Source organism: Equus caballus, chromosome 2, assembly GCF_041296265.1.
Source record: "Equus caballus isolate H_3958 breed thoroughbred chromosome 2, TB-T2T, whole genome shotgun sequence".
Classification (NCBI taxonomy): domain Eukaryota; kingdom Metazoa; phylum Chordata; class Mammalia; order Perissodactyla; family Equidae; genus Equus; species Equus caballus.
The window spans coordinates 75539571-75683749 of NC_091685.1; the positions used below are offsets into that span (position 1 = coordinate 75539571).

General features: G+C 38.2%; 2 protein-coding genes and 1 long non-coding RNA gene across 8 annotated transcripts in view; 1 reads left to right on the forward strand and 2 right to left on the reverse strand.

The window, feature by feature from the left end:
- Window positions 1-2978: 2978 nt before the first annotated feature.
- Window positions 2979-109497, reverse strand: CPE (carboxypeptidase E). The gene is made up of 9 exons (XM_070257309.1): window positions 108979-109497; window positions 32366-32562; window positions 30562-30729; window positions 22464-22585; window positions 21077-21255; window positions 13180-13319; window positions 8382-8481; window positions 5643-5761; window positions 2979-4047 (listed from the first exon to the last, which is right to left on the reverse strand). Exons 1-9 carry the CDS (start codon window positions 109283-109285, stop codon window positions 3949-3951), a joined length of 1431 nt encoding a protein of 476 aa, XP_070113410.1. The 5' UTR covers window positions 109286-109497; the 3' UTR covers window positions 2979-3948.
- On the forward strand, window positions 32940-40298 carry LOC111772530 (uncharacterized). Of its 2 annotated transcripts, none has more exons than XR_002806452.2 (3): window positions 32940-33094; window positions 36483-36578; window positions 40145-40298. It is a non-coding gene; the product is annotated as an uncharacterized lncRNA (long non-coding RNA). The 2 variants fall into 2 exon arrangements; XR_011434713.1 differs by lacking the exon at window positions 40145-40298 and adding an exon at window positions 36811-37142.
- A 23616-nt stretch (window positions 109498-133113) lies between the features above and the next one.
- MSMO1 (methylsterol monooxygenase 1) overlaps window positions 133114-144179 on the reverse strand; it is a 15393-nt gene continuing 4327 nt past the window's right edge. For all 5 annotated transcript variants that reach the window (XM_005607741.4, XM_001499669.7, XM_005607742.4 and 2 more), the window contains exons 2-6: window positions 142903-143188; window positions 138875-139023; window positions 137820-137946; window positions 136394-136548; window positions 133114-134248 (exon numbers count right to left, since the gene is read on the reverse strand). In XM_005607741.4, the coding sequence (XP_005607798.1) occupies window positions 134053-134248; window positions 136394-136548; window positions 137820-137946; window positions 138875-139023; window positions 142903-143157 (882 nt within the window). In that variant the 5' untranslated portion in view covers window positions 143158-143188 and the 3' untranslated portion in view covers window positions 133114-134052. The remainder of the gene's footprint in view (window positions 134249-136393; window positions 136549-137819; window positions 137947-138874; window positions 139024-142902; window positions 143189-144179) is intronic.

Consider the following 144179-nt stretch of genomic DNA (forward strand, 5'->3'; position numbering starts at 1 on the left):
TGCCACCCAGTTAGCTCACCTGTCATCACCTAACAATTAAGCGACCAACTTCTCTGAAGGAAAGAGTAAGTGAGGGGTGGGAATAGAGGCCAGGAGTCTTATTGCAGCGGAGGTCCTTCAACACAGAAACATTGACCAAACAAAAGGAGTTCACTCTCAACAGCACTCAATTCTAGACCCCTCATTAGATGAAATCAGAGAACATTCAGAACATGACCAGGATAGTAGGGAAAAGACTACATGGAATCAACACCTTCCTTCCAACAGCTGAATGGGTAGTTGACTTGGGCTGTATAGCCCTGTGGCAGAGACATGCATTCTACTCGCTCCTCCATATTTCCTGCATCCTGTTCAGTTAGGCAAGGCCATGTGACTAGTCCGGGCAATGAATCATGAGCAGAACTGATGTATGTCATGCACAGGCTAAGGCAGTGAAAAGTTCGTTCTCGGTTCTTCGTTCTCTCCCTCTGCTGCAGAAACTGGGATGGGGGCGGGAGGGGTCCCACATTCCAGATGGTGCAGCTGTGCAGGATGGGGTCTTCGTCAACCTAGGTCCTGAGTGAAGGAGAGAGAAGGAGTTCAAGAGCACAATGTCAGGGCCTTAGAGAACAATGAAAGAATGAAGCACATTCCAGAGTATAGAACCAATTCTGAAACCAGGAACATTCTCCACTCCCAAAATGGGAGGCCTATGAAATAACTGCTTGACAAGATTTCAGAATTGCTGTAGACCAGTGAATGCTACGTGTCTCTATTCCTCACTGTTCCAAATGGAGTGTTTACTGACATTATCTTGACCCCATTCTACTGTTGTATATTGGGTATGAGGGATGCATATAACCTGTCCTTTTAGTTTAGTAGGTTTCTGGAGTAAGAGTGGCCACATGCAGACCTATTATAGAGACTATTATGGGATCACTCAAAAGTCCCAAACTTAAAGCTCAAAGCCTTGATTTGATGTGACTTTAAGTGGCCTCCCTTGAGGAGGGGTTAAGTGAATACTATATTTGGAAAAAGGGGAGCCAAGTTATGTTGGCGACCAGAAGGGAAGACTATGGTGGTGATAGTGTAGCTCATCAAACATTGTGATTAAACAAGGCTGTGTGACTAGCTCTGGCCAATGAGCTGTGGGTGGAAGTGACTCCAGGTATCTCTTCCTGTGACCTAGAGGAAAAACTGAGAAAACCTTGTGCTGAGATGGCAGAGCCACAACGCTGAAACATGCTACATTGCTGAGTCACTGCACACAGTACCAATGTCCTGCAGAGTTACATGGACCTATGCACTTTTCACAAAAAAAATTACTAAGTTAAACCACTGAGATTTAGGGTTGCTTCTTACTGCATCGTAGTCTAGCATTCCCTATCGTATATAAACCACAAGGAGCAAAATTTTGAAGTTCCTCAGAGCTCAGTCCTGATCTTATTTTTCTTCTAACTCTATGGGCTCCTCTTAGGGGATTTTAAATATTCCCATGACTTTAAATGCCATCTATATGTAGGTGACTCTACTGCCAAGCTTACCCCAGGCAGTTCTGGATTATATCTGCTGTCCTGGCAAAACTAGTTGTGCCCCTTTCATTCTCAAAAGTGCCCTGGTTTGGAAGACTAAATAATATGGCCGCCTTATCTACATGTTAATTATGCCCCAACCTCTATTTCCAATCCCAGGCCTCTTTTGAGAGCATCACACATAGGATATCCATCTACACACTCAACACCTCTATTTGTATATCTTACAAGCATAACATTTCCTATATTGAAATTTTTTTCTTCTCACCTTTTCCAATCTGCTTCTCCAACATGCCAAATTCCATGTACCCATTTGCTCAAGTTAGAAGCGTGATGTCATCTTTGACACCTAGCTCTCTGTCATCACCCACATCTAATCCCTCACCAAGACCTGTAAATTCTACCTCTGAAATATATCACAAACCCACCCCACTTCTTCTCATCTCTACTGCCATGACCTGATCCAAGTCACCTCTCTCCTAGACTCCTGAAATGGCTTCCCAACTGGCCTCCACTTTTGTTTCTACTCTCTACACAGTAGCCAGAATGACCTAAAACAAATTAGATCATGTCCCTCCTCACTTAAGAACATTCAGCAATTCTAAAAAAAAAACATCCTAAATCTTCAAGTCTGGTCCATAAGGTCCTGCATGATTTTGTCCCTGTCCATTTTCCTGGCTTCTACTTCCCACTTCCCACACGTCTCTGCTCCAGTCATTCTGTCCTTCTTTTAATCTTCCAAGCTATATTCTTTACTATCCCGATGTCTTTGTACATGATGTTCCTTCTGGCAGAGACTGTTAGATGCTCACCAAAGACCGTATTCTCCTCACCTACCTAGGTGTGCTGCTAGACTACATTTCCTAGACTCCTTTGCAATTATTGTGGCCAGCAAATAAAATTATAGACAACGTGATGTGAGCAGAAGTGATGTATACCACTTCCAGGCCTGGCCCATAAATACATCCCCCACATACTCCTCCATGCTTTTTCTCCTTTCCTGTTAGTGGCAATGGAGATGATTATCATGCGACTTTGGTGGCCACATGTAGAAGATAGCAAATCCATCAGAATGAGTCCCAAAATGACTGTGTGGAGAAAAGCCATCTCATCTTTGTCTTCTGCCCAGCACAGGTACCTGAGTTAGAAATACACTTCTATTGTGCTTAAGCCATTATATATTTGGGGGTCTATTATTACAACAGTTAGCTCTATTTTAACAAAAACCTGTACTTGGAGCATTGGTCAACGACATCACCGCCACAACATGCACACCCCCACACATATCCCTATACTCAGTCACTCTGTGTTGCTCACACGTACTCATATTTCAGGTCTGGGCTTTCATGCATTGAGAGGCCATCCCTGAGTCCCCTCATTCAGTCTAATTTAAGTTGCTCTGACATTGTCTTTCTCCACACACTATTCTTTCCCGTGATTTTACTCAACACAATACATAATTACATATTCATTTGTGTGTATATTTATTTAAAGTCCATGTCCACAACTGATGCATAAGAGCCATAGAATCAGAACCCTTTGTCCACCACAATAATATACACAGAGCTTGCACTGTGCTTGGTATACAGCAGTCACTTACTGAATTTTAAAAAGTAGAGAATGAACAAATGAGAGGGCACTATCAAGGGAATATTTTTTTTTTATCAGGAGGCCACAACTCTAGACCAAAAACCATAAAGAATTAAAATATAGACCATGGGGATTTTTTTTTTTTTACTTTTATTCATTCAGAATGCAAATCTGGGCCAATCTACAACCAAGAGAAAACCCTAAACTTTGAAGTAGTGTTAAGAGGCTGAATAATACAATGGCATTGTCCCTATATGTACAAGCAAGTCAGTTTCTATTCCTTTCATTAAACCTCTTGCCAAACATTTACATTCTCTTTCCATTAAATGCATTAACAAGATTATGCTTATATAGCTTGTCAGCACAAGAGACAAATGACAATTTAAACTGAACTAGTTAAGTCTTGCAGTATAGTGCTCACAACTCCAAGCTGTAGCTATTGACCTTTTCAATGGCATTCACTATGTGACATTGTCACCAATTACATTAAAAGGACTTCATTAATTTTTAAAACTTAGAATTACTCAAAAAGTTCAGTAATGTAAATAACTCATGAAATATTGCATTTAAGTCTAAGAAGGCAAGATCACTTAAATCTTTTCTACAGTCCTCTGTGTAATATATGTAGGAAAATGAATGTTATATAAGAGAAGAAATTGACCAAAATTCTTACATTTTGACCTAAGAGTCTAACTATTTATTTTAAGTAATTTCTATTAATATTTAAATGATTAAAAAATAAATCAATGTTAAATATTAACTGCACAGAATCTAAAAGAAAATGGCCACATTACATCATAATACTACATTATCTAGATAGATTAAAAGCAGCTAAGTAGAAGCCTTCTTAAAAATTTAAAGTTTCTGACATCATTTTCCACCATTCCATCAATTCTTCCTTTTCCTCTTCTTTCCTTTCAGAAAATGACTCCAGTTCAAAATCAACCTAAAGGAGAAAATCAAGAATATTTGTCATCAAACTGGATATATACTTTTAAAAGCAGGGGGAAAGAAAGCAGTTTTAGAGTTTATAGGATAAAATCAATCTAGCCACCTGAATTAAAGTATATTCTAAAAAATCTCTCATGATAAACAAAAGACACTTTCAGGGAAAAAAATATCAAAAGCCATATGTTTGAAATGTGCTTTGATCTAAAAGCTTTGTAGGATTATTTAAAGCAGATTATTTAAAGGCAGTCTTTTCCCCCAACAAAAGGATGTAATTTATGATTAATTTTCTGCCTTTGACTGTTTAGTGAGCCTCTCCAGTCAACCTTGAATTTTCTCCTAACACCTGGGGGAATGTGGAAGAATGCAGTTTAGTGTCCTGGTGTCCCAAACAAGATTCTGCCTTCCAGAATCTTAAATCTGTTAAAGAAACTGATGGAAGCACATACATCTCCAAACCACCACAGAGGCCAGTGGCCCAGGAACTCAACCCTCCCTGTGAACTGGGAGTCCTCAGCAGGTCTATGGAGAATTCATACACTTCAGCATAAAGCGTATGCTGAAATATGAAATATGAAAATATGCAGCCCCCAACCCCAATCCTCCTTGGACCTCTTGATTTCTACGCTTCCATTCTAGGTGGAATTAAGATTTCTTTGATTTGGCCTCTTATACCCCTGGCTATTTAGGAATGTAACTCCTCACTACCTCCTTGAACTAACCCATGCTAGAAAGGCTAAGGATCAAAATAGTTGAGCCTTTTACAACCCAGTCCTGGAGCTACATTTTTGAGGTTTTATTTGCCCAGATTTATTTCCTGATTTTAATACATATACAGCCTAATGTACATATACACCCAAACAAAACCAAAGCACCTGTTAAAAACTCAAGATATTTTGTTTGCAAAACCCAAGGATTTATACTCAAAACTTTGGGTCTCTAAATAAAAATACAATAAATTCCTTTCAAGTTAGCCTTTTGCTTGAAAATCCTGTAGGCCATTTCATGGTCCCAGTAATGGCACAAAGATAGCAGTAAAATCCTGCACAAAGAGAAGTTTTGGCCTTATCACCATCACCATCCTGGCAAAGTAAATGGTATCTACTTAAATAAGATACAGTTTTTGATAGTGCTTAGCACATAGGGCCCTGCTCATAGTATGTGCTTACTCAATGTGTGGTTAATGCCTAAAATTATCTTGAAAGCATAAATTATTTTCCCTAATACTTAATGAACAGGGTATCTATTAAGTGCCAGGGATAAAAGATAAATGGAACAGAATTTCATTTACATTGAAATCAAGGGTGGAAACTAAAAGTTTAATTTTTTAAAGTTTTATTCGATTTTCTTGTGGATCTCTTTAAAAACTGAGAACCAATAACAGAGCTTCACACTGAGTGGTGGTATTAAATCATCCAATGAGACCTTGGGCAAGTCACTTACTTTGCAAGGCCTCAGCTTTCTCACCTGTTAAATGGGGATAAAGGTACCTACCTCATAGGGTCATTATTCAGATTAAATATAAGTCACTTACATAGGCCTGACACATGGTAAGTGCTTAAATAAATCTCACCTATTATTATGATTACTTACCCCAACAGCAGGGCTATAAGGAACTGCTACTTTCTTCGTTATCGCCAGATAGCCTGGAGCTGAGGCGGTAAGTTTATAGTTTCCAGGTACAAGCAATCTCCAGTAATCACCATCCTTTGCTGTAGGGAAACATAATATCAAATCGCAAGACACATACAGGAAACGCATAATGATACCATCTAAGGAATATTCACTATACTGCAGTTCACCTTCTTTGTTTCTCTATTTTTAAAGTAGATGCTTATGGAATTTGATGAAATTCCATTGAAAAGAGTGTGGAAACTCTCTAGAGGGTATCATTTCTATAGTAATTTTATAAATATTAATGTTGAATTGTCTAATAAATCTTCTAAGATAATGAATCTTCATAAGCAACTCAGGAGTGACACAAGTAAAAAGATATACAATGTCCCCAAGTGGTGGGGTCAGAGCATCTGGCATCATGTTTTGATTCTTGCCAAGGATCTTGCAAGGTGACGATCTGATGGTCTGAGAGTCAAGATCAGTGTTTTACAAAGTGTGGCCCAAAGGTAGTCTCACCAGAAACTCTGAGGCACTTGCTAGAAATTTACTTTTCTAAAGATTCAGAATATGGTGGTCTGGAGTGTCTTCTAGGAACTGAATTTTCAACAAGTTCTCCAGAGAATTCTTAAGCAGAGTTACGTTTCACACTCTTCCACTCCCTACATATCTGCAGTTCCCTCCTAACCTAGATTAGGATCCTGGCCCACCACTATACTCACTCTCATGCATATGCCTTCAACTCATTTCCTGCATGGCAAACCACCAACCCTGGATAATTTCCAACTCTCTATGCCTACCTCCATGCGGCCGCCAGGAGCTGGAGCAAACACACAGCCACGCTGATCTGTCTCTGATTCATAAACACGAGCCTTCCACAGGTCATGGTACTGTCCTGTCTTCCTTCTAGTCACTCCCTCCCTAGTCGTTCACTCTCCCATTTTCCTAGATCACTGCATATCACTGGGAAACTTGGTAGGATGCAAATTCTACTTCACTAGCTCTGGGGTAAGGCCTGACATTCCGCATTTCTAACCAGCTCCAGGGTGATGCTGAATTCAGCTGCTAGTAGGGGGCTATACTTTGAGTAGCAAGGTCCCAGGAGACAATTCAGACATTCTCCTTTTTCCTATCACCTCTAACACATCCCCTCATCCTCACTCTTAGTTGATGCTTTACATCTTATTTCACTGTGAAAATAGAAACAGTCAGAAAAAAATAAACACCCATCACCATCTCTTCCACAGATGTAAACACCACATCTTTTTCCAGCTAGTGCCTCATTTATCTTCTTTGCTTTATAGCAAAATTTCTAGAAAGATCTGTCAATATTCTCTATATCTAATGTCTCTCCTCCTAGTCTCCCTTGGACCTCCCCAACCAGGCTCCCACTTCTCCAGTGAAACAGATTTTGTAAAGATTCTCCACACTAGTTTATTCATAAGGTTCATGTGACCTGACACTTTTTAGCACTCCCTCCTTCTTGAAACACTTCTAGGATTTCGGGACAACACAGTTTTCTCTCCAACTTAGATTCTATTGCTGGTTCCTCCTTCCTACGCTGCCCTCGCACAGCTGGAGTGTCTCAAAGTCCATTCCTCAGATTTCATTCCTTTCCACCTATTTTATTCCCTACGTTAGATTTTCCTAAAATTTTCACATCATGGATGCAGAGAAAATATTTGTATGGCATGCTAGGGTGAACAGATAGATAAGGTTTCCTGTGGTAGGAGGGGATCAACATATGGGCGCCATCTTTAGGAGCCCCCTCCCTGAGGACTGAGGGGAGAGAGATCTTGGCCCAGATTCTGGTATGTTGGTTGGAAAGGTGTGCTGGCACTTAGTGGGTTGTTAATAAATATTTATTGAATGAATAAAGAGAATTTTAGAGGACAAATGTTAAGGATTAAAAAATACAAATTATAAATGTAGGGGTTAAGAGAGAGGTAATGGTATAGAGTGGTTTAGGAAATAAGTTAAAGGTCAATTAAGTGTGAAGTCTAAAAATATGTAAAGAGTTTATAGCTAAAAAGATATTGTTGTTGACAAGATCCCAACAAACAACAGTTAAACTAAAACGAGCGGGATAGATGTTTATTAACAGGAGTAAGTAGGTTTGCCAGGAAAATACATCATTTTGCCCAAACTAGAAAAACAGAAATAAGGCTTTAAACCTAGATAAGTAACATCAACCTCAAGCCCGTAACATTCCGTTTTAACCTTGAATAAGTCTGGATTTATTATATGGATTAAATGAAGAAATGTATGAGAAATCCTAAATCCACAACATGCTGGCCATTATCTTCTTTCTTACTCTTTGCTCCCTCCTGAGGTCCACCAATTAACTGCTCATTAGTACATCTTCTTAAGAGATCAGAAAGACACCGATATTTTAACTCCAGCTAGTTCATCTTCCTTTGCCTCAAGAACTACAAATAGTCTCCAGTGGATGGCACCACCTCGCAGCTCTGGCGTGAGATAGCTGGAGAAAGGGCGCCACCTGCTGCTCCCCAATTTCTAAACTCACCCTGAGTAATAGCCTGACCTGCTCCCACAAATGAAATTTAACTAGATCAAAGCTGGAGAGAGAGGAGGTAAAGAGATATGAGGCATTTAATTGTTTTGTTAGAATAGCATATGAATTACAATTAGCAGGAAAAGTAATCACGTTCTTGTGTATAACACAAGAGCCTCCGGATGACGGCAAAGAAAACCCACCAGATGTAATATCATGGTCTATTCCTTCCACGGAGATGGTTGCATTAGCAATTGGGTTACCTTGAAGGTCTCGGACAAATCCTTTAACTCCTCGGTGTATCTGGGAAGGTCAAGGACAACCAAAAAATGCATATTAGAAATGACCTAAAAACACATTTCATATCAAGAATCTCCTTATTTTATAGCAGAATACTGTAGATCCTCACTGTTTAAGAATCAAAACACGCTCAAAAGGCCACTGAAATTTTTGAGCACTCTCTATTCTACTTTTTCTCAAGTGGACAAATGAGAAGTAATCCCCTGAAAATTGATACCTTGTTGTGAGTCAAAGAAAGACTGTGAAGTAACTTCCAAACCATCAAAACAAAAAACAAAAAAGAAAGTCTGTTATATCTGTAAAGTAGTTCTGGTCTTAGCATATTTCATTACTTTCTCTCCATTTTAAATTTGGTCACTTGTATATAGATTATATGACCACTGTCAGTTAATAAGAATATTTACATTACAGCCCTTTAATATTTGTTCATCTTGGATAAAAAGATATATACTGATATAAAAAGACTACTTTTGCAGTAAGCCCATTAACAATATTATTTTGGTTGACAATAAGTAACATGAAAGATCAGTGAACTTCACAGCTGAAAATTGGATTTAGAAATAAAATGGAAGAGTTTCTATTGAGAATAATCCCCCTGAATTAAGTTGCAGTCATCAACTAATGCCATGTAAACTACAAAAACAGCTTTTTCCTTTATTTTTAAAGATAAGTCAATATGTGTTTGAAGTGACAGAGAGTCAATTCAGGTCTTGAGAAAGTACTGCTTCTGGAATATCAAGCGGTAATTCATTAAGCTTGATTACTTAACAGAACATGTCCCAACCTCCCAATGGCCCAGGTTGCTCCTCACTCAAAAGGCCTTACAAAATGAATTTTCTTTTGCCATGATGATATTTGAATATTTCTCTACAGAAGATAGAGTAAGGTTCAAATATCCCTTTGTCATAAAAGGATAAATTTGGCAGTGGTACAATGTTTTATCAAAGAGATGCCCCTGGTTATCAGCAAATCTTCTTGCATTTGCTATTTTTTTTTTAAAAAAAAGTAGAACCTCTAAAACTCTGTAAAAAAAAACATAAAATTCTTTTCTCTAAAGGCAATTTAGAAATGGTAAAAAACTATACATGTTGTCAGTAATTATAATTTTATTGACAATAAGTATAGCGAGAAGAGAGTAAATATATTTTAAAAACACAAAGACATTTTTAAGATCTAGTGAACCCTTGACTTTTCCCCAAGATTTATCTATGAACCAGCCAACCAAAATTGAAAGAGACTGAAATGTAGCCACTGGAAACAGGCTTTCTGAATGCAATTCACATGGTGAAAGAGTGGCTGAGGATCAGAAAAATCGTAGAGATGAGGAAGAGAGATACACACAGAGGTGGCATAGAGCAGAAAATCAGAGCAAAAACACAAACCTTAAATTCCTTAATGAGGGCTGTCTAAAGAATCTTAGGAAGCTTGTAAAAGAGGAATTATTTACCCACATGTATTTTGTTCATCTTGAGGCACTATAACTCTGATATTATCAACATTATAAACTTAAAAGAAACGAGTTTTAAATTTCCTTATCATTTAAAATAAGTCTAACATCTCAAAACATACAAAGCACTTGGATTAGGCACATCTACCCAGTTAATATTCATGACTACTTTTTTCTGCCTCTACAATCCAAGACTTACATTACAGTATGTGGTTTAACAAATAGTTAGGTATATGTCTATTGCTGATATGCCAATTGTGGAGCAAGTTTTTCTGTTTGAAAAATTCCACATTAGTAATAAATCTCAATAGAAATGTTACAGGCTGTCACAACCCCTCGCGAATGCAGACTGGAAAACATTGTCATTTTATGGCTTTTGCAAAGGAAATCAGACAAGTTCACATTACACTCTTGACTGGAGAAGCTATTTACTACACTTGTCCCTCTTGTAATGCTCTTTCCTCAAATTCCAGGACATTTCAATCAACCAAGGCTAAAAAAAACATCCAGAAGATTCTCTATTGCTGCTAGGACTGTTTATATCAATAGTCCTTAACCCCTTGTGTACTTGAATGTCACCCAGAAAGCTTGCTGTGGTGGGGATCCTCGGGTCCTGCCCTGCAAGGATGTGAGTCAATGATGGGACAGACACTCACTTTTAACAAGAACCTAGATGATTCTGATGCAGGTGCCCATGAACCATTCTTTGAGAAATTCTTTGGGAATTTTGAGAACTAGACTGTTCCAGAGCTGTTGAGTGAGGGGCTCTCCACCACAGCAAACCATTTACCCGAATTATCTTTACAATCCCAGTTCCTGCAAACTTCCCTTTAAAGTTCTGCAAGAGATTTTCTCTCAATTACAGACTTAGATCTCCTAATCACCTATTTTCCATGAGTCGTAAATTAGTCCACGCTTAGATTTTAGGCCCAGGTGTTCAATTACTAATCACCACCATACTCTGTTTCACTGTCAAGAAAACAATTTCAACACAGAATTTCTGGCAGTCTGCACTGATCTTTCATCAGCCTTAGATTCTCTCCACTGGAGTGTTCTGTGAGGCAAGCTGTATGAGCTCATTGTAAATACCGCTCTTTCTGCTTCTGCACGGCTTGCACCGTATCATTGATGCTGTAACAGGGTGGATCACACAGATCTGTGGACGGATCAAATTCTCATTCCAAGCGGCATAAAACAAGACTGTATGACCTGGTCCCTCTTCTTTTCAGCTTATTTCTGTATAAATTGATACAGCTATTCGACGAACTGAGACATGCCCACCTGCCACCGTAAAAATGACAAATATCTTCCTCTTTCCTGATGGCACACATTTGTATTCTATTTTGTTTTGTATTGCATTCTTTCACAAGAGCTAAGAGAGGTAGGCAGCAGCTGAACTTGTTTTTTAACTGTTGATCAGAATAATAACCTTATTGGCATCAACCATAGTAAACCTCACAGTACGGATCCAAGCAGCCTTTCCTAAAGCCCCAGGACTGGGTAGGGACCCATCTGTGTACTAGCAGTGCTCCTTGTAGTTAACCTTTATTTTAGCTTTTAGCATTTAGCATCCTCTCCTGTGATTAGATATTCATGTTTCCAAAGTCCACTAATAAGAAGCCTTCTTCAGGGCGGTCACTATCCCCAGTGCCTCACAGGACGCCTGCGACACAAAAGCAGCTCAATAACATTTTGTTGAAAAAATATGTAAATAAAATGAAAAGCATTATTTTGAAGAGGTATTCTTTGACATCTAAGTGGAGAACACACCAAATAGCCCCATTTTACTTCTTCTACCCCCAAAATACATTTTTCAGTTAACTTTGCTCTTGGAAGTTCTCTCCTCAGAGGAGACACTTTATAGGGGTTCCCACCAAGGGTGTTCCAGGGTCAACATGGCTAATTATCCATAGCTTTTATTGTTGAAAAAATACCTTTTTATGTTAACATGCAGCAGGAGTCCACTGACTGACAAGATCCTCTGTAATGGGTATTTTTCAATTACTGTCTGTCATCAGTGGATCAATTCCATGATAATCCCTTTTGGTAAGGTGTTACATGGATATTTGACATGTACAGATGAACTATTATTTTTTAAATGTATTGGGCTCATATATATATGTTTATATGTACCTATATACATGCAAATATCTACACATTTATTTAACACCACTTGTTTATACCAAATTAATTTAAAAATTAGCCTAGACTATCTGCTAGCGTGTGAAACTAACATCACTCTACTTGACTTTGGGTGTAAATGGCCACATACAGAATGGCATCTGAGGACTGTCAAAGCATTGCAGCAAGGAACAGAATCCTTAGAACTTTTCCACCACAACTGCCCCCAGTGCCAAAGTCTACATAGCATAGAGGGGTGGGATTGGCAGGGGCCTGGCCTGGGTTGAGTCTGAGTAGGTATTTTATTCTAACAGATAGTGAGATTCCCCAAAATCGTGTACAGATCCCATTGGAATGGCTACAAAAGTGACTCTCTGGTCAAGATCTAGGCTTGGGGCATGAGAAACATAATAGCACGGTGATTCTGGATCTAGACACCTTGGATGCTGGCTGAGTGACTTCAGGGAAGCTGTTTAACTTCTCTGTGCCTCTGATTCCTCCTTCACAATTCAGGGAAGAAGAAGAAAGAGAAGAAGAAGAAGAAATAACTTTCCTCACAGGGTTGTCAGGAGGATTAAATGCATCAATTACTACATGGAGGGCATTTAGAACAAGGCCTGGGAAATAGTAAATGCCAAATAAATGTAAGCTATCATTATTTTTATTACCTCAGACCCAGCTAAGTCTAGGGTGAGACAAGTGAGGCATGTGGAGCACAAAATTTAAGGAGGCACTCACACTCAGGTGCTGGTCCTATATCCGCATGCCCCTGAGTGCAAATGCCTCCTTAAGTTTTGTAACCTAGGTGCCTCACTTCCCTCATTCTAGTCCTGGTCCTGCCTGGGATGCCTGACAGGCCCAGGGTCCGAGGATTGCCCTTGCTGAGAGCACTCTAATGAAAACAGAGCCTTGCCTTGCTTCTCCACAGCTCTCCAATATCATCACTTCTCAGTGAATTGTCACCAACCACAAAACCTATGTTAAATGAAAGCCTATTTGAACCACTACTGACACGTTTTCCAAATTTACCATCCTCATTCTGGGTCGATGGATTCCCCTGGACTGGAAGGAGACTATTATACTCCAGGTTTAAATGCTTTTAAATCTCCCGTTTCATGCTGGAGACTGTTTACCTGCTCAAGGTAGCTAATGAGGGAATCTTTGTTATCCTCCCAGTAGCTCTTCAAGGTCTCTTCAGGTGGAAACTTTTCACAGCTAAGCTCCACAGTGATCTCGAAACAGTTGCTGCTGAGGTAATTGAAGTCTTGCATTCCTGCCAAAGCACCAAATGGAAAGTCAACATTTGCATGTGGTGACTAAATCTCTACACAGGCTGTTCTGCTGAATTGAGAGCCAAGTAAAAGACACACCAACCAGTGCATTTGGGGAAGCCTGTGGGAAACCTCAAGGGAAATACCTACCATAAGGCAAAGAACAACGTACTTGGGAGATTCTTATTACCTCAATAGCACAAACTCTCTCAGGTTCTTAGGCGACCATTTAGCTTAATGCATTGCTGCTGCAGGGTGATAAAGCGGGCATCAGCCACGTTCCATATTGCTGGAATTAGCTTCAAAGAAAACAACAGGGGATTGATATCGCCAAGATGGTGAAATAGTTTTCTACTGTCTTCCCCTCAAAGAATACCAATTTTGACAGTCACCCATGAACAGAGTGCCTTTGTGGAAGTCGGGGAGTCCAGTGGAAAAGATCCAGCACACCATTGGAGCAAAAAAAAAAAATCCAAGATTGGATGCATTGTAGTGGGTAGGAGGAACAGTTTCACTTTCCATATGTCACCCCTCCCCCAAGGTGGCATAGCTCAGGGCCAAGAGAGACCTAATTAGTAGCATGAAAACATGAAAATATACAACACACTAGTAAAAGTAAGTATATAGTCAGATTCTGAATACTTAATACTGTAATATGGTGGTGTATCAATCACTTGACTCTAGCAAAAAGGTCAAAGGACAAAAATATTAAAAATAATTATACCTATAATAAGTTGTTACACAATATGAAACAATGTAAATTGTGACTTCAAAACATAAATGGAGGAAGGGTTAAAAGGGTAGAGTTTGTGTTTGGGATAAAAGTTAGGTTGCTACCAGCTTAAAATAGACTGTTACATCTATAAAATGTTTTATGTAAGCCTATGTAACCACAAAGCAAAAACCTACAGTAGATTAAAAAATGCTAAAGAGGGGCTGGCCCAGTGGCGTAGTGGTTAAGTTCACGCACTCCACTTCAGTGGTCCAGGTTCCTGGTTTGGATCCTGGCGTGAACCTATGCATTGCTTATCAAGCCATGCTGTGGCAGCCATCCCACATATAAAGTGGAGGAAGATGGGCACAGATGCTAGCTCAGGGCCAATCTTCCTCAGCAAAAAGGAAGGATTGTCAGCAGATGTTAGCTCAGGGCTAATCTTCCTCACTAAAAAAAAAAGTTAAAGAGAAAGGATTTAAAGCATACCACTACAGAACATCATCAATTCACAAAGGAAAAGAGCGAGAGAAAAAGCAAGGAACAAAAGAACTACAAAACAGTCAGAAAACAATTAATATGATGGTACTAATAACTTCTTACCTATCAATAATTACTTTAAATGCAAATGAATTCAATTCTCCAAACAAAAAGCATAGAGTGCCCAAATGGACAAGAAAATAAGACCCAACTATATGATGCCTACAAGAACCTCAAACTCACTTCAGCTTTAAGGACACACACAGCTCAAAGTAAAGGACTAGAAAAAGAGATTCCATGCAAATGAAAACCAAAAGAAAGCAAAGGTAGCTATATATCAGACAAAAATAGGCTTTAAGCAAAAAACTGTAACAAGAGACAAAGAAGGTCATTATATTATGATAAAGGGGTCAATGCACCAAGGGTATAGCTATCAAAAATACATATGCACTCAATATTGGAGCAGCTAAATATATTAAGCAAATACTAACATATTTGAAGGGAGAAATAGACAATACAATAACAGTAGGGAATTTCAATACCCCACTTTCAGCAATGGATAGGTGGGTCATATAGACAGAAAATCAATGAGGAAACATTGTACTTGAATGATACTTTACACCAAATCAACCTAACAGACACCTACAGAACATTCCATTCAATAGCAGCAAAATACACATTCTCTTCAAGCACACACAAAACATTCTCCAGGATAGTTCATAAGATAGGTCACAAAACAAGTCTTAGCAAATTTAAGAAGACTGAAATATACCAAGTATCTTTTCCAACCACAATGGGGTCAAACTAAAAATCATAACAGGAAGAAAACTGGAAAATTCACAAATATGTAGAAAACTAAACAACATACCCCCGAACAACAAATGGGTCAAAGAAAAAATCAAAAGGGAAACCAAAATATCTTGAACAAACAAAAAATGGAAACACAACATACCAGAACTTATGGGACACAGCAAAAGCATTCCTAAGAGGGAAGTTATTGCCTATCTTAAGAAAAAAGAAAGATCTCAAGTAAACAATCTAATCCTACATTTCAAAGAACTAGAAAAAGAACAAACTAAGCCCAAAGTTAGCAGGAGGAAAGAAATAACAAAGATTAGAGCAGAAATAAATGAAAGAGACCAGAAAAATAACAGAAAAGACCAATGAAACTAAAAGCTAGTTTTTTGAAAAGATACACAAAAAAGACAAATCTTTAGCTAGACTTACCAAGAAAAAAAGGAGAGAGGACTCAAAAAAATCATAAGTGAAAGAGGAGACATTACAACTTTTACCACAGAAATACAAAGTTTCATAAGAGACTACCATGAACAATTATAGGCCAACAATTGTATAACCCAGAAGAAATGAATAAATTCCCAGAAATATACAACCTACCAAGACTGAATCATGAAGAAATATAAAATCTGAAACAGACTAGTTACTAATAAGGAGACTGAATCAGTAACCAAAAACGTCCCCAAAAGAAAAGCCCAAGACCAGATGATTTCACTGGTGAATTCTACCCAATATTTAAAAAAGAAATAACACTGGGGCTGGCCCTGTGGCCAAGTGGTTAAGTTCGTGCGCTCCGCTGCAGGCGGCCCAGTGTTTCGTTGGTTCGAATCCTGGGCGCGGACATGGCACTGCTCATCAAACCACGCTGAGGCAGCGTCCCACATGCCACAACTAGAAGGACCCACAACGAAGAATATACAACTATGTACCTGGGGGATTTGGGGAGAAAAAGAAAAAAATAAATAAAAAATCTTCAAAAAAAGAATTGGGCAAAAGATTTGAATACACATTTAAAAAAAAATAGAAATAAGACTAATCCTTATCAAATTCTTCCAAAAAATTAAAGAAAAAGGAACATTCCTAAACTCTTTTTACAAAGCCAGCATTATGCTGATACCAAAGCCAGATAAGGACACTACAGGAAAAGAAAACTACAGGCAAATATCCATGATGAATACAGATGCAAAAATTATCAACAAAATACTGGCAAACTGAATTCAACAGCACACTGAAAGGATCATACACCATGATCAAGTGGAATTTATCCCTGTGATGCAAGGATAGTTCAATATACACAAATCAATAAATGTTATACACCTCATTAATAGAATGAAAGATAAAAATCATATGACGTTCTCAAAAGATGCAGAAAAAGCATTTGACAAAATTCAACATATTTTCGTGATAAAAACCCTCAACAGATTGGGTATAGTAGGAATATACCTCAAAATAATAAAGGGCATATATGACAAGCCCACAGCTAACATCATACTAATTGGTGAATGGTTGAATGCTTTTCTTCTAAGATCAGGAACAAGAAAAGGGTGCCCACTCTTACCACTCCTATTCAACATTGTCCTAGAAGTCCTAGGCAGACCAATGAGGCAGGAAAAAGAAATAAAAGACATCCAATTCGGAAAGGAAGAAGTAAAATTGTCTCTGCCTGTAGATGATATAACCTTATACATAGAAAATCCTAAAGACTCCACCAAAAAAAAGTTAGAAGTAATAAAAAATTCATTAAAATTGAAGGATACAAAATCAACATAAAAAATCAGTTGCATTTCTAGACACTAACAACAGACTATCTGAAAAACAAATAAAGAAAGCAACCACATTTACAACAGCATCAAAAACAATAAAATATTTAGGAATAAATTTAACCAAAGAGGTAAAAGATCTGTACACCGAAAACTATAAGACACTGATGAAATAAATTGAAGAAGACACAAAGATATAGAAAGATATCCCGTGTGCATAGATGGGAAGATTGTTATAATGTCCATACAACTCAAAACCATGTACAGATTCAGTGCAATCCTATCAAAATTCCAACAGCATTTTTCAAAGAGACAGAAAAAAAGAATCCTAAAATTCATATGGAACCACAAAAGACACTGAGTAGCCAAAGCAATCCTGAGAAATAAGAACAAAGCTGGAGGAATCACACTTTCAGATTTCAAACTATACTACTAGCTATAATAATCAAAACAGAATGATACCAGCATAAAAATAGACGTGTAGACAAATGGAACAGAGTAAGAGCCCAGAAATAAACCCTGGTGTACACAGTCAACTAATATCTGACAAGGGAGCCAAGAATACTCAATGGAAAAAAGATAGTCTCTTTAATAGGAGGTGTTGAAAAAGCTGAATATTTACATGCAAAAAAAAAAACAGAAATTGGACTTTTATCTTACACTATACACAAAAATTAACTCAAAATGGATTAAAGACTTAAATATAAGACTGAAACTGTAAAGGCCGCAGAAGAAAACATAGGGAAAAAGCTCTTTGACGTAGGTCTTGGCAACATTTTACTGGATGACACCAAAAGCACAGGCAACAAAAGCAAAAATTACTAAGTAGGACTATATCAAACTGGATATAAATTGTACAGAGAAAAGCTTCTGTACAAAAAAAAATCAACAAAATGAAAAGGCAATCTACAGAATGGGAGAAAGTTTTTGCAAATCATAAATGTGATAAGGGGTTAATATCAAAGTATATAAGGAACTCACACAACTCAATAGCAAAAAAATAAACAATTCAATTTAAAAATGATCAGAGGACCTGAATCGACATTTTTCCAAAGAAGATATATAAATGACCAACAGGTACATGAAGAGGTGCTCAGTGTCACTAATGAGATATCACCTCACACCTGGTAGAATGACTATCATCAAAAAGACAGGAGATAAGTGTTGGCAAGGATGTGGAGAAAAGGGAACCCCTGTGCACTGTTGGTGGGAATGTAAACTGGTGCAGCCACTATGGAAAACAGTATGGAGGTTCCTCAAACAACTGAAAATAGAACTACCATACCATCCAGCAGTTCCTCTTCTGGGTACATATCTGAAAGAATGAAATCATTATCAAGAAAAAATGTCTGTACCCCTATGTTCACTGCAGCATTATTCAAAATAGCCAAGGCATGGAAACAACCTAAGTGTCCATCAACAGATGAACGGATAAAGAAAATGTGATATCTATCTACCTATCTATATCTATAGATAGATATAGATATAGATATCTACACACACCACATAATGGAATATTATCCAGCCGTGAGAAATGAGGAAATCCTACCATTTGCGACAACATGGATGGACCTCAAGGGCATTGTGCTAAATAAGATGTCAGATAGAGAAACACAATCCTATATTACCTCACTTATATGTGGAATTTTAAAAAAGCCAAACTCATAGAAACAGAGTAGAATGGTGGTTGCCAGGGGATAGGGGTGGGAAATTAGGGAGATGTTAGTCAAAGGGTACAAACCTCCAGTCACAAGATGAGTAAGTTTTGAGGATCTATAGTACAGCATGGTGACTATAGTTTATAATACTGTATTATATACTTGAAAGTTGCTAGATCTTAAATGTTCTCATCACAAAAAAATTAAAATAGTAATTATGACAGGTGATGGATGTGTTAACTAACCTTACCATGGTAGTCATTTTGCAATACATACATGTATCAAATCACCACATTTATATGTAAGTATTAAACTTACAATATATGTTAATATCTCAATAAAGCTGGAAAAAATAAAATTTTTTAAATAATAAATAAAGTTTTTTAAAAAAGAAGACTGCAGGGTGAAAGACGCCATCCTTCCTGGCCTACTAAAGAAACGTACATCTCTCTAAGCCTACCCCACAACCAAGGAAGAACGAGGAGAGTCATGTACGATGATGATCCGACATACCATCCTATTCCTTAAGTCCAACCAGTATCAAGGTGTACTCCTGAGGGACTGGGAGTCTTGATAATAATTAATAATTAATTCAACAATCATTGGGTATCTACTACATGTAAGATATAATGATAATAATACTTCAAATTGCACCAAAGGGAAGATTCTGTATCCAGAACAACTTTAATTTTAACCTGATTCAAAGTAGCAATGAATGCTGTTGGTGTCCCAGATTGCCCCTGTTTTTCAGAGAATTGCTGCTAGAGCCACCTGGCTTGGGAGGTTACATCCTTCAATCTTCCACTCCCAATCTCTCCACAGCAGCCCACAAACGGTGACTGACTAAGATGGAGCCACCAAAGGCTGGCGCCCTTGCCTCAAGGCAGAACAACCCTGCCTGTGACTTATGCTTGAGGCCCTCCTCCCAAGGGCTCAGGCCAAGGCTAGACTGCATCTGAGACCATATCCTGGCTCAGCTCTATCCCCTTTCTTACCCTGCTTCCCTCAGTTCCACACAGGGTCTTTCCTAAAGAGCGCTCCCTCGATAAATTATGAGCATCCACACCCCTATCTCAGGCTCTGCTTTTCAAAAATCTGACCTAAGGCACTGATTTTATTCACTAGATAGAAAGCTAAAGAAAGTCAAAGCTTTCTTTGACTGTTTGATTGTCGTGAGCCATAATCATTGACTAAGATTAACATTATTATTATTACCATTATTTTACTAATAGGAATTACTTGGTATTCTGTAACAATGCACTGGTTGTCCAAAAAGGTAATTCCAAAGGAATCACTAAAGTTTTCATAAAAACTGAAGTATAAAATTACGTCCTATCTGAAGTATTTGACATAGTCTAAATCCTAAATCTGACATAGACTTTATTTCTCAAGCTATAACGTGGGGGACAGAGGGGGGAGTGCTAAATCTGATCTGGCCTGATGCAAAATGTAAATTAAAACAGAATAAACATAACAGAAAGAAAAAAATTAGGGAGAAATTTTTTCTCAGGGCATACTTCAACTAAAGAAGCACATTAAACAAACCAAAACCCTACAATTAGCTAGTGCGCTACTGCCCTAAGGAATTCTCGTCTTCATGTCCAGGTGGGCTGTAGAAAATTTTCCGTAGGCAAAGAGGAAAACAAAACATAGCAGTATCTTTACACGTCCCTCTTCACCCTTGGTAGAGGTGAGTATTATATAACTGTTGGTCCAGGTAGCCATAAACATAAGAGCTCCACAGAGTCACATGGGGCAAAGGGAGCCATGAGAGCTGCCTTGGTTGTCTAGAAGATGCTTCCTCCAGTGGCTGTGCTGCAAGCCGGCTTTTCCCTTTCCAGACTCCATAAAAGGTGAAGAGCCTCCTGATCTAATAGTGCTTATTACAGTAGTGAATATAAATTAAATATTGCACATCAAATAGTCCCTATTATCCCATCATTTAAAAACAAAAAAGTATGTGAACCAAGATATGCTAAAGGCCAAGGCCTGCCCTCTAAAATATACATTTACCTATGGTAAAACTTGGCTAACATAGAATCAGGATGCTATCTTACTCCATAATGCCAGAATTTGAAAAGTAGGCTCATTGACAATATTCAATTTATATGTTTTCCCGATGGACGTCTTCAGTTCATTTCCTATATCTCTTCAATTAGCATCCTGATTTTTAAAACTCCACAAAAAGATATATAATAGCAATCATTCATGCAGAAAACTGATTAATTTTAATGGATGAACTACAGGTTCAGTCTATTTCTTAATGACTAAAGAGGACTGAAGATTCTCTAAATCTAAATGGTAATTATAAATAAGCCACCATCACATAATCAAAGAGCAAAACAGAAACTCACCACCAGGTACACTGTACCAAGCAGCACCATTAGTTGTTCCATCTACAAAGCTGCTGTCATCATCGTTCTTACGACATGGTGGCCGATTGGGGTCAGACATGGGTGGATTAAAAGAGGAGTAGGCCCGGGCCAAGCTTTGGAAAATGGCATCATCTGGGCAGGAGCTATATTCATGAGCACTACCTAGAAAATAAACCCACAAGATTAAAGAAACTGACACAGACCAAGGAGCAGCGCATGTTTCTGAAGAGTGATTCAGTGTTGATCTCTTGCTGGTGCATTTTTTCAGCTACGTCACCATGGGAAAGGAGCAAAGATTTCAGTACTCAACAATTACACATAGTTTTTAGGTTATATAACTTCCATTCCTAATATCACAAAGTAGAAATTGGGTAGAATGTACATTCTACTTATGAATTGAAACCTTCTCAAGAAAAGATGATAAGATCATAGTAAACTGGACCTGGGAAAACAATAAGAAGATTTCCATTGTTAAAATTTTTAATTTAAAAAATCTACCTGTACTAACCTCATAGCCACTGTGAACCTCTCTCACACATACTTTTCAGTATCTGAGTTTAGAGTTAAAAAAAAATCTCCCATTTGTATTATGGAAAAAAAGAATATATATTTTCATAGACTGTATTCTTATTCATGTATTATAAAATATGCCAGGCTTTTATTTCCCAGCTATTGACAAAGCCCAAAGTCTAAATTCTAACTCTGTTTCACCAAAGACTTTCTTAAAAGTTCAAAGTTTCCAATATCTAAAATTGTCATCCTGTGTTTACAAAGAGGTAACTCTTCAAAGGCCCCTGAGAACTGATCCAAGCAGAAAATCTTCTGGAGCAACAAAAATTAAGCTGAAAATAGCTATCTGGCTAAAGCTTGCTGTGCCTGAAGCTGGCCTACAACTAATTGGCAAACCAAGGCACTACTCCCCCTCCCTGACAACACTAGAAACAGTTCCAAATGCAAAAGTGTGAGAGCATAAGACACATGTAAGAGATCCACATGGTTCCTGACCAAGCGCCAAGAGGCTGCCTCCATTTTTAGCCATCTTGTACACAAACCTATGTAACTTTCATTATCTCTCCATTTTACCAGGGTCTAAGAGCTACCCAACTTCACGACTTCCATTTTCTCCCTTTCTTCTGTCCAAGTATTCTGTCAAGACCACGTTTCTGTTAACCCAAACTTTTAAAAAGATTTAGTCTTTTTCTGCCAAATATATATGCCAATGGCCCATGAAATAGTTAAGGGGTGTTGCTGTTAAACGTGTATTTCTACAGGGAAAATCACTTAAGAGACTATTACAGAAACCATCATACAAAGCCTTGTAAAGTAATTGTAAATCTGGAAGCAATTAGAGCAGCAGTAAGAACACCTACCACTCCGCGTCTCATCATATGGATAATTGGCCACAAGGTCTCCTCCGTGGAGATTGGCAGAGAGAACAAAAGGAATATCCATAATCCAATGAATGACAGCCTTAGTCTCAGGAGCAAGCTGTATTAAAGATTAGAGATGTAAGGGATTATAAATTTGGTAATCACTGGTGAGATCACTTGACAGAAAAGACATAGAAAAGGTTAAAACAAATCACAACCTGAAAGCTGGTCATATTTCAAGCACTTTGTGGTTGTTTTCATAGAAAAAGAAAAGTCCCTATATGAGCAGCATTCCCCATCTCTATCTTTCTAAGACTTAAAAAGTATGTCAATAGTGTTTAAATTTCCTTAAAAGTTCTACTTCTGTAGACTGCCAGCTTTTCTCTCTTTTTAACTTGAAAACCAGCATGCAAATCACTTAGAAATTTTGGGACATCTCCATCTGATCTGTGTTAATAATAGCTCAGGATAAGACATGGAGAAAAGAAAATAGTTGAACCGCAGAACAGGGGTTTTTTTCCCCTATGGTGGTCCAACTCTAGAAACGTGGTAAATTTTATTTCCAATTTTTGCTTACTATTTTTCCAATTCTCTTGAACTACTTCTAACATCGTCCCTATAAAAAAATATATTAGAGGGGCCGGCGCCCTGGCCGAGTGGTTAAGTTCGTGCGCTCCGCTACAGGTGGCCCAGTGTTTCGTTGGTTCAAATCCTGGACCCGGACATGGTACCGCTCATCAAGCCACGCTGAGGCAGCGTCCCACATGCCACAACTAGAAGGACCCACAATTAAGAATATATAACTATGTACTGGGGGGCTTTGGGGAGAAAAAGGAAAAAAATAAAAATCTTAAAATATATATATATATATTAGATTGGGTCTGTTTCAGAGCTCACTGTAAAATATCAGTTTACTTTGGGACGATCGCCTTAAATTTTAAAACAAAAAGCAAAAGTTTCAGGAATTCATGTTGTCTTCTGAATGATTCACAGCCCCTCGAAGCAAAACAAAAGGAGAAAAAATTTATACCAAAGAATTCATCTGGAATCAAAAGCTTGATATTTTTATGTGAAGAGTTTTTAACAGCAACTAGGAAGACTGTCAAAGTCCCAAGTACCTCTTTGATTAAAAAAAAAAAAAAAAAGCTTTTACTGGAGATGTAATCTGTACTCTTCTTTGGCACATAAAGTCTAACAGCATCAGTAGGGTTTGATGGTCATAATAAGATTATGTATTTGTGTATTTCTGTTGAGTTTATGAATAGCTCTCACATGCACTATTTAATCAACCTTCACAATGTCCCCATTGGATAAGCAGAGATATTCATCCCCATTTCACAAGGAGGAACCTGAAGTTTGGGTGCATTAATAACACATCCAGATTCATAGAGCTAAGGATTCAAATCCAGTCTATGAAACCATAAAGCCCACGCTATTTTTAGTTTATCAGCTTTAATGTATCAAAACTATTCTATTTTTCATGTGAGTTACTCATTATTGTGGAAAACTGTAATTTAGAATGGGGTGTTGTTTTTATTATTATTTGTTTGGTCTATCTTATTCTCACTACAAAAAAAAAATGTTCACTGTAGAAAATGTAGAGCAGATAAACACAAAGAAGAAAATTAAAATTACCCAAAATTTTACAACCTAAAGATGCCCACTACTACCAGTTTCATAACTCTTTATCAGTCTTTTTTCAATGCACTTATATAATTTTTTAAAGGTGAACATTTATATACCATTTTGTATGTTGCCTTTTTTCGCTTGAAAACAGATAAACACTTTTTCACGTCATTGAATACCCTTCTAAATTATGATTTTAACAGCTGAGTAACATCCAATGTATGGATATATCATTCTTAAACATGAACAAAATAATAGCTCATACTTATTAAACATTTTCTGTGTGACGCATTGAATTCTCACATCCTCCCTGTAAGACAGGGACCACAGGACCCCCATTTTACAGATGAGTAGACTGAGACACGGAGAAGTTAGGGAACAGCATGGGGTCATTCAGTTGAGAGTGACAGAGCCTGGACTCAAGCCCAACCGGCCAGGCTCCAGAGCCATTGCACTAGCACTAGCAACATCCAATTGATGGGAGGGGAGACGGGGAGACAGGGAGATGTGGTCAAAAGGTGCAAACATTTAGCGATAAGATGAATAAGCCCTGGGGAATCTAATGTGCAGCCTGGTGACTTAATAATACTCTATTGTGTACTTGAAATTTGCTGAGAGAGAGGCTCACAGTGCTCTCACCACAAAAGAGCAGAAAGGTAACTATGTGAGCTGACAGACATGTTAATTAGCTTGAGTGTGGTAACCCAAATCATCATATTGTACACCTCTAATCTAGACAATTTTTGTTTGTCAATTATACTTCAATAAAGCTGGGAGGAAAAATTTCCAAATGTTGTTTATTTAAAAAAAAAAGATACTGTGAACACCCTTGTAGTTATTCTTCGTGTAGATCTGTACTTCCCTTAGGAAAATTCCCCGAGAAACGGAACGACTTGACCAAAAGCTAAGCACATTTTTAAATTTTATAGAATGTATTCCTAACTGCCTCCTTGTAAGATACAGCAATATATCCAGAAACAGTACATTAAACCTACCATTTTTAATCACTCTTACCAACACGGCATATGTGTTTTTTTAAGTTTCTCACTGACACATGACAAATAGAACTTTTTTTAATGTGCATTCTTCAACTAACTAGTAAAACTAGAACAGTTTTTATATGGTTAGTGACCATTTATATTTATTCTTCAGTGACATTTATACACGGTTTAACTGATTTTTCTATTGAAATGTGTAGCTTTTCTTATTAATTTGCAAGAGTTGTTTATTTAGTAAAAACGTTAACCCTCAGGGCTGGCCCCGTGGCCGAGCAGTTAAGTTCGCGCGCTCCGCTGCAGGCGGCCCAGTGTTTCGTTGGTTCGAATCCTGGGCGCGGACATGGCACTGCTCATCAAACCACGCTGAAGCAGCGTGCCACATGCCACAACTAGAAGGACCCACAACGAAGAATACACAACTATGTACTGGGGGGCTTTGGGGAGAAAAAGGAAAAAAATAAAATCTTTAAAAAAAAAAAATTAACCCTCTACCTACTACACAGCATAAATATTTTCCAAGTTTGTCATTTGCTTTTCAAATTTAATAATAAAAATTGAAATACAGACCTTTAAGATGTTTATGTTGTCAAATCTACTGATCTTTTCTCCATGGTCTCTTCCTTTGCTTTTTATATTTCATTCATTCATTCAATAACTACTAAGTGGCCACTATGTGCTGGTTTCGATTTAGAAAGTTCTACCCCCCCCCAAAAATGATATATTTACCAAAGTTTTCTTTTACTAGGTTCATACTTTTTATATTAAATCATAACACATCAAGGTTTTATTTTGATCAATGCTGATAATCGTGAGATGGACTTGTCTCCATTCCATTTATTGAGTAATCCATTCCTTCCACAGCAATCTGAATCACTCCCTTTTACAAATAAAATTTTTATACAACCCTAAATTTGTTTCTAGAGTTCAAATTAATTTTCAATTAAGCTCAAATTTTTATTGAAATCAACATAAAAAATAACTAATATAGGATATTTAATCAAAAGAATCTATAATGCATATGTTTTTTGTATAATGAATGTATCTTATTAGGCCTCATTGCTCTAAATGGCATTAATATTGTATGATATGATTTTAACACACAATCTTCTATAATATTCTGTTCAAAAGTTTTTCTTTTACTGCTGAATATGTTATCAGTCCTCTTCCTTGTACATCCCTCTCATTCCTTCTAGTTACTCAAATCCAATGGCTGGTGCTGACAAATATTTCAATGAGTCCAGAAGAGACAGCAATTTCTTGTTTGGAGAATCATTGAGGACCTCAGGAAGAGGTGGAACTTCACTACGTGTCAGGGAAAAAAACAAGGTAGGATTTAGATAGGAGAAGGGAGACAGGAGTATTAAAATAAGAAAGGAAGAGAGTACCCTTGGAGGAAGCAAGCACAATACCCTCTGGGGCGAAGGGCTGGTTTGAATAGAAGCTGGTTTGAATAGAAGCTCGGGAGGCAAAGCCATCCTGGGAAGACTCTACTGTTGTATTTATTATTTACCTGAAAGGGTTCAAAACAGTGTGCATGGCATCCTTCCATATATTTATATGTTGATACGTGCATAAAAAGTAATTTTGAAGGATACACACCAAAAAGTGATTGGTGGTCATTTAAGAATATAAGGTAATAGGTTATTTTTCTTCCTATCCATATTTGCTTTATCTTTTTGTTGTAATAAAATATTAATTTTGTAACAAAAATCTTTTTAAAGAAACTGTCTTTTGAAACAAATTTAGAGATACAGTCCTGAATACACCAAGTCATTTGTGGCTATTAGGTTTGGCCAACACTACTGCTAATATACATGTTACCACTATGTTAAAAAGCAAGCAAGTAAATTCCACAATTTGATAAATTAAACTCAGTTTCTCTCTGACTATTAATAGAGTCTTTCAGGCTGACTAAATGCAGAGACTCCTTAGATACTGTAATTATATATTTAAGAAATCCATAGAGAAGCCTCTGAAACACCCCTGAGATGGGACCCTTAATAGGATCTGGAGTCAATTATGACCTATCCTTAAAGCTTCCATTTAAAGATGGTAAACATAGTTCAAATGTTATGCTCCATAATCAGATGGCTTTGGCTCTTAAAATATATTAAAGTTATATTTATTCCATTTTCTTCACAACTATAGCCATTAAAGACAAGTATAAAATTAATAAAATCATTTGATTTATTTTAATTCACTCTATTTTCAAGCAATCCAGGCCAAGGCTCATGGAATGAGCCCAGAGAACAGTGGAAGTGACCCAGCTGAAGAGCTCAAGAGCAGATGAGAAATGACTTTGCAGGAAGAACTCTAGGAGAGTGAGAGAGAGCTCTGATTCAGAGAGATTCTGAAGGGCAAGGAGAGCATGGAGAGGACTCAGTAAAAATGTTGGTTCCTTTCCACCCCCACCCCCCACCCCCGTCCTCCACGGCAGTCCACACACCCCAGACCCCCTCAATCAGCATCCATGGGAATCTGCATTTTTAACCTGATTCCTGGCATACAAAACATAAACCTCAAAATTTAAAAACCACCATAAGGATACAGAGAACAGATTGGTGGTTGCCAGACTTGGGGGGTGGGGGATGAGTGAAGGGGGCCAAAGGGTACAAACCTCCAGTTATAAAATAAACATGTCCTGGGGATGTAATTTACAGCATAGTGACTATAGTTAATAAGACTGTATTGTGTATTTGAAAGTTGCTAAGAGAGTAGATCTTAAAAGTTCTCATCACCAGAAAAAAAATTCATTATTATGTATGGTGATGGATGTTAATCAGACTTTTGTGGTGATCATTTTGCAATATACACAAATATCAAATCATTATGTTGTACACCTGAAACTAACATAATGTTGTGTGTCAATTATATGTCAACATAAACAAATAAATAAATAAAATAAAAACCTCTATGAGGGATATAGATAAGTACGAAGTGGGGATGTGTAATAACATTAATGAAATGCCTCCTGTATGTCTCATACCAGGCTGGGTCTACACGTTGACTCAGTCTTAACGACAAAGATGAAAGAAGGACATGAGCCAGACCTGGGTAATAACACCCCATGATTATTAAAGGGGTTCACTGAAGATTTATTGTAATGCAAAAAAATCCTGCTTCTCTTCCAGAAAAGAGACTAAACTTTAATTTTTGTGTGTCTCTTTAATTTACCTTTAGCCAGAAAAAGTATTGGCATTCAGATAATTTTAATAAAAGTTCCAATTTTTTTAAAAGTACCATGAACCTGCATCTTTTAAGTATGACTTAAGCTAGAAATGTAAAAACATCTAATATAGAGACTCTGCAAATATTATACAGGTTCAGCTGAGAAAGATGAAGATATTCCTGGCTGAAAATAATGTCACTTGCATAAAGGCTGCCAATCAAATATTCTGTCAACATGAGTTTCTTTCACGATTCTTCTATGAAGGGTTATACGAATTATTCTTCTCATTTCTCAGATTTAATGAAGACAGCCTAGGCAGGTTAATGTAAGCAATGGGGAAAGTTTGTGGGCTAATATCAACAGTGGGCTTCCAGGACGGTTTTTCATTTCTGTCATAGCTGACATTTCCTCATAGCTTATCACCCAAGATTTGACTGTCCTCTTTTCACCTCTGGTTACCCCAAGCCTCTGCCTTTCCAGCTCTCTCTTCTCCCAAGAAAGATGGTTTAGGGGTTGAGAAATTGCAAATGTCTCTGTGACTCAGAAGCAGGGATGTTTAAGTTACTCGCTTATCAGGTTCTGCCAGAATCCTCAGCCCCTGGCAGCGCTTCTCAGACCAGTCCCCACTTGTAGGCTCAGCCCAGGTTTCTGGAATGAATCCTGAATAGAGGCAGGGTAGTTTTAAGAACTTTAGACCAAAAACTTGGGACTCTCTATCTCCTGGATCCTCTTCCCAGCATCCCAACCACATGAGGAATGCTTGTCTGGAACTCCAGCTGTTGATTTTCAGATCTTGTGATTTGCCTGCCAGGCTGGATTGCATTCGTTCATAATAGGCTTTCAGCCTACTATGTGTCAGACCCAAATATGAATTATAATTCCTGTAATCAAGGGATTGAAATCTAGAATCAAAGGGAAAAACAGCTATATAAACAAAAAATTATAATATAACATATATGAAGCTCTATGTAACTATAACCACCACACTAGAAGTCTATATAAAGAAAAACCCTAAGATACATAGCAGAGAGTATTGAGAAATTACACTGACACGGTAATAATAGTTCTAGGCCCCGATCTCAAGTACTTTACGTGTGCTAACTCATTCAATCATTACAACTGTCTATGAGGTAGATACTATTATCATCTCCATATTTGGATGAAGTGGAAGCACCTAGCGGTTAAATAACTTCCCAAAAATCACACAGCAAGTATGGACCCAGGATTTGAACCAAGGTGGCTGCCTCCAGAGTCTCCAGGCGAAACCATCACACAATTCTGCCATATTGAGTTTTACTTCATCCTCTGGGCAGGGGAGAGCTAGCAAGATTTTTTAAGCAACAGAGCAATAATTTGTGTATGAAGATCACTCTGGAGGAATTCAGGAAGATTGAATGGAATTGGGAGAGGCTGAAGCCAAAACAAGAATAGGGGGCTACTGTGCTCACCAGAGCAGGAGATGATGGGGGCGTGAACTAAAGCATGGAGTGAGTCTGCGGAGGAGAGAAAAACTGAACAGGTGGTAAAGAGGCCAAATCACCAAGATTTGGTAACTGATTGCTGGTGAGTGGTGACAGAGATGGAAAAAAACAAGGCTTTGATGATCAGGTAAGTGAGAGAATAGTGTTGTCTTAGGGAAAATATTTCGTTTTTATCACGCTGAGCTTGAGGTCCTGGGTGTCACTAGATAAAGGGGCTGAGCGAGCAAGTAAAATAGAGTAACAGAACTCCATGCGAGATCTAGAGTTAGAGACAGGGATCTGGGAGACTTTGTAGAACAGGGGACATTGAAGGTATGGGAAAGGATGGAAACCTAGGGAAAGAGAGAATGGTAGCAGATGGGACCCTGAAGGCCAGCATCTGAGCCAAGGTAGAAGAAGCAGGGAAAGAAACCGAGTAGAGATAGGAAAGGCAGTAGAAGAGGTAGGAGAAAACAGAGTTGTGCAAAACAAAGAGGAGAAAGTTCCAGAAAAGAAGAAAAGGATCAACTGTGAGATGCTGTAGGAGGACCTGATCACATATGCTGATAAAGGGCCTCTGAAAGGGCCATGAAGACTTTCTAAGACACCCACAACCGGGTTCCTTCCTCGTGTCCACACCCCCACCTCCCACTCCTAATGCCCCTGCTCAATTTTAGGGACAGGACTAATTTCAAGCCTCCAGCCTTTCCAGCTGTGACTTTCACAGCTATAGTTAACTATCCCCTACAAGCTTTGACATTACTCCTATGTCCTTCATTATGATAAACATATTTCCTTAGGTTAGAGGACAGAACCCAAGAAAACCATCCATGTTCTCTACCTTTGTGTTTTGATCCACAATTTTCTTCAGATTTTTCAACAGATGGTTATTTGGCCCTCCTTCTTTCTCATTAGCATAAACTATCCTATCCAGGTCAGGAAAGTTTCGGTTCAGATCTATTCCCTGGGCATTGCTCCGACCCACAAACCAGTCCTTGAGCTCACCGGGCTAAAAAAATCAAAGAGAAAAATCATCAGTTATTTATTATTATTGTTGCTATCTATTTAAGGTCTCCATTAATGATTTTAAAAATAATGTATTAAGAATAATTATTTATTTCAATAACATCTTACCATAAAGGCACGTTCACTATTTTATGGTTACAAACACAAAGGAATTAAGTTTAAGTATTTGGCATGGGTAATTTTCAATGAATATTATTTTAAATGTTAATCATAATAACATTTAAAAGATATTTATCAAATTGCAAAAGAACTCAATATGTATTAGCTAGTAATAGATGACGTGTTTCAAAGCATGCCACTCCATACTTAGATTTAAATAAAATATTCATTGCCTCTGTACATCACAGCAATCTAATTTTGGAAATATTCAAAAGAATACTCAATAAGATCAGAAGCTTAACATGAGTTTAACATTAATTATTTATATATTAATAATATACCTCCCTCAAAGTCTTCATGAAGCAAAGTTCTAGAGGTCTGTAAGTTGAGGAATTTCTGTTCAATTTTAAACCTTTCATTTCAATAATGGTATAACCTGTAAATTTAATGAATTTCCAAGATATTCAATTATATGCCATAATGCAGGATTTCTTGTTTTACTATTAAGTTATATCAAATCTATGATATAGAGACAGTTCCCATATTCTTGAGGCCATGTCGGCTCAGATACATTAGACGGTGAAGAATAAAAACACGTAAGACAGAAAATAGCAATGACAATCTTTTTGCCCATTTTCTCTCACAGTTCTAAAAATTACTGTAAAATATTAAATAATTTAATGCTTTATGTTACTAGAATTTTTCCGTCATAACTTTAGAAGTTATATCTATGTTACACTTATTTACAGAAATTCACTGTCTGGGTTTCTTACAACATCAAACTATCAGGTAATTGAATATTTTCTTTTTAAGGTACAAATCGACTTCTTAAGGGTAAATATATACTTTAATATATTACCATAAAATGAGAAAATTATTTCAAACTGTAGAAAACAACAAATATAACGTCCTCCACTCCTGTCCAAAGAAAAAGAGAATACATACCATATGTCTTCTCTTAAAATAACGTTACTTTCCAGCTTCTCTAACTGTTAAAATGTATTACATTAATTTTAGTTTAGAAGTAGGAGGGGTTATTGAAAATTTTGCTCATCATACAGAGACAAGCACTAAACATCAAATTGATCTGGTCAAAATTTTTTCTTCCTTGACTCAGTAGAGGGCGCTATGACATCGCCTCATTCAGATGCAGCAATGGCATTACCCTTCAATACATGGCAGTAGATCTTTTTCATACTTGAAGGTTTTTTAGAAGGAAATTTACCTAGTCACAAACATGGATAAATAAATATGATTTATGTAACAACAAAAACAAAGCATTAATTAAATATTCACTTATTAACAAAATTTCTCATTTGTAATCTCTGCTGAAGGAATGTTCACTCATCATCCCTCACCTTCGGAACATTTTTCTTACAAGCAAGTTGAATAACATATCACCTATACCCTCCCCTGCACCATGTGTAAGCTTCACGTGAGCATTGCTTGTAGATAGGCGTGTATGTACAAACATACAAAATGAAGAAAGCGTGCCCTGCTCTACGCTGGCTCACACTCACCTGAGACGCTGCCTTCTCAAAGCCATCGGGGTTGAGGGAAGGCATTATGTGGATCCGGGTGTTGTGGATCAGCTTGACGATTGTCTCATTCCCCTTTTGGTACTCATTGCACAGGTACTGGGCCAGGAAAATGAGCAGTTCCCGTCCAACAGCCTCATTACCATGCATATTCCCAATGTATTTAAATTCAGGCTCACCTAAAAGCCAAAAACAGAGAGTATGGAGACGTTTTCTAGGGTGTCAAATAGAAGGCAAATGACATACAGTAGTGAATATATTGTTTATCTGATCATTTATTACCCATAGCTGACAACTTCTCTTCCTTCCAGAATTGATGTCTAAGAAATCTACCTTAAATATCAAAATATTCCAAACACCCCTTCTATCCTTCTAATTCTCTCCCCTCCAGCTACCTACTTGTTATGGACTGAACTGTGTCCCTGAAAAATTCATTTTGAAGCCCAAACCTCCAATGTGACTGTATCTGGAGATATGACCTTTAAGGAGGTAATTAAGGTTAAATGAGGTCATAAAGGTGGGGCCCTGATCCAACAGAACTGTGGTCCTTAGAATAGGAAGAGACACCAGTGATCTCTCTCTCCCTGTGCATGGAGAAAAGGCCATGTGAGGACACAGTAAGACGGCAACCACTTGCAAGTCAGGAAGAGAGGCTTCATCAGAAACCAACCCTGCTGGGACATTGATCTTGGACTTCCAGCTTCCAGAACTGTGAGAAAATAAATTTCCATTGTTTAAGCCCCCCAGTCTGTGGTGTTTTGTTATGGCAGCCCAAGCAGACAAACATACCACCCCACCCCAATAACTGATAATACTAATGCAAGGCGTGCCTCCTATTGATTAAAAGCTGAACGTTGCATGTTTTCTTATTTAGTTTTCATGAAACATCCGGAAGTAGCTATTACTATCCTATCTCTATTTTAAGATGCACAAACTGAAGATCAGACAGCTTAAGAGGCCTAACCACACAGTGACACAGCCCATGAAGCCAGGATTCAAAAGCTGGTCTTCCCATTTAGTTAAAAGTTTGTGCTTTTCTTTCTTTCTTTTTTTAACTATAGTGATTAAAGCATTATCTTCTGGAGCCAGACTGCTGGGTTGAAATCCCAGCACCACCTCTCACTGGCTGGCCTTGAACAAGTTACTTCAGTCCTCTGCGGCTCTGTCTCCCCATCTATAAACGAGCTAACAGATTCCACCTCATAAGGTTGTTATAAGAACTAAGTGAAACAATGAGTGTAAATGCTTAGAACAGTGTCTGGCAAATAAGCGGTATGTGTTTGCTATAGTTATTATAATATCATTACTATTACATCACATTATCTTGTCATTGTGAGGCGCTTTACCACATGGAATCTAATTTTCTGTTTACAACAGCCCACTAAAATGTGGAAGAAGGATATTTTTATTATCCTTATTGTACACAGGCAGCCCAAAGAGGATACATTTTGCTGAAGGGCTCAGAATTCAAACATAAGTCACTGCTTCCCATTTCTGGTGCTCTCCGGTGCATTTTAGGAGGAGTAACAAAATCGCAGAGCACGGCAGCAAAATGATCTTAATTAATCCTGGTGTTCTGCTCCTTTCTGCTTCATTCATCCCACCGGCCCAATTTTGACAGTGGAAAGGATTCTCTCATTTACAGAATCACTAGGACTGCTCACCCCTGAGAAAAGAAAAGAAGTTGGAATTATTTTTCTGCTGGAAATATGTTATCTAAATATTCTTTGCATGAGATTCGTGAGTGTGTGATTTAAGCGACTGCTAACCACAGAAAGCCATGCCCTTGTGTGACCTCTCAGCCTGAGTTTAAGCTAATCTTAATCTAAGGAGCAGGTGGGAGCTGGATCAGTGCTATTTATATTCCCCTCATTTTTATTTTAAAGGAAAGTCTTTAATAAAACTACCCCCGAGGGACTTGCCCAGAAGGTATATGAGAAGCGATGTTTTCTTTGCTTCTGATTTCAAAAGTCATAACAACCTTCTTCCTTTCTATCAAGCTCATGAGCTTTATGTCTTCCCCTTACTGGATGTATTAATGTGACTGAGACACAGAGAAACTGTAGCGGTCCATTACAACAGAAAATAAAGACCAAGTAGCCAGAGGAATATTAGAAGCCTGCTTTGCAAAGTTATTTGGGAAGAATGCACTGATGAAGGCATTCTGGTCCTGCTCCCTTACCCCGGCACAGCTTTGAAGCTTCAGTCCCTCAAAACTTGGTCCACAACCCATAAGAGGAGATGAGTACACTGCAATTTTCTATTACTTCTCCGGATTAAAAAAAAAAAAAATTCTTTAATTATTTAAAAGAGAAATAGCAAACATAGTCACTTGGCCCCCTGATGTTTTGTTTGGCTGTCATGGGACATTTTGTATTTGAATTTGAATGCTTTGGGACACGGCATGCGTTCCCAGTTCTGCCACAGGCAGCACAACTCCCTTTCAATGCTTTACTTATTTATATTTGCAACTCCTGATTTTCAGAGTCTGAAAATTTCCAATATGGTTTCACTTCTTCAGCTCTGTAGGAAATTTCTCTCAGCAACAAATCTCCCTCAGCATATTTATTCTATTTGTGATGAGACAGTAATAACAAGGACAATAGCAATGCTTTAGTCTTGACATGAAGATAGGACTATAAAGGTCATTTTATAGAAGATATTAATGTATGGAAATAAAATGCAAGGCACGTATGACTTAGCAAAAGAAAAGGCAAGTATATTTTTATCTTGCTTGTCTCCAGGAATAAATTAGATCACTAGATAATGCTATCACCAGAATACAGAAGGACTGTCTTAAGCCTACTGACATGTCTTCTGAGATGGAGAAGAGCCACAGTTTAAATATAGCATTTGTTAGACGTATATACGCAAATCCCAGTATCAGACACTACAGGGGACCCTAAAGCAAATAAAACAGCGTTCCTAAACTCATGGAATGTAAGGTCTGGCGGAGGACACAGGCATGCACATGAACAGCGTTCAGGGTGAGGCAAGGATGAAGGAATGTTGGATACATACACGACTGGAATATTCCCACCACCTTTCTGGCCCCTCTCCAGCCATTTTCCCTCCCAAAGCCAGTTATCTTTTCAAAACACAGTCCTCAATGGGTCTCCTCTACCTAAAAACTCTTCAGCTAACTAACTTCCCATTTGCTTTCACCATAAAGATCAAAATTCTTTAACTCCAAGGTGGTCTGGGCTGATCCATCTCTTGAGCCTCCTAAGGCACCATCCTTCCCTCCTCGTCTTTCAGCCACACTTCCTTCAGCCACAGGGCTCTTGTCTATGACGCTCTCTAGTTCTCAGACACACATTCCGCCCTCACGTCCATCCGATCCTGGATAACTATGGTTTCCTCATATTTATAAGGAATTTGAAAATATATATTAATCAGTGTGATTATTTGTTGCATCCCCCACCCCCAGATTGGATGGTCTATTAGTAATGGGATGGGATCCATGTTAGCTCACTGGTGTGTCACCCATGCCCAGCAGAGAGTCTGAAACACCGAGAGAGCGCAATAAATATCAATTAAATAAGTTCATGAGTAAATGAATAAATGAATGGCCTTGCTTTTAAATCCCCTCCTCCTAACAGCATGACTGACAGGAGAACATGCCCTTGAGATGCAGGTGCAGCCGTAGCCGCCTGAAAACCTTTCTGGAAGAGTGAAGGGAATAAATGAATAGCTGAAAGGGACTTGAGGCAGTGTTCAGGAGCCCATACCCCGTGGGGAATATTTAGGCGCCTCAACACTTGTTGCTGTATCCGACATTCCCAGGCAGGAATAGAAAGTCTTCTTTGGGAATGAAGGCAGCAGTGTTGTGAACAGCTGATTTCCCAGGAAGAAGATTAATCTCCATGGTCACGAGAAAACCACAGAATCTCTCTAGGCAAGCAAGTCTCTAAGGCTATTTTTGTTGTAAAGGCTAAACAAAGGGTTCTGAAGAGACTTTGCCTTCACTGTCTTTGATCCAGAAATAGAGATAAAATTGAAGACTTTGGACTTTGAATAAGCCTTTCTCTGTCAATTTCCTTCAATTTACATAATGAAGGAGTGACAGCTTTTCATCATCACTTAATTTTCTTTTCAGTGGATTTAAAGACGGAGTTTACAATTGGCTGTTGAACGGATGACGTATGCATTCCTGTTTACAGTGTCTACACAGCACCAATGCCAGGCTTAACAGGTGCGTCACTGCTTGCGGATACAGTTGGTAACGCACATGTACCCCTGCATTAGCTCATCCCTCTCCTAGCAACGGAAAGAAAAGGCAGCTAGAACTATTCTCAATACACCTGGGGATGGTTGTTTTTACATTCATCTTGTCTTCCTCACTCACTATCTAATTCGTTTTCCTTTTTACACCGTGCTTACCCAGAGTTCCCAATCTTAACTGAAGAATCATCATATTTGCACAGGTTGCATTGCATGGGCTCAGGAAGTACAGTTTCCCTGTTGCATCAATTTTTCCACAATTACGTCTATCTATCAGTTTTCCAGTTACGTCACATGGCACACAATCATCAATCAAGCCATCATTAAAAGATAATCACCTCTCAAACCAAATCCAGCCTGGCGGGGCCGAGTTTCCATCTTTTTCATCTGTATTACAGAACAATTAATGTATCTGAATGGGTTTGTATTCTCATCAGAACAAGATAAAAATAGATAATAAGTTTTTTTAAAATAAGATCCAAAGTTTTACTGAAGTCAGAAATAATTAAATAAATTCCAAACTGGAGCAGACAAATGATTTTAAGTTTCATACTTGTAACTCTTAATTTAGCCCCAAGGTGTATTAATGTGATTTGAAATAACTAAATCAGTTTAAAGAGAAAGAGATAGGAAGGAAGGGAGGAAAGGTGGAAGGAAGGAAGGAAGGAAGGAGGAAGGGAGGAAGAGGGAGGGAGGGGAGCAGAAAGAGAGAAGGAAACTTAAAGAAATTTCTATTGCTTCAAAAATAAAACATGAATATTTTGCACTCCAGAAACCCACGCCCTTTAGGCTCGGCACTCGGGTGAAGTTTGAAGCTGACAGCAGACTAGCGACACTCCCAAAGGGTGGGAATTAACGGTTTAAAGTCACCGGAGAGCCCCTAAAGCAGAAGTCCACAGGCCCAGTAGGCTGAGCCTGAAAAAAATCATCAAAAAAGAGCGCAAAAGTAAAAAATAATATTTTCTGCCTATCCCACAAAAAGCAAATTTACTTTCACTGCCTTATTTGACCCAATGGTCAGCCTAGCTGCCTCTCTAATATTTTCTCCTGTTGGAAATAGCTGACAGGATGACCACTGGATACAGTAATTGATCAGATAATTTGTAAGGCTCCTTTCAAATCTTAGAGGCAATTATTCCATGATCTCCATATGGAAAGAAAACAGCAGGGGAAAATACCTAACGCAAAATGAGATGACAAATGTGAAAGTGATTGTAAATGGCGAGATTCTACATAAGAGGTGTATCATCATTATTTAGAATGAATAAGCAGATTAAGGGTATTTTAAGGAAGAACTTGATTATAATAACAGAACTCTTCCATCTTTCATCTTATAAATAGAGACAAAAGACTCTGAGATGAATCTATTCTTCCTCCGACATCACACGATTGCCAAATTACAAGTACACTAACTCATTTGAAAGCTATATATTTAACTCATTGATTATACAATTCTTAGAGTTTGTGACAATTTCAAAATACATGTTCCAAGAACATGTAATATACTAAACACATTGCCAAATAACTATAGTATCCACAAATAAAACCTGATTTCTCAAAGATGCCATGGTAAAATGTGTCCATAACCAATGATTTTGAGTAACAGAATAACTAGCTATGCAAGCAGCACAATCACTGAACAGCTATGCAAGCAAACTGGAAACATCTATGGAACAGATGGGCCTTTTAATCAATGATCTGCCTCCCTCAGTGGTAAACCTGGGGTTAAGACATTAGTGTTACTAATTGTTTCCACTTGTTTGACATTCTAAAATATTATAGCCTGGAAATCATTCTTGCAGAAACTGAACTCTACAAGTTTCCTAGAACTTGTCAGTAAGAACGTCATTAATTGGCTCATGTTTCAGCACATCTTAGCAGCGTAAAATGCTGAGCATATTCCTAAAAGAAATGTAAATCTCCAGGGGCCAATAAACAATGGAAGAGGGTGGGTATGGTTATAAATATAGATTCCTCTTCTACAAAAGAGATGAGGAGAAAACAAAGAAGTAAAGGAGGAAAAGAAACCAAGGAAAGGTAAAAGAATAAAAAAGATTGCAAAAGAAATTACAGAGTATAGAAGATTATATTATTGCCCCTTGCTGATTCTTTCAGTCATTTTTAAAATAAATAAATTAACATGAAATCTTGAAACTGAAATCTTACTTCATCTGATTTTTTTTTTCTGAGGAAGATTCACCCTGAGCTAACATCTGTTGTCAACTTCGTCTTTTTTTGCTTGAGGAAGATTAGCCCCGAGCTAACATCAGTGTCAGTCTTCCTCTATTTTCTATGTGGGTTAATGCCACAGCATGGATGACAAGTGGTGTAGGTCCACGCCCAGGATCCAAACCTGTGAACCTGGGCCACTGAAGCGGAGCATGCCCAACTTAACCACTATGCCATGGGCAAGTCCTCATCTGATTTTTAATGGGCAGTTAAAACAGAAAACATTCCAGAATTATTCTGCAGAGATGTGAAGAGGAGCAGAATATACCACCAAAAATATGCCTCTTTGGCATAAGGATTATTTTGAGCTGGTTATTTTTAAGGAAGCGCAGACATAGGAAAAGCCCTGAAAAATCGAGAATTGAAATTACACTTTTGTAAGAGATATTTACATTTGTAAGGGAAATCTCCATTTGTAAGGGTGTCTCCCCCTCTGTAGCAGCAAGAGGAGGATGACTAAATCTCTAGAAACTCTATCAATGGAGAAGGCATGGATTTAAATCTGTATAACAACCTTACCCTTGTTTACTGTGCTTTTCCTGGTAAGCTCCCATAACTGGTTCCCCCTACACCCCAGCCCCCATCACCCCCTTGACATCTTCCTTTTGTCTTTAGCTGGAGGTGGTATTTAAGGTGGTAGCTTGGGCCATTTTGGGGAGTTACTCAGTTTCCTGGTTCTCTCCCATGTATATAGGAGGTATACATATTATTAAACTTCTGTTTGTTTTTTTCCTGTTAATCTGTTTTTTATTATGAGAGGAGAAAAGTCTCAGGTAAGAACCTAGAAGGGTTAAGGGAAAATTATTTATCCTCCCCTACAGATGCATTATAGAATTATTTTTGAAAATATTAATTATGTATTAGCCATTACATATAATTTTAAAGTTCTCTTACATATAACATCCAGAATGTTCCTACTAACATCCTAATTGAAGAAATAGAGGTAAAGAAAAGAACAGAAAATATTTCCAGCCTTATAAGTCTATAAAACAATGTCAGAGTTCCAATATTAACAAATACCTTCAATTTTTTTTTATTTAAATAGTTTTTTTCACACAAGTATGCTAGAAACTTTTTATAAATACCTATGTGTGCTGGTAAATGTTTAGCAATCAGCTCTGATGCATAGCAATTGCCAATTTCCATGGTGTAAATAGTCCCACTGTGGCCAATTTGAAGCTACAAATGTGAGGTCAGTTGGCTCACAAAATTCTTGAAAATTAAAAATAAGTCTTATAAGCCCCTGCAAGCCTACTCCAGCACACCACTGCATATGGAGAGCATTTATTTGAGATATATACCTTACAGTTTCTTCACAGGTTCTCCAGAAGGGGAATCTAACGTCTAAGAAATCCGAAGAATTTCAAACACATTATAAGAAATATCATCAGACTGGCCTCTACCCTACTGCCTTTCTTTATGTTTAATGTTATGCAGGAAGAATTAAAAGAGGTTTGTTTCAGTTTTTTCTTGTATTGAGATAGAGCTGTTTTCCAAAGCATTACACCATTATCCCTTCAATTTAGGGGGAAGAAAAGATAGGACTAGGGAATTTTTTTTTGACTGAGTTGATTATCCTAACAGTTACTGACTCACAGGATTATATCACCCTTTGCTCTAAAAAAATCAATTCAAAAATTTTACTTTAACCTGTTAAATAGTTTTTCTAAAATATTTACATGCAATTCCAGGTACAGTTGGCCCTCCACGTCCTCAGGTTCAGTAAGCTGGGGTTTTGCATCCTTGTGTTCCGTGTCCTGGGATTCAGCCAACCCCAGAGCAAAAGGCCCACGATGGTTGCCTCTGTACTGAACATGTACAGAGGTTTTTTTTTTCTGTCATTATTCCATGAACAATACAGTATAACAAGAATTTACATAGCACTTACATTGTATTAGGCATTATAATTAATCTAGCGATGATTTAAAGTGTAACGGAGGATGTGCATAGGTTAGATGCAAATGCTACACCATTTATATAAAGGACTTGAGCATCCATGGGTTTTGGTATACAGTGGGGTCCTGGAACCAATCCCCCCAAGGATACTGAGGGACGACAGTATCCAAAATTCCTTCTGTTCTTCCTATAGTCTTGACCTACAAGGCTATCTTCATGATACAAAAGATAATATAATTTCTGTGCCCACTCAGAGAAATTCATAACTTTAAAAAAAATCACAGAAATCAGTTACTTAAAGCTAGTAATGTGAGACACGTAATATTAAATTACTATCCAAAGAGAGACTGCCTACAAAAGCTTTAGATTCAGAAAATCTTTTACTTGTTTAAGAACATAGTGAAGTGAATACAGAAATTTTAATGTAGAAATCAGATAAGTCAGAGATTTTCATGATGTCATTTCATGACTTAAACTCTTTCTGAAGATGTAATTATTTTTAAACTACTTTAATAGTTACAGACCGCAAAAAATACTTATCAGAATACCTTCGTGCATTTATTTACTGAAGATGGGGTTTTGGTCCTTAAAGCATTTTTCAAAAGTATTCATTTCTAGTTATTTTAGATAACTCTCTTAGAAGATTCTGCTGTCTTTCACCAGTATTCTTATCAAATAAAATAAAACGTAAAGATAAATTTATCTAAGAGGCAAGGAATAGAACAGAGTTACGATGAACCAGCACTTGAAGAGGGGCAAAGAAAACATGAATGGACCTGGCTTCTGACAAGTGATTATGATTCAGGTCTTTGCTGAGTGCCTCATTAACATATTGGGTTGTGATTTGCACATCTATTTTGGAAAATAACACCCACGAGGAGTATATTTTGTAGCCTGAGAAGAGAAGTTTTGGGACGATATCAAGTTTCTGAAGGTTAAAATTTGTTTAAGTTTCTGAAGGTTGAAGGTTAAGTTTTCGAAGGCTCTTATGCAGGGAAGGATTTGATAGATTCTACAAAAGTCCAGAGGACAAAACTAGAATCGTAATTAGAAGGTACAGAGAGAGAGCATTTAGCACAGCTGAAGGGCAAACTTTCTTTCAGCTAGAGCTGTCAAAAGACAGAATGGCTGCTGTGCAGTCATCAATTCCCCGAGAAGGCACAAAGGTATCTTGGAGACACGTTCTACTGGCTGGACTGGATGCTCTCAAACATCCCATGATTCCATAGAACAGGGCCTAATATCTTTTCTTTGACAAACTATTGGGATTCAAGCTTCTAAACTTGTCCAATACAAATCGTAATTCTCAATAAATGTTAGGTGACAATTTGATAGTTCTCTGGAACAAAGAGAAAATGGTAGATCATCATAGAAACTAAGACATGATTACAAAAAGTAATGGAAAAACACGAGTCCATTTCCACTGATCATCTCTCTTTATGCCTATGAATGAACAGCTCATCCTATTTCCAAGGTGAATTAGATGAGAAAAATGAGTAAAAGTGATGACATCAGAACCTGTGTGGGTGAAAAATGTCAAGCATTTCTAGCAGACATGGATGACTGAAGAAGAAAAACCTCAGTTTGCTATTAAGCAGATAAAATGGCAGCAACATCAACTAGGTGAAACAAAATCAGCTATTTAAAAGCTCACTTGAACAAAGTCTTCCCAGAAACCTCTTGGAACTTTCTTTTTAATTCTCTCAGGAAGAAGATAACTCAAAAGTCGAATTGATATGTCAAAACATCTTTAAGATGTTGTTTGTTCAACATCACGACTAAAGACTTGCAGCACTAAACACACACACCAGTCTCAGAAGCAGCAGGCAATGCAAGAGAATCTTTCAAAGAGAGTAAAGGGCCAAATGGAGCTCTCTGGGTCTTTCTCCCGGCCTCAAACTGTAGAAAACCAATAACTGGCTGGTGATGATTTCCCTTGGGACAACTGGGTCTACTCCAGGTCTCCCTCCAGAAGATTATGCTACATCAGGGCATACATGAAGTATTCTCTTTTGCTCGAAGTTTTTAAAGAAAATTGTGCTGATTTACAGTACTCTAGGTCAGAACCATTCATGGGCTTCACAGACATACAGATTTCTGAGCTGCATTCCCAAAGATCACACTTCCAAAAGGCCTTAGGAGGGGGCTGAGTATCTGTATTTTTAAAGGATCTAGAGGTGATTCTGCTGCCCTTCCAGGACTGAGAAGGAATGATCTTGGAGGTAGGTGCAGGGAAAGTCTAGTGGTGAGGGGGAGTTCAATGACGCCAGCAGACAGGTGGGAATTCCAGCGGCTGAGGGTCTCTGGGATACGGACTGAGCAGGGTGATGGTTCTTAACAATTTGTGGGTCATGGACGTTTTTGAGAATTTGATTTAAATAAAACTATGAATTCTCTTCCTTCACATTTGCAAAAAGAACCCCCACAAAATTATGCCAAGATTTCACAACCTTAAGGAAACTTATGCTAGACATTTATAAGTCAGGAAGTGGGGACATCACTGGTGCCATAAATCTCAATATACATCTTTTACACAGGCTTGTTTTCTGATCCAGACAAACAGGAGACTATTACATGTCCTTTCTCACTGCAAATGAAACACAGCAGCATGGCAGCAATATAGCACTGGTTTTTTAAAAAGTTTTAGGGGAACGGAGAGCATGGACTTGTTGAGACTGACTTGGGTTTGAATTTCGGCTCCAACGTGGTATATCTCAACTAACCTTGAGCAAGTAATCCTTACTCTCGTCTCAGTATTCTTTTCTGTAAATTGGATTACTAACATCTCTTTTGTTGAGTTGTTGAGAGGATTAAATGAGAAAATACATAGGTAAGACATTTTGCACCACGTCCAACAACTAGTAGGTAACCTAGGGAACAAATAAATGGAAACAATATGGCCCATGACTCACACTGTTAACAATATGAACAATCTTCCCTAATGGACACATTCCAGCAGGAATATCAGGTGCCCTGGGATCTTTTACAGAGATATGGAACCCAAGTGGGTTTGGAAAATTAACCAGTCCTTCCAGGCGTATAGACAATAGTATCAGTCTAGTCTCAGCCTATCCCATAAGGCAGGCTCTTCAAACTTGGATGTGCTTGTGAATCACTTGAAGATCCTGTTAAACTGCAGATTCCAATTCAGCAGGTTTGGAGTGGGACCTGTGAGCCCGAAGAACTCCTAATCTCCCAGTGTATAGCATGCTGCTGGCCTGTGGACCAACTTTTGAGGGTAGAAGGACTATCTGGAACCTCCAAAACCAAGAGTGGGGGAGAAAAAGAGGGAGCAAGAGAGATTGGCTTTTAAAATAATAAAACTCTTTAGAAATGCATGCTTTTACTTATTATTGGCTCACTCCAACCAATTTGAGCATCCACCCACCCAAGCACATAGCATAATTTTGGAGGCCACCACATGGCCTCAGGTCTAAGAGTCACTACAAATGCTAAACTGCATGACCCCAAAATGATCTGCTAAAGTATACGGAATCCAATGTTAGATGCAGGAAGAGGGTAGAATATTATAGGACTTACTGACATAACCCTATAATGCTCCAGGACTATTCAGATTACAAGAAAGGGTATTGCTCTCCTCAATTTTAAATTCAACATTTAAATTTTAAATATACATTAAATAATTATGCACAGTTCTATATTTTTAATGTATTTATGAATAAATCATAAGAAATTTTAGGGATTCTTATAGGATATGTACTACTATATTTTGTTTATAGCTCTCTCACTGAAGTACTTTCAAGATTTTTACTGACCACACCTACTCTAATTTTACCTCCCACTCCATCTCACCCATCTTCTGCTACTCATTTATTTATTTCTCCGGGGACTAAGATAAGGCCTTTACACAATGTTTTTTCCACAATCAAGAGAAGAGAGTAGTAAAATGAGGGACAAAATCTCATACAAGTTCAAGCAGATAACTAAACAGATACACACTGCCCCCAACAAAGACCAGACATTTCTGATTTTATAATACATTTTATTAGTTTGTATTAGTATTTCACCTGTCCCTTCCCTTAGGGACTCTTTAATGTTAATTTAAATAAATATTCTACAAGCATTCCAAAGTAACAAAAGTGTTGAGGGCCAGCCCCATGGCCTAGTAGTTAAGTTCAGTGCCCTCCACTTCGGCAGCCTGGGTTCAGTTCCCAGACACAGACCTACACCATTCATTGGCAGCCATGCTGTGGCAGCATCCCACATACAAAACAGAGGAAGATTGGCATAGATGTTAGCTGAGGGCGGATCTTCCTCAAGCAAAAAGAGGAAGACTGGCACAGATATTAGCTTAGGGCCAATCTTCCTCAGCAAAAAAAAAAAAGTTGAAATGTTTTGCTAAATAAAATATAAACCACCTGGCTTCAATGAAGTAATAAACACAGTTACTAAACACTAACTAATCACCTTTAATTTCGTGTGTCCCTCAAGTAAGCAATATCTACAATCCCAAAACACCAACATAAAATTTTATATTAAACTTTGTGAACAAAATAAACAGCTGTTTTCAAGTTTACTGATAAAAATCATCATATGTATCAAAAGTTTCTATTTAAAAAGATTTTCTAACTGCTTAACAGCTCAGAAAAAGATAAATAACTGTATCCCAAACCAGAAAAAGAATTTCTTTTCTGAGAAGGTAATTAAATAATAAAAAACAATCAGAAAAATTCCCCATGAAATTGCATGAAACCAAAACAAACAAACAAAAACCTGGACAGCTCTATCTACATAGATACACTCAACACATAGCTCAACTTCGGGGTAGGAAATACTGTCATTTTCTTCATATATCTATTACTCTCTTTTCATCACTCACCAACCACCTTCCTGTCTTCACACTTACTCCTCCAATCTATACATATCTTGTCCCCATAACACCCAGGATAGGAAAAGACATATCCAATAGAGAAATAAGGGTAGTCATGAAAATTAACAAACAGGAGTCACAAAAAGAATCAGATCTCTTCTAAAATAAACCAGTATTCTTGAAAGCAAAATGGTAACTCAACATTTCTGGTGTCACACCTGAACACACTAACCTAACACACATGGCAGTATTTAAATGTTTATCAACCTTTATCTCATCTTGTCCTTCTTTAAACTCATGATATACAGATAGGCATTATCATTACGACATTGGTAAACACAGGCTAATCATGTCCAAAGTACATCATCTTATTAGGATCTGAGGGTTAGTGGCAATAATAATGGCCTGCGTGTACTGAAGGCTGAACTTGCACACACACACACGCACACACAAACACACACACATCCTAGGAGGTAAGAACGATTTTCATCTACTTTTTACAGATAAGGAAACCAAGGGTGTTGGGAGTCTAAATACACAGCTTACAAATAGCAGTGCTGGACTGAACACCCACGACCTAGCACCACAGCCACATTGCTTAACTACTCCGCTACTCCACGTCATTTAATCAATTTTTAGGTGCTTACCTCTTCCATTCTGCCTTGCCCTGACTATCCAAATTCTGGTTTAAAGATAGGCAATAATTCACTGGACAGTAGATTAAAGATCAAAAATAATTTCTTTCATTTCAAAAACATGACTGGTTGGAATTTCATTAAAAGTGTATATTAATTTTGGAAGAATTGCTACATTCATAATTGTAAGTCTGTGAATTCAATTTCCATTTACTCAACTTCTATCAATAAAGTTGTACATCTTTCTTTACATAGGAGTTGCACCTTTCTCAGTAAATCCATTGCCGGGTATATAATTACGAAAGGAATATTTTTCCAATACTATCTCTAACTTGTTATTGCTACTATTTTAAAAAGCTGTTGACTTTTTTGTCATTTCTTTTATATTTTCAAATCTAAAGAAAATACAAAAATCAGCCAAAAGAAAGTAGGCATAGGGAATTTTAAAACCTAGGGGCCGGCCCAGTGGCGTAGTGTATAAGTTCACGCACGCCTCTTCAGCTGCCCGGGATTCACGGGTTCAGATCCTCGGCATGGACCTACACACCACTCATCAAGCCATGCTGTGGCAGCATTCTACATCCAAAATAAAGGAAGACTGGCACAGCTGTTAGCTCGGGGACAATCGTCCTCAAGCAAAACGAGGAAGACTGGCAACAGATGTTAGCTCAAGGCCAACTTTCCTCCCCCCCCAAAAAAAAAAAAGCTATAAGCAAAAATTAATGTTTAAAACACAAACAACACAAAATCCAGTAGAAAGGAAAATTACATCAGTAAAATTTAAAAAATAAGTAAAATAGAGTAATTTCTGTTGTGCCTAAAAAAAGAGAGAGAAAACAAATTTACATGCTATTGGAAGAAAGTAAACAGAACCATAAATATAGAAGCTATATAACTTTTATTCTTATTAAAAACCAAAGCAACAAAAGCAAAAATAGACAAGTGGGACTACAGCTAACTAAAAAGCTTCTGCACAAGAAAGGAAACAATCAACAGAGCGAAAAGGCAACCCTCAGAATGAGAGAATTTGCAAATCATATAGCTGATAAGGGGTTAATTTCAAAAATATATAAGGAACTCCTACAACTCAATAGCAAAAGAGAGTTAATAACCCGTTTATAAATGGGCTAGAGACTTGAACAGATATTTCTGCAAAGAAGACATACAAATGGCCAACAGGTATACAAAACGATGCTCAACATCACTAATCATGACAGAAATGCTAATCAAATATACAGTACGATATCACCTCACACCTATAAGGATGGTGCTATGGTTTGAATGTTTGTATTCCCTCAAAATTCATATATTGAAATCCTAATGCCCGATGTAATAGTATTAGGAGGTGGGACCTCTGGGAGGTGCTTATGTCATGAGAGTGGGGTGCTCATGAATGGAACTAGTGCTCTTATAAAAGGGACCCCACAGTGCTCCCTAGCCCCTTCCACCACAGGAGGATGCGAGAAGTCTGTGACCCGGAAGACAGACCTCACCTGACCATGCTCATCTGGGACCTCCAGTCTCCAGAACTTAAGAAATAAATGTTTGTTGTTTACAAGCTACCCAGTCTGTGGTATTTTTTACAGTGGTAACATTTTGATAACGGCTATTATCAAAAAACAAAAAACAAGTGTTGGTGAGAATGTGGAAAAACTGGAACCCTTGTACACTGTTAATGGGAATGCAAAATGGTACAGCCACTATGGAAAACAGTGTGGAGATTCCTTAAAAAGTTAAAAACAGAACTACCATGTGATCCAGCAATCCCACTTCTGAGTATTTATCCAAAAGACCCGAAATCAGGATCTTGAAGAGATATACGCACTCCCACGTCCACTGCAGCACTATGCACAATAGCCAAAACGTGGAAACAACCTAAGTGAACATTGACAGATGAATGGATAAAGAAAATGTGGTATATGTATACATAATGGAATATTATTCCACCTTAAAAAGAAGGAAATCCTGCATTATGTGACAACATGGATGAACCTTAAGCACATTACGCTAAGTGAAATAAGCCAGTCTCAGAAGGACAAATACGGCATGATTCCACTTATATGAGGTAGCTAAAATAGTCAAACAAGCAAATAACAGAATTGTGGTTGCCAGGTTCTGGGGTAGGGGAAATAGTGAGTTGCTAATCAATGTGTATAAAATTTCAGTTACGCAAATAAGTAAATTCTAGAGATCTGCAGTATAACATTGTGCTACAGATAACAACACTGTGCTATACAATTTAAAAATCTGTTAAGAGAGTCAATCTAGTGTTAAGTGTTCTTACCACAATTTAAAAAAGAAAAGTGACTAGAGAAAGCTATCCAACTTTCAATAACAAGAATTTTGTTCTTCAGTTGCTACAGCCACCCTGTAACTCCTGTGGCTAGTGCAACTGAACACTGCCACAGCCCGAGATGAATCCCTCTACTCACCAGAAGTTTCCCTCCCCAGAGAAAACTGGGGGAAATGCAATGAGGGCATGAAGAGAGGATATGGCTGGGGTAGCAGGAACTTTGAAGGCACTAGAGTTGACAAGTATAGCAAAGAATAACAGAAGCCAGTGGCAACAAAGACTGTCCCCTGTCTTCCCCACTTGGCCATCATTACCCCCAATGCTCCACCTCAATCAGCAGTTACTTCTTTTTGTAATTAACTTCAAACCCCAACGCAGTACCTCTTCAGAAGATGCAGTACTTAAGAAGATGGTTAAAAATGCAAGCTCTGGAGTCACACAGGCTAGATTTCTATCTGTGTTGCATCCTTTATCAGCTTTGAGACTTTGTTATTTATCCTCCGTACTCCAGGTTCCTCAACTCGGATGTAGGAATAACAATAATACCTACTTCATAACATTATTGAGGGGATTAAATTTAAAAATCTATTAAAAGCACTTGAATAGTGGCTTGCATGTAATAAATGCCCAAAAAGGTTACCTATTTGATAACAATAATGATGATGGAGGGTGAGGAAGGGAGCGAGGAGGAGAAGAAGAAAGAGAAGAAAAAGGAGGAACCACTCAGCAAGTGCTGTTTGCTCTATTCTTTGTTCTGACTTCTATATAGAAGACATTTCCAATGACACTTACTCGCTCCTTCTCATAATTCCTAGAGAACCTTCAAAATGCCCCTTTAATTGGTTTTTGCTGAACTCTTTCATTTATTCAGTCACAGAAGTGTTTACTGAGCGTCTACTATGTGCGAGGCCCTGGGGTTACATTGGAAAACAAAGTAGACTTAGACCTTACCTTCATGAAACGTAAAGTCTCCTAGATCTTGGGTTTTGAGTTCTGGGATGGCTGTGCCACTTTTAGGTTTCACTGCTCTTCCTCAAAGTAATACAAGGGATTCTCCTAGAACCCTGACTCAGTAGCACAGAATCAGAACTGAAGACACATTAAAGGCTGACTCAATTGCATTTTCACCAGAGAATAAAAGGAGTGTTTATACAAGGTCTACCCATTCCTCTACACCGTCGCGGTCCAGCAGAACTTTCTGCAGAGGTGACAAGTTTCTCTATCTGTGCTGCCCAGTTTAGTGATACTAGACCACTTGAAACATGGCTAGTGCAACTGAGAACTGGATTTTTAATTATACTTGATTTTAATTAATTTAAATGTAAACAGCTGTATGTGGCCACCATATTAAACAGCACAGTTCTAACTCCTTATGTTCTTGTTGTTATTGTTGCAATCCGGAAACTTAATTTGGCACTTTTGCATGAATTCCTTGTATGTTGAGTTTATTTACATCTCAAAAAGACAAGTTTGAGGAATAATAGAAGGAAATTAGGAAGTAGTATTGTGGACAAACTAGCAAGAGCTGCAGTTATATTTGGGAGTAAAACTCATTGTTTTGCTGTAGAAAGAAATTTTCCTTAGTGGGAAAATTTAAAAATGTCTGCCAAACCAGAAACGCTATTTAAATAATAAGAATTTACTAAAATAATGCTACATTTTATACAAAATATGAAATGCATTCCTTATTCCTCTTTTTTAGCAGAAGAGATGATCAACCATGATGAGAACCACTTTGAGTGCATTTTCATACACAACCTGGGGCAACAGCTATAGAATTGGAGCAATGGTGGTCATTTTGGTTTGGTCAAAATGCCTATAGATCCTCAACCATAACCCACACCCTCCAGCTAGGAATGAAAGTCAAACCCAAAATTTTGAGTGGACTCGCAGCCAAACAAAAATAAAAAAGAACTGTAAAGAAAGCCCAAATACGATGGGATAAATAATTGGGAGTAACTAAAAACAGGCTTTCACGGAAAATGCCTGCCCTGAAGGTTATAATTACTGATTCTAGAATGCTACTTGGAAAACAGGGTTAGTGAATCTATGGATCTGGCTTGAGAGTGTCCTGAAAACTCAGATATCACAGTGGTCTGCTCCAGAGGCAGGCACTGACAGGACATTCAAATGATGGCATCGTCCTTTAGCAAAAAGGGGTTGGGTCACTCTGATGTCCTATGTCACAGGAAAGGTGAGGTCACAAGGTGCTGCTAATCAGGCCTCTTTGGGAGTTCAGGACATATATGAGCTACCACTTCTCCCAGTTGCTTCAATTCTCCAGAAACACAATACTCTAAAGTTTCTTCATGCTATTTGAGTGATTAAAAACAATTTCACTATTCATCAGATTATCAACCAAATCAGGGTTCTTGAGAGTGCAAGGGGTCTCAATGGCTAATAGCTCCAGCAAAAGTCATAAACTGGGCCATCCTAAGCAAACTGGGACATGTGGTCACCCTAGCAATGCTGAGTGACTGGCGTCAAGCCCCCAGGTTCGTGGTCAGGAGATGTTTCAGCACCATGCCTCCGTCACTGTTTCCCTTTGGAGTGCCTTTGTACTGATGACTTTCCCATCCAGTGACATTCTGCAGTTCCTTTAATGTAACAGCATTTCATATTCTTCTTTTATTGTTGAAGATTAGATTGTCAGGGCTGAATTTTTAAGATTTATGTCATATTGACATTTGCTGATGCTGTCTATGAGATAAGTAACACACCAACCTCTCTAAGAACCAAGAAGTCCCAATATCTGAGTGAATTTTCAAGCACTAATTAGCCAATGCTTATCAAGGATTTACATGGCACCACGGAAAACCCATCAAGGTAAATATTTCCCAATTGGAGAAGGGGCAGAGGTGGTCTTTTCTTGCTCACTCCTTGGAATTCTCCTAGTGCTGATGCTTATATTTACTAAGCGTTCTGGCACGCTAAGGGAACTCAATGGAGAGGGTGTGAGGAGGATATCCTATATAGTGGATAAGGCTTAAAGCATATAAATTGTTATAGAAATTTACTCTTGTTTATTCCCACGGTGCTCATGTGAATCATGAAACCAATGACATTCCCCAAAATCCTGTAAATCACCACTGCTCCAGAAACCATAGCTTTGGAGGGGGTATAACAGTAGTTGATGGAATTCTTAAACTTATGTTATGTTTGGTTCATTCTTGCTACAAATGAATACCTTGGCAATACTTCCACTTGCCAACATCTGTATAATGAGAGGGGCTTACTTCAAACTGATACGACTTCTGGATAAGTAAAGAGACAGAGTTATTTTCTATGATGATGAAAATTATCTTTAAAACCACCATTCTTCCTGCCTCCCAGTGATTCAGCAGTAAAGGAAAACATCAGGAGCCTTTCTGGTTAAAGACGTCACAGCGTGAGAGGTATGCTGAAAACTTGGAGAAGATAACAGAGAGCAAAAACAGAAAAACGCACACACACAGTGTTTTTAGCAAGAATAACTAAAGAAAGCAAGAAAGGCTGATGTGGAAGTCTTATGCAAAGCTGTATAAGACATAAGTGTATTACGCAAATGATAGCATTTGAGCTAAGGTATTAAAATCTAAAAATTTCTAGAAAGCAGAGAAGTAAACTCAAAATACAAGCGAAGTGAATTTTCATTCATTCACCATCATTCATGAGGCTAATGAGCTGACCTGGGGAATGGTTTAGCTCTCTCATAATTCCATCAGTTCCCTATCACCTCAACATTATTTTATCTAGAACACTGACATTTTCTCAATTTAAGAAAGCTGCTCCCTCTTGCTACTCAGATGGCTGCCCCAATCTCTTGGTATAGAGACAGTTCTAGCAGCAATCGTAAATAAATATTCTCCTCATTAGTAACAGTATCATTTAATTGTTGGTCTGTGAATTTTTTATAAGAGCAAGAAATGCAGGCTCACCTGCCTGTCGTATTGAGATATAAGATATAAGTCTGAAACTGAAGGAAATCTGCAAAGTGATGAGTCACATAAAGAAATCGCTTCAGCAGACTTCTGCCACAACATACTGTTCCTTCTATGTGGATAAATTAGCAATAGAGAACACAGATGGCTCTTCCATGAATAATTTATTTCTAACAATTTAACTAGGAAATAAATTCCTCTTGACTTATAAACCAGAACAATAAACAACAAAGACATGGTCTACCATCCTTCCCCCAGTTAATTCTCTGTTTTCCTCCCCTTCTTCTACCTTATCCATTTCCCTTTTCACATGATCTTTTTGTTGCCTTCCCAAATTTTAAAGTTAACCCAAGGCCACCTTTAGGCAATTACCAATCAACTGGTTTTTATGCTGTTGTTATTTTGGGGGTTTTTTGGTGGTTGTTGTTAATGTTGTGTTGGTTGGTTGTTTGGTGTTGGTTGGTTTTTTCAAAAGTAAAGCTAGACTATCTATCCAAAAGCATCTTTAATGAATCAGGCAAATGAAGTGTTTCTCATCATTCCCTTTTTTCTAAGTCAGAATTATAAGAGCCAGATTCTCTGAAGGTTTAAGCCTCTTCCTGACTGCAAATCAGATACCTTTGAAAATTACGCTTACTCTTTTAAAACACCAGGACACGTATTAGTTAGGAGTGCCTTGCACCAAATCTGTGCAATGTTAAAGGGACCAGTCTTTGCACTAGAGGCCAGTCTAAGGATCTTCACCTCTGTTTTTGGCTGTTGATGTTCAAACTCAGAGAGCGCATTCCTCAAAACTCTACTACAAATTCTACCATCCGTGAGTTCCAAGAAGTCCAAAATCAGTTCCATACATTGCCCCAGTCACAGCTACTGACATAAATCTATATAGTCTTTAATACACATCAGCCTGGAAGCCAAAATGGACCCTTCCACTGTGTTAGAACTATTTTATCTTTTTAAAACCATTTTTATTTTAGTGACTTTGTGACACTATTCATGTTTGAAATGACCCATTCAAATTACCCTTTTGTCTTCTCTACTAGACTGTAGGGTGCATGGCAGCACGGATTATGATTGTTTTGTTCATTATTAGGATTCCAACACAGTGACCATTCTATAGAAGAAGCTCAATAGATATATATTGATGAAATAATCAATAGAGGGAAAATGTGAGCAGACCATAACTGCACCTCAAATAAAGAAGGATGGATGCCTGATTATTTCCGCTACTCCTTCCTCAGAGGCTTTTCTGTTACTTCCAAATACACCTGTTGCTTTGTCTAGACCAAAATGGCCTTCCTAACCTGAGGAATCACATGTGAAGGAGCCCTGTACCGCAAAACAACCTCCACACCCAGATCCAATTACCAAACTTTGCCAATATTTCTCAAATCCACTCCCTTTTGAACACTCTTCCTTTCACTACCCTCATCATCTCTCACTGGGTCTATTAAAACAGCCTCCTAGGTGGCCGCCTGTCTCCAGAACTGGTGCTCCCCTCATCCATCCTCCACGCAGTTGCCAGAGTGATTCTTCTGAAATATGCATGGGACTATCCTTCTTCTAAGTAAGGTCCCTCTAACTCTCCTTAGTTCTCACAGGATAAAGTCTAAATTCTTTCGTATTTGAACTTGATCTAAATTCTAGGTAGCTTATGTTGGTTTCCAACATCTGGTCCTCATGCACCCCTCTAGCCTCTCTCTGACTCATATTTCACCCTCAAGCAATGTTAAATCATTTGCAGCTCACCACACACACCATGCTCTATCACATCTCCAGAGGTGGGCACATCATGTTCCTTCGGCCTGGATACCTCACTCCCTACTTCATCCAAAAACTCTTACTCATACTTCAAGCTTCAGCTCAGATATTTTCTCCTCTAGAAAACCTTGCCTGAATTCTTTCCATACCCCATTCCCTACTCCCACATTGCCTATATGCCTTTCTTCCCATAATACCCAATGCATGATGACATCAGAGTAAATATTATATTGTCTTGAATTTATATGTTTACACATCTCCTCTTAGACATAATGACCCCAAGGGCCAAAATAGTGCCTTCTCTATTTATATCTCCAGGATCTAGCAAATTACCTGAATTATTATTCAAAAGTGTTAACCAAAAGGGTTTCAGTTTAATCTTCCCTCATCCCAGTCATTTAGAAAACAATAAACTCAGGTGCAGAGAGCCTGGCAGAATAGAACTGATTTATACAGGATCCATGACCTTACTAAAGATGCCTGAAAATATACTGAAACGGTGTCTAAAGCGGACAGCTGATGCTTTTGCTGCTCCAGAATTAACATTCCTTTTGTTGAGTAATAGCACCATGGTTGCATCCACTCTCAGTCCATATGACCCAGGCCTAGCCAATCAGCAAACTCCACCTCTCTGACCACAGCAACTGTTTCAGATATGAGCATGTGACCCAAGCCAGACCAATAAGAATCAATGAAGGACTTTTGTGGGAACTTACCCTTCTAAGAGAAGTGTCTGTCTGAGAAAGGAAACAACACAGAGAACAGCAATCCCCATGACCGTGTCCTTGAGATCTCACTTTCACTCTCATTCAGCCATGCCTGAAGCTAGATCTATCCCAGGACTTGTCGTTTTCATAAACCAATATGTTCTCTTTCTCCCTAGAGTTGGTCTGACTGTCACTTGCCACTAGAATTTCAATACAGGGTCCAACTGAAATAGTCACTTGAGATATCAAAGCTCCAAAACCAGACCAATTTTGAATACAAAAAGTAGTAAAGAATAGTAACTCATGAAGTTTACAGTTCCTTTATACATAAAAATTAAGTTGTTGGGTTTTTTTAATCCCTGAATTTCCCTATACTACTACTTTAGTTGAGATACAAAAAAAAAAAAAATTACATAAATTATTAAAATCCATTTTACATTGTCTCTAAAATAGACTAAGTAGGAAATTGGCTGGGCTTTGGAAAACTCTGGCCCATTCATACGTAATGTTATTCTCTAGCTGTGTTTTGATAGGAAACAGATGAAATGTCCAAGGGCACTTTAAGCAGAGTAAAAGCATCATACACTAACCTGAGAAAAACTGCTGGATGGCACAGCTTTAAAGGTGAAGTTATATCATGATACAAACTCCCAAATACAAGGTAGAGTGTTTCATGTGTGGAATTAGAGGCACCTTTGCTGGCAGGGTCTGTTGAGGCCTCCAGTTTAAGGTCCTTCATCTCTGACCTCCATCCACAGATGGGCGGGGATCCGGACAGAGAGCAGAAGGGGCCTCTCACCCTCAGCTTAGGAAACCGAACTGTCCTAAGGTTCTCATATGCAGCCAAGTGAGCAAACCCAGACTGGAGAACAGATAAGAAGGGGAGCAAGTCAGGAACCAAGGGAGCAGGAATGAGACAGGCCCCCAGAGGAGGGTGAGCCCTCCAGACATGTGGAAGTTCAGGTACAGAAGTTGGCTTTTTGTGGTGACCACGTCATCCAGCTTGGCACACAGGACTGACCACAGACAACAACAGAGGGCACACCCCTCCCAAAACGTGGTTCACACTGAACAAAGTAGCTGAATCGTTTTTAGTCAGAACGTAAGTTCGTAATTCTTAGGATAATGGCAAACTGTAGCGACATAGAAATGGTGAGTAATTTTTGTACACCAAGCCTCCAGCACACATAGACTAAGAGAAGCAAGTAGAAAAAACGTCACTGGGGCCGGCCCTGTGGCTGAGTGGGTAGGTGCGTGCACTCCGCTAAGGCTGCCCAGGGTTTCACCAGTTCGGATCCTGGGCGCGGACATGGCACTGCTCATCAGGCCACGCTGAGGCGGAGTCCCACATGCCACAACCAGAGGCACTCACGGCTAGAATATACAACTACATACAGGGGGGCTTTGGGGAGAAGAATAAAAAAAAAAAAAGATTGGCAACAGTTGTTAGCTCAGGTGCCAATCTTTAAAAAAAAAGTCGCTTATTATATTCATATAGTGCTCTTCAATTTGCAGTGTTTTAATATATTATTATTATATTTGATCATCACTTTACCTTACCACAAGCCTCTGAGATTGTGCAGACCTGGTATTAATAATCTCACTTGATAGGAGAGAAAAATTAAATCAAGTAAAGTGATTTGTTCAAGATCACTGTGCCAGCAAGCTGCCATTCCAGAAGCCAGATTTGGATCTTCCCATCCCAAAAGCAGATACCCTCACTATACTAGGCTGTTGCTCTGAAAACTGCCAAGTGTCCACACCACTAAAAAGCATTTATTCTGGCTCTATACAAAAGCAACCCTTTCATCCATATATGCAGATACCAACTATTACCACTTAGAGTGATACACAACCAAGGTTACAAAGCCAAAAAACACTGTAGGAACTTAGATTCAGCAAAAGTCACAAAGCTTATTTTAGTTTGGAAAAAAGAATCTTATAATAAAAGAACACAATTTTTTTCCTTCAGGATAAAAGCCAGGAGTCTGACTTCATAATACTCATTACAATGTGAGCAAATATTAAACAAAGGTTAAGAACTAGATCTTTTCTAGGTTCACTGAAAGGGGGTAAAAGGAAGTGGGCCCCCGCTGTATCTGTAGATGTGTTAGAAATGTGGATAATCAAAGGGCTAGTAAAATTAGGGGAGATAGTCTGGATAGGATTATGAAAGCTCTTTCCTTAGTTCAAAGATTTATTTAAAAACAGATTTTCTATGTCTAAGATGATTCAAGAGTGATTCTGCCAAAAAGTCATTGGAATAGTCTAGATCAGGGTTCAAGAAACTACAGCCTATGATCAGGCCATCTGTTTTTTATAAATAAAGTTTTATTGGAACACAGCCACACCTATTCATTTATGTATTATCTACAGCTGCTTTTGTACTACTAGAAAGCCAAAAATAATTACTATCTGGTCCCTTAGAAGAAAAGGTACAAGGTACTCCCTTAGAGGAGTGAGAATAACCAAAGATGATTATCAGGCACTTCTTTTTAGGTCTGGCTAGTCAATCTCTGTTTCTCAGAGGTTCCGTTTTGGACATATTGAGTTCACCTACCTATAAGAAATTCAAGTTAAGATATATTATGCTGGAGTTCAGAAAGAAGTCCCAGCTAGAGTTATAAAGGCAGTCTTTGCTTTGCCTGGACCAATATGAATGAATATCAGCTACCACGGTTTAGTTAAATCACACCAGTCCCCCAACAACATAGTTCAAATTTCAGTCACCATGGTAGATCAGGTGTGAGTATTTGCATAAAGTGCAAACGTCACTGCCAGCTCTTCAGTCCACAAATCCCTACCTAAAAGAACAGATGTGCATCACGATGAGTGACCAATCATGTCACTTCTTCTAAAGTCTGTTGGTGACTAGTCACTGCACATCTGTCATTCAGTTCATGCCCAGACAACAAAGCGTGTAGTTGTGTTGCCTTCTTATCTCACAGTGATAAACACACGACTTTTTACAAAATGGGTAATTCAAGGAGGGAATGGGCCAAGAAAGACGAAATTGCAGCAAAGAAATGGAAAGTGATAATGCAGAAGGTGAGATTGAAATTGAACTCAAATGGAGTAATGGGAGAAACAGCTAATTGCGGGAATATTGAAACTGCTACCACCCGAGAGCCTCTGGCTGAGACTTAGTGAAGGGAAACCCATCAACATACATGAGGAAAGTGGTTCTGAGGAAAAGGCTAAAGACGTCCCAGCGGAAGTGATGCCGGCAAAAAACTTAACATTAAAGGAACTTTTGGAGATATTTTATGACATTAAAAGCGTAAAGGATAAAATGTTGGAAGCTAATCCAAACTTAGCAAGGAGTACGACGATTTGCCAGGCCATTGAAAAGATGCTCATGCTGTATCATAATTACACAAGGAGAACAAGGAAGTAAGCACTGTCCAAACTACTCTTGATATGTCTTTTACAAAGAAATAAAACTCTAATTCTCAATGTTTCTAAAGTTTTAAGTTACAGCGTACTAAGTAATATGAGGCTTACTATTATTTCACTCCCCTACATATTTATAACGAGGAATAAGAGTTAATGCTTTAACAAAAAGTTTTAAAGATCATAACTTTCCCACTGATTATGAAGACTGCTATGCATGGGTACAGTTTGCACAGTCATTTCTACGACCCCACACTACCAGAAACGCCCACATATTTAGGTATTATCTGCATAAAAGTGGCATCGAAAACCATGAGATGGTAGAAGACCTACTTAGAAAAATATTTTTTTCAACTGCAGGCTGTGACTCATTGGGTGGGTAGTGAAATCGACTCAGTGGGTGTGAAGAGGATTTTTTAAGGAAATAGAAAAGAGAAAAGAAAAAGTATATCAAAGTGCACTGTTTTGTGAGGACTTTGATTCAATATGTGTGTGCGTGCACGTGTGTGTGTGTGTGTGTGTACCGAAGAATGTTGTGAAATGTATTTTTTTTACTGCATAGGGATCCAAATAGGTTTGAAAGTCACTGACCTACGCAACGTGTGCAGACAGAGAAGTCCAAGGACAAAATCTTAAAGTACCCTAAATATTTGAGTTTGGGAAGTTGAGGGGAAACTATAAAGAGAGGAGAAAAGAATCAGCCAAAGAAATAAAAGGAGAACTAAGAAACCAAGTCCTGGAAACCAAGAAAAAATGTGTTTGTTTTAAAAAGGAAGGAATGATCAACAAGGTCAATTGTCAATCCAAGTGCTATTATATTTAACGACATGGGCACTGATGATCTTGACAATGATGGGAGATGGTAACCTTCAAAAGAGTTGTAGGAGCAAAAGCTTAACTGGAATTTATTCAAAACAGGGAGGAAAGTGAAGACTCAAAGACAAAGGTTTTGCAGTAAAATGGTACAGATTGATATTTAAAATGTGTAGGAACATGACATCAAAGTAAATAAATGTCAATACACATAGCATCACATATGCTATATAAAATAGTTTCAAATTTATGTGCTACATTATTTTTTGCTCCCTTTCTATACCTTTTACGAATCATAAAGCTAAAAGGGCAAACGAGAGGTCATGGTTCTCACATTTCCAAAACTTTCAGAGATTGTTAATATTTTACATCATATTTATAACTATTTCCTATGCTTAAACAACCCATAACATGTCCCACTAATGAATAAATTATATATCTGCTCTTTACAAGCACATACTCAGGCTCTCATCTTTTCTTCTTTTGCTTTTCTGAATTATTTTCCAAAGTATGTTTTCTCCTGTAGCCTGAAAAGCATTAGCATCTCAATTCTTCCAGAAAGCCATTATGTGAAAACCATGGTCCCTTTACATATCATTAAGGCTGTATAAGTTATTTGAGACTATAGCTTTTCCGTCTTTTTCCTATCGTTTTGGCCAACTAGTGCTAAAGATCTTTCGTTATCATCCACTCAATGACCAGGTGTTGCTCTTCTTCTTGGTTACACCCTATTGGCAGTTCCCTCATTCTTACTTCTGGGATTTCATATCCATCAAGAGCTTACTTAATATAATATTCAACATAAGCCAAGTGGGCACTGTGACCCCCATCTTGGTATTGGTCGGTTCCATTGAGCTCTTTAGGTGCTGGAAGTAAGAAGCTATAACAAAGAGGGTACACGATATTTAGTACCCGGTTGAGGCACATGAAATTGCCTCTTTTTTGTAGGTCAAGAATAATCAAATGTAGGCAGTTTCATACGGTTCAGCCTAAAAATTTTTCTCACAAAATCTGTGCATCCTCCCCGGCTGCTAGTCAAACACCACATCTCCACTTCACCTTGATTCTCCAACTAGCACAATTTCTCTAGGATCAATTTTCACATTACAGACAGAAATCATAGATTTAAATTTGTTTATTTAGCAAATATTTGTTAATTGCCTACCATACAAGGCACAAGATTTGATGTTGAGAATTCATAGTTGAAACTTGAGACATGTTCCCAGGCCCTTAAACTTTACAGTCTAGCACGCAGCTAAATGTTAGATAAACAATAACACAAGTATTTATTTAATCAAAATTGAGATAAAAGTTATGAAAAAAGTATGGATATAGCAGAAAGAATCTAAATTAGTCTGGAAGGATAGGGAAGGTTTCCTTGAGAAAGTGACATTTAAGCTGAGAACAGAAGGTTGAGTGGGAGTTAGGAAAGTGAAGTTTTTCAGGGAAAGGAAAACAGCTTGTGTAAAGGCCCCAAGTCAAGAAAGAACTTGAAGCTTTCAAGGATCTGAATGAAATAAGGCCAACAGGACTGACTCAAAATGATCAAGAAGGAAGGGGCTCAAGATAAGCAGAATAAAGAAGGAAGACACTGCCAACTTATTGCTATGAGTGGGAGAAGTAATTAGATAGCTTTAACCAGGGGTCTGACATGATTCAATTTGCATTTAAGAAGGACCACTGGCCACAGTGTAGACCAAAGATCCTCAGCAAACCATGGCTAGAACACCAACCCTGCTGCTGCCTGTTTTGTAAAGTTTTACTGGAATATCACTGCCATTGTGTACAGACTGGCTCTGGCTGCTTTCCACCTCAAGGGTAGATCGAGCAGTTGAGACAGAGACCGTACAGCTGACAAAGCTGGAAATATTTATTTTCTGGCCCTTTACAGAAAAAGTGTGCTGACCTCTGGTGTGAAGAATGAATTGGAGGGACCAAGAAGGTAATAAGGAAAGAAGTCAGCAGATATTGTGGTGGTCCAAGCAGGAGATGCTATTGGCTTGGACTGGGATGGTGGTGGGGGTCATGGAGAGCAGTGGACAGATTGGAGAAAGCTTAAGAAGCAGAATTAAGGGCTTGGTGATGGCTGGGCTGAGGCAGGAGGAGGCAACCAGAGTAACTCCAAGGTTTCTGTAGGAGTAGCTGGGAGAATGGTGGTATCACTTATGCAGTTAGGAAACAAAGAATAAATGGATTTAAGGGGGAAGATCAGGAACTGGCCCTGAACTTTAGAAATAAATAATAATTATCCATCTGGAACATGTAAATCATGGGTGTCTCGATCATCTGTGCCCAGCACGATGACTAGAATAGAGCTGTGCTCACAGAACACCATATGAAGGAAGACAGGTGTAAATAAATCTTCCTACACCATTCAGCTTCCCATTTTTTTGAGAACTTAAAATGTTTTGGAAGTGCCTTTGTCTTCTCTGACCTTTTTCTCTGCCATCATCCTGATAGTCTCACATTGACTATTTCATTTTGGGTTTTTTGGGTTTTTTTGGCGGGGGTTGGTATGTGACAGAGAAAATGAGCGTTTTTTGTTTTCTCTATCTACTACTTTCATCTCTCTTGCCCATGTTCTCTATTAACCACTACAATGGATAGCAATGTCTACTGTACTCTGTAAAGCCTTCAATATGGTTTCTTCCCTGCAGATCTCTTTCTCATATATTTACCCAAGCTTATTATTCTCTGGGATCTTTATCACCGTTTATTATCTTTTAATGTCTTCAAGTTCAACCAAAACTCTAATCAGCTTTCACATAACTCTGCCCAGAATTCCAAGTTATTTGGTACTAAATTTCAGTTATGGCTACTATATGTTATACAGAAGAAGCAGAATCTTTCCATATCAGATGTTTCAAATTTGTGAGGAAGCAGCATTTGTGGTAGAAAAAGCATGTTCTTTGTCAGAAAAACTCCTTCTATTATTAACTATGTGTCCATACTTAATGGGGATATTAACATCTGCTTCATAGAGAGCTATTGTAATTAAATATAGAAATTATAGATGGAAACTACCTGGTCCAGTGTCCTCAACATATTTTCTTTCTTCTCTTCCTTTCTCCTTCTCTCTCTTAGACAGTAAGATAGTTCTGTTAGTCCTTTCCCCTTTTTTGCAAGGGTGATTTTGTAGTATTAACACACTACATAATACAAAACCATAGCCAGACTGGTATGGAGCAGATACAAAAACAAATGCTGAAGCTAAGCCAGGTGGCATAAGGTAAGTGTGGACAGTGGGAAACAGAGGTACCACATTAGGACAGGGAAGTCCTACCAGAGTCGGAACTGATACATATGGAGATAACTCCACACTACAGCTCCTGAAGTTTAGCAGAAATAATGCTCATACATCAATAGAAGCAGATCTAAGGCAAGAAAGCCAGGAGGCTGGGAAAAGGCAGGCGACACGTTGGAAACTCTCTAGGAATGGGGCTCAGGCTCCTTTCCAGAATGAGCAGGCTCAGCAGCGAGCTGAGGCCAGGTGCTGAAGAACTGTCTTTGCAGTGATCACAAAGTCTCCAGTGAGGTGAGGCAAGTTTATTGGAAAAGCCAGAGCATCAGGCTGGTCATGAGCAACCATCAAGGCCCAAGTTTCTTCCGGTCAGGCAAGGCGTTGAATAAGTAATAACGAGATGGTGGCTCAGGCCTTGCCCACAGTCCCAGCCGGTCCTCACTTTCCTCTGGACTGCGCCAACATTCTTCAACCTTGGTGTCTTCAGACAAAATCCAAATATTTAACCTAATTCGTTTTCTGATTGTTCTTTTTGCTTTTTCTGAAATACAACTTCCTCACCCTAAATTTCACTCTCTCTCAGTAAACCTTTAAAGTACATAGCCTTAAATAACTTTCTTTTTACATTCCTTTTGTGAGGCATATATTAGCTATAAATAAAAATCACTTTCATATAGATCTATATCTTTTTTCAAACTCCAACATGGAGTGAAAACCCTATATTTTACTACCGCACGGTTTCAACCACCAATCGTATTGTGAATTCCAGAAAGTCCTTACCATTTTCCTTTTGGGATTTGTGCTAGAAATGATGAAGCTTAAATACTAACTGACAACACTTTTAGTCTATTACCTTCAAAATATTACTGAAATGGGATCCTGCAGAATATATCTGTAAACATCATTCTGAAATCCCAAACAAGCACTTAGGTTTGGAATCAGGCCCCCAAAAATATTTTTTATGTTATTTTGTCACATGTTGTTTTGCACTGCTTTTAAAACTTTTTGTGCAAACTTCCCAAAGTGACATTTTCCTCAGAGAACAAGAAGGTCTTGTAGTAAGTATGACTAAGATTACTTCTTCCAAAAATTGAGTCAACACATGCAATCAATTTGGCCACACATGGTTACTTACAAGCAGTAATTTTTTTTTTAATGAAAACTACCTCTAGGCTATGTGATTTTTGTAGCTATTAAAAACTGGTAGAAAAATAAAAAGGCTAGAATCAATCCACTTTCAAAAACACAGTATCAATAATAATAACACTATTTCTATTTTTCTTTTATATTTCCACACAGCTTTCAAATAATCAGAAATTCTCCACGCACACAAAAATTACCTGCAGAATGACTCCCAAAACGATCATGGCTGGCCTCATGCCAGCTGAGGGTATGACTTCCCCAGTGATTAGATGTTAAGCATAAAATTCTTCCTATCTAACTGTTAGTCATATATGTAACATGGAAAAATAACTCAAAAACACAAGCAAGCATAAACAAGGACTTACAATTCCTTATGGTTTGTCTCGGTGGCTTATTATTGTTTTTAAATTATAGAAATGTATATTTAATCTTATAAATTTGAAGAGTTGGTGACATAACAGAAGCTTAATTATTTTTAAATGTGTGTAAAAGAACAAAGAAACTTCCTAATATACTTATTCTGGGAATGCTTTTGTCCAAACTTGGATTTCCAAAAGTATTAAAAATGAGAGATGGAGGGAATTGTTAGAAATTGTTAAATTAGTAGCCCTCAAGAATGACAACTCCCCGAGTCCACACCCCTGTGTGGTCCCCTCTGGTAATCCACAGCCCACACAGTCAAATACAAATGAAGCCATTTGAACCAGGTAGCTTCTAAGTGAACTCAGGTAAATGCGCAGAACTCCTCAACTGAGCGCAGCCCAAATGGCTAATGCACAGATTTATGAAAAAATCAAATGATTATTTTTAAGCCACTGAGTTTTGGGGGTGGCTTGTCACATAGCAATAGATAACTAATACAGGAGAGAAGAGTGACAGGATTGGTTAAAAGAAAGAGTAAAGATCAGTGTTGTTAAAAGATAAACTGAGGCATGCTAACAATGTTAAGAGTTTGAGCAAACATCGATTCAAATCAGGCCACATCCAATCTAGCAGATAGAAAGCAGCTCCTAGGAGCTGTACAAAATGAAAGACAGTTATAGGCAGAAGAGAACAGGAACAAGGAAGTTATACCAGGCAAAAAACCAGGTTGGCTATTGCAAGGGTACTTTCCTTTAGGGGATGGCAGTTTCTACCAGGCAGATCACCGAACCAGTGCTGATCAGGCGATTCCTGATTGACTGGTTTAAGATTCCATTTCTGGGAGAGCCAAGCTATAGTTAAGTCTTTGCTTGGTGAACATAAACTTAGCATAAGCAACTCCATTTGGGGCCTGTTGTCTTGTTTTTAACAGTGTGGTAGGCTGAAAAATAGCCCCTTAACAGAAATCCATGTCCTAATGCCTGGCACCTATGAATGTTACCTTACACAGCAAAAACAAAAGTGTCTTTGCAGATGTTAAGAATCTTGAGATGGGGAGATCATCCTGGATTATCTGCGTAGGTCCTAAATGCAATCACATATATCTTAATAAGATGGAGATTTCACATACAGAAGAGGAAAAGGCACCTCGATTACAAAGGCAGAGACTGGAGTGATGCAGCCACAAGCCAAGGAATGCTGCCAGTCATGGGAAGCTGAAAGAGAGAAGGAAGGGATTCGCCCCTAGAGCCTCTGAAGGGAGCAGAGGCCCCACCAACACCTTGATTTCAGCCCAGTGATACTAATTTCAAAATTCTGGCCTCCAAAACTATAGAGAATAAATGTCTGTTGTCTTAAACCACCAAGTTTGTGGTAATTTCTTACAGAACCCACAGAAAACTAATACAATGGGAAATACCTGTATATGGGAGATCAGGCTACCTTTATGTTGCACTGTCAGGGGACAAATTATCTCCCATTACTGATATGTCTTTTTTCTTTGAGCAGCAGGTCATTCTTTGAGTGCTTTCACATTGCAATATTTAAATCTTGCCAAAGAGTTTAAGAAAGTACAGCATAAAGTGCATGATCTTAAGGAAAACTTAAGAAAAGTGTCCGTTTCACTAGTAAATCACAAAGAACAGGATTTTTATATTATAGAATGAAACACAAATTCATATGACTTTTCTTTTTAAGAAGAAAGTTGCATCTAAAATAAATATCAAAGTACAAAGTATGGATGCTTTGGACTACACCCTGAGCTGTTGGAGGTCCTAAATCACTATCCCCTATTGCTTGAGGAAATTCCATGGAAAATATAGAGAAGTATTATATCCACTTTTATTTCATGTGAGAGGTACAATATGATACTTCTGACAGTGTTAAAAGAGGGAATAAAGCATTACAGACAGGGAGTTCTATACATACTACAGAACACTGGGTCTCCTTTATAGGAGCTAATATTCAGAAAGAAATAATTGAAAAGTTTTGTAGGCTCTTACCCAATGCCCATATTAAATTTTTTTAATTTAGGAATCACTCTCCACAAAATGATTAAGTAAATTATGCTACATCCATAAAATAGAATATTATACGACCATTAATTTGTCATACAAATAACTATAGAAAATGATTGAGAAAATGTTTATGATACAATGTTTTAAAAAGGCAGGACAAAACTATAATATACACAAACACATACACATAGAAAAAGGACAATAAGAGAATAATGCCAAAGGACTGCTGTGGTAAAATTATTTATACTTTTTTGAATTTTCCCAAATACGTGTATTTCTTTTATAAATCAAAAATGGTCCAAGTCAGATAGACACAAAAGATTTTTACTTCTTCCTACTTCTAAAAGAATTTGAGGCAGCTTATATTATTTAACATTACATAAACTAGACCACTAAAAAGGAAAATAAAACCAAGGCCAAGAAAAGAGATGCATCTCAAACTTTCCTGTGCAGATACATCACCTGGGGACCTTGTTAACACACAGGTCTGGATTCAGTGAGTCTGATCTGGGGCCCACGAGCCTCCATTTCCAACAAGATCTAGGTGTTGCTGGTATGGGGGCGGGGCTGGGCACCACACTTTAAGTAGCAAGGAAAGAAAGAGGGAGCACCTGAGATGGTTTAATCACCATAACTGGACTTAGGATTTTTTCGAACTGTTTAAGCAGAATAAATTACTAAATGTAATGAAAGCTAACTTTAAACTGTAAATCAGTAGAAAGAATTGCTCCAATAAACTAACCCTCAATTTTACTTTTTAAAAATATTTTAAGGATTCCTTCGCATCCTTCTTAAAGGAATAGTATTTATAGATTTACATAAGGTTTCAGTTGAGCCACTAAGGATAGAGATTTAAAATTCCAGGGTTGAAAGACATTCCCCTAGAGAATTTTTTCAGTAGGGGAAAACTATCAGTTATTTTGATTTGGCTGAAGACTCTAGATCATAGCTAGATAATCTATAATAATAGATTATCTATTATAGATAATATAGATAATACAATAATAGATATCTATAATAATAGATAAGTATAGCTAGATAATATAGTGAGAGCCCTGAAATCCAAAATACAGAGAACAATAAATACAAGTTCATTGCTGAAGTCTTCAAGTAACTCACTCAGGCGCTGGAAGGCATTTGGATTTCTGCCTCTGTCTTAGAAAAGTTACACAATACACATCAACATTATAAAAATCTGCATTTACTATTGTACATAACCACTTGATCTCAGGTATCACCTAAGCTAAAGCAGGCATAACTGTGGCGCCACTGACCTTTGGCACCAGATCATGGGTTGTTGTGAGATGCTGTCCTGTGCACTGTAGGATGTTTAGCAGCATCTACAGCCTCTCCCCAACAGATGCCAGGAGCACCTCCCCATGAGTTGTGACAACCAAAACCGTCTCCAGACATTGCCAGATGTTCCCTGGGAAGCTAAATCTCCTCCCATTGAGAACCACTAATCTAAAACATCCATTTGGTCTCTACTGGTATTAAGTGGTTTTTAGAGGAGGTATTTTGCTTTTAAACAGAACTGACCTTAAGCAACTTTGTAGGATTTGACTGTATTGTGAATATCTTAGTAAATCTGGTAGACTACGGCCGATGAGTGGTGTAGGGTCACGCCTGGGAATGGAACCCAGGCTGTGGAAGCTGAGTGCACTGAACTTAACCACCAGGCAACAGAGCCAGCCTCTGACAGACTATTTTTTACTTCTTGCTCATCTTTATCCAGCTAAGAAATACGCACGTTGAATTTTCTGTTTTCCTATACAGGAATCAGGCAAGGCTTTCACCCTATCTTTTATCTGTAGGCACATAAAGGGAATATTGATCCAAAATATTGCTTAAGCAGAGTTATATAAATTCCTTAGACTCAAGAGATTAATTCAAGAACTAGAAGACGCAGTAAAGAAGGATCTGTAGTGGTTTCTTAACAAGATAAAAACATAGAGCCTTAAAAATCAGAGTAAAAACTCCTAAGTTAAGTACAAAGAACCAACAAATGTTGAAAGAGGATTTATATTTTCATAATAATAAAGAGATTATAAATCTATATTATCTGTACAGTAAGCAACAGTAGAACTGAAAAAAGGTTTCTACTTTTTAAACCATTACAGAAACTAAATGTAAAGAAGATGGCCTTAATTGCAGAATGCAGAATAGAAAGCAAATAGTAATAAAAAATAAAAGCATAAAAATAATGATAAGATCAAACATACTAATGTCGACCAATAGAAATCTTTTATATTTTACTGTCAAAAGGAAACAAGTCTAAGACGTGATGAGAAAATAATTCTACAACTCCTGATAAATAGACCTAAAACAACACAACATGCAAAGACCAAAAAAAAAGAACAAAACTGTTTTCACATGCATATCAAGCAAACTCAAAGATAAAAAACAGGAAAAGAAAACTAATTATGCAAAGTTGACTTTGTTTTCAAAAAGAAGTAAGCAGTATTTTGAAAAGCTACAATATCTACTGAGTACATAATTCTGAATAATACATCAAGAAAAGTATATACAGCAAAAACCTTTGGAAGTATGAGTAGAAAATAATCAAAACACAATTACATAAGAGACCAACCCTCCTTCACCAGTTTACAGTAGGTCAAGTAGACAAAAAGAATAGCAGAGATTTTAAAAAGAAAAATAAAATTAATTAAAATGTATCCCAACTCAATAATCTAGAAATGGGGAATTCACTTTCTAATGTACACATGAAACATAATGGCTAATTACATAATTGGTCATAGAAAAATTTTTGATAAATTTTAAAAAGTAAAATGTTACAAACAAGAAAGACTATTGGTCACATTCTCCAACAAACATACAATGAAACTGGAAACTAATAAAATTTTGAAAAGAGGCATACAGTTGGAAATTTTAAAACTTTTTCTTAAAAAATGAGATCAAGGGGCTGGCCCAGTGATGCAGCAGTTAAAGTGCACACATTCCACTTCGGTGGCCCGGGGTTGGCCGGTTCAGATCCCAGGTCAGAACTTCGCACTGCTTGGCAAGCCATGCTGTGGCAGGCATCCCATATATAGAGTGGAGGAAGATGAGCATAGATGTTAGCTCAGGGCCAGTTTTCCCCAGCAAAAAGTGGAGGATTGGTGGCAGACGTTAGCTCAGGGCTAATCTTCCTCAAAAAAAAATTTTTCTGAAAAATGAGATCAAGGAAAAAAATAAAAATAAAATAGCTTATTTATAAAATAGCAATGATGAGGCTGCTAAATATCAAACCTTTAGGAGGGTCAATGGTGTACTCAGAGACATTGTCATAACTTTAATCTTTTTCATATTTAAATATTAAATGAACAAAACTATGTTTAAGTTGTAAAAAAATGAAAAGATTGCTTTAAAAAGTATAAAAATAATTAAAATATAAGTAATAAATAAGAAAAAAACAATGAATTGAATAAGAAATTCAAAGCGCCTTATTTGAAGCAATAATAATGATGAAGCACACTAGCACTGCTCAAATTGGCGTTAAGAGAAAAATCAATTACTGTGCCAAGAAAAAGTCTTCCTCTCCACAATAAGTTCTTTATTTTTAAGTTCTTTAAAACATTAAATAGACTTCACAAGTTTTCCCTTTTACTTTAAAACTTCTCAGATCTTTTCTTATGTTAATATGTACTTTGAATCCTCAAGAGGGGTATTTAGTACAATTCCCGGAGCTTGTTGCCATTTTTTAGTATTCTGAGAACAACTTTCAAAATGCTGAACTAAATAAACCTCTAGCAAAACTATTAATGAGAAAAGAAGAAATAGATTAGAAACAATATAATGCAAATAATGTGTTAAAATGGAATGCTATGCACAATTGCAGCTTAATTAACATGGGACAACATGATTTGGGGAAGCACTTGCTGTCCAGAAATGCCTTCTTGTTCAGATAACCTGTGTTTTAAATCAAGATGTGATATTAACAAGAATTATAAGACGAAAATGTGAACACAAAATATTTAGCCTAAATCAAACTTTAAGTGAGCATTCTGTAACTACAACTCAGTGTCCTTTCCTGGGTAAAAAGTTACACTATATGAAAAAAGACAAACTTCAAGTGTCCCTATTGTAAAAGCAAGGAAGGAAAGGGGGTTTGTTAGCAAATGTTAAGATTCTTTGAGCAAACTTGGAGAAGAACAGGAAATTCACCAATCTGGAAATGAGCCCTATCTCCTCCAGGAAGACAGAGAGGACAGGAGCTATAAACTGCCCAGTCCAGGAGATGGAACAGAGGCAGAGGTTATTTGCTGACCAACCATACAAGGGACATCAAAATTTAGATTCAGTACCTTCTCCACCCTCCAAAGGACAAGGAGCTATAGCCAGGCGCGTAGGTCCTAAAAGTACAGCTTTCAGTACATCTGTTCTACTCTGCCCTGAGGAAATCATCAGCCCACAGAGCACAGCAATGAAAAGTCTCCAAATCCTAGCACAGGGGGATTCCAAAAAAGCAGAGTGGGATTGTAAAATATTTTCTACTTTACTACTGCACACCCCATAAGTTTCTACCTTAAGATCATGCTTAATCTGACCAGTCTTAGGCAGTTAAGGAGAAGAAACTGATAGAGTGTTCAGAACTGTAATTTTCCTGTATAACAGAGACCTAAATAGAGCCATTTCCCATTACGTCAATAAGTATGTAGACCTCAAAGAAATGATCTTCTGAAAATAAACTACAACTCTAACTCCAAATCTGAGAAAAATTACAAAAAATAGAAAAGTACAGGCCAATCTCCTTTAGGAACACAGATATGAACATCTAAATAAAATAGCAGAAAACAGAAATATTTAAAAAATAATCTGTCCCAATCAAATCAAGTTTATCCTTCATATCCTTTAAATAAAAATTAATTTCAGATCAAAATGACATTTGATAAAACTAATCAATTATTGCAAAGGCTTAGTGTACCTAATCTGGAAGTACTGAAGCACAGACATTTACACACTCAAGGATGCACATGGACCATCATACAGTGACAAGAAGAGCCATTCCCATGAGAGTCAGGGGCAAAGATATTTATTGGTATTATTATGTAAGAACATACCAGAAATTCTGAACTTTTAATATATGCATGTGAATAAATTAAGATACATAAACCTTGACAAATAAAATGTAGACATTGTCTACAAATTATAGAGTATACTCAGAAAAACTGAAAAGAATCAACTAAGCAACCATTAGAATTGAGAGTTCTGCTAAATGGCCCAAAAACAGGATACATATATGAAAAATCAATAGTTCTCTTACTCCAGCAATAACAAGTTAAAAATAAAAGAAAGAGAATTCATCCACAGTAGCAATAAAAATATTGCTTGTATAGGAATGACTATAAGGAGAAGTATATTACCAAAATAAATAAAACTGCTGGAATTTTCTGAGAGACAAAAGATATAAAATATTTTCATTTTTCTCAGATTCATACTTTGATGTATTTTCAGTCAAAATAAAAGAGGACATTTTTGTTCCACGATAAAAAGATTCTTAAGACCTCCTAGAAGACAGAAATGGTGGGAATAACAAAACAAAGAAAATTATTGAAGAAATGAGACCTGAGAATGAGGGTAGGATAGCACTAATTCTTTGAGATATTAAGAGATACCCACACATACAAAGGAATAAAAGTGGAAAAAATATATATATAAGTACACAAAAAGAGAAAACAATTATGTGTATATATGTATATTATCTCTCAGAAATAACCTGCTATGTTTCTTAATACCTGATAAAAAGACATTCTAAATCTAGGATTAAAAAATATTATTCTGTGAAAAAGGTTAGATCAATTAGCTAGCAAGTTGCAGAAAATAATGCTTACGTCTACACGTACCACCACACAATAAAGACTGGACGGGTGGGTGGTTGGGTGGGTTGGTTGGCTGATTGGCTGGATTTTGAAACTAAGGATACAGCACTTTCCAACTAAAGGTTGGAATCAGAACCTCCTCTGAAACTTTTTCAATACACATATGCCTAAGCACCACCCCCAGACAAGTGCAAAGGACAAACAGTCTAACGGACAATGGGATTAAGTAACCTAACGTGCTAAATCCCCACCCTTATTAAGAAGCACTGTCATACTGGAAAGAGTTGGGAGACATACAGAACTGAGTTCAAATCTTGACTCCGTTACTCATTAGTTGTGTGACTTTAGGACATTGACTTAGTTTATATGACCCTCTGTTTCTCCAATTACGAAATGAGGATGATACTGTAATAACAACTACATTAAAACATCGTTTCGAGGATTAAATAAAATAATATGTAAAATGTCTAGATTTCATGATGCTAGTTCATTTAACAATATACCCAATACACAAGCTTGTTTCCCTGTGTGGAAAACCATAGGGTTTTGGGGGGTTTTTTGTTTTGTTTTGTTTTGTTTGGCTGAGGAAGATTTGCCCTGAGTTAACATGCATGCCAATCTTCCTCTATTTTTTAGTATGTGGACCACCAGCAAAGCATGGCCGCTAACAGAGCAGTATAGGTTCACGCCCAGGAACCAAACCGCGGCCTCTGAAGCGGAGCGCATTGAACTTAACCACTAGGCCACCGGGGCTGACCCCTGGAAAACTGTTTTTTAAAGTAAAACAAATTTTCATAATATATTTAATTTTTTGCCTTCAGTTCTCAAGGAAAATGGTAGAAGCATCGCCACATAATCCACCTCCCGGTCTTTTACTTTATTTGCTTAAACTTACAATATAATACTTACTCTTAAGTAAGTATGGCTAAAAATCCAAGAGAAAAGCAATGAAAATAGATAAGAATCCAATATATTAAATTATTAACTACTTCTAAAGAAGGAGAGTGGAGCATCTAACATTTCCGATGCATGAAATCAAAGATACATTCAAGCCCATAGCAGAAATGCATCAGTGGTCTACAAGAGGGTTGTAAAGACCCAGGCTTATTTGATTACTTAAGTTGGACACTGCCACGAGAAAACAGAAGAGTGGTGCAGCCACTATGAAAAACAATATGGAGATTTCTCAAAATTTAAAAGTAGAAATACCATATGGTCCAGGTATTCCACTTCTGGGTATTTATCCAAAGAACGCAAAAACATGAATTCGAAAAGATATATGCACCTCTATGTTCATAGCAGCATTATTTACAATAGCCAAGACTTAGAAGCAACCTAGGCATCCACCAATGGATGAACAGATAAAGAAGATGTGGTATATTATAGATACATATACATATACATACAATGGAATACTACTCGGCCATTAAAAAGAAGACAAAATCGGCCCATTTGCAACAACATGGATGGACCCTGAGGGTACTACTATGCTAAGCGAAATAAGTAGAGACAGAGAAAGACAATTACTGCATGACTTCACTCATACGTGGAAGATAAACAAACACATACATACGGAGATCAGATTAGTGGTTACTAGAGAGGTACAGGGTGAGGGGAGGGAGAAAGGGGTAAAGGGTCGCATGCATACGGTGATGGATAGAGTCTAGACTTTTGGTGGTGAACACAATGCAGTCTATCCAGAGGTCAAAATATGATGTATATCTGAAATTTACATAACGTTATAAACCAATGTGACCTCATTAAAAATATATATATGAATTTTTAAAAGATTTTTTAAAAAGGAAAATGGAGGGGCTGGCCCCGTGGCCAAGTGGTTAAGTTCGCGTGCTCCGCTGCAGGCGGCCCAGTGTTTCCTTGGTTCGAATCCTGGGCACGGACATGGCACTGCTCATCAAACCACGCTGAGGCAGCGTCCCACACGCCACAACTAGAAGGACCCACAACAAAGAATATACAACTATGTACTGGAGGGCTTTGGGGAGAAAAAGGAAAAAAATTTTTTTTAAAAATCTTTAAAAAAAAAGGAAAATGGAATAGACAGTTCTGAATTCAAATATAAGCACAGAAAATTAGGTCCTTTATTTAAAAACTATTCTGAATTCTAAACGTTTGACTGCATCTATCTTAAAACAGTGACACGAAGTTTTTTCAAATTCTCCCAATACCATTCCAAATGATGGGTTTTCTCTGCTACAGTTTTTTCACAACTTTCAAATTAAAACTATTTACCTTAATCCTCAACATTGTTATTTCTTGTTTTCTATATCCCATTCCAAAGACCTTTCTAAGGGGAAAGAAAGAGAAAGAAAGAATGTCTTGTCAGTTAGAAAATTATTATTGCTACCTTAGCAACCTATTAATAGTCTTAGGAGAATTCTTTCTTACATCAAAAATGTGAAAAGAACAGATTTAATACAACTTCAACTCTTTTATGCAAAACAAAATACTTTTTATAATTTTGGTCACAATCTCTAAGTAAACAAAACTTCTATTCTAATGGAATAATGCATCTCACACTACTATTATCCTGACACAAATACACACTTACTTAATATTCTGTTTCTGTACCATCACCCTTTCTTGCAATACTAGCAGAGTTTTAATTTTTCCCCAAAACCTCAAACTACAGATGGATAATTTTATAATCTTTGTGATTTTTAGCACAATCACCCCTTGCTGAATACTTCCTGTCACCATCTGCCTCTTTTAAGGCCAAATAGGATATTTCTTGGCTTGTTTATTTTTCTCCACAGCCTGTTGTCTGGCATTTTTCTCACCACCTTCTGGCCTTCTGTATTTTTGGAGAGCTGCTCCAAGCTGATTGACTCTAGGCTCTTCCCACTCTTGTGTTTCCTGGTTTTCCCAATGGGTCTTGAATGTCAATCAGTGGGCTAAGTTCTCATTCACACAAAATGTGTTTGCCTCCCTGCTGGCTGATGATATTTGTATTTTAAACCAACATATTTATTAAATTCTCAAGTCTATTATTCTCCATGACTACCTGCATTGGCGTCATCTGTCTTAAAGTAAAGGCTTAGAGGTCAAGAAACTCAATTCCCCGTGGAATTCAATTCCAACAGTGAGTATAACAGTGGTACATGAATTTGATCCTTGAAGTCCTTCATAATTTACACTGAGTGAAATGCTCCTTACACATAACCAAGAAAAAAGGTCCTCTTTTAATACTAAACAAAAAATGATTTATGGTTCTACTTCTCTCCACCACTATAAATTATTTACTAAGTCCCGCACCATGTTCCAGGCACTATTCCAGGAGCTGGAGATTCAATGATTTAAAAATAAGAGAGAGAGAGAGAGAGAGAAGATATTAAAGTTATAGCGAAAGGATCTGAACTTAAAGCCCTAGACACTTTTGGATGAATAAAATGGTGGAGTTTCACATTTATACTGACGTGATCTACTTAACTCAGCGCCCTTTTCTACATAGCTTTCCTGGATTAAAATCATGAGTCTAAGTGAAATGCAATTGTTACCATGGAAAAAGGCAAAACCAAGGATGAAAAACATTTCGTGCCAATAAATATGTGTTTAATGAATGAATGAACAAATAGCTCCCAGCTCTACTTTATGTTAGTTTTGCAACCCTATAGTTAATAACCCCTCTGAGTTTGTTTCCTTATCTGTAAAATGGAAGCACAATTCCTATTTCATCAGATTGTTATATTCAAGGAGATAATCCATATGAAGGACTGGCCCATAGATATGGCTCAATAATAGATAGCTCTGTCTCTAAATCACGTCATCCAATAATATCAAGGGAATTGTATTTTCTTAGTTCAAATATTTTTATATGGCTACATCTGACTTTCAGAAAATTCACTCATAAAAAAGAAGTCGAAACTAAGGAAATTGAACAGTTTCCCAATTTCCAAAACCATCAACACCACACCTGCCACTGATCCTCCACCCTCTACTCTGTTCCATATCATCTTATGGCCCTTTCTCTCAGTTTCTTAAGTTCAGAGGTTGATTTGCACCTTTTGTAAAGAAAGCTGCCAGCTTTCTAAACAACACCCAACCCCAGTTCTGCGAGGTTACAGTGAAGGGAGCACCCCACGTGGTGAAGGGAAGCTAGATGTCAGGGTTCTGACTCTTTTTCTCTGGGAACCCATTCACTCATTGACTCATTCATTCATTCAAAAATATTTTGTGCCCAGTGTACCTGCCAGTGTTCTAGGTGCTGAGGACAGAGTGCTGAAAAAGACAAAGTTCCTACCTCAGTGAGTTTATGGCCTAACATGACAAACGACTGCAAAACACGGTGAAGAGCTTGCATACGCAGGATTACTGGAGCATATGGAGCAGACAAACCTAAGCCAGGGAATCAGAGGGATGTCACACTACACTGAAATCCAGTGAATGAGAAGCTAGCCGGACAATGACGGAGAAGAGAAGCTGAGCAGAGGAAATGCGTGTTTGGGGCCTGGAATGGAACAGCGCTTCGGGGCTCTGGAGGTCAAGCAAGTTACATGGAGGGGTTCCAATTGTCTATGGCATTTTCTCCCCTCACTGGTTTCCATTCTGTTACCCCAAAACTCTAGCTATCCTTTTGGAAGTGCTTCATCCTGCCGTGGGCTATGCTACTGGAAATTAAAAGCAGTATTTTGTGTCCCCGCTTGGGGCAGAGCATCAGAGAGAGCAGCACCCCCAAGCGAGACCAGTAACGGCAGTGTAACTGATGAGAACGCCCAGGGGGGCCAGGTGAATGGACGGTGGGTGGGCGGAGTCAGCACCAGACTTGGTTAAACCCTCCCCATGCACCTTCTCCCTCCTTCGCCAAGCGTGGAAGATAAGACTTAGTTTTATTCAGGAGGTCAGAAAGTTTACTTTCATCCGACCTTCAGGCACTGATTCAGTCTCACTTAAAGTTGTGGTTGAGCTGGCACAGGAGCGTGGACGGTGGGTGAGCTGGCAACAGAGTATAGATGGGAACACCCCTCGCCCAGGCAAGGACCTAAGTTTCCAAAAAAAAATTAACGGCATGCCCAGAACTGGAGAACCAGAGCCAAGTTCAAATTCTCTCTTTTACATTTAGTGTTTACCTCTGGAGGGTCTAGATCCTAAACTAAATGAAGCTAAAGAAACAACCAAAAAGATCTGTCTCCTCCCAGGACTGCATGTAATGCGCAAGGATGCTTACTTCAGCTCTCCCACGTTACTTACGAAGCAGACGCAGGACTGTACGTAACGAAGAGAACAGCCAACATGTCACTATCTAAATGTACTTGTATTAATTTTCATCTGTACATTTCTGCATAACTGAAATTACACACTTTCATTAGGAAATCATTATGTAATGACAGGGGACAAGAGAAAGACGTCGAATATAAACGTTCAGCAACAAGCTTGCATTCGTGGTGAAAATTTAAGTATTAGTCATCGTTAATTGTCCCAAAACATACTTTCAGGGAAAATAATACTGAGAAAATATTAAAGATCGTGGTGACAGTTACCCTGAATAATGCTGCTTTCATTTTGCTGTATTCAATCCAAATGATAAAAGAATTTATTAAAATTACCCTCTAGGTAGCAGTAACTTTAAAAGATAATTCAAGTCAGATCTCTTACACAATAGCTCCCTAGAGAACAACAACGGATCCTACAATGTCACATAGGAAGAAACACACCGCTGTCTGCTGCCCCCATATGGGGAGAAGTAGAGTAGCTCACTCCCATGGAAACCTACAAAAACCTTTCTACAAAGGTTTTCCACCAATCAGAAGGTCAATGATCCAAAGATAGTTTCAGGTTTGGCATTATTAACATTTTCACTAATTTTACCTGTTTACGAGTTGTGAGCAGCAAGGCAAAGGATGAAATGAAGAATCTAGACCAATGTCTCATTCAAACATATTCATCTGGAAGTAATTTATAGTAATGAGATAATTACAGGAAAATTCTTTCCTCTAGTGTTAATTATATTTTTCTTAAAAAAAAATTGGGGGCTAGACGCGTGGCATAGTGATTAAGTCAGGCGCACTCTGCTTCAGCAGCCTGGGTTCACAGGTTCAGATCCTGGGCACAGACCTACAGCATTCATCAAGCCATGCTGTGGTGGCAACCCACATACAAAATAGAGGAAGACTGGCACAGACGTTGGCTCATGGCTAATCTTCCTCTAGCAGAAAAAAAAAAAAAAAACAGATGTTAGCTCAGAGTGAATCTTCCTCACCAAAAAAAATAATCATAATTTTTAAAAAATGGGCTTTCTACTCTCCCAATCTGGCATTTTGCAAAGTCACTCAAGTTCACTTCAAAATGTAAATATTATCCTAAGCAAATAATTAGCTATCCCTGCAGTCATGGGAGGTGGTACTCTTCAAGCTCAATTTTATTTCTAGATGCATTCTTCTGAGTTACTTTACTTAATATGTATATATATATATATACACACACATCATCTAGGTTATTTTTGTTCAACATTTCTTGGACAAATTGTGTAACTCAGTTGATTTTCATGAAACCACCATAACGATGGAGCCAGGTAGCCTACAAAGGAGTACTGTTCGGGCTGTTGACACACACACACAATTTATGCAAGAAAATGTTCTTAGCTTCCTAGTTGCACACTGTTTTTATTTTTCTTACATAAAAACTATTTTTAGAAGCATAACAAATTTTTTTGCGCAAATAAAAACATCTGGCTTTAAGTTGTGTACAAATACACTCAGATTATTTCAACTCACCCTTGTTTAGAGCAGGTCATCCTATTCAATAGAAGATTCTTAAAAATTTATACCTTTGTTTTTATTTGTTATAAAAAGCTTTCTTTGGAATGAAATAGATTTTATGCAAAGAGGCAGAACTATTTTCAAGATACATTCATCTGATCGATTTGATCGATGAAGACCTTCTTCAAGCAGTAATCCCTCAAGTAATTTTAGGAAAACTAAAGAAACGGCAAAAGCTTAAAATATGAATTATACAGCTTTAAAAATTCTAAATCCTTCATGGATTTTATTTTACTATTCTATTGCAGGAAAAATATACAAATCTTTTGAGAAAATAACAAAGTTAAGATTTTTTTTGCCAGCATGCTATAAGCAAGCTCAGGAAATGTTTCAAACTAAACATTCTTCTCGTCCATATTAAAAATAGAACATTTCTCCAAATGCTATTAATAATTCAACTTAGAATAGAATATAAATATGCATGAATGGAAGATCACTTGCTTTATCCCCATGCTCAGAAAGGCCTTGGGCCAGACTTTCCCAGAAAGATGAACAGCTGGTCAACTTCCAGGTATCTCCGGGCATGTCTATGCCAGAAGCTCTGAGAGGCTGAAGACAAGGCTTCAGTGGCATTTTCCCTGATCCCCTGGGCTGCTCTAGTTGCCCTTCTTCTGTGTTCCCATGGCCCTCTGCCCATGCATACCCCATAACACACAGCGGGTCATAATTATCTCCTTACAAGTCAGTTTCCCACACAAAAGTTTCCAAGCCATTTTAGTGATCCTTGCTTTTTCTATGAGAAAACAAGTTCAGAACGGTTAAGCAACCGGCTCAAAGTCTCAAAAGTAGTAAATGATAAAGCTAGGTGATTCAATGAAGAGCTATCTGATCCTGAAGTCCCTCAAACCTTTATATTACACATCTGCCCAACGCCTAGCATCCCACATGCCAAAGCAGGTATTCAAAAGATGTTCACTAACTGATTACATGTATTAATGGATCTCCTTCTGTGAGACCATGCTGAGTGCTAGAAGGAACTGTGTGACCAAGACCCCCAGCCCCCACGCCCCCACCCTCTCCTTCAGCCCCATCATCATGGGGTTTCCGGTCCAGGGAAGGAAGTGGCGAACATGTAATTACCACACACTGGAGAGGTGGCATCTGGGTGGAGATTGAAAAAGGAATAGGATCTAGCCACTTTCAAAAGAAGGGCAGAGTGTGAGGGAAGAAGAGAAGAAAGGTTTAAGGTAAAGGAAACAGCACATGTAACATGGAAGAGGCAAGAAAGAGACTGTCTCGTTAAAAAGAGCAAAATTCCGTAGGGCTAGAGCTCTGAGGGGGGAAGGGAGGAGGAAGTGATGAAGCTGCAGGGTACACAGGGACCCACGGAGAAGAGTCTGAGAGCATGTGGAGAAGTTTGGGCTTGATCCTAAGGGTGCAGGTGAATTACCGGAGGGCTTTAAGCAGAGAAGCAATAAATATTCCGTGTTTGAGAAAAACTACTCTGCTATCATGAGGAGAAAGGAAATGGAGGGATGTGGCTGATGAGACGCTGGGAAGCCAATGAGAAGACTGAGGCGTTAATCAAGGCGAGAGATGAAGGAGAAGATTCTAGAACTTCTCCCTAACAGATGACTTTAAATAAGTTGTTTTTGAATTTTTAAATATTTTCCTATGTTTTAAATGTAAAGAAAGATGCCTGTCCTGCCTCCCTCACAGGGTTGTTTTCAAAATGAAGACAAAGTACACGGTGCCAGTGCTGACGGCCTGAGACAGGACAGTGTGCTGGTTAGGAGCACAGGCTCTAAGATAAGAAGGTCTGCGTTTTGATCCCAACTCCTCTACTTCTTAACTGTGAAACTTTGGGCAAGTCATGTAACCTCTCTGTGCCTCAGCTTCCTAATCCATAAAATAGAAATAATAACGGTACTTGGTTTGTTGGGTTTATTGAGAGGACTTAATGGAATAATATCTGTTGTATTTATTGCCCTATCTCCAGCATCCAGAATTGTGCCTGGCATGTAGTAAGTGCCAACTAATGTTAGTATTTATTTGAAAATTATAAAGGACCATGTAATTGTAAGGCGTCACTAGAACTGTAAAATATTTAATGTCTACAATTTTCCCCACCATCAGACTATATTTTAAAACTCCACAATCTCTGCATTAACCACACATCTGTTCTTTTAAACATAACGTAAGTTTACATCCTTCTCTTCTGTTTCTTCCTTAACTTTTCCATAATGTGCTTTATTTACCCTTTCAAACAAAATCTCTTCTGTTGAACGCATTTGTAAACTCCCACTTTCAGGCTGGCTGGGGCCTAAATGCCCTCCAAAATCACCTGAACCTGCTCTGCATGGAGACAGACGCTGTTCCACTAGAAAACTGATTCTCCTGGGTATAGGTTCAACTTTTAAAAGACATATTAGCTCAGCCAGCTGTAGCTGCTAAGCAGCCATTCGCTGTACCAAAACGGTTACGAATGATTACAAAAAAGATGGTTCCCCTGTGGACAGAAAGTGCTTTCATATTTAAAGAGATTGTTTCCTTCTCATGGGGTAATTTAGAGACACTCGGCCCCCACTCTCTTCCCCATACTGCTCTTCTCCCGACTCCTTCCAGTAAAGAAAGGTTTTCTCCTCAAATCATCAGCAGCAGATGTAAGGTTCGATCTAGCCAAACCAAAATCCACTCAACAATTTACCATATACTGTAATAAAAGCACACTCTTCACTTTGAATAAAATTATTGCATCAATCATTGGAGCAGATAAACAGAATGTGTTTGCATGTACCCTACATCAATATGGGGATCTAGATGTCGTGAGAAAACTGATTCAAGTACATCACAAGGCTTCTATTGTGTAACATAAAGAACTGGAATTCAAGTGGCTATACCCAAAAAAGAGGAAAAAGCTCATTTTTATATTCATTTGATGGAGAATGAGGAGGGGAAGGTGCATTCATTGATCAAGGCTGTTGTTGGCTAGTCATTTAGCAATTTATATGGCATTGACTGATCAACTGTCTAGAATGTCAAGGGTACTCTACCAGAGGGTCAACTGTGAGCTCCATGGAAAGAGATAAACTAAATAAAACAAGGGATTGAGAAGGGCAGTTGGAGGTAAGAGCAGGGAAGAGAGGGCAAGGAGGAGAGAAGAGAAAGGAAAAAAGGAAGAGAAGAAGGGAAGGATGAAGGGAGAAAGTCCATTTTTAAATAAATAAGTACTGATAGCACCTCTCTTAGGCTACTAAAAAAAACTCCCTTTCCAATAATGCCTTTTTGTTTTAATGAGTTCTTTCCACAGAGGAGAAAAATAGGGGGAAATATTCCCTCTAGAGAGGAAAGAGGCCAACTCTCAGAAACAATGAGCTAGATTTTTTTTATCTTAACTAATACCGTAGTCAAGATTCCCTAAGGTAACATTGAAATAATCACTTCCCTATTGCCTTCATGATTGGAGAGACTGTGTAATGTCACCCATGAACCACTGTCTCTGGTCCTCAATTTATCTCCCAGTGCAGCCAGGAAATGACCTTTGACATCCCCTGAAAAAAGGCTATCTGCTGGACTGCTGTTCTTTAGCTTCAGATCCTGCAGCATCCACAGAAAGGGAACCCCAACACACACACACACACATACACACACACACACACACACACACCATGTGCCTAAGAGGCATGGTAGCACCATAAATGAAAAGAAAATTAATTTTGAGCAAGATTTTCTCCTTCTCTAAACTAATCCCAAGTTTTCAGTTAGGTCTCTAAAATATCTTCTAATAAATTCTGGCACCTTCCATTTCGGGGAAGGAACAGATGCAAAGACAAATATTGTTCTTTCCCCTTTGTTATCTTTTCTTTTCATTTTTTTTAATAGCTATACATTTATAAAACCTCTGCCTCTTAAATCAAGTATTCCAGAGATTCTATTTCAGCACCTTCTGGAATGACAAGATTCTAAATTTGTAATAAAAATAAATCTCCAATAATAGCTAGGTCTTTGGCAGCAGAGAGGTTTACTGGTCTCTTTCGTTTACTCACCCAGAGCAGGTGTGAGTTCTACTTTGGGCACAGCTGTGAATAGGACCACGAACAATGAGGCTGCATCAAAAAGGGATCAGTTCATAGCCCTGGGCTTCAATGATTTTTTTTTTTGAACCTTTAGAAACTGAAGTTGTTCTGAGCAAATTGTTCATACAGTTCAAGACTGACCCATTAAGATCTCTGACTTTAAAAATCAATTCATTAAAAAGCCTGTATGATCGACAGACAAAACTACTTCAGAAAGAGAGGCCATCTCTGTACACAATCCTGAGAATCTGTAAATCCCATTAACACTGATTCTGCAATGACATTTTACAGAACCCAGCAATAGGAAGGTTACTGGGTGAGCATAAAGTCCAAATAAACTATAGCATAAAACAATTCAATAAAGAATGGCCTATCCACACTCGCTGCGGAATGAGATCACCACAGTATTTCATAGCTTCTTAGAAAAGCATGATATACTGTTTTTTGATATTTTCATTATCGAGATCTCATTTGTACACTGAAAGACTCAGAGCCAAAAAGAACCACCAAACTAAGTCCATTATTTACTTTTAAATTCTCATACAAATGGCATCAATTCACTGAACCTGACTGTGGGATAGAAGAGTGCTGGGAGCTTCTAGCCAGCCTTACTCACGCTACTCTCCTGTATTCGGTTTCACAATCTGGCTGCTCTCTCTACTCTTCTCACACCAACCACTCCAGAACCACTACTCTGTCCAAGATGAGCTTGCTCAAGAGCTTAGTGCTCTAGGCATATTTGTGACAAAGCAAATGTAGGAAGGGACCGTTGCTGTTCTGTGATTTCACCAGACAGAGGTAAAGCCTTGAGATTACCCATAAACAAATCCATTCCCATAAGATCTTCTACAGAAACTTTGTCCAACACTCTAACCAAAATTATCGTTTTCCTTCTGCATGTACTCTTAGCCCTTTGTTTCTATTATTGACTTTATATTATTTTCTGAGTCTCGTTCACCTCAACTCTTTGAATATCAACATCTATACACAGGGGAATCCTCACAGTGTATTACAACAGCTCTCAAAGTGTAGTCCCTGGACCAGCAGCACCAGCATCCCTGGAAACTTGGTAGAAATGCAAAATTTCAGGCTGCACATCAGACCTATTGATCAGAAATTCTTGGGGTGGGGCCCAGTAACCTATGTTTTAACAAATCCTCCAGGTGATTCTGATGCAGACTGAAGTTTGAGAACCTCTGGTATAGCATTGAAACAAGAATGGGTTTTAGAAGCAGATAATCTAAGGGTTTTTAATTCCTATTGTACCACTGATGACATTAAGTGAGTCATTTGACATCTCTGAGTTGCCTCTCCTCTCTATGAAATGGAGAGAATACTAAACAATTCCTGACATATAATAAGTCCTCAGTAAATACTATTGTCTTTATAGTTTGTATCTTCAACCCCTGGCATCTAGTCAGCGCCGTGAAAATACTTTGCCCTCCATACTTACTTACTTAATTGAAACAAATTGAACCAAATGGAATAGGAAGAATAAATACAACCATTGGCAACCAAGCCATAATGTGTCTGGAAGCAACACCACTAATAGATACAGGTAATGGGTGAGGAGGACAGTCACATAAAACACTAATGGAGAAATATTCTAGGTCAGTAATTCTGACTGCTTTGTTTCAAAGTGACCCTCCTCTTATCTCAAATTCCTGCCATATCTTTGCCCCGATAAGAATTCCATTCTAGGGATAAATGTCCCACCAATCTCCCAAATTCTGCCACACTCACTGGGAATAAGTCATAGTGCCCATATAAACTTTATACCATAGCAGTTGTTTGCTAAATAACTCCTTTAAGTTGGAAATAGGTAACTTTCCTCCCATATTATAATCTAGAATTTAGAAAAGTTTGGCTTCGGAGAGTTATAGCAACCCCTACATCAGAGAAAACCAATAAAACTAATTCATAAAATGTGAAAATATTGAAAGAAAAGTTTTTTCAAAGAATAGGGGCAACTGGATATCCACATGCAAAAGAAGGAAGTTGGACCCCTATCTCACACCATATACAAAAATTAACTCAAAATGGTTTAAAGACCTAAATGTAAGAATTAAAACTATTAAACTCTCAGAAGAAAATATACGTGTAAATCTTCATGACTTTGGATTAAGCAATGGCGTCTTAGATATGACACCAAGAGTACAAGAAACAAAAGAAAAAATAGATAAACTGAATTACATTAAAATTAAAAATGCTTGTGATTCAAAGGATACCATCGAGAAAGTGAAAAGACAATCCACAGAATAGGAAAAAGTTTTTGCAAATAATATGTCTGATATAAGGGACTTGACTCCAGAATATATAAAGAACTCTTACAACTCAACAATAAAAAGACAAACAGCCCAATCGAAAATGGGCAAAAGATTTGAAAAGACATTTCTCCAAAGATATGCAGATAGCCAATAAGCACATGGAAAGATACACAATATCATTAACTGTTAGAGAAGAGCAAACCAAAATAACAAGGAGATACCAGTGGTCCCCAGGATGACTATAATCAAAATGACAGAAAATAAGTTTGGGAGGATGTAGAGAAATCGGAACATTCATACACGAGGGTGGGAATGTAAAATGGTGCAGTCACTTTGGGAAACAGTCTGGCAGTTCCTCAAAATGTTAAACAAAGAGTTACCATATGACCCAGCAATTTCACTGCTAGATACATACCCCAAAAAATGAAAACATATGTGCACACTAAAACTTGTACATGAATGTTCATAACAGCATTATTCATAATAGTCAAAAAGTGAAACAATCTAAATGCCTATCAACTGGTGAATGGATAAATAAAATGTGGAATATCCACATAATGGAATATTATTTGGCAATAAAAATGAAATACTGATGTATGCTAAAACATGGATGAACCTTGAAAACATTATGCTAAATGAAAGAAGCCAGTCACAAAAAACCACATACTATCAGATTCCATTTATATGAAATATCTAAAATAGGTAAATCTATAGAGATAAAAAGCAGATTAGTGGTTGCCTAGGGCTGGTGGAGGAAGGTTGGGAGAGATTGGGGAAATAGAGAGTGACTACTAATGGGTGCGGGTTTTCTTTTGGAGAAGATAAAAAAGTTCTAAAATTGATTGTGATGATAGCCACACAACTCTATGAATATACTAAAAACTACATAATTTTATCCTTTCAATACGTAAATTGTTTGGTCTATGAATTCTATCTCAATTAAGCTACAATAAAAATAATAACAGCAAGAATTTTCAACCATTAAAATAAAAGAGGCAAATTTTAGGATGAAGCTTGAGAACAGTAGAACTGAAATCTCAGGAAAAAACTGTGAAGTCAGTTCAATTATATGCTCCTTGATTATAATGCATGAGAGAAATTTTTCTTAAAACAAGAAAATAAGATTAAAAATATGAATTATGAGAGGTCTTTGACTTCTTTTTATGTTCTTCACATGCCAGGAAACACACTCCCGATGGCATATGCTACAATTTAAATTTTTTCCAACAATTAAATCACTGTCACATTAATAGCAGTGGCCGGATTTTAGAGCTGCGGCTCTAGTGATTGTCTATCCCAAATCTCAGATTTTACAAAAATAGACTTCTCTAACATTTTTCACACCATCCCACACTGCTTTCCCACCAGGAAGAAAACATTAGTTTTTATTTAACGGAATTTTAATCAATCGTCTTCTAGAACATGTGTTTCATGGCCTCAAGAAGGTAGATTTTTTTATCTTAAATTTCTTACATTTTCTTCTTTTCATGCTGTGTTGACTTGAACCTTTGTTGTAATGGTAGGTGGTGATGGTTTCCTTGTGATATATACACGTCATAAACCACTCGCTCTTCAGCTTTTCCCTGTAATACCTTGTCTAGATAGCAATACAGAGCTATGAAAGAATAAATACTCTTCATAATCATCGTTAATTTTTAGTTGTTTCCCAAGCTGACTTTTTAAATCTGAGCTCAAATTTGGTGTGTCTGCACTTGAGTTCAAGAGAAAATATTTCCCAGTGTGTGGTTGTTTCAAATCCAGAAATGGGGAGAAAGAGTTTGGCATTTTACATTCCAGATTTCAAAACAATTACTCCAAAACAAAAGGGAAAAAATTTGCAAGTTTTTTTTTTTTTTTTTTGAGGAAGATTAGCCCTGAGTTAACATCTGCCACCAATCCTCCTCTTTTTACTGAGGAAGATTGGCCCTGAGCTAACATCCGTGCCCATCTTCCTCTACTTTATACGTGGGAGGCCTGCCACAGCATGGCTTGACAAGCAGTGTGTAGGTCTACACCTGGGATCTGAACCAGCGAACCCCGGGTCACCAAAGCAGAACATGTGAAACTTAACCACTGTGCCACCGGGCGGGTATCTGCAAGTATTTTTAAACACATAAGTAGTTTTCTCCTTTCGTTTTTTCAACTTGCCAAATTTCTTAGATTTTCATATTGACTCTTTCCTCTTCAGTAAAGAGTAAATCTTTCTGTGATATATTTGAAAGTTTATCTTTTAATTCACATGGTATTCTGCAACAAGCCAGAATCACCGGAGGTACAAACATCCTCTGAGAGTGAATTAGACATCAGGAGAAATCTTTGTAACTATGAGAATACAAAGCCACAAACGGGACCAGCCATTTACAAAATTCATTCAAAGATCTGAAGAAGTAAATTAACATCTAACTAAATATTAAGTGCATCAGGCTGTAAATGTTTGCCATCATTATGAGTACATTCTCCTTCTCTATCACAAATAGATTGGCTTGAAAAAATAGTGACTTCTTGATCTGTAAAAAAGTTTTACTAAATCTTTAATAAATATATATTGTGAATGAAAATGAAGTTATAGTCATCTGAAGAAGAACTGACATGAAAAATAAATTAATCTGTAGATTTATCACCTTTTTCTACCTATCTTTTCCTGTTCATCCCACTGTCACCACCCTCCTCCAAGTCCTTATCAAATTATGCCACTATTACTTCAACAGCCTGCCCCCACTTTTAATACATCTGGCTTAATTTTGAAATAATTAATTTTACTAAAACACCACTTTTCATAGAGTCACCTTTGTGCATAAAAGCCTACAGAACTCTCTGTTACTCACAATCATGTCTAAACTCTTCTGTCCAGCTTTTAGGGTCTCATATATTGTGGTACTGCCCAGTCTTTTCAAAAATATTTCATGTTCCTCCAAATATGGACTCTCCTCCACTCAGCCAGGGAGGTGTTCCACACCCCATCAAGACAGATAGTATGGGAGGAGAACAAGGTTTATGGAATAACAATCCCCATTATTTATTAAATGTATATGGTGTGCCATGAGTTATGTAAAGCACTTTACATGTGTTATCTCATTTTATCCCCACATAAACCTTATATAATAGGCTTCCTGATTTTACAGAAAGTGGAGACACATAGAGATTAAATACCTTCTTCAAGGTCTCTAAGCTATTAAGCAGCAGAGCTGGTAACCTATGTCTGTCTTACTCTAACGCTCAAATTCTTGCTCACATGTTGAGTTTCACTTACAGTAAAGGTGTCCACTAGGCAGATGAATATGCAACTCTGAAGTTCAAGGGGAGAAAACAGAGCTATATTTTGCAGTCATTGGCTTCTAGTTAGCTATACTTATTTCTATGAATGAGCCTGTCCAAGGAGAAGGTGTGTAATGAGAAAAGAAACCAAGAACAGAAATCTGAGCAATGTCATCACTTAAAGGATGGACAGAAGAAGAGGAGACCTCCAAAAAGACTGAGAAAGTATGAAGAGAACGAGGAGAGTTATCCAGCACAAGTCAAAGAAGAGACATTTAAAGTGTTAGTAAAGAAGCATGATCAATTGAACAAAGCAAAAAAAATTAAATAAGGCCAAGTAAGATAAAGACTGAAAAAGTACTCATTGGGATTGGTAGCTAAGAGCTACAGTGATGCAGTACTTATTCAAACCAGCACAGTTTTGAAGGTGAAAGAGGGGTTTCTTTGGGAGTTTTGGGGTTTTTTGAGACTGGCAGCAGTTTATCAGTCATATGCACTCAACAGCCCAGGGTAGAAGGACAACATATGCCACACAGTTCCACAAGGGGGTCGCCCTCAGGAACAGAGTGAACAAGCAAAGGCTGTAGGGACAGGCTCTGTAGTAACAAGAGGGTACAGTAGCCCCTGGTTCCAGTGGAAGGATGTGACTAGCTTCTTTGAATAATTTCACAGGCTGGAAGAGAAGTGAAATCTGTTAGACTGAGGACCAAGTGGAGTATGGCTGGTCCAACTGATGCAGGAATTAGCTGGATGGAGAGACTTTGCTGCTGAGTGGGGAGCAAATCTGGCAGCAGCAGGGGCCTTTGGGGTCCTGTGAAGCTCAAAGATGTCAAGACAGCAATTGTATCTTAATTTTAGGTCTTATCCCACAGCTCTATCCCCAAAATCCATTCCAATTATCATCCACTTCTCCTCTCCTGCATCTCTACCACCTGAGTGACAGCCATCATCATTCCTCACCTGTTTTACTCCAACTGCTTTCTATGCAGTCTCCCTGTTTTCACTCTTCTAAAAGAGGGGTTTAACATCAAATGCCTCAGGATCACAGAATATGCTTCCGATGCAATAAGGTCACCTATTAAGGTCACTAGTGCCCTTTGTGAGAACAGTTTCAACAGAGTGATGCAGTGGAAGCCACATTGCTATGAGTTTGGAATGAATGCGTGATGAAGCAGTAGAGAGAGAGACACTAATCTTTCAAGAAGCTTAGTTTGATTAGTGGGTACTATATTGGAAGCTCCTTAAAATAGGGTATTTCTCTTAATAGATGCACAGCAGATATTTATTATTTAGAATGGATAGTTATCATTTATATAATAGATGCATTAGACACAACTTATTTGAAAATCCATTACGTTTATTGTCCTCAAATGTAAAAGAAAAACCGACAACTATTCATGTTCGAATATATTACGTATCCTCAGCAATCATGATTTTAAAAATATATCTCTAACTATACTGTTTATGAACATATAACCTGAGAGAATAGTTTAGCAAGTGGGTTCATTTTTAGGCACACCAACATTAACATGATCATGTAAAGGTGCATATTTAGACAATTAAATTTTTATAACATAAGCAAGCTCAAAAGAAAAGCCCTTTAATTCCTAGTGTCAAAGCCCAGAATCATGAACTAATTGATTATAATAGAGTGTCATTTGAAAGGGAACTTCTCAGTCACTGATTAGTTAAAACAACCAATGCCTGCAAAACCTATTTTTAACACTGCAGTGTGTGTCCTCGCGCATTCTTTATCTAACAACACTGTACCTTTAAATACGGCTAATGCCAGATGGTCTCAACAAAAAAGACCAGGAAGCAACATATTAATGCTACTCAACAAGCAAGTCTGCCGACACTCAACCAATGAAATTAGTCTTCACTTGCTAAGCCATTTTGTCACCATGGCAACACTTACTTCATAAAAAATATTGGATTTTCAAGTCAAATAAGCCACCCATCTTAAAACCCTGGATCCTTCAAGCTATGATGATCAGATACTTTAGCTAAAGCAACTGCCAAGATCTTTCCCCTCACTTCAAATCAAGTCTACCTACGAAAAGCCATTTGCCCTTCCATTTTTAAATATTCATATACACTCAGTTTCTCACTTTCTTGATTTTCTAGATAAACATGCTCCATTTAAAGGTGTATGTATATGTGTATATGCATGCAATTGTAGGCTAATAGTCCTAAATATAATGACAAATGTTAATGTCATAGAAAATTTTCACTGTACATGCTCTTATCAGTCTTTTATTAATATTATCTCTGACTAAAGAGATTAATCAGGGAAATAAATAATGCAGAAAAGATCAGAATGATACTCTAACTGTTACCAGCCTATAAGTTATCTAACATGAACACTCAAAATAACCAGTAAATCTTAGTTTATCATAGCTCCATTTTTAAGTCGAAATGATCGTTTGACCTATAAAAGGGAGATAATCCTGTTTGCCTGATGCAAATATAGAGTATCTGAGAGGATGTTTGGAAATATATTGTAGAATCAAGATATGATGATGGGGTAGAAAGGAGACTTACTTTGGAAGATGGAAGAGGGTATCTAAGAACGTGGCGGCAGCTCCTACTCAAATCTCATGGCTAGAAGAATTTCTCCAAAGAGGAAAGGGAGAAAGGCAAGTAAATAGGAGCTGGTCCCAGCAGAAGGGAAGAGGATGAAGCAAATGGGTTCTAATATACTGATCTTGTGTATTTATTCAACAATATAGCTATATGTAAATACACATGCATACTCATCTTGGTTTTGCCACTTACAAGCCTGTGATGTTAAACAACTGCCTTAACCTCTCTGAGCCTCAGTTTCCCAACCTGTAGAATGGAGATAATAATAGCACAACCTCAAAGGGGTCCAGGATTAGATCAGCTAAACCTTCAAACAGTGCTTAGCAGATACTAAGCGTTATAGAGGTGTGAGCAAAGAAAGAAGAAAGGGAAATTCATATTCTTTTCATAACATTTAAAGATTTTTGCTTAGCTTTTTTATTTCATCTTTAAAATTTATTCTCTTTATTTTCTCCCTTATTTCTACTGTTTTTAATGCTTTTTTGTTTTCAAGTTTGCTTCATTTTCTTCTTTTATTTTAAATTTATGTTCGTCTGCCTTAATTTTTTTAAGCATCTTTATTATCTTAACTTCTTATCTGATATTTTCAGCATTTGATGGCTCACTTTCTAAGAGCTACTTCAAAGTCAGGTTGCAGGAGTCACAACAAAGAGACCCCAGCCTAGAAACCATGGTCTGACACTAGCAGTTCCCACATCACCTGCTTGATTCCTCAGCCCAGTTAAAGATGACTCCAAGAACTAATTCAGGGATGGGATGTAACACCACCCAGGACCCAACAACCTCACTGCGCAAAGAACACGTGACAATTTGAAAAGTATTTTTTCACGAAAACTCTGCTATATTTGAAATTTCAAGATAAACACTCACACACACTTGTTTTTCCCTTGGAGGAAGGAGAAAAAAAGAGGGCAAAGTAAATGGCACATCCTTGGGGCACCTCTGTGCAGAGAAAAAAGTTGCAGTGGTCTTAGAATAAGTGACTAGATAAAAGTCAATCTAGTTTTTTATTTACTTACGACAAGGGAGGACGCTTCTTCATATTCGAATTAGCCCTGTCCTCTGGCTCATACACACGAGATGGGGTTGTCTTAAACCTTTCGCTGTAAGGTTTTTTTTTAGTCATTCTACTTCTGAAGTACTTCGGGTAGCTCCAGGCCTTGCATGTGCCCATTTAGCATCCTCTGAGGGTTAAAAAACATTTCCCAAGAGTCCTTACAATTCTCTATGTGTGAAATAACATGTAGTACCTTTGAACTACATAGATACACAGAATTTATGATTTCAAGTTTTACCCTGTGCTGTTTATTTCGTTTCTAAGCTGAATATATACTTAACAAAAAGCAAGAAACAAGATGAAATTTGGTCCACACTCTTTTCTTTTCATTCTAATCCATTTGTATAAGAGAACTTGGAAAACGACTCTAAAAAGTCACTTTTTATTAGTCTGGCAAAGAAATGGCTGCTAATAAAACTGCTCACTCAAATCATTTCCAGTATTATTCACTGACCCTTGACACACATAGAACTCTCCCATCCCTTCTTCCTCATCTGGCACTTGATTAGGCTCTGGACTCCCGCTCTCATTAACACCCAAAGGTTATGACCACGCACAGACCAAACAGAGAATTAAAGCACTTGTCTGAATAATTCAGACCAAGTACTTTCACCTGAAATAATATGATAATCAAAAGGAAAGTTATTTTACACCAAATTAACTGTAAAATTATCTCAAGTCTTTTCACCACATTATTAGCCTATTTCCTGCTCACAGGAGAACACACCCCCTCACACAAACATCAGCCTGAAGACTTTGGCATTTTCTTTGCTTGCTCATATCCTGACTATAAATTAACAACAGAATTTACCATCTAATCACTTTGGTAGAGTTTCTCAAAGGGCAAAAAATCAAAACAGAATTCCACCCATACATATTTCATACATATTCTTAAAATCTTACAATAATACATGCCACTATTTTCTATAATTTAAGGAGGCCCTTTATCCAGGTATAGTTCCTACATATATTTATTCTTTTTAATAAGGGATATTTATTAAATATGCAATATAATATCAATAATTCTTATACCATAATAATGTTTTATAAAACATTTACAAACGTGGAAATAAAGTTCTTTAAGAAATCCTGTGCTGATTGTTGGTTTGGAAAAATTCACAACAAATGTGCAATCTTCTTTGGCACAAATAACTTATTTCACATTAAAATGTAATGTAGACAGCTGAACAGGTCAACACAAGTACTATTTTTAAAAGTAAACCTCACCCAGTTTCAGTTATTTATATTATGCACCCCTAACCTCCAACAAGACAACATATGTTTCATTCTACATGGTGCACACAAAATTTGAGTTGGCCATACAAACCACAATACCCACCCAAAGGCCCTCTCCCAGTGTTTACATTCTCCTGGGATTAGGATTCCAATTTTGAATACACAACTCAGGAAGCTAAGACTTTACTATAAATGGTCAGTGAGATGGGAGACGCCTGGCTTACATTCCCCAAAATATGGCTTTTATGTATTCCAGGAAGAACTGTGGTATAGTGTATATCTGATCTTTGTTAATGAGTTCTTGTGTCGTAACTTCATGTAACTGTCCTTCCTTGGACAACATCTGGTTTTGCCAGTGCTTATCCTGAAGCAAGATTAAGTACTTCATCCCATCTCCCAAAGTTATCTACTACACAAAGTATCTCAGATTAGAATGGATTCTGCTGACGTCCCCATCCAACATTTCTATCCCCAAAGTTTCTCTTAAGTCACCAGCCAACAAGTCTTTCTCTTCCTCTCTGACTCTCCACACAGCCTCTGAAAATATGCCTCTCCTTTTTATTCAGTTTAGCCTATTCTTCAGCCCTGAAGGCCCAGCCTTCAAAAGAGTTCATCAGCAGTCTTCCAACAAAAGCTTGTTTCTTCCTAGAGAGTGGATTCCACTGCCAAGAAAAATAATATATTCTGTATATACTTATAGAGTGCTAAAGTGATTTATTTCAATCCTTTCCTGATTTTTCGCAACTCAACACACTCTCATGCCAACCTAGGCCTTGTTCATCCACCTTGGGCACACCCATACCCCTTTGTAGCACACAGGTCAGGAAGCTCTTTTCTAAGGAATTGAAAACACACTGATAAGTTACATTCCTGTAAATTCCCTCCCAGACTGCAGTCCATGCTCATAACTCTGAATAGCCACATAAGAAATAGTTACGTTTAGTCCCCCACCTGTATACATTGTTATGGGAAATATTCTAAAAAGAACGCCCAACTGTATATCAGGAAGTGGATTCTAGCTTGGGCAAGTTGTTTAATCTCGCTCTGAAGCTCAATTTACACATCTATAAAATGAGAGTGTTCCTTCCAGCTAGGAAAAAAAATCTATAATTCCACTGTTTCACAATTCTACGTAACACTAATGAAGATTGGGTTTAACATGAGGAGTAATTCAAAATAAATTTGCCCTAATCAAAAACCTATAATTGGAAAAATTAGTTAAACATGAAATATTTCTGCATAGTGAATTTCTCTCCCAAAGCATCCAGCATAACTACGTGATCATTATTCAAGTGTCAGACAAATGCAGCTGGATGAATGTTCTGAAATGGCTGCCAATGCATGGAGAAAAGTTATAGGCTGAATTCTCCTTCAATAACTCAAACTACGTCACTTTTTTGTTGTTGTTGTTATTTTGTTGCCTCATATAGTTTTTGAAATGTATATTCAAAATAGAACACTAATTGAGCTGTATTTAACTGCTAGAAATTGGCCTAGCAAAATCAAAATCACTCAACATCTTTTTGCTCCATGACTTACTAGAGAGTGTTCAATAATAGCTACCTGGGAGAGGAAAGTATTGGTAAACAATTGTTGCTTATTACAATATAATATATATGTTTAATATAATTATACTTATAATTATATAATATATAACATGGCCATATTATATTATATGCCTAATTTACATATAAAGAAAATGGTAGCATAGTCTCCATCCCAAATAGTTCTACCCTCCTGATGAGGGAAATCAACCCCAAAGGATAACACCCTAAAGACTATATTCTTTCCAACAAGGTGCAAATTTCACATGTTAATGGAATGTAATTATCTGTCACAGTACTTATTGAATACTTCTGTGCCACCACTATTGGGGACAGGGAAGAAACAGGCACAAGAAGCACAAATGACCCTCAACTGACATAGAATGAAGTCCTCTCCCCTACTTTCCAGATTTGCTTTAGCCTTTAAGACCTGCCCAAATCCCACCTCCTTCTGAAAGCCCCTTTCGATGATTTCCCTCTCAACTTCCTGTAGAATTTGGGTCAATACCTTCATATTAAGTACTTGGTAAAATACTGTTGTTTGTTGTCCCTTTTTGCAAGTATCTCTTCAATTTGTAGAAGGTCACTCAGACAGCAGGCACTTGGTTAGTACTGTTAAATAAGACATTAGAGCTACAAATATAATAACATATACAGCAATGAGAGATGTGCCTCCTCTACTGCCCTCTAGTACCCAGAGTTTGACTTCCAAATGTGAACTGTTTAAAAGCATTTCTGCCCAATATTTCCAAAGACCTAGTGAATGAACGCTTTAATTGTCTTGATAATTTGTCCAGCTAGAGTGATTTATACTTGAAAGTTGTTAGGAGGCCCTTTTTGATAATAAAACATTCTTATTACCTTGGTCTGGGAACTGAGAACATCATGGAAAATGTGGTATGGTCTACAAATGAGAGCTTTCTTGGCCTCTTGGAAATGTTGGCAGAAGTATGAATGTTTTGCTTATACTACTGTCTTTATAGAGTCCTTAAATACATTACACTTATTCTATGGATTTGGGGAAAAATACCAGCCAGTCTCACCCTTCTGTACATTCATTTAAGAAACACATTCTCATTCATTCCTCCTCCCTGTACACACAGGTCATAGAATCATAGCAATCAAGGGTTCAGCTTCAATGTTAAAACAACAAGAGCAACAGTAAGAGTTTTTAAACTATTCAGGAAAAATACTTGATGTTCCTAGAAGTCACATGTAATTTTTTAAAATACAGTTTGTGCAAACTGAAATAGAGTCAAAGAGAAGGGAAAATGTTTATTAGCACAGTATAAGGTGTCTCCAACACCCATCTATCCAGCAATCTGAATCAGCTATAACAAGTATACCCAGGACAGCCGGCCCTGATGGCCTAGTGGTTAAAGTTCGGCATGCTTCACTTCAGCAACCCAGACCCAGTTCCCCAGGTGTGGAACCACACCACTTGTCTGTCAGTAGTCATGCCGTGGCAGCAGCTCACACAGAAGAACTAGGAGAATTTACAACTATACACAACCATGTACTGGGGCTTTGGTGGAGGAGGAAGAAAAAGGAGGAAGATTGGCAACAGACGTTAGTTTAGGATGAATCTTCCCCTGGAAAAAAAAAGTATACCCAGAAGTCTAGAAATAATGGAAAAAAGATCTCAAAAATATTAAAAATAATTACAACATAGTTTATAGCTTTTACTGCTAGTGCAAGGCCTAGAGTTGTCCTTAACATATAGCCCACCAATCTTGACAGATGAATAAAATTAATATATTCTTTCAATCAAGTTTCTCCAATTCAGCCCCAGTTACCATTGAAGAGCAAATTAGAGCTGAAATGGATTTAAGAGGTACAATAAAATTGTGTATAACTCATACATATGAAAACATGAAACTCTATTAATCCCAGATGCTACACTGGACAGTGGAACACAAGAACCAACCAAAGAGCAGGTAAGTATTTTGGGGAGACTCTTCTAAGCAACACTCAGCCCAGAGGTGGTTCTGATTTGCAGAAAGTTAATTTGAGAAAAGCTTGTAGAATCCTTCCCATGAATTAACACATTGAAGGAAGCATTTTTATCGGTATTTTGCACATGCTCAACACTTCCAAAATCTCCTGCAGTCCATGCATTTGGAAGCAAAACTTCTTTCAGAGGAAGAAGCTCCCTACTTCAAGAACTGAGCTCTGAGCTACAGCATGCAGAAACTAATGTTAAATGCAAGCTTTCTGATGCCCTAGAGAGTGACTTATGTGAATAAAAAGATTTGGAAATTAATTTGGTTTTTCAAAATCAATATTCAATTTATTAGAGTTACAAATTATAAATTCAAAATCCTAGTCCTTCCATAAGCATTTAAGCTCAGTTTACAAATCATATTAATCAATTTACAAATCTAACAGATTCTATAATCACTTTAAAGGGAGAGTTGGTCACAATTAAATTATCTTTAAAATTTCAAACTGTCAATATAAATTTAATACATTCAATTCCCTTTTTAAGTACCTTGTTTGACTGACTGACAAACATTTCCAACTTCTTAAATAATATGGTAAATCTAACACATTAAATGTACATGGTGATTGTTAAGGTCTCTTAAATACTCTAATACCATCTACAAACTTGTTAAAATTTCAACTTAAAAATCATAGCTGACACATTTTTCTTTTGGGATTACAAGATTAATCTTTAGACAGTGGAATCTTTATAGTAAACTAAACATTTTAAGTTTTAAAGGTGCTTAAAATCCCAACAACATACAAGATTATTTCTAAATCTCCTTGGGGTTGAAGATTCTTACTGAAAAAGGAAACAGCTGCATCAACCCACACAGTTTTGGGGTTACCTTCCCAAAGGAATCTGATAAATTGGAGACAGTAATGCCCTCCCAGGTGACTATAGCACGAATTTGACTTTGCACTTCCTTGGCTCTTAAAATAATTATTTCCCATCCTGTTCCAAAGATTTTTTTCCCCTTTTCATTATCACCCTGTTTGGGAGAACTACACAACTCTTAAAAATATTGAAATGGTATTCAGTTGAATGCTAAATATCACCCGCGGCTTTGTTGATCCTTTGGTCACAACTTCCGGGGTCATCCTCCTGACGACTAAGGGCTCTTTGCAACCAGTACTTTGGTTCTGATACAACAAACCAGCCAGAGTGATGTGGCTCAACACAGAACTAGGACTGAATCTTACTAAGAAGTAGATCAGGAGGCAGCACAAAGCCAGGGCTCTATGTAAAAAGGACCAAAACCAAAAAAAGGATCAGAACCAAAAACAGGACCAGGCCAGGGTGGAGCATTAACATCAGATCCAATCTGTGATCAAATTCACATGCCAGGTACTGTGGATAAGCAATGAACCTGGGAGAGAGAGCACCCTCTCCCCAAGCTCACTGGGAAGGCAGAATTGCACATGGATATAACTCTTTGCCCTGCAGTGGACGGCAGGGTGTGCTTGCATGCCCACTGTTACTGGTTTGTCAAAGTGTGCATAACTATATCTAATATGCATGTTATTCATTCCGAAGTGTTCATTCATTCATCACTTGCAGCAATGCATTGAGAACCTACTACAGACCCAACATACACCAAAGAGCCCACACTGAAATATGCAGTCATTATCCTGGTTCCAGGAGAGGGCAGACAAGTTAGGAAATCTCTCTTTAAAAATGAAAGGACATATCACTTTATAATTTGGCCACTGTAGAAATTAAGCACTGACATGGCAAAAATCTGTCCTAAATTTAATGAAATTATGATTTTCATTAGATGTTTGGATTTGTTCGTTTCTTATTTTAGTCTCATTTTAATAATGTTTACATGCCAAATAACTTTATAAAATTTAATTTATAAATGGTTATAAATCACCATGAGCTTCTAACAGTTTTAGTATATTTGGCAAATAAATTAAGAAATTCACAGGAAGGGTGGTCCCATACAGAGAAGGAAAACTCCAGTGCAGGCAACGCTTTCAACTAGTAACTTGTAAGTAAATTTACAACTGTATTTTTGAAGCCTCATTTTACAACTCTGATTGCCAGAAATGAAATGGAGAGTGTTAAGGACATGAACGCCCAGCTCTTTTAAAACTTAGGTTCTTTTATGTACCTGATATAGGCTGTCCCTGTTTGATAGACAAAAGCAGTACAGACTTAAGTAAAATGTGCCTATGTTAAGACTCAGACTGTTCCTTCTTCAGCTCCATAAAACTTCTTAAAAATAACCCCTTTAAAAAATAAACTCCTTAAGTTACCTTTTTTATAGTGTAACTATTCTTAATATGTTCACTAAGATTTTCCTAATGCATAAACGACAGCAATTTATGTGCATTTTTGTAGGAAATTAATTAAGATCATTGTGAGAAAATTTTAAAAGAAAACAAGGAAATTTACATTTTGAATTTTTCATTTAAACACTTCTTTTCTACAACAGGCAGACTCTTCCCGCATCTTTCAGTCCCTGTAAAGATAAATATTATCCAGTTCCTCACCTATGATGAGTATGGAAAAGTTGCTCATTTAGGACCTAACTGGAGGTTGTTTACAAAGAGATGGAGAGCTATGGAATAAACGGTTGGCAGCAAATGAGCTTCTACACGTCCCTGTGTGTTTACGACCCAAAGTTATCAGACAAAAGCCTCCCGAATTGCTATTCTTTCATACAGAAGAGAGGAAAAGCCACAAGAGGAAGAGGCAAAGAAAACGTGGGACTACATTAATCCATTAGGTTCTCCTAACTGACCTCAGAGGGTATTTAGATAGAATCTTCATGAGTAAGGCAAATTTGGCCAAATATTTAAAGCCCTGGGTGGAATATCTGACCAGATTTAGAGAAGGCGATAAGAGCCCAAGAAAATTTCCTGAAAGTAAAAGCCATTGAGAAATGATTTTCTTTTTAAAACTAAGCCACTTAGAGAGGCCAGCCCAGTAGCACAACAGTTAAGTTTGTGTGCTCCGCTTCAGTGGCCCAGGGTTTGCCAGTTCGGATCCCAGGCATTGACCTACCCACTGCTTATCAAGCCATGCTGTGGCAGGTGTCCCACATATAAAGTAGAGGAAGATGTGCACAGATGTTAGCTCAGGGCCAATCTTCCTCAAAAGAATTTGATAATAATAAGGCACTTAGATAAAAGAGAAAACTCTTTAACATCTGATAACAGGTATGGATAGGAGTGAAAATAAGAAAAATGAAGGCTATTTTATAGACACAAGCGAAAGCTATAAATATAAATAGACTTAAACCAATTTGAAATTTAAAATAATTTAAAATGACGGCTCCACTCACGATTATCTTGCAATCATCAAGACCTAGACAAAGCCTATATATCTATATAGCATTTTAGTCTACTTCTCGATAGAGTATTATTCACTACACATCTATATAATATTCAGAGGAGAATTATCTATCTGTTTTTGTATGGCTTTAGCATTTTCCAAAAACGAATGTGCCTCTTGAGAGAAAATACATTTAACAAGCAGATTTGTCTTCGTGTGAACACTACAAAGGTCCCGTTGATTTTGTAGAGTTAATGCAGTTTCCAAAAGTGTGCTAACTTAATTCCCAGGATGCTGATCATGCGGAGAATCAGCCTTAACATCTACTGAGTTCCCACAATGAATGAGACTTGTTCCCTCTAGTGAACTTTCAAAAAAAGATCTGTGCTGAACCATGTCACGATGTGAGATGAATTAAACTATTTCAATAGGACTGTTGTATTTCAAAATCAGCTGTCCAACTCTGCACCTAAAACACAAAAAGGACAGAAAACATTTTATTTTGTAAATGTCTAACATTTCCAGTAGTTTCCCCTACAGATATTGACTTTACATTGCTACATCAAGAAAATTATAAGGAAGACTTCAACCCTTGCATCTGGATACGGTACACATTTTGCAGAATCGAGTGATGTGCCCACTGGCTATACAGTGTGTAAATTAAGCTCAACGTGTGTGAAAGAGTGAATCCGAGGCAAGAAACTAAATAACTCATTTCAAGATACGCAAAGACACTGCCTAAAAGGGCAACTGGCAGATAAAATAAAATAGTATATACATAGTGAGTAGTCATGAAATATTCCCTAAATTAAATTGAAAGTATTAGCTATATTGACAAAAGCCTACATCTTCTTTTCCTCTTGGAAAGTTGATCTTAGCTTGGAATGCTACACGGCAATTTTTCATAATGGTTATGAGAAAAGGCTATTTAAAAACTACTCCTTGACTAGAAAAAGAAAAAGAAAAAGTATATTCAGGACTTTGATCAGGGAGGTGACAGCAGAAGTTTTCCTACCCTGAACTCATGGTCATGGTTACGATTTGTGCAAGTTGTTGAACTGAGCTCTAGAAACAAACTATTTCTTGGGGGGAAAAAGTTATACAATGGTAGTGAATAGCAGCCGCATGATAAAGAGAAGATTTTCTGGTTTTGAATAATTCAGGCTATGTAGGACGAGACATTGGGTACGTCCAATCAGACAGCATCACTTTGGGATCTGAACATCTGAGTAGCCACCTGCATACACAAATACATGAAATAATTGCTGTTTTTCCCAATTACTTTGACACACACAACAAGAGTCAGGGATTTTTTTAGCAACCTTATTTAAGTTAAACGTTATATTTAGTCTCATTTTAAAAAGAAATGATCTGTATCCATTTTTAAATAATCAGTCTTTGAAATCAGCAATGATTTTATAGTAAACAGACTTCTATAAAAACAAAATATTTACTGGCAGTAGAAAGTTGTTCCAGAGTTTATAATCATAACTAATGCATTTTTGGTTGTTGTTTAAGAATCAACTCTACTCCTCTATGTGAGTCACCTTATCCTTCAAAGGTTACTAACTGGGGACAGTCAGAGAGGTAGGCAAATCATCTGAAAATAGTAAAAGGTACTAGTAACACAAACAGGCTCTTCTCTGAGGCCACATTTTATTAGAAAGAGCTGGCTGCTGGGTCACTCACAAAACGCCATATCCTGAATTTTAAAAGAAAGAAACATTCACAGAGCAATGGGCTGGCAGCCATTCCAGTAATCAACGAGAAGGGAAGGGAAGAACAAATTTAAACATGTTTCAAATCTGAGCTCACTTGACCCACCAGCCAGCTTTCAGATAAACCTCCTCCCCTATGGCATTTTCAAGTGCCTATTTGAATGTCATTTCATGAGGGAAGGCAAAATTAAAACCCGGAGATGTACGACTTCTATATTCAAAACAATGCACAGCTCTTCATAAGCAATACTAAGGGCTCATGCAGATTTTTAAAAGGTCAAAAATTTTACTAGGTACATTTTTACAGATTATCTTTAGAACTTTTTAACACTTAAAAACAGCTTAACTTTCTAAAATGTCTCAAGAGAAAAAGAGCTTCATATCAGTCAAAATTATAACAGACAGAAACAAACACAGCAAGCCATCACTGAAACTTGAAGAGACACACAGTTGGTGGGTTTCTCCATATGCGAAACTGGATGCATCACAACAAAACATAAGTATATAATTAAGAAAAATACCATTTCTTTTTTTTTTTTTTAAAGATTTTATTTTTTCCTTTTTCTCCCCAAAGCCCCCTGGTACATAGTTGTATATTCTTTGTTGTGGGTCCTTCTAGTTGTGGCATGTGGGACGCTGCCTCAGCGTGGTTTGATGAGCAGTGCCATGTCCGCGCCCAGGATTCGAACCAACGAAACACTGGGCCACCTGCAGTGGAGCACGCGAACTTAACCACTCGGCCACGGGGCCAGCCCCAGAAAAATACCATTTCTATCCTTTCTTCTTATCATACTTCTGACATGCTAACATGCATAAAATCAACAGTGACCTTTAATATAGCTTTGTTTTGTGATGCACATTTTTGCCTGTTTGAGAAATTTCATTTATTTCACAAACATTCACTGAGTGGCCACTATGTCTGAAGCACAGAACTAGATATTTGGGGTAAAGAAATGGACAAAATACAATCCTGACCACGAGAAGCTCACAGTCTACTCTGGGAACCCTTACACCACCCATGGAAAATGCCATAATGGAGGCAATACTAACTGTTGACTCATATTAAATTAAGAACTTTACATTTACAAATTTAATCATCATATCACTGTCATTTCATAGGTAATGAATTTGGGGTTTAGAGAGAAGCGAATTGACCTGCCCGAGAGCAATTAGTTAAAAAGAAGAAGAGGCAGGATTTGAACTCAGGTCCGTTGACATGAAAGCATATACTGTGAACCTTTATGCTATAGGTCTTCAAAGAACTATGGAAACACAAAGAAAGGACCCAAGTGGGGGTAAAAAAAATAATTAGAGAGGGATAAGAAAGGAGGTTTCAAAGATGTTTCACTTACATGGAGTCTGGAAAAGAATAGTCAGGACCTGAGCAGTTTCATTATGAATTCTTTAGGAAAATAAGTTAGTTGGCCAAAGTAAATGTTGGAATTGCCCTAGATTTATTTAGCTACCTGAAGAAACAACCATAAAGACATTCTCAAATAATGATGAACACTTTCACTGTTCCTACGGAAGGAAGCAAAATAAGATGTCAAATTGAAGAAAAGAAGGAATGCCCCACATTTTAAAAATTGATAGAGGGCAAACATTTGTGAACAAGAAAACAGTGACAAGAGGGGAAAAGTCCTTCAGGGCTGTCAACCGGGCTTGTGCGATGCCAGGTAACAGGTACGCACTCGGCAGCTTTCATGCGGTCACATGGCCAAGGAGGCCTAATCCAAAGGAGCACATTCTTCAGACCGACTGAATGTGATAAAATTTTTTAACCAATCAGCCCATCTCCTTAATAACTAGATGCAAGCAACTTCGCTCAATTCTTTTCTCTGTTCTATACTACTTTGGCGTCACAGCAACCCTGTGAGGTATGAGTTTTTAAAGCATTCCTATTTTACAGACAAGAAAAAGAGGTAAAGAGAAGTTAAAGCATGAAGCTACTTAATAAAACAATTGGAACACAGTTGTTACTTTCGTCTTTCCAATCAAAATGATCTCTCCTATGCCTTGTCGCCTCAGAATCATGCTCTCAATTCAATAAGCATATCTTAAGAGCTTACTCTATATAAATCACTATTCTAGTTGTTTATGGGCAAAAAAATGGAAAACATATGCTCCCCACCCCTGAGGATCTCCCTGTGTGAGTCTCCTTGGTAGAGAATCATCAAATTAATCCTTAACAATATGATAATGAATGACAATGGGCCAATGCTGTGTTTCTCAAACTAATGTAACACTAGTTCCAAGATAAGCTCCCTGAAAAACAGGGTTTTATGGTGAAAGAAGATGGGAAAATACTGTATAGTATAGGTCTAACTTGGAGATCTGAAACATACATGAGCATATTAAGAGCTCTGATATGTCTTGCAATACACAAACCTGTTTATCTTTGTTTACCTAATATGTATCAAACCGAGCTGAACTAATGTTCCATTGAATACACTTTGGCAAAAGCTGAGTTATGTGTCACCCCTTACAGAGGCTATTTTTGCATTTGTGAAAAATACCTCTCCCAATGGAAGTGACTATAAATATGGGGATTTCACCCAGGCTATGCTAATCGTAGAGACACTGGCAGGTGATTCTTTTGCCACCTCTCAAATCAGTTTCCGTAGAAAGCTGCCTATTTTCTCCGAGCACAGGATGTAATGTTAGGGGGCCAGCCCAATTTCTTCTCTTCCATTAGCCAATCACAAGTCAATCAAGTACATTTTTTCTGGCAAGAGCTTCATTGACTCACTTGGGTCTAAAAATAACTCTTGACCACAATGTGGTACATCTAGATCCTTCTCCAGAATCTAACATCTATATTCACCATTGCAAGGTGTTACTCAGTTGTAATCATTTCCCACTAATACACACTAATCTGGTATGAAAAGACACCATACAAAGTAATCAAAATCCTCATTCTTTTTTTTCAAGTTGTATAGAAATTTTTCCAGCATTAAATGTTCCATCACAATATTTGGCAAATGCATACTGGCATTCACACACTTTAAATTTTAACAGATTTGGGGAGGAACAGGTCCAAAATAATCATTCCAGCCTTTGAGAAAGAAAAATCTACGCTCTAAAGAATGTTTCTAAGATAGCATTTTAGCTATAAATCAGATTCACTCCCCAACAGCGATCTTGAACTACATGTAAAAGAATCAGTGTTTTAAACAAACTAATCTTAACTCATGTTTAACTCTCAGAGGAGTGGTCTGGGAATACAGATTCCACTGCTTAGCCATAAATTAATAAAGGTTTCTTTTATGAGTATTGCAATGACGGATATGCATGCCTAGGACTGCATGTGTTTGGGTTTGAGCACAAGTCCCTATGTGTAGAAATATTTTTAAAGTATAAAATATAAGCAAACAGAAAGAAAAATGGTGAACATGATCAGGCCTTGAAGGTATCCTATCAAAGGGGAACACATCTGAGGACCTACAATCAGCCAAGAGCCCAATCTGAGCACAGAGACTCAACCTCCACCCAGTCTTCATCGCAGGCCAGCATCTGCGGTCCAGATGCACGATGTGTGAGGAGATGAGGCTGGTGCCAAGACCACTTGCAGCTCTTCTAACAGAAGATGGCTGATACCCACAACCCTCCTCCAATAGATTTTTGCGGGTCTCTAAAGTGATACAAAATGATAACTCAGACCAACATTCAGCTGGTCAAGAATCAAGATGATTCCCATGACGTCATGACAGAATAGATATAGATATTCCTCGCTGATCAATGAAAAATGGAATTTTCTGTCCCTTTTAATGAATCCTAATGTAGAATATCTGAGAGAAGGAATCACTTTCAGGAGTTAAGTTCAAGTTCAGTCCCCAGCCTGGTACCAAACAAGTATGATGATCGCTTCTTTCTGCTCAGGAAGAGAGCTGGTGGTATCAAGGAACACCTATCCATACTCTGCTAATCTAACCAAGTAAACCTCCTACTCGCTGGTTCTACCACAGGGAAAGGTTTTATCTGTATATGTTGTTTTGTTTGGGGAGAGTTTTTCTACTATGACAACTAAATCCTTAGACATTAGCTACACTTTTCTTAAAGTTCAGAAAAAGAATTTAGATTAAGAAAACTGACAAACTTGACATCTCTCTCTTGCTGGAAGATAAAATGAATATGGGCAACTTCATCATAGTTTTAGTTAAGTAAATGAATTTTTTGAGCTAAATATTATTTCCTACTAACTTAATCAGAAATATTATTTCAAACAAATAAAAGGTACTTATAAGGTGAAAATTGTTAAGACAGTCACTCTTTTCCAAAGGCAGAGGGCTCTGTTAAAACCTACATCTATAGGAGCTACAATATTTCAATATTCTGTAAATTTCAATTTTCTGGTAAATTTCAATATTCTGTACATTTCCTGCCTTCTTGTCATCCATTCTTCAAAAACCAAATCCCCCTGACTGAATGTCCCTAGTCTCCTTTCTCCAGTCCTCCCACACCATTCCTGCAGCACTACACACCTTTATACTATCCTTCACGCTCCCTATGTGCAATTCCCCGAGGGCAAGGCCCATCTTGTGTGTCCCTGCACAGCCCATTGACCCTGGTCCACCTAGAGTGTACATGTGCTCAAAAACACTGAATGCATCCATTTCTTCCTCAGAGTAAGTATGGATATTCCTTTATCATTTCTTAAAACATTTTAATCTAAAAGAAATTTGAAGGCCGTGTAAAAATGGTGAACATTTTCTTTTATCTAAAACTTCCTAAAAAGTTAATTCATACAAGTACCATCAAATTTATATGCTGAGCAGAGCTCTCTGTTTACTAGAATTAAAAACCATACAACAAGCCCAAAATGGAGTTGCTTGTGCTAAGCCTCACGCCACCAAACCAAGACTTAATTACAGTTTCTGCTCTCCCAGAAATGGACTCTTAAACCAGTCAATCAGGAATCGCCTGATCAGCACTAGCTAGGGGATCTGCAGGTAGACCCCTGCCATCCCCTAAAGGAAAGTGACCTTGCAATAGCCAAGCCGTCTTTTTTGCCTGGTGTAACTTCCTTGTTCCTGCTCCCTTCTGCCTATAGAAGTCTTTCATTTTTGCACAGCAAGTCGAAGCTCCTTTCTCTCTGTTAGATTGGATGCCCGATTTATGAATCGGTGAACACAACCAATAAGATATTTAAAATTTACTCCATTGAACTTTGTTTTTTAATACTAGTTCCCTGAAGATTCCTAACCTACTTATCTCCTCTTAAAAGGTGATAGAGGGGCCAGCCAGGTGGCATAGTGGTTAAGTTTACACGCTCCACTTGGGTGGCCCAGGGTTTGCAGGTTCGGATCCTGGGCGTGGACCTAGCACCGCTCATCAAGCCATGCTGTGGTGGCATCCCACATAAAATAGAGGTAGACTGGCACAGATTTTAGCTCAGCGACAATCTTCCTCGAGCAAAAAGAGGAAGATTGGCAGCAGATGTTAGTTTAGGGCCAATCTATCTTTCTCATGGGGAAAAAAAAAAAGGTGATGGAGAGGGAAATCACCTTTGTGGTTTTTTAGTGTTGGTTCGTAGTTTAATTCTACCTTTAAAAGCACAATGAATAGACATTTTCTATTCTATTATTGAGTAATACCATGAACTTAAAGTTCCCTTCATTTAACAAGGAATTATAAAGTACATAATGTAAAACATTTCTGAGTTCACATTCGTAAAACGAACTAAATCTAAATCTGTATATTTTGTGTTTATGAGGAATGAAACATTTTACTTTAAAACATTGTGTTATTCAGCAGATGACTAATTCATTTTTTCCACAACGTGTACTGAGCGCCTGCAGTGTGCCAGATCCAGGCTAGGGGCTAGAGACACAGCCCCACCTCACAGAGCTTGCAGTCAAGAGGGATCTGGAAATCTTGATGGACTATACATTCCAGATAGTCAAGCAAAAGAATTATTGTTTTCATTTTCAAAAGTATGCCGCATTATAACGGTAATATCACTTTGGAATTTCATTTCTAAACTTGAAATAAGGCAACAATAAGTTAACATTAGCTTGCACATAATCCCCTTGAAGAAACAATGTAACAAATTCTGAGGTGCAATCTACAAAAAGTGGAATAACAGAAGGTTTTAATTAAGTAGAAGTAGGCGAATCACAAATATTTAGATTAGCTTTATCTATGCCTAGGGTGTCTTGACTTTGGTTATTTGAAATAATTGAAAATGAGTCGTCACATTTTAAATTTTTCTTTATCTTCAGATAACAGTATGAAACTATTTTTTTCAAAATTTCCAATTCACATACTGAATCCTGCTAGACTTCACTATATAAACTGTTTTCTAGGATCTGATTTTAGGGTTTTGATAGCAAACTTATACAAACCTTCTTACTTATATTATCGGAAGGTAAGAAATGTTTCCTGTTTGAAGATTTATTATTGATCAACCCATACGCTCTCCATTTGAAGATCAAAGTGTCTCTGCTGATCACCTCTTTTAATCCCTTCTCAGTTTGATTCCTAAATATCATTAGAAAACTATTCTAGCCCTACGTTAAGAATTTTTAGCTTATATTCTTGCTTTCTTGGTCGTTAAAAAAAAATTAAGCATCCCATGCTGATATTAGTCCAGATTACTTTAACATACCTTTACTATCAGAAAACCAGGCCTTAAGAGTGCTATCATTTTTAAAGAGCAGAAACATAAGGAAAAAAGCCTCAAGGACATTTTAAAGAATACCTCTTTATTAATACTAAATGAATCATATTTAACATAAATTAAAACGTGTCTTATACTCAGGAGGAAGATGGGTAAGATGGCTATATGGGAACATCAGTTGAAATAAAAACCTGGTCACAAACTACTCATCTCAAGTGGTGAAAGCAGAGAAAATGGAATATTCCTTTTTCCTTAGAAAGACCGTGTGCAGTTTCAAAATCGAAATGTCTTTCAGAGGCCACTTTGCCACCCCCGGAGGAGGACCTACGTGTCTGCACACACCACCACCCAATGAGGCAAATATCCTCAACATCCCCTGAGCATCCACAGCAGAGCGTTCACCCAATACGCACGTCCAGGTAGACATGGGTATGCAGAGCCCGCAAGACCCAGTAAGCTGGGCTTCTGGAAACTGGGAAACAAATGATAAATGACTCCCTCTCTCCTCTAAGTCCCTGCCTTCTGCACCTCATCTTTCTACTCCCGTCTGCAAAGGAAGGTCAACTTCCTTCTTGAGGGTTCACTGTTATTCCCTCTGGGTTTTGAGACAGCACAGTGAGAGTGACCGCCGGGTTTGCGGGCGCGCAGACTTGCTCGCTCCGTGCTCCCACCTCCCCCTCTCCAGCCTCTCTGGCCTTTCCTGACCAAACGGTGGCCTAAGGACTGGGGGAAGGCTTAGAGCTGCGACGAGGAGTGGGGGAGGCCCCAGAGATTGGGACCTGGCAATCCGCAGAGTTCTAGGTCAGGTTCATCCCCATCTCCATCCCTCCCTCCACCTCCCACCTTCCACCCCAGACGCCCTTTGCCAGAAGGCACCCCTTTGCCCACCTTTCCCTCCTAACCCCACGCCACCAGTCCAACCCCCTGTGGCCCTCCAAGACGCCCCTCAGGGATGGCAGGGTGCAGCGCCCTTACCAGGCTCGTGGACCCCGGGGTTGTCGGACAGCTCGATGACCAGGAGCTCCCGGCCCTCGAAGCTGCGCCCCACCGTGTAGATCCTGCTGATGGCGGTGCACTGAAGCCACACGGACACCAGCGCCTCGCGCAGCTCGGGGTAGCGGTGGTACTCGAAGGAGATGCCGTCCTCCTGCTGCAGCCGCCGGCGCCGCCTCATGCCCGCCGCGGGGGCCCCGGGCTCCTGGGCTCCGGCGCCCAGCAGCCACCCGCAGGCGGCCAGCGCCCCGCACAGCGCCAGCAGCGCCCGGCCTCCGCGCCCAGCCATCGCCCCGCCGCCGCCCGTGCCCGCCTGCGCCGGCGGCTCTTTTGTCTGCCCGGCTCCGGGACTGAGCTGGCTGGAGCTGCGGGGAGGCCACCAGCTCCGCACCAGCCTCCGCGCGCCTCGCCTTCCCCGCCGAATGAGCGTCAGCCCGCGCGCGGGGGCCACCCAGAGGAGAGGGGCGAAGCGGCGGCCGGCGGGCTGCACTACTGGCCGCCGAGCCCAGGGGAGCTGCAGGAGAAACCACTGCGAGCAGGGGCCGGCGCCCGGCAGCCGAGCGAGCGGCGGGGATGCGCAGGGCTGCGGGCGTTATTCGTTGGCTCAGAACCACGTGAAAAGCCGAATGGCGCCGGGGAGGAGGCAGGTGAAATGACAGCTACGGTCTGGGTTTGGGAAGGTTGTTGACATTGACAGACCCATGACATTGCGTGTGGAAAAGATACTCTTGGATTGTTAGTGGAGCCTTTTAAAGCGGCATCTATTCTAAGCCGACCAGGGTTTTCTTCTCCATGCATCAAGAATTGGAGAAGATTCCAGGGAAAAAAAACAACAACGTACAGGCAGTCGCTTGCCTTCTCCCCATGATCTATCTTTAATAACTGTATGGATAGTCCAAATACAAACCCAAGGGTGGGTTTTCATTTATTTCAAGGTCTGACTGGAAAACAGACCATCATGCATTTTGGGTTAGAGGTTTAGGGGAATAAAAATGCATTCTGTCAATTTGTAGATACTGTCTTTAATTGTATTTATGCACATTCCTGGATTCTTCCGGGAAAAAAATTTAAAAGCTAAGTCAATGTCACGTGGCAGTGCCTCCACCAATTCCTTCTGTAGCACCCCTGGGGAAAATTAAGTTCAACTCTGAGGCTGCCTAGACAAAGGATGCAGGTTGGTATTAAGATTAGATCTTTCAGGTGCAGCTTATCTGGGTGGTTCTGGCTCAGGGGAGCTTATCAGGTTGTAACCAAGATGTTGGCCAGGACTGTAGTCATCTGAAGGCTCGATTGAGGCTGTAGAATCTTCTTCCAAGAAAAAATAAAATCAAAAGATTAAATCCTGTTATAGAAAAAAAAAACAACTCTGATCTTGAGAGAGAGCTCCATGCAGATACAATAACTGCAAAGTTATTGTAAAAATATAAAATCATTTACAGCTTTAAATACCCAGCCTTTAGATGGGATTTATATTCCTGGAGCAACTCCAGAGCAGATGTTATTCTGAAGAGGTTGCCATTTGGATTCAAGAACAGCTCAAATCTAAATAAGTAATCAATCCATTGGGTATTCCAACCAAGCGGAAAAACTGGACACCGTGCGGGTAATTTTTCACGTTGGACGTTTTCTTTCTAAACTTTCTCTTTCTCCGCCTGTCTAACAATGCATTGCACTAAATGAGAACTTTCTCCTGGCAAAGGATTCAGATATTTAAATGATTTTACTGGATAAAAAAAAAAAGGTTGCTGGGGTCTGGCCAGATGGCATACGGGTTAAGTTCGGACCTTCCACTTCAGTGGCCCAGTTCCCGGGTTCGGATCCCGGGCAGGGACATACACACCTCCCATCAAGCCATGCTGTGGCAGGCGTCCCACACATAAAACAAAGGAAGAGGGGCATGGGTGTTAGCTCAGGGCCAATCTTCCTCAGTAAAAAGAGGGGGATTGGTGGCGGATGTTAGCTCAGGGCTAATCTTCCTCAATAAAAATTAAAATTTAAAAATTAAAAAAAAAAAACAGGTTGCTGGAGAAGCTGGTTCCAAACCCCTCTGACTATCTCCACTTCCCTCAGCAGCATGGGTCTTCCTGTTTCGGAATTGGGGGGAAAGCTGCCACTATAAAGACATGCCACTCACTTCAATTCGGATCCAGCCATGTTCCTTGTCAATGTAGACAGAGCTAAGAGCTGTATATTTTCCACTATGACCAGTCTGTGTTTGATTACATCGCCCAGAAGTTTGAAACCAGAGTTATAATTACATTTCTAAAATCATACCCAAAAGAGCAATGTTGGAAACCTAGAAAAAGAAAACAGAGTAGCTAAAACCAGTAACTTCAGAAGTGGGAGCTTAAGATTTTCACGTTAGCAATTTAAGGTCCCCGTGCTAATTTGTGGCTAGGTGGGGCATATGGACTAGTAACTACACACATAACATATTATTCATTGAAGTCCTGTGTTGCCCTTCAGCTATCTCTTTAAATAAAGGGTGTGTTTTCTATTTTCTCCCAAATCTCATTTTTATGGGTTGTTTTTTACTTTTTTTAAATGGGTGGAATACTACCGGCTACGTGGCCTCGCCTGAGCGGGAACTCTGCGTCTTAGAAGTGGTTTCCCTTATCTATAAAATGAAAGTTTGGATTGCATTATTCGTTCACGTGCAGCAGAATCATCTAGAGAGTTTGTAAAATGTGCAGTCTCCCAAGCCCCCAGCAATGCAGTATGTCTGCGATGGGTTCCAGGAAGTAACAAGAATACCAGGTATTTCATTTTCTTTCAGTTATCTTATTGAGGTCATAATTGTTTATAACATTGCGTAATTTCAGGTGTACATTATTATTTATCACTTTCTGTATAGGCTGCATCATGCTCACCACCAATAGTCTAATTTTTGTCCATCACCATACATATGTGTCCCTCTACTCCTTTCACTCACCCCCAGCCCCCTTCCCCTCTGGTAACCACTGATCTGTTCTCTTTATTCGTGAAGAACACCAGGTATTTCTGATTTTGATGTTTGATTGACAAACATACTTTGAGAAATACTGTACTATATGTTTTCTAAAGTCTCTTTCAGATCTAAAATGCTATGATTCTGAAAGTTTTCTTTCTGAAAAAAATTCCTACTTATCCCATAGATGATGGAGTTCCTCACTCATGATGGGGCATACCACGGACACCAAGGAACCAGTTCAAAGGAGTTAAAAGTTGGTCTTTGGGGCTGGCTGGGTAGCATAGTGGTTAAGTTCCTGTAATCCGCTTTGGCAGCCTGGGGTTCACAGGTTCGGATCCCAGGCATGGAGCTAGCACTGCTTGTGAAGCCATGCTGTGGCAGCAACCCACATAGAATAGAGGAAGATTGGCATGCAACAATCTTCCTCAAGCAAAAAGAGGAAGATTGGCAACAGATGTTAGCTCAGGGCCAATCTTCCTCACACACACACAAAAAAACTTGGTCTTTGAATTTCTGGGCTATTTTAGGTATAGGTCAGCTTCACTGGAGCGTATATTACTTGTTTGTGGCTTCATAGGCAATTGGTAAAATGTTATGCACCCATGCTGGTTGCTGGATAGAAAATCTGGCATGCCAAGTCTCTAATGTGTTTGGCTTTGTGTACTCATAGTTAAACCTAGTATGTAACCCACATTTTAAGTTGTGCATGCACAAGAAAGAGAGAGAAAGAGAGAGAGATCTTTTTCTTCATTTTACTTCTGGACATCTATCTGGGCATATTTAAGCTCCCCAAACCTCCACTTCCTGCATCACCTCTACTGTTTTCAAATCCAGAAACTATCTCTTTCTATTTCCCAAATCTTTTATGCTCTCCTCCCAAGGACCTGTCTAAAACTCGTCTACTCCACAAAAGTTCTGTAAACACCAAGTTCTATATTCATCCAGTGCTGTGCTGGTAAATGTTTAACACTCACCTCTCCAGGAGTGAAACATCTGATTTAGAGTGGTTGCTGATTGCCGTGGATTCCCACCATGGCTGATTTCAAATTACCAATGTGACGTCACTGAACATGACGTTGAGAAGAGATACTCGGCAGCACACCTTTATATGGTGAGGTGGTGTGGACAAATTCTTTCTACTCCTCCCTTTCAAGAGGTGGGGCTTAATTTCCTTCCACCTGCAGGTAGGCAGGACTTAGTGACTCGCTTCCAATGAACATAATGAAGGGATGGGATCTTACCTACCAAAATTATGTTGTAAAAAGATTGCAGCTTCTCTCTCTCTCACTCTCTCTCTCGCTCTGTTTCTCTTCCTCTCTCTCTTTCTTTTATCACTTGTCCTGGAGAAGTTGGCTGCCATGCCTGGAGAAGGTCACATAGCAAGCACCTGAGGGAGGCCTCTAGTGAACAGCCTAAGAGGGGCTGCCATCCTTAGTCCAACAGCCCGTGAATTACTGACACCTGTCAACAACCACATGCATGGTCTTGGAAGCAGATCTTTCAGCCCCAGCTGAGCCTTCAGATGGCTGCATCTCTGACAGCTTGACTACAGCCTCATTAGAGACCCTGAGCCAGAACCACCCAGCGAAGCAGCAACCAGATTCCCAACCCACAGAAGCTGCTAGAGAATAAATTGTCATTTCAAGCGACTAAGGTTGGGCTAATTTGTTATGCAGCACTAGCTAACTGATACATAGAGCATCTCCCCCAGACAGATACAATGGACACAAATAACCTCAACAACGTAAAGGATAATAAAATGTGGTGAGATAATTAAGAAGTGATGAATTTTGACTATTTATTGCCTTCATTCTTCAAATAATGTATTTAACTGCAAGTTTTTGTAATCCATTTTTTGTAAATAATGGCTGTGGTTAACAAGTGACTCATAAAATTCCTTCAGTTTAAACAATTGGCTCTTGCAAGTTGGTATGAGCTGGCTCCAGCACCCCTGTACATATATCTAGCTCTGGTCTCGGTTCCTCGCTCAGCAGTACTCCCTCCCTCTCTGGCTGGCCTCTGTAGTTCCCTGTAGAGGCAATATTGTACTGTCATTCAGTTTTCATGAACCTTCTGCATCAGAATCGCGTAGTGAGCATGGCCACATTCCAGACCAATTGAATCCAGTTTTATGAGAATGGGGCTTGGAAATCTAAATTTAAGTGATCTTTCCCTACCCCTATTCTGGTATGGTGATTCTGATACACAATAAGGTGGGAGGAACACTGCTTCAAGAGACTCGTTTTGAAGTTTGACAGATCAGTGTTCTAATCCCTAATCGACTTGTTTTGGGATATTGCTCAATGATTTCATCTGAAAATGAGGGACACTTTGAGCATTCCATGAGATAATGCCTGCAAGCAGGCGGGCACAAGAGAAGTGCTCAACAAATGGAAGCCTTCCATGCCCCTGTACTCCTTGCTCAGACAAACTCTCCAGTCGTGGTACCTCTTACTGCAGTGCTCCATCCAGGCATTCCTGCTTCAGAATCCTTCCTCCTACCTTCTCAGCTCCAAACACCAATGCCTGTTGTTCCTTATTATCACTGAAGAAATTCTCTTAGCGGACTCCCACTTAGCATCATTCACACCCTGAAGTGCACCGACAGATGCCCATGTACCTGACCTGGGCTATGACTGGTCTCGCATTTCTCACATTCCTCTCACTTCTCACATCACTGGGTTATGTGCATACCAAGAGTCAGTCAGGAGTCACCAAAACGTTCATGCTACTTTTAATTGTAGTTGTGTAATTAATTAAAAATTAGGTAAACTGATAAATACAAGAGTAGAAAAACACTGAATGCTTTGGAAACACCTGAATTTTAAAAATGGCATTAGGTGTGGATGAGAAAACAGTGAAGGAATGAGGAAAACATAAAAATCTCTAAAGATTCTGCTCTTAGATTTGTTCAAAGTCCTGCCACTTGGAAGAAACTAAGATAGGTGATAGTAGAAAATGCATTATGGTGAAAAGGCCTTGTTCCTGCAACTAATGGCCAACCAATGGATGAGCATACACTGATATTTTAAGTTTAAATAAATTATTTAAATTGTGCTTGTGTGCTTCATTTTTTTATGATTCTCTTCGTTAATTGGTTTTTTCCATTAAATAACCCACTGGAACTGTGTTCCAGTTGTATCAGTTAAGAGGGTAGATATGGGCTACGGCAGAAAGGTAACAAGAAATTCATTATGAATGTGGTGTAGAATCAGCTGGACAGAATTCCATCTACAAGTATCACCACCTGAATATCTAATTACCAACTCAAATTAAACATGATCCAAAGGGTTTACATTGTTTTTCTTCATGTCTACTTTATACCAAAATCTCTGTATCCTAGCGGCCACCCCAGTATTACTGACACTGCCCAAAAGAAATAAAATATGAGCCCTATATGTAATTTCAAATTTTCTAGTAGCCATGTTAAAAAAAAGTAAAATTAAACAGCTGAAATTAATCTGAATACTAAATTTTGTTTAACCCAATATATCCTATTATCATTTCAACTTGTAATCAATATAAAATGTATTAATTAAAGATTTTTCATACTAAATCTTCAAAATCTGTTTTGTAATTTACATCGCAGCACACCGGCACAATTCAGACTAGCCATAATTCAAGCGCTTAGTAGGCACACATGGCTAGTGACAACTGTGTTGGACCATTGACAAATCTTGCTGTTCTCATATATCTGTCTTCTGAAATTATTCCTTGTGCTTTATCTTCACAGTTAATGTCTTGGTCCACGCACTGGTTATTTCTTGCCTGGATCAAGGCAACATCTTTCCCTGATTATTCCTCTCCATCATTGGTTAATCCCAGTTTCTAGTCTTGAGACCCAAACCACCTTCTGCATCATTCACCTTGATTGCGCTCTCCACAATCCTGTCACATCTTTCACTCAGTGGATCAAAACCAAAGCCGTGATCCCCTTCCTCAGAGAACTTCATTGGAGATCCCTAGGAAATCTTCCTTCTTGTATCTCTTCCTGCTTCTCTCACTTCCTCATTTTATTTCCAAAGCTATTACTTCAAATTCCTGCGCTGCAGTCCCCAAACCACGTGTTCACTTACACCGTCCTTACCTCCTAAGCTGACTTTCCTCCTCCCAAAGCCAACCTTATTCCCCAGAACCTATTCCTATCCTCCTCTTCTCCACCAGACAGTCCTCCTCTCTCCTATACTTTTGAGGTCCTCTTTCTCTCCTTGCATTTCCCCCTTTGCACAATTCTCTTGTATCCTCTTGGAGAAAACTGAAATTCTCACTTAAGTTCACTTTTCCTTTTACTTATCGTCCAAACACCTCAACTTTCTCACATCTCATTCACTCTTCCACTCACCTTCTACTCTACAGGTTCTATCCATCTCATAAGACTGAGTATTCATTGACCTTTCCTGGGCCTGCTCCGGGCCCCACACTCGGCCGACTGTTCTGCTCCCTCTTCACATGTTCTAGGTGACCCCATCTATGCTCATGGTTTCAATTTTCACCTCTCTGCTCCCATGTTTATAGCTCCCAAGATTCAGAGTCCTACATGCATTCCCTCCCACTTAGAGACAGAGACCAGCCTCACTTGCATGTTTGCCTCACAGCCTAGCACTGTGAGAGCCACAGTCATAGGTGTCAATATGTTTGCAGACGAATGAATGAATTTGCAAATCTGCTACCAGCTTCCTTCCAACTATGGCACTCAGACTTCTCCCCGTGTTTTTAATGCTCTGCTTACTCAACAAGCTCCTGGGCTCCCACATTCTCCTACAGGATCCCTTCCTCGAGGAGACACAACAACCACAGTTTCCTCTTTACTCATCAACCACATTTACCAAGTTGCTTGCATGTAACGTAAGTTATTTACCAGTTTTCTCATTTTATCTGTGTAATTATTCAATGTTAACTCCTATTTCTGCCTACATTATTATTGTCTGTATTATAATTTTAAGTCTCTACTACACCACAAATACAATATTCAGAAGAGAAAAGTGGATTTTCTCTTATGTTCTTACTTTGGAACCCAAATTACTGAAATAAAAATCAAATTGCCAATTTCCATCAGATAAATACCTCAAAGAATGATTGGTTTTCCCTTCAGCTGCTGGAAACAGGCCAACACAAACAATGCATAACAACTTTATGACGTAGGATGCTAATAACTTTATGGTGCTCAGGAATACTAAGTGTTACGTGGATAGACAAAGAAGTCCTGGAATCTTTCATTATAAACAATAACCATGTCTTATTTATTATGTAACTTTTCAACCCAGAATATTTCTTGTACCTGTTTTAATCTCAAGTGTCCAAGAAAGTAAGCTTTTCTCCTCTTTGTTTGATACAACAGACAAGATGTCAAGATGAAATATCTCTTATTTGTGAAAGCTGCTTGCTTCCCTGCAAGGCTACAAAGTTATGAATGTATGTAAACGTGAGTCATGTCCACACATAGGTGTTAAAGTGTCTCCTGACTTGACCAACACTTTGGAAGCCTCTCTGCTTCTAGACGGACTGACCAAGACGCTAATGATGTCAAAATTGAGGTTAATCTGGGATTCCCATAGAGAGAGAAAAACAAACAAACAAGCAAATCTCTTACTGATTACCAGGACTGCACCTTTAATTTCAAAGAAGCTTTATGGATGACCACAAATCCAACCGCACTGAAGGAATGACAGCTTAAATCATCCTGCAGGTAGGTGGGTGATCAGTCACATCATTATTTGCAAAAAGAAAAAGAAAAAAATACAGCATATTCATCAAATGGACACTCAAACTCTATTCACCAATAACTGTGACTTTAACATAGTACCATTACATAACTATTGCTATTGTGCACCTCAGCATCTATTGATCAAAGTCTTTGAAGTTAAATCAGAGTTCTCCTACACCCCAAAGACAACACTTGCTTTGGCCCTTTTGTTGAAAATAACTCATATGTGGAGTCTTGCTCCAAGTTAATGAAGAAGACGGCTTGGTTTGCTCCCCACTAGGTTGCATGATTGATTCCAGGGGCCTGCATCCAGAGACATGTAACTTGGTAGACGGCAGGATCCAATGTGCTACTAGGTGATGAGGAGCCAGGAGGTATGGAGTGGTAGCTGCCCAGTAGAGTTCCGCTGGTGGCTTAGCCTAGGTCTGGGGGCTAGTTTTGTCTTTTCATGAGTGACTTAATGGATTATCTCTTTCAGGGAGAATCTTATGGTGAAAGGAATAGAGTTTAGCTGAGAACCCAGGTGGAATTTGTGTAAGAGAGGAAGAGTGGGAGGGTGGGGAGTAGGGGAGAGAGAGAGAGCAATAGTGAAAGAGAGAGAAGAGGAGGAGTGGGAGGAAGAGGATGAGAAAAAAATGAGAGGAAGAGGGGAAGACAAAAAGCAGAAGTAAAGCAGTTGAAAATCCGGGAATATCTCTATTCAAGGGTCTTAGGAACTTTATAAATTGCATCTACTTTGCTGTAATAAGTGTGGGAAATTAGCTTCCTTTTGGATGACTAGTCCTAAATCAAATTGAGGAATCTCTATATCTAATTCAAGATACACAGTGGCATAATAACAACAACAAAACATAACATTTAGAAAATGTTTCAGTGTTTACAAAGTGTTTCACCTGCATTTTCTAACTTGATTCTCACAATGACCTCATTTTATTACCCACATTTTACAGATAAGCTATCTGAATTCGTAGAGGGTAAATTCCAAAGCCAGCCTACACAGGGGCAAAGAGAAACATTATCAACTCAATGACGTACTTTAGAATTACCTCTCACTTAATTCTTTGGATCTGAGCTATTCTATTTTAGGAAAACACACTATAAATCTGAAATCTTATCAGGTTACACAGCCAAGAATGAAGTGAATTTCTGTGTTCTCCCATCTATGAAGAAATTTTTATTCCTGTGTCTTTACTGACTATAAAATACCATATGTCTTTAGCAACTATAAAATATGGTGGTGGTGTTTATTGGATTTAACTTAAAATGATATGCTCTGCTATTTAAAAACAAAATTCCAAAAATAGGATAAAAAAATATAAGATAATAATTTACTTTATAAAATGTCGTGCTAGACACTAATAGCTGGAGGAATGTATTTCCTTATAGGCCTTAGTTTTTCCACTAGTAGTGTATACCCAGTGTGGGAATGAAGTTCCCAAAATGAAAATCAACAGCCACACTCTCATCAGACAAAGACACAAAGGATGATTGATTGGTTTTCTCTTTAACGGTGAGATGCCAGCCATCTTACAAATTAATAAATCTTGTAAATAAGATCCTTATTTATGGTGTGAGTTAAACTCTTCAAGAGTCTACAATGATAATGCTAAACATCACAGAGATGTGCAGAGCAGTACACTAATCTTCCGTTATAATCAATAATCATGTCTACTTGGATCTCTAATACTCTTATCAAAGGCTGGATTGCTGCTCTCCTGCCCAAAACAAAACAAAAAAAAACCCCTGTTTTTCTGTGAGCCCACTTCATCTCAGAAATGGCTTCATTAACTATTTGTTCAATAAAATTCCAGTTTCCAGCCCCAATCTTCCCCTTTTCCCCATGCCCCACATCAGCAATTTCTATCAATTCTATCTTTGGTATATATAAGTGGAATCCACCCCTTCTTGCCACGGCCACTGCCACTACCCTAATCTAAGCCACCAACTTTTCTCCAACATGGACTATCACAAGCTCCTTCTAACTGAGCTCCCTGCTTCTGTACCTGCCCACCTGGGATTCATTATTCACACAGCCTCCCATTTTCAAAATGTAATAAGATTATATCACTTCTCTGCTTAAAACTTTGCAGCAGCTTTCCAATGTCCTTGGAGTAAATTTCTCCCTTCTGACCGTGGCTTTCACAGTCCCGTGGAATCTGTCTCCTGCCTGACTCTCCATCGCCTCAAGTTCCACCCTGTCAGCCTCTCTACGTGCAGTAGGCACCCCAGGTACTATCTTACCCCACCTCCCTGTTCACTTCCTTCATCACACTCATCACAAAACGGTGTTTCCTTACTTGTGGTGCTTCCTTTTCCTTGAGAAGGTGAGCACCTTGGTAGTTCCTACCACCAGAATCTAACCCATAAAATAGATTCAGTAAATATTTATTGGAAAAATGAGACATACGTCCTAACATTTTAATTTATGGCCACAAGAACTTCATACCTTTTGTTTTTTTTTAATTGCAATAACATCAGATTATAACATCATATAGCTTTCAGATGTACACCATAATATATTTCGAATTCTGTGTAGATTACACTATGTTCACCACCCAAAAACTAATTCTGCCTTTTAAACTTTAATGATATCCAGGAGATAACCCATCTATCTCTAAAAAGAGAATATCATTCCTAATAGCCTTAATATCTAAAATCTTCCAATTAGACACTGGTCTAATTATTGGCATTACTCTTCTACCCTCTTACCACATCTTACAAATAAGAAGACTAAAGTTTAGAGAGGTTAAACAATTAGTACAAGTTTGTATAAACAGGAAGAGATGAAGTCAGTGTGAAGAAATACAGCATTATTTCCATGGTATACTGCAGGCTTTCAATTCATTCACTCGACAAACTTTTATTTAGAATCTACTGTGTGCTGGGTACCTGGTAGTTACTTGGTGGGATGTGGTCGGTGAGGAATGCAAAATTGATTAACATGTAGTTCCTGCCAGAGAGGAGCTCAGAGATCACTCTCTGCTCCGGAGACGCAAGATTGCCTTGTCTACTGATGTGTGTTCTCTGGCTAGAACAAATCACGGTGCATAGGAACGTTTATTTTGATTGGAATTCAGCAGAATTAGAGACTGAGAAAAACACATGCTTGTAAGAAGTGACCTAAGTATTTTAAACACTTTGAAAACAATATACAACAAATGTCTAATAAATCGATTGGTTAAATAATTAATTAAATCACAGATTCAGAACACACCAAACCCCAGCTGCTTGGGAACCCACTTGTGGCAGGAAGGGTTACCAAACAGACTGAGTCACTAAGTCTTCCTGGTTGGGTAAAGAAATTGGATTCAGCTGCCACATTGCTTAAAATTGTTTCATGAAGGACTCTCCCAAGCTTCAAGTTTTACTTGTCCTGTCTGGTTCCTTGCCTCAGCAAATTAATCTCTAGATTCCTTGACTTGAGTTGTATTTTATTTAACACTTGCAGAAACCCAACAGCCCACCTACTGTCCCTTCTTTAACCTAGTTTCACCTCTTCCTCTTCTTATCTCCTTATCTTGTTCAGGCTGCCTCCCAACACCTCAGCTATGTCACTAGATGTCTATAACCAACCCATGCTTCACTGGACAGCCTACAGGAGCTGGGGCAACAGCATCACATAGAGAGGGAGCTCAAATGGTATCTTGAATTGATGGGATTACATAGAAGAGGAAATAGGGAGTAAGTGCAAGCTAGTCACAGGTATTCTGATGGAAAATAAGCCACAAGCCCCCATGGTCCCCAGCTCACCTCTTGTGCGTGCCCCAGAGCAGGGCAAGCTCCCTTGTCTAAAACCCTTCAGAAACAAACTCCAAAGCACATCATGACCTAGTTTTGTTTCTCCAACTTCTCTGACCATTGCCCCCATCGCTTCCATCCTTCTTTCAGTATGTGGCATATTCTGTACTCTCTTACCACCAGATCTTAGCACTTGGTGTTCTCTTTACTTGGATTTCTCTTCCCCTTCTGTCCTCCCTCCACTGCTGGGTAACTTTTGTTGTTATTTGGGTCTCAGATTGAACATTACTTCCTATGGGAACCTTCCCTAACAGCCTCCAACCGGCAGGAAAGATCCTGCTGCTATGTGATCCCCACTTCCCTGTGCCTCTCTCCCTTCTCAGAGCTTTTTAATAATTACTTATTTGATTGACCATAATCTCTCTTATACCATAAATTTTGTGAGGACAGGAATCATGTTTCTCATGCCCCCTAGTGCATCCTAGTGTCTAGCAGAATTTGATACACAATTAAAACTGAGTAGATATTTATGACCGAATGAATATATAAATTCTTAAAGAGATCAAGCTATGCTCCTCAGTTGACCTCTGATACTCCACCGTCTAAGTCGAGCCTCAACAACTGAAAAATAACTCGCTCAAAGTCTCCATTTATTAAGCTGCAACCACTTCCATACTACAGAAAACAGCTGATGGTTAAGTTGTAAGCGGATCTGAGAGAAGTAATGTTCTGAGCTCTGAGAAGAACCCGTCAGCCCTGCCTCCTTCTGCCAGTTCACATGGAAACATACACTGTAACAAAATGGAACCTGGACTGTAGCTCTACTGACTTTGATATCCTGAGTAGGAAAACTGGTCAGGACTTGCTTTTTTGCAACTAAAATTAACTGGATTCACAATGTCATAAGTAAGCAGGAGGGAAGGAAGGAACAAAGGAAGGAAATTTATTAACTCACATAAATAGAGCTGCCTCTTTCCCAACTTCTTCCAAGGACTTGCCATCCTCGGGAATCTCCATGTATCTATCTGTCAATCTGTGGGTCCCTTTCTTACCTCAACCTCTGTGTTAGCTTCATTCTTTTCAGTGAGAGGGACTTCTACAGGGTTTTCTATAGGCATTTTCAGCACTCTCTCTCAATGTCCATAAATAAAATCCCAAAGAAAGATTCTGGGATAGGCGTGGCAGACTTGGGTCAGGTGCCTATTCTCAGGTCAATCACTGGAGAGAAGAAAATGGGGTATTATGGTAGGTTACACTTAAACTTCGACATCTAAAAAACAAGAACAAGGAGAACCTCAAACAGGGTGTCTGGACAGACTAGAAACAGGTAAAGATACAATATGTCATTTAAGAAGAATAAAATACTATTATCTGTGTCACCAGACTTTACAGACTGTTTACTATAATTTCTTAGACTACAATTGTGTTTTTAAATAATGTTTATTATCTAAGTAAAGGTCAAGATCTTTTTGTGACTTATTTCTAACTTGCTCCTTGTTTCTGGAAGAGAACCACTTTCCCCAATCATCCTTTGGCCAGAATTAGATGTTAATGGTCGCCACGTTCTCAGTCTGGGAGCCTTAAGGCTGTAAACAATTAAAGCCTTAGAGCAGGCATGTTGCCATAGCAAAAGGGACTATTTCTTAATAGTGAAGTCTCAGAATACTGTTGCTGTCTTGTTACTTGTCCTCACCACTCTGAGTCAGTGCTTCAGAGAACACTTCTTAGTTAATCCTCACAGTCTTGTCTAAGAAATTCTCTCTAATATCTATGCTTAGAACAGTAACTAAGGGATGTCTGCAGAATACCCTTGAACTAAATGGTAAAAAGAAACTGGACTAGAATGAACAAAGCTTAGGGTCCGGCCCCGTGGCCAAGTGGTTAAGTTCGCACACTTGCTTTGGTGGCCCAGGGTTTCACCAGTTCACATCCTGGGCTCAGACCTACCAGCACTCATTAAGCCTTGCTGAGGCAGCATCCCACATCACAGAACTAGAAGGATGTATAACTAGAATATATAACTATGTACTGGGGGACTTTGGGGAGAAAGAAAAGAATAAAAGAGGATTGGCCACAGATGTTAGCTCAGGTGCCAATCTTTAAGAAAAAGAAAAAAGAATGAACGAAGCTTAAGAAGACCATTCACTTTGGTAAACTAAATTGTCTGGGGAAATAGCTACCTGAACTGTCTAGTTCCAGAGTTATTTTGTGCTTTCAATCTAGCGTAGCATTCCTCACAGGGGGAACATTACTGTCATTTTTGAGGTTTTATAAGGGATGCTGCAAAATAAAACATGATTCATTTGGACCAAAATAAGAAAAACTGATAAAATGGCTGATAAACATCATTTCAATGTGAAATTTCCAATCAATTTGAAAACAAAATTTTAAAGTTTTTGTTCTTAATAAATCTGCTTAAGTTATAGTGCTGTGGACTAATAGCCATCTTAAGTTTAAATGTGCATTTGGTTTTTAAATCAACTTATTCACTTATATGGCTTTATACTTCATTCATTTATATGGCTGAATAATACTCTGTTATACTGATATTGCATATTTTATTTATCCATTCACCAGTGGCTAGACATTTGGGTTCTTTCCACCTTTAGGTTATTATGAGTAACGCTGCTATAAACATTCATGTACAAGTTTTTGTGTTCACATACATTTTCATTTCTCTTGGTTATATACCTCAGAGTGGAATCGTGGGCCATATGGTAAGAGTATGTTTAGTATTTTGAGAAACTGCCAAACTCATTTCAAAGTAACTGTACTATTTTACGTTCCCACCAGCAATGTATGAAGGTTCCAATTTCTCTGCACTACTGTCAACACTTGCTATTGTCTGCCTTTTTGATTATAGCCATCCTCCTGGGTGTGAAACAATATCTCCTCATGGTTTGGATTTGCGTTTCCCTACTGACTAATAATGTTGAGCATCCGTTCATGGCTTATTTGTATATCTTCTGTGGAGAAATGTCTATTTAAATCTTCTGCCCATTTTTTAATTGGATTGTTTTTTAGTATTGAGTTTGAGTTCTCTATATATTGTGGACATAAGTCCTGTATCAGATATAGGATTTGCAAATATTTTTCCCATTCTCTGGATTGTCTTTACGTTCTTGATAGTACTGTTTGCCACACAAGAGTTTACATCTTTATCTTGTCCAGTTTATTATTTTCTTTTTTCCTTGTGCTTTTAGGATCATATCCAATGAATAATTGACTAACCTGAGGTCAATTTCTATGTTTTCTTATAAGAGTTTTGTAATTTTAGCTTTTACATTTAGTACTATAATCTATTTTGGGTTATTCTTTTTGTATGGAGTGAAGTAGGGTTCTAACATTCTTTTTCTTTCTTTCTTCCTTCCACCTTCCTTTCTTCCTTCCTTCTTTCCTTCCTTCCTTCCTTTCTCTCTTTCTTCCTCCCTTCCTTTCTCTCTCTTCCTTCCTTCCTTCCTTCCTTTCTTTCAAGATTGGCCATGAGCTAACATCAGTTGCCAATCTTCCTCTTTTTGCTTGAAGAATACTATTGGTGAGTTGACATTTATAGCAATCTTTCTCTATTTTGTCTGTGGGACGCCACCACAGCATGGCCTGATGAGTAGTGTATAGGTCCACGCTGGTGTGAACCCCAGGCTGCCAAAGCAGAGCATGTGAACTTAACCACTATGCCACTAGGCTAGCCCCCTAATAATTTCTTAGTAGATTCTTTAGGATTTTTTTTTATAAAAGATTATGTTATGTGCAAATAGAAGTAATTTTACTTCTCCCTTTCCAATCTGGATGCCTTTTATTTCTTCTTCTTGCTTAATTAGCTTGTTTAGAACCTCTATTATTATAATAAATAGAAGTGTCAAGAGTAGACATCCTTGTTTTGTTCCTGATCTTACAGAGAATGCATTCAATCTTTCATCATTAAATATGTTGGCTGTGGGTTTGTGGTAGATGCCCTTTATCAGGGTGTGGAAATTCCCTTCTATTGCTAGTTTGTTTAGTGTTTTTATCACGATAGAGTGTTGGATTTTTGTCAAATGCTTTTTTCTGCATCTATTGAGATGATCACATGGTTTTATGTCTTTTATTCTATTAATATGGTATTTACATTTTTTGATTCTTGGATATTAAACTAACCTTACATTTTGGAATAATTCCATTTGGTGATGGTATATAGTCCTGTTTATATGTTACTGATTTTGGTTTGCTAATATTTTCTTGTGGGTTTTTGCATTTATACTCATAAGGGATATTGGTCTGTAATTTTTCTTTCTTGTAATGTTATTGTCTGGTTTTGGTATCCAGGTAATTCTGCTCTCATAGAATGTGTGTTAACTGAGTTTTAAACAGTTGCTATTCTCTTTGTCTCTCAATCTATCTATCTATCAGATCACTGGGGGTGTTTTCATTTTCTTGAAAAGTCTATGTACCTATAAGTATTCTGATTTTGGTCAAGAAAGATTGGAGCATTCATCCACTTAATAACTATTTACGTTGAAATCATTTTTCTTTTAGACATTTTTGTCAGCCTTTTCTGGTTTTAGTACAAAATAGTCATGTTTTTATTTTATTGAGCATTCCTAGGAATAGCTAGACACTGTGTAGGAACTGGGGAGGCTACTGTAAATAAGATAACCACCATGACATTCTCTGAGGAGTTTACAGTCTATCGGGGGATATAGACAAGTAAATTGATCTTTACAATCCAGTCTGCTAAGTACATTATAGGAGAAGTAAACAGTGTTATGGGAGTACATCAGAGAAGCATCTATGTCAGACTTCGAGAGAGGAGGTTGGAAAATCATCACTGGAAGTGATATCTGATTTGAGACAGGAGAACACATGGGAGTTAGCCAAGTAAAGGGGGTAGAAGTTCTTGGAAAGAGTGTTCTAGGCATCAGAAAGAGAAAACGCAAATACCAAGGAGCAAGAGAGAACAGGGCTCTTTGCAGAGACTGAAAACAGCTCAGTATGGTTTAGACTAGAGTGGTACAAGTAGGGCCAATTGAGACGAAGCCCTGTAAACCATATTAAAAATGATTGTAATCGCAACTAAAAGAATAAAATACCTAGGAATAAATTGAACCAAGGAGGTGAAGGACTTATACAATGAAAACTATAAGATACTACTGAGAGAAATTGATAATGGCATAAAGAGATGGAAAGAGATCCCTTGCTCATGGATTGGAAGAATAAACATAGTTAAAATGTCCATACTACCCAAAGCAATCTACAGATTCAATGGAATCCCAATGACGTTCTTCATGGAAATAGAGCAAAGAATCCTAAAACTCATATGGGGCAACCAAAGGCCCCTGAATTGCTAAGGCAATCCTGAGAAAAAAGAATAAAGCTGGAGATATCACAATCCCTGACTTCAAAATGTACTACAAAGCCATAGTGATCAAAACAGCATGGTACTGGTACAAAAACAGGCACACAGATCAATGGAACAGAACTGAAAGCCCAGAAATAAAACCACACATCTATGGACAGCTACTCTTCAACAAAGGTGCCAAGAACATACAATGGAGAAAAGATAGTCTCTTCAATAAATGGTGTTGGGAAAACTGGACAGCCACATGCAAAAGAATGAAGGTAGACCACTATCTTACACCACACACAAACAAAAACTCAGAATGGATCAGACTTGAAGATACGTGCTCAAACTATAAAACTCCTGGAAGATAATATCGGTACTATGCTTTTTGACATCGAACTAAAAAGGGTCTTTTCAAACACCATGTCTTCTCAGACAAGGGAAACAAAAGAAAAAATAAACAAGTGGGAGTTCATCAGACTAAAGAGCTTCTGCAAGGCAAAAGAAACTAGAATAAAAACAAAGAGACAACCCACCAATTGGGAGAAAATATTTGTAAATCATAGATCTGACAAGGAGTTAATCTCCGTAATATATAAGGAACTCACACAACTGAACAACAAAAAAACAAACAACCCAATCAAAAAGTGGGCAGAGGATATGAACAGACATTTTCCCAAAGAAGATAAACAGATGGCCAATAAACACATGAAAAGATGTTCAACATCACTAATCATGAGGGAAATGCAAATCAAAACTACACTAAGATACCACCTTACACCTGTTAAAATGGCTATAATCACTAAGACTAAAAATAACAAATGTTGGAGAGGGTGTGGAGAAAAGGGAACCCTCATACACTGCTGGTGGGAATGCAAACTGGGGCAGCCACTATGGAAAATAGTATGGGTATGCCTCAAAAAACTAAAAATAGAACTACCATATGACTCAGCTATCCCACTACTGGGTATCTACCCAAACAACTTGAAATCAACAATCCAAAGTAACATATGCACCCCTATGTTCATTGCAGCACTATTCACAATAGCCAAGACATGGAAACAATCCAAGTGCCCATCGACCAATGATTGGATAAAGATGTGGTATATATATACAAGGGAATACTACTCAGCCAGAAAAAAAGACAAATTCATCCCATTTGCAATAACATGGAAGGACCTGGAGGGAATTATACTAAGCAAAATAAGCCAGACTGAGAAAGACAAACACCATGTGATTTCACTCAAATGTGGAATATAAACAAAGACATGGACAAAGAAAACAGTTCAGTGGTTACCAGGGGAAAGGGGGTGGTGGGTGGGCACAGGGGGTGAAGGGGGAGCACTGGTGTGGTGACAGACAAGAAATAATGTACCAGTGAAATCTCACATCGATGTAAACTATTATGAACTCAATAAAAAAAAATGATTGTAACAGTAAATTAAAATATCTACATTAGAACCATGGACAGAGCTGGAAGCATCAGTAGAAATAACCCAGTGCAAACTCCCCCTGATTTCAGGATCTCCTCTGTTACATACTGACTAAGGATCCTATAACTGCTGCCTAACCCATCAGTAAAGAAGCAGGTAGCCAGCTCTAGTCATTAGAAAGTTTTTCTGAAGGTAGAGTTATTAAAAATAGTAATAAAAAGAATTTTTTTAAACATCCTATAACTTTATTTCCTGGTAAGTCTTGCCCTCTGGTAGATTAATAAAGAATGCCTCACCCTCTTTAACACAAAATAATTTCAAATGTTTGAAAACAACTTTGATATTTCTGTCTATTCCTCTTGTTTCCAACCAGTGGGGTCCAATACAGCTTCTGCAGCGATGGAAGGTTCTATAATCTGTGCTGTCAACCAGTCAGTAGTTGCGTGTAGCCAGCTACTACCATACTTGACAGAACTTCTCTAGACTAGGACTCCATATCTACTTAAACTATTTTCGTGTCATTATTGCCAGACCTTAAGCCATTCCTGGTTACTCTCTTTTGAATATTAGTCAAAATATGATATAATAAACACACTATGCTTTCCCATGTGCAGCCAACCAAAGCAGAGGAAAATGAGACCATTAACTTCTCTGCGACTTAGTCTTGCCAATAATTCAGCTTAAGATTGTCTTAACTTTTGAGCAAGTTAGTACTTGTAGTCTACTGCAGTTCCTAAGTTTTTCAGACATATATTGCTATTAATCCAGGTCTGTAACTCTTATCCTCCATTTGTGCAGCTGAACTTTAAATGAAGACAAAAAACTTGTTGAACCTTGATTCTGTCATGTAGAAGAAAGTGTTAGCTTTCTTTTTTCCTTTGCCTTAATCGTAAATTCATAAGCTTGCCTTCAATGGCATTCTCCAAATCAATGACAAACACATTACCAAGACAAGGCCACAGGCAAAGCCTCATGTCACAACACTAGGAATTCTCATTAGTCAAGATAATTTGGATTGAGTTGTTCAATCAGGTAAGAATCTAACTATATTTCTGGGCAAAAGCAGAAAGCTATATTCGTGGTCAAAGTCATAAAGGAGGTAGTCAAGTTCTTGATCTGGGTGGTGATTACACGGTTGTGATCATTCACCAAGCTGTGTACTTTTCTGTTTGTGTGATGTACTTCAATTCAAAATTTCTAACACAGTATTGCAAAATACTGAAAACCAGCATTGCGATCTCATTCAAAACTGTTTAAACAGCCTTTAGTCTCAGGTCCCGTCCCGAACTCTGCGTGGTCACCCATCCTTGGGATGGGGGTGGGGGGAGGTTCATTCTTCGGAGAAATTGAATAGAAATTGAACAGAAGAGGCTCAGGAATTTCCAGATCCTGGAGAGGCAGTAGGTGAGGTGGGAATGAGGCTGTGAACAGAGGGATTCTGTGAAAGGGCACCTACTGAACCGGGGGATCCTAAGCCCCCTTTCCATACTTCATTCTCAGAATAACATCTGGGCATATTCTTCCCCAGACAGAGATTGGAGGATTCTTCCTCCCAGAAAACGAACCCAACCTACAGAAAAAGACAAAGTCTGAAATGATGGATTTGCTGCCTGATCATCTAAAATGGTTTCCTAATCACAAATGCAAATTCTTTCCCTCCTCAGGAATGCAATTCGTTTGCACTTGGGAACTTCAAAGTTCATTTAAAACTATTAGGCACTTGATTAAACATCTCCTCCTCTTTGTTGGGATTCAGTTCCCTCTCAATAGGGCTAGTTTGCTTCCTTTTCCAGCTGAAGATCGCTTTCCCTTGATGAGGAAGTGTAAGAGGCAGTTCAGAATGCTGCTCTACAAGTTACCAGGACATCCTCTGCTCCTGAGCAGTGACCAATGCCTTATTCTTACTTCTTGCTCTCTATGTTCTTCTGTTACTAGCAGAGGAATTATTTTACAGCAGAAGAAAGCTCAGAGAATCTTCACAGAATACAAGAAGTCTGACTCAAATCTGCCAAAAGACTAAACAAAGGCTTAAATTTTATTAAGTAGACACAGTCTTTTGTCAAGTTAAATAGACATGTGTGCCCTCTAATGGGTAATTTGTTCCTTGGAAGAACATATCAAGGTGCATATTTCATAAGATTCTGTGCTAATGAAATCAAACATCAAGATGCCAAAGTATTAGGGTGTGGTCAGACCTCAACTGACCCAGACAGCCCCACGCCGGGCTCCAGCTTTGGCATGACTTCAAGAATCCCTCTTTGCCCGCTGCTCTCCCCACTGTTTGCTGTTATGACTTAAAACTCACTGAATTGACTGTTAAAATGGCAGCATAATTGCCAAATCCTACATTAAGATGCTATTACCATGTTTTCTCCCTTTTTAAATTGATAGATGTTTCTTGAGCTCCTACCATGTAGAAGGCATCACGCCAGGTGTACAGAGGACACAGGGAAAATATGGAGAATAGGAAAGTCCCAGCTCTGCAGTCAGCTTAGTCACTCATGACCTGCATGCCTTTGACCATATTAATAACCCTCACTGAGCCTCTGTTTCAGGCTGAGAGATTAGCATGAGCAAAGGTACGGAAGAATTAAAATACATAGGGCAAAATAGAAATCTTCAGCTAAAAAGAGATAGTAATATAAGGTAGCATGTGCTGAGGAGTGATAGAGACGAATGTTAGAGAGTTCACAGTGAGGGAGAGTGGTGAGAGATCACTCTCATGTGAAGCAGGAATAAGACCTCAATAAGAAAGAGGATGGTGGGGTGAAGCCGGAGCCAGGTCCTTAAGACAGAGAATTTTTAACTAACATTTTTTAGCTAACATTTATTGCACACAGCAACACATACTTCACGTGGAGCAAAACTCCCTACAAAATGTTATCATCCTCATTTCAAAGATAAGGAAATAGGTTTAGAGGAAGAGGAGGGAAAAGGCATTCTTGGAAGTGAATCAATTACCAGGAGCAAAGGTTCATGACGCTAAGGAGCAAGACCTGCTGTCCCAGCATCTACGGCTTTGTCTCTCTCGTTACCATCCCTGTCCCTGCAGTGTTGGTTTCAGCCTCCTGTGAGCTGAGTGTGGTTAGTTATCCTGTGCTTATTCTCTGCCACAGGCCCTTTCCTTTGAATGTGATGAGCCTGCATCTGTCCCCTGACCTTTGCTTATTTTCTTAATAGTTGGAAGATAATATTTCATATATTGGATTCGAGCCTCTCACATCCCCTTCATTTCAACATTTGGAACCTAACATTACTCAGTATCCTAAAGACATTTGACCTTGGTCCTCTGGTGATTTTACCTAAGAATGTGAGTGTTTGCGAGTCGCCCCCCCAGAGCACTGATTTGACCAAGGGCATGTCAGTCTTCTGATTATTGGCTGAAAGATTCTAACCTTATGGAAGAATGGATTAGAAACTAAAACTCCAGAGATGAACATACAACCCTCTGACCACTCACTCATGAAGAGTTTCGACAGTCTTTCTCCAGCTATGGGGATGTGGAATTTAATAGCCCATAGGTTTCATTGGAGCGTAAGAACTGGGAGTTAGAGTGAGAGACTCTAAATATTGCAGACCCAGGTTCTCCGAAGGTCTAAATGTCTTTGGCCAGAGTATGTAGAAAAGAGTAAAGTACTACTCATTTAAATTACAATATTAACTTTAAGCTTTCAAATTACTTTAGTAAAACCCAAAATAGATCATCCAAGAAACAAAGAATCTCGTTATTTTTTAAGAGTAGAATCAGTTATGTATTGTATTTGTACTCTAGTCTTCATATTTGTTTTATCTATTTTTGTCTGTTTCACCGTCAAGTGCTAAAAGACAAGACAGAGAAGCTTAATTCAGGTAATTTTAGAAGTCTGGCCAGTAAATTATATTAAAATGTATTTGTACTAAAGTGCTTGTGAATGAGTCTTACTACTTTCTGAGCGGCTGCTGGTTTAGAACTTTCTTTCCAAAAATCTCTCTCCTTAAGGCTGAACAAAAGGAGGGGCACGTTTTGGGGAGTATTCCCTGAGATTTTTATAGAAGAAGCAAGTCTCGAGTGTCGTGAACATAGTAGCCACAAGCATGGCTTCTGAAGTCAAAACACTAGCCCTGTGATCTTGAGTTACTTAACCTCTCAGACAATTCCCTCAGATATAAATGGGAAAGACAGCATTTACCTCAGAGACTTAAATGAGATCATGCATTAACAGCCCACAGCAAAACTCTGGGTATACAGTAAGTGCTCAGTGAAAGTTTACTACTATGAAGAGTGAATTAGAATGTACCAGGTCGTTTTGCACCATTCCCAACAGCAGGTGTCACTCTCTCCCCAAGTGCTGAAAGGGAGTCACATTTTATTGCTTATTCAGATGTCTGTGCATTCTCTAAGTATTGGGGAATGAAAGGTAGATACCACAAATTCCTATAGATATCTTATGATTAAACAGCACAATTTTAAGCACAGGCCCCAAATCACTGTTTGAGAATTAAGAGCTATCAAATTCATTACACCCCTCCCCACTCCCAAGTACACACGGGTTGGGGGAGGGTGGGATGGGAGAATGACAAAGGCCTGGTGAGCCAGATTCAAGTCAGAAAACACAGCCTAGCAAAATATTCTGCTGTAATTTTCTAAATCCTTATTTGAACCTCCTTACTCTATACATTTTCAAAAAAAGGGAAAGAAACTGAACAAAAAACGGCTCCATATTTTGAAAAAAATAACAATTTGGTACTACCATATATTAAATTAGAATGATCAACTCTTGATTTGAGTTAGAATCTAGATACTTGAGATACAACCAGCCCTAAAAAGGTAAGCTCTATTCATCCATCTGCACAGAAAACATGCACTTTTTTTTAAGCAGAGAAAAGAGCTACTTCAACATCTTCTGCTTTACAGGTCAATGGAATTTCCCACAATGGCCAGCCCAATAAATACATGTTGAAACCGCCAAGAGTTTAGCAAATGAAGCACTTAAAAAAACAGAACTATTCCTTTTATTAGGAAACTTAATTTAGTGATTTCTGTACTTTTCCTTATAAGAATATAAGAAAAGGTGACAGCTGATGTTCAGAAGTGGAAACCACATAATTGGACAAAAAAATCACATTTATTTCAATAGCTCAAAGTGCAAATACAGCAAGTTGGTTCACAAAGTTTCAAGATAACAGTTTTAAGTATAATAACTTGATATACAAAAATGAAAGGGTAAATAGCAGAAATAAAGCTCAATTTTTAAAAAATATTCAAGTAACCTGAAAACTTTTAGATTAAAATATTCCACTTACATCAATTCAGAAATGCCTTAATTTCTAATTAATTAGACACCAGTAGCACATTGCAATCAAAAAGGACTTCTGAAAGAAAGAGAATCACCCCAAACTGGTCAGCTCCAGACAAGAGTGGAAATTCTCAGTGCTGGCTATTCCTCTGGACAGGCTCCCTCGTGCTGTATTAATTGATGTGGTTCAACCCATGATATTTTGACTTTTAGGAAAATTCTAAAAAATGTTTAAAGTTCAATATGAGGCCAACATTACTATTAAGAGTTTCTGAAATGGCCACTATCTATTTAAAAGATTTAAAGAGCAATTCCAACTTTGGGCCCATGGTATCACTGAGGGAAAAGACATGAATACTTCTTCCATGACCTAATACCTTTTGTGAGGTTAGCAAGATGGCCTTTAAAATTCCCTCATGAAAATTATCCTTAAATACATATTTACTTATTTCTACACATACAGAACTTGTATGTAAAGTAGAAAAAGTTCCCACTAGGAAGATAATTAGAGGTTGTTAATGTTCTTTTTATCACTTAGCAGCCAAGACACATGTTTATTTCTGCTCCCCAGAAGCAATGTTAGCTACTAGCTTTAATCCAGGAAAACATGTATCTTCAGGAAGGTTTATATGAGATATTCATTCGGTCTTTTTCTCAACCTTCTTCATCTTTTCATAGTAGGCAACAAATTGAGCGTCTGTTCCAAAAATTCTATCCCACCAGGTAAATGTTGAAGCATAGTTTCCGACGAAGTTCATGTGGTGGAAATCGTGATGCCGAGAACCGGCGTAGAAAGGGATGAGATTTAAAGGGTTGAGAGGAATATCGTACCCACTGAAAGAAAAATGGTAAAGCTTAAGAAGGAAATAAATGCACCTCTAATAATCAACACTTTAGTGACAGTCACATGCTCATTAACTAATCCAAATAACATTTCACCTCACTTAAGTCATTTTATTTCTGACATGTTTACAAAAACCAAAAACTCACAGAAAATAGTGCATATTATAGAAATCACTGTAAGAAATTTTTAAAAACTTAAAAGATCTACAGAAATTAGTATTATACACCAGGGGATGAAAGAGAAGGCTTACAGTAATGAATCTTTAGATCCAGATTTTTGAGAATTATTTTTCTTTTCTGTTCTAGAGGAGCTTTCTCACCATAGTTAGTAATGTCCATAATACCACATATGTCTTTTAGGAAAAGTTATATGAAATTAGTGTCAAGCATTAAGAAGGTTAAACCTGTGAATCACTGGGTAGCAACTTCTCCTAGAGTTTCCTCCTTTATTTCTAATTACAAACAAAATCTGATATCCACAATTACACCAGTCAGAATCACCCCAATGCTGCTCTCCCTTTAGGAGACTGGGAGGCATGGAGGGAGAAAAGAACAATGGAAGGACAGAAAGAATGAAGGAGACATCATTTACAACTTATCTGCAGAAGGATATTCTCTGCCGAAGACTAGAAGCATTAATTTTGCTACTTAAGTGGTTTAAAACAGTTCTTAGGATTTGATGTTCTGCTTTTACAGGTATACTAATAAGTCCCAAGGCAAAATGCAATGAATATATAATAATTTTAAAATAATGGAAAATTAGGAATATTAGGCATTTAAAAGGCATTAAACAGAAATAATTTACCACAAAATGCGTTCCAATCCACAGAAAGGAAGCACGTGAGATACGCACTATCACAAGCAGTGGTTGCATCAGTGCAGGGCAGGAGAGAATCAAAACATCCTTACTCAGTGAAGGCTGACTGTTTCAATATTCTTTTCAAGAGCTGGGGTTAGGTTCATTACAGAAGGATAAAGTAATTGCTGGTCCTGACTTACAGTATCAAACAGATTTTTAAGGAAACCACAAAAATATTTTCATTTGAACAATGCTTCAGGAAGACCCACGCAAGGAATGAAACCCGAAAGCCATAAAGAAAACGACTGATAGTTTTCACAACATGAAAATTAAAAACTTCAGTATTATAAAAGAACTACCAAAAGTTAAAATTCAAATGACAGAGAGAAAACGTTTACGCATACGCAACAAATAAAGCTTACAGGAGACCAATAGGTTACAAAACATATAACCTAACAGAAAAATAGGCACAGGATATAAAAAGGTAATTCAAAGAAGGAAAAAATACTATTGGGCAATAAGCACACAAACAGATGCTCAGCCTCATGAATCCCTGGAGAAATGCAGATCACAAGGCTGCAAGCCCTTTGCCCTCTTCCCGACAAAGATTACAAAGACTGTGGTACCCAGGTTGGGAAGGGTTTGGGGAGGGGGAAAGTGTTCTAATATATTCCCGCTGGAAATGTCAAGAGGGATCCTTCTGAAGGGCGGTTTTGCAGTAGCTATCAAAATCTTACTTCATTTGCCCAAATAATATATGCAGATGTTCTCACTATAAAAACGACAATAGCCATAGACAGGGATGTAAAAAAAAATTCCATTATTTGAACTTTTATCCGATGATCACGTTCTCTTGTTTTCTTAAAAATAACAACATTAAAAAGGTTAACTTCTCCTATTAATCTACTTAGAAAAAAAGATAGTCTATGATAATGATTATCAAATCATTGGGCAAAATGGGTGAGGGGTGGTCAAAAGGGACAAACTTCCAGATATCAGAAAAATAAGTCACGGAGACGTAAAGTGAAGCCTAGTGATTACAGCTAACAATACTGTATTATATTTGAAAGTTGCTAAGAGAGATCATCTTAAAAGTTCACATCAGAAGAAACAAATTTTTTGTAATTCTATGTAGTGATGGGTGTTAACTTACTGTGGTGATCATTTTGCAATATATACATATATCAAATCATTATGTTGTACATCTAAAACTACTATTTTATATCCATTATATCTCAATTAAAAAATCAAAATAAACAAAAAAAGAAAGATAATTTATAACCATGAAATAAAGATATTTTATGATACCTTACACCTGAATAGAAACCATAACTCACCTATGGACATCAATAGTTTCTATCAACCGCACAGTCACCCAGGCCCAAAGAAGAATTACATGATCACATAAAAGCAAGATTCCAATGAAAAATCCAGTTCCAAGAATTAGGGTTTCCAGAGGATGTGCATATTCAGCTTCCATTCCAAATGGAGCCTAAAATAGATAAGAATTGCTTAACATATTCTGATGGTTAATTTTATGTGTCCGCTTGGCTAGCTTCTGGTGCCCAATTGCTTGTTCAAACAGCAGTCTACGTGTTGCTGCGAAGGTAGTTTTTACGTGTGATTACCATTTTAAATCAGCAGACTCTGAGTACAGATTACCCTCCATAATGCAGGTGGGCTTCACCCAATCAGCGGAAGGCCTTAAAGCAAACACTGACACCTCCCAAGGAAGAAGGGATTCTCAAGATTGCAACATAGAGACCTGCACACCTGAGTTTCAAGCCTGCTGCCCTGTGACATTCAGATCCAAGACTGTAACAGCAACGCTCACCTGAATTTCCAGCCTGTGGTCTGCCCTACAGATTTTGGGCTTGCCAGCCCTCACAATCACAGGAGCCAATTCCTTAAAACAAATCTGTATGTGTCTCTCTTATTCTTTGTGTTTCTCTAGAGAACTCTGGCTAATACAAATATTCTAATTTATTTATGCATATAGTTTTATAAAATTATATTGTTTCTCTATGTAATGATAGCATATCTCTAACTAGCTACATAAATATAAACAGTTAATTCTCAATAAAAGTATCTTTTTCCTACCAAACGTTCAGGTTCTAGGACGTCCTCAATAAAATCTTGATAACTGTCTTTGATGGTTTAAGACAAAGGCATTAAACAACTGACTTGAACTCTAATTTCGGTTGATGCATCTGAACTTGTTCTGCCGAGAAAGGGACGCTTGGTTGAGCATACCACACCATCAGGATCAACGGGGACACACTGACATCACCAGTCTGACTAAGCTCATCAAAGGAGCTCAGATACAAACCACTGTTTTTGTGGCAGTCAGCAATGTGGGAGAAATGTGTTAAAACTAAGTCAGGAACTGTTTTAGAAGTCTAAAGATTAAAGCTCATTGTTTTGGGGTCCTATTTAAATGACTCCAATATCACTATAGCCTCGATCGAACTGCCAGGTATCCAACTGTGTCAGGAGAGAGGTCAGGCCACAACGATGAGAGTCGGAACTACTTCAGGGAACATTTTTCTTTCAGATCTCAATCTACCATGAAATTAAGATACTGAAGAAAAGGTGTAGAACTGGCTTTGGGGGTATGTGTGTGTGTGTTGTTTTAACAATCTTGACAAAGGAAAAAGAAAGAAACATCACTGACAAATTTAAAGAATTTGTCTCCTGGAGATAAAAATAACAACATTTTGCCTCTAATAGAAAAAAAACGTATTAAATATAATTCTAACATACCTGAAATTCGTGATGAACTTTATGAATATATTTATATATTCTTTTGTGGTGTAAGAGCCTATGCAGGAAATAGTGCCAGGTGTCCTCAATCACCGCACAGCCAAAGCATCTTGCCAAAAGCATATACCTTTAAGATGAAAACACTGTAATGGGTATAAACTAACTTTTACTTAAACATCTAAACTTTTACTTGGGATCACCATTTGAGACATTACATAAAACCAAATATCCACTTACTAGCTTGACCTAAATGGATATATTAATCAACATATTCTCAAAACTGCTAGATACAGTGGCTATACAATACCACCTTAAGAATGGTTAAAGAGATTGACCACTATACCAATTCTAATTCATTTTTTATGAAATTCACAGGTATAAAATCAGAGCTAAGAAACAAGAACCAAGAGTTCTGGGAAAAGAGTAATATTGATGAAAGACTTGAACTAAGATTAACAATGATAAAATCATCACTTTTTTCCACCAAAGAGAAGGACCTAAGAGCAATGGGCAAAAATATTTAATATACAACCGCACACATACATAGAAACGCTTTGTTGAATATCCACTACATAGAAAAGATATATATCTCTATATTGGTATATTCAGGTTATATCAGGAACAGATATTTTAATACAAATATTATTTGAATACAAATGTGCTCAGATAATATATATTTGTATGTATATGGACACAATATTTATAAACCTCAAACTATTCTCTCATTTTTTTCATTCACTTTAGACTCAAAATGTAACATTTTTTCTTAGAATGAGCATGTGCATCTGTATACAATTACATAAAGGATGCTGTGGAAAACTTCTGATGCAAGAAACTCACCTTGCAATAAAATATTACATTAAAATACAGAAAGATATAAAAACGGAAACATTTTAAGTTTCTGCTATGGCTTACTTTTCTACATTTTATTTACTTCTAAAGTGTAGAACAAACAAACATTAACCAAATGAAGAAAGACGACATAAATATTAAGTATATTTTAACTGGGTAATGAACCATGACTAAGTATAAAAATCCAATCTTTATCTACATACCATCTTGGCATTCTTTCCCAATCATAAGGAATATTGAAATATTCTGTAAAATAATAAGTTCCACAAATCAAAGGAAACTGGATAAAAAAGTGATTAAAGAGAAGTACTTTAAAACACTTCCACTGGTTTTCCCAAGTTTCTGGTTTATCCTGTGGAGAAAAATCACAATATTGAGGGTTAGCCTCTGATCAGTAGTCTACCCTCACAACTAGAAGTGAATTCCTAATTTTTTTCTCAAGTTTATTTGAGACCTTAATTCTATTAGAATTCTTGATGCTAATATTTAATCCTATTTCATGTGAATTCTGTATTACAGTTACAACATTACAGTAACTAAGGCCCAGGAATCGCACCCTCCCTTTCTAAATTCTTGACAATGACCATCACTACTTTAAAAAGCTGGAGAAATTGTTAAAACACAAATCCGGGAGCACACACTACAGAACGAGCAACTCTGCCGTCTTTGCTGCCCACAGATCATTCACTTCTTCCACCAGGAATTCCAGGGGAGAAGAAATGTGTTATGCTGAGATGACAGTTGGGTTCGCCCAGCTGTGGCAGCAGTAGCACACGCAGCGCTGGAGGCTTTCGACACAGGCGGGACGTTTCCTGCCATTCAGCAGTACTCACGCCCAGAAATAAGTGCATTCGTGTTTGTACACAATGACAGAATTATACATTCTCTGAGCGAGAACTTCAGAGATGTGTCCAGCGGTTCCCAAAGAATGGAGAGCTATTGCCCACAGGTGATGAAGCTCACAGATTAAAGCCAAAATGAGAAAGGTGAAATCCACATAGCAAGCCGTTCATAAAACCTCATCAGGATATCAACTTGCTTAGCAAGCCATATACAAAAGAACTAAATTTATTCAATTTAAAGGCTGCACTTAGATAAGAAAAAGTACTTTTGGTTTTACAAAAAGATGGTGATAATAAATAGTAGTTATTGCTTTGTTTTAAATGTGCTTACTTAAAAATTCAGAAATCTGCCAACGAAATTCTTATAACTGAACCATAATATCCCAAGTACGGGAACGAGTGCGCATCAGCAGAAGCCCAAGGTCAACTACCTTGCCCAGGATCACACAGGCAATTATTAGGTCGTGGACTATCTAAAGCCTAGGTTCTCTGATCCACGTCTATTCTTGAAATTCTGTAAGAGAGCTATCCTCCCTGACAGAAAAAGGGAAAGCAATGAACTGAGAATCAGTCTAGAGCTGGGCCCTAATCCCTGGGCCTCCACTCACCAGTTAACTAGCTCCCTGGTGCTCACAACTCAGTTTCCTCCACAATAAAATGAGGCGATTAGACAAGGCAATTTATATTTGTTTCCTTTTTTTTTTGAGGAAGATTAGCCCTGAGCTAACATCTGCTGCCAATCCTCTTTTTGCTGAAAGACTGGCCCTGAGCTAACATCCGTGCCCATCTTCCACTACTTTATATGTGGGACGTCTACCACAGCATGGCTTGCCAAGCGGTGCCATGTCCTCACCCAGGAACCGAACCGGCAAACCCCGCGCCGCTGAAAAGAATGTGCGAAGTTAACCACTGCGCCATCGGGCCCAGCCCCATATGTCTGTCTTTCTATTTTTACTCTGAGCGTTAGCTGACCTCATTCCTCCAAACTTCCAGTCCACGAGTGGAGACAAAACAAATCGAGGATTCTGGCTTGGGCTGGCAGTGGCATTGTTTCCCATAGAAACTGTGTTTAACAGACTTTTAAATTTCCTAGCTAGAATCTGACACCCGTGTAGCTGCAGAAACTAACACAGCGTTCATCAACTATAACTAATAAAATCATATGCTATACTGTTTCAAGTGTACATAAAGTGGTTTAAAAGATAGTTAATTAAAAACTCATACGCAGTGGAATATCAGAGCTCATCATATTTTACTTTATTCACAACTGCATCCTAAGTTGAAGGAATACCATTATTAGGGCCACAGACTTAAGAAAGAATGTGTTTAGTACATGTGTCCTTGAGGAAAATTCCTAGAGAATTACTAAGATGTATGACTTTTAAAAACAGATCCTGCAAGGTCTACTTTATCACTTCATTCCTGTACATTTCCCCCTCACTGCCAAGCATGCGCACTGTGACGGAGTGCATTCTGTTTGAAAGCAGAAAGCCTTCAGCGCTGTCTCATCACCCAACAACTTCTTCCTGGGCCCCCAATGTTTCAGGGTATCTGCCTTCAAAATGCATAAACCTGTATCTAACTTGCACTGATTTTTTTTCCTTCTTTTTAAACTCCGTTATGTTGTTAAAACTTGTACTGATTTACCATCACAATTTATTTTAGTATCAAAAAAGCTCAAAGCAGGAACTTAAATGGCTGTGAAACTCAAAGGAAGGCATGCTGAGTAGACTTGAAGCCACACCACCCAGCTTTTCAATCTCTGTTTATAAAAATAATTAGTTGTAACCAACTAGATGATTGCCTGTCCTTTCTTTTGCCACAATTTATTTTAAAGTCACTCGTACAACCTTGACTGAAAAAGGTCGTCCTCTCTATGGAAAGGTTACCACCTCTGACCAACGAGCCCGCTGCAGAGGGCAGAAGGACACAGACACGTCGGCCTAGCCAGCCACACAACAAATCAGCCTTATAGACAAATCAATGGGGGACACCTGGCAGCCAGAATCTCCCCAAACATGCAAGAGAACTTAGACATCGAAACTGAATTCTGCCTTTCAAGGCAGGCCCTCTTATAAAAAAGCATTTTGGAACTTCTGCGTCCTTAATTTAGGGTAACAGGATCCTCTCTGTTGGGCCACATCCCTTGTTATTCCCTGCCCCGTTTCCCTTAGTTCTTCCCCCCTGCTTTGGCTTGGAGTCCGGTCACCTGACCCCCTGCACGATTCCCACAAGGGATCAGTGTCAAGACTTGCTTCAAGTGAGACTCACTGGGAGAGGCAATGAAGCTCATAAATGATGAAAGAGCATGTGCACTGACTGCCAATGGAAGGACACTCAGTGAGCGCAAATTACTCTCCACAGATGAACACTCTCAACATGCCTACTTTCTACCAAGACTGTGTGCCCCTGAGTTTTAGCTTGGCATGACTTTTTAAAAAGTAAACAGTAAGCATTAGAAACTACCACGGGTTTACCAAGTGCTGATAAATCATCTCTCTCTAATAAGCTAGTCCAGATTCTTTCCTGGGAATTGTGTCAAGCTCATCAGTCTACACATTAGTAGAGTTCACTATTCTCCCTGTTTCACACGGAGAAGAGGCATCTGCAAATCTCAACACCTTGTCATGCATAGTGGGCTCTCAACAAACATTTAGCGCACTGAAGCAAACACCTAGAAACTAGGAGCATCATCGCCTCTTTATTTGGGACGACAGGAATGCTGCTCAACTACCACCTTCTATTTAGGGAAAAAATAAAACTTTAACAGCCCTGAGCAAGATCTTAGAATATTAACATATAATTAGGGGCTGAGACATCAGGGGTTGGAGTCAATTGCAAAATAATACCCACAAATCCCAACTTTGCATTCCAGCTAGTTTAAAAACGAAAATCTATAAACTCAAATTAGATAAACTTTACATCTACTTAAAGCATAATTTAACAAATTATCCTTGAAATATCATCAATAATGATCTAGGGCTGTGCTGTCCAATATGGTAGCAACTGGCAACAAGTAGCTATTGAACACTTTAAATGTGCCTAGTCTAAACCGAGACGGGCTAAAATTAGTGTCAAATAGACACTGGATTTCAAAGATTTATTATGAGAATAAGATAAAATATCTCACTAAGTACTTTTTAATTCTCATTACTTGTTGAAATGATAATAGTTTAGATTTATTGTGTTAAATAAAATATATTATTAAAATTAATGTCTCTATTTCTTTTTAATGTATTCTACTAGAAAATTTACAATTATACATGTGGCTTCATTCTATGTCTGTTGGAGAGCCCTGCTCTAGACTCTCTCAAAGCAAAGTTACATGTACTTTTAAAATCTTTAACAACACTAATGATAACATGCCATGGCAAGTCCATCATACTCACCTTTTGAATTTTGTACTTTTTCATGTAAGGTATAAACTGAAACAAAAGTCCAGGTAAACAGAACAAGAAATAAAGGGCCTCATGAACTATCAGAGATCCCCATGTTGCAATCTGGAACTTTGTGTAATTATTCAACATAGAGTTCCAAGCATTTTTAAATGGTTCTTGCAGAGGATTCTCAGGTAAAAGCGAGTCTACATACTCGACAGCCAAGGACGCTGAACTAAAGATGCTGGCACTTTCATTTGCTGCCATTTTTCAAATCTCTGCAGACGACCTTATAATTCTGTAAACATAAATAAATAAATACATGCATAAATAAGCAATAAAGCAAGCTAAACAATAAAATTCCAAGAAAGCAACTTTAAAAATGCATCTTTTGATAATTTAAAAAATAATAATTTCTAAAGAAGCACCCATTTCTCAGGTTCTAACCATATAGTTTAAAAAAACCAGTCTACCGGATGTCATGACCACCTCCACTTGTACATATTGATTTAAAAGCCACATGTTAACTTCGAGGAGCAGGATCTAAAAGAACAACAGTGAATAAAGAATTTCAAGCCATCTTTAAAGAGACTTTTCGGTGTGGTCTCCAGGGAAAAACTTGTGATTTTAGTGAGCAATACTGGAGTTTAAAAGTGTCACTTAAAACCCAAAGAATCTATAAAGAAAAAGCCCATCAAATAGGACTACATAAAAATTAAATACTTCTGATTGCGGAACAAAAAAACAATTATAAAGGCAAAGATCAAATGAAAAACTGGAAAATATTTCCAATACCTATAATATAACAAAGGGGACTGAAGTGTGTTTTAGAAAAAAGACTAGAAAGCCAATAAAAAAATGACCAAGGCCATGCACAAGTGGTTCACAGAAAAATTAATGTGAATACTAACTAAACAAACATGACTCAAATAAGGAAATGCACCCTAAAGAGAAAATCTTTTAAGTTTCATAGTGCCCGGTACCCAGGAATGATAAGGGGAACAATCTGCAGCAACAGGCATCACTGTACATTGTTGATGGGGAAATTAATATACCTTTGAGGAAAAAGTCAGTATCTATCACAATTCAAAATGAATACACCCTTTGACTCAGCAATTTTCTCACTCAAGTGTACAGACAGGCACACTAGGACAGAAGGATGCATTGCTAATAATCGCAAAAACAGAGAGGAAAAAGAAAAACAAAACATAAATAAGTCCATCAACAAGAAGTGAGTTAAATCAATTCTGTTAACTCCTTCCAGAGACAATTCTACAGCCACTTAAAGA

Coding starts and splice junctions, on each gene's coding strand:
- CPE (XM_070257309.1), bottom strand. CDS start 109,285: ATGGCTGGGCGCGGAGGCCGGGCGCTGCTGGCGCTGTGCGGGGCGCTG. Junction 22,586..30,561: donor TTGTGGATCAAAACACAAAG/GTAGAGAACATG, acceptor TCTTTAATACAG/CTTGCTCCTGAGACTAAGGC. Junction 4,048..5,642: donor CTTATAGCCCTGCTGTTGGG/GTAAGTAATCAT, acceptor TTTCTCCTTTAG/GTTGATTTTGAACTGGAGTC.